This window comes from Bos mutus, chromosome 6, assembly GCF_027580195.1.
Source record: "Bos mutus isolate GX-2022 chromosome 6, NWIPB_WYAK_1.1, whole genome shotgun sequence".
In the NCBI taxonomy this organism is placed as follows: Eukaryota; Metazoa; Chordata; class Mammalia; order Artiodactyla; family Bovidae; genus Bos; species Bos mutus.
Genome location: NC_091622.1, coordinates 63,208,886 through 63,353,064, shown reverse-complemented (window position 1 = coordinate 63,353,064; position 144,179 = coordinate 63,208,886). Strand labels below are relative to the sequence as shown.

Here is a 144,179-nt window from a genome sequence, read left to right as displayed (position 1 = left end):
AGAATAAAATGAGTATTCTGGTAGTAGAAATGAGGCAGGATTAAAACTTAGATAGAAGGCAACAAAGAAGGCAAAAATGAAATGCAAAGAAATCAGGAAGATTTCTTTTTTTCTTTTGGCTGCACTGCATGGCTTCTTGGAGAAGGCAATGGCAATCCACTCCAGCACTCTTGCCTGGAAAATCCCATGGACGGGGGAGCCTGGTTGGCTGCAGTCCATGGGGTCGCTAAGAGTCGGACACGACTGAGCGACTTCACTTTCACTTTTCACTTTCATGCATTGGAGAAGGAAATGGCAACCCACTCCAGTGGAGAATCCCAGGGACGAGGGAGCCTGGTGGGCTGCCATCTCTGGGGTCGCACAGAGTCGGACACGACTGAAGCGACTTAGCAGCAGCAGCATGGCTTCTGGGATCTCGGCACTCTGATCAGGGATGGAACCTGTGCCCTTGGTACTGAAAGCACCAAGTCTGAACCACTGGACCTCCAGGGAACTCCAACATTCAAAGGAATTATATTAAGGAGGTAGAAGCTATAATACTCAGAGAACAGTTAAGTGCAGGAGCCTGAATCAGTTAGCTTTTGCTGCATAACTAACCACCCAAAATTTAGTGGCTTCAAATAACAAGACTTTATTTCAAGAGTAGGTTGATGGATTAGCGAGAACCAGGAAGGCTTGGAAGGACCTTGCTCATGTGCCTCAGCCAACTGGTGAATGAGTTGTAAGATAGCTCTACTAACATTGGCTGGATTCTCCCACATGTCTGGGGCTTCAGTCAGGATGAATCCACTGATTCCTGGTACAAGGTCTTCTGTCATCCAGCAGGCTAGCCCAGGTCTGTTCTCCTGGCGGCAGAACAGAGGTACAGGCAGGATATGTGAGGGCAACAGAAGTTTGCTGGGCTGCTTGATGCCTAGGCTTGGAAATAGCACATCATCTATGAATCAAAGTAGGTAACAAGGCATTTCTCCAAAGATTTTACAAGGCCTGCTCAGACTCAAGGAGAAGAGAAGTAGATCCCTCCCATTTACAGTCACACTGTAAATGGTGTTCAGACAGACAGTGTGGATAATTGTCGTATTTTTAAAAATTCAATGAATTGGAGAGAGGAAAAGAAAACATCAGTGATGACTCCCTGCTTTGCTGCCTAAGAAACAGAAGGAATGATGGTGCCATATACAGAAACGGGGCCAACAGGGCCCTTCAGTGGTGTTCCACAGAAAGTGAATAAAAGTTGTCATGAGTGTTTTTTTCAGTGGTGTGAACCAGAAATCTACACAAATAACACAGTAATAACAACTGAAAGAATGTGACAGAATACTCAGCTTAAGACTCAATGAAAATAAAAAGTTGTTACCAAAAACTATACATTCTATGATATGACAGTGGAATTGACTGAACTTATTTATAACAAACACTGACAGAACATGTGAAAAATAAGCCACGATTTCCTTTGAGGTCTAAAGACATGCAAAGTCCCACTCACACCTGCCAAATCAGTCGTATTGTGGGAATTCACCACAATGAAACCACTGTCAAGGATGTAACATAAGTAAGTTGTATAGTCACTTGAGCTCTGTGTTTAAACCAAGTTAAAGGCCCTTCTAGGAATAGGAAAAGTTCATGTGTGCTGTTACAGAAAAGAACACAGTGGGTTGCAAGAAAGAAAGTCTCTGGAGTCAGTGGCTATGACTGAGAGCTTTCTTTGTCACAAGCTAGGACACATTGTACTGCTCAACAGAAAGTCAAAGTAGTCGTCACGTCTCACCAATGTGCATTCTTTGCTTAACTCAAAGGAAACTATCAACAGGTTTCATAAATGAGGCTCACTTTTGTAACCCAACCTGCTGCTAATTCCTGACTACAATGTTTAGTGCAAGTTTCCCATGAACAAGTAAAATAAACTCAATTTCTTCACTCTGCTATTTAAGGCTTTCCTCCAGCCTTCCTCATTTCATGTCTTGACTCAAATTTCTCAATTTCTCATAAATTCAGCCAGTGCTACTCTCTTGGTGAATGTGCTATCTACAATCATACCCTGTCTTCCTTGGTTTCTTTGCCCTCACTCAGCTCTGTATTCTGCCTGTGCTGCTTCTTTATTATTTTTGTTATTGCTGCTCAGTGACTCAGTCATGTCTTTTTGTGACCTCATGGACTGTAGCACACCAGGCTTCCTTGAGTTTGCTCAAATTAATGTCCATTGAGTTAGTGATGCCATCCAATCATCTCATCCACTGTCACCCCCTTGTCCTCCTGCCCTCAATCTTTCCCAGCATCAGAGTCTTTTTCTTTGTATCAGGCTTGGAACATCAGCTTCAGCATCAGTCCTTCCAGTGAATATTCCTTTAGGATTGACTGGATTGATCTCCTTGCTGTCCAAGGGACTCTCAAGAGTCTTCAGCAAAAAAGTTTGAAGGCATCAACTCTTGGGCACTCAGCCTTCTTCACGGTCCAATTCTCACATCCATACATGACTACTGGAAAAATCATAGCTTTGACTATATGGACCTTTGTTGGTAAAGTGATGTATTTGTTTTTTCATAAGCTAAGTTTGTCATAGTTTTTCTCCCAAGGAACAAGCGTTCTTATTATCTTGGCTCTTCCAAAACCTTACTGGAACTTTAAGTCATGACCCCAGCACCACAGATTCCAGCAGCTTATTATGACTTTTCTATTTCCAGAACTTCCATTCCACATTGTACCTCATTCTTTGTCTACCCTGGACACTCTGTCTTCTACTAAAATTTTTGTTTGTTGCCAAGGACAGGGGTGAGGGGTGGGGGGAAATGTGAAAGTGGTCAAAGGGTATAAAATTCCAGTTGAATAAATCCTGTAATGTACAGCATGGGGACTATAGTTAACAATACTGTACTGTGTATTTGAAAATTACTGACAGTAGGTTTTAAAAGTTCTCACCACACACACAAATTTTAACTATGTGTGGTGATAGATGTGTTAACTAACCTTGTTGTGGCATCATTTTGCAATATATACATGTAGCTAATCATTACACTGTACGCCTTAAACTTATAAATGTTATATGTCAACTATATCTCAATAAAGCTGGGAAAAACATTTTTAATAAAAAATAAATACAAAATAAAAGTTTTTATTTGTTTCATCCTCAACTTCCTGGTACCTTCCCTGAAGACACATGAATTTACTCTTTTTAAAGATGGATTTGCTAAGAGTAGCAAGTGAGGAGTGAGGTTAGAGCTCTCTCTCTGCCAACAAAACAGTTTTCATCTGCTTCAAATAATGGTCTACAGATTTGTTATCTGAAGATATGTTATTTGAAGATAAAGTTCTGTAAATGTTTTAAATGTGTGAAAACTACTGTTTGCTCATTTTTGCATCTCTTGCTGTTTCAAATGCAGCCCCTTTTCCCCGGTGGTGGGTAGAAATCTGTTGCAAACTAAACTTAGTATAATGAGTAAAAAAAATCATTCTCTGCCTGCCAGAAGATAACAATAAAGAGATATTGAGTACTAGAAAGTTCATATCCAATCAATTGGCATATATTATTGAAAAGTGCAAAATCATTCACTAGAAAATAAAAGTGGCAAATCAGCAGGAAAATAAGTACTGTTAGAGAAGGTAATTTCCAGTGATGGGTTCAATTTGGAACAAAGCATGATCAGAACTTTCTAAAATGATCAAAACTTCTTAAAAGGCAAACTGAGATGTGAGCACATATAAAATATGTAGTGTGCATTCACTCCTTAACTCTTTATCTAAAGAAACAACCATAACTATGGTACTATCTTATACAATTTTCTCCAATTAATCCACTCCATGGACAGAGGAGCCTGGTGGACTACATTCCATGGGGTTGCAAAGAGTCAGACATGACTGAGCAACTTTTACTTTCACAGATGTCCATATCCTGATCCCCAGGACCTGTAAATATCTTACATTACGCGGCATGAGGGACTTACAGTTACAGATGGAATTAAGGTTGCTAATCAGCTGATGTTAGAGTAAGGAAATTATCCTGGATTATCCAGCTGGGCTCAATGTAATTAATCCTTATGGCTCCTTAAATGTGGGAGAGGGAAGCAGAACCATCAGAACAAGAGAGATGGCATATGGAGAAAGGCCTTGCTGGCTTTGCAGATTAAAGGGGCTGTGAGCCAAGGAATCCAGGAAACCTCTACAAGTTGGAAAGGCAAGAAAATGAACTCTCCTTCCTCCAGGAAGGAAGGCAGCTCTGCTGACACATTAATTTTAACCCAATGAAACACACTTCAGACTTCTGACTCCCACAACTGTAAGATAATAAATTTGTGCTCCTTTAATCTATCATTTGTAGTAACGTTTACAGCAATAGAAAATAAATACACCAACAAAAATTGTTCCAACTTTCCCCAGATGCCCAGAAACTGCTCTCTTTGTCAAATATCTTTCTTATTTCAATCACCTATCAGTACTCCCAAACTATTTTGATTTGTAAGATGATAATTTTAAATTGATGAGATAGTGATGCTTTCTATAAATTGCTTTGTCAAAATAATTACTAAGTAAGACATTACCAAAGACTTACTGAATATTAAACCATGACTCTACAGCTATTTTAATTAATGTCATTCAGACACTAATTTAGAGGCAAAATGTATTTTTAAATCCTCAAATAGCACATAATAATGAGCTATTTTATTTTTGAGAAGACAAATACTGTATTGTGAATTGATCTCTTCTTTAAAAACAAACAGCTTAACAAAACTAGGCATTGTTTGCTTGATCTACCAATACTATGTATATACATGAAGCACAAGAGAATGAGAAGAGTAAAGGTGATATCACACTTCTAGCACAATTTCATCAAAATGGTAAAAATGTGTTTAAATGCTTGCCAAGGTCCACAACAATTGGAATTGAAGAACTCACATATTGTTCGTGTGTACATGGATTTCTTCTGTTTCAAAACACTTTCATTTCAGTATCATTTAGAAAATGTGAGACTCATTTTTATCTAAACAACAAAAAAATCATTAGAAGCTAAGATCTAGCAATGCCATGAATCCCACTAAACCTCAGTTTTTTCTTTATGATTTTACCAGCCTCCTCAGCACTCTACGTTAGTTCTGAGGTTCAGCAAACTGTAACCTACCAAATTACTTTTTTCACCTACGTGTGCATGGAATGTGCTCAGTAGTGTCCTATTCTTTGAGAATGGAATGTAAGAGATGCAGGAGACACAGGTTCTGCAGCCCACCAGGCTCCTCTGTCTATGGAACTTTCTCCAGGCAAGAATACTGCAGTGAGGTGTCATTTCCTACTCCCAGGGATATTCCCAACCCAGGGATTGAACCTATGTCTCCTGCATTAGCAGGTAGATTCTTTACCATTGTACCACCTGGGAAACCCTTTATTCCCTTAGTTCCTCCTATAAGTCAAATGCCAAGGTAGGCAGAGAAACAAGAATTAGACAATAACTTCAACAATTAATGTAGAATGTAAGACAGAATGCTAAGAAGTTTCATGGCTAATACAAACTGGAATGAGGATGGCACAGTACCTCCATCCCTAGGGAATCAGAATGCCTACTGGGTGAAAACCACTAGACCATTCAGGTATGACCTAAATCAAATCCCTTATGATTATACAGTGGAAGTGAGAAATAGATTTAAGGGCCTAGATCTGATACATAGAGTGCCTGATGAACTATGGAATGAGGTTCGTGACATTGTACAGGAGACAGGGATCAAGACCATCCCCATGGAAAAGAAATGCAAAAAAGCAAAATGGTTGTCTGGGGAGGCCTTACAAATAGCTGTGAAAAGAAGAGAAGCGAAAAGCAAAGGAGAAAAGGAAAGATATAAGCATCTGAATGCAGAGTTCCAAAGAATAGCAAGAAGAGATAAGAAAGCGTTCCTCAGTGATCAATGCAAAGAAATAGAGGAAAACAACAGGATGGGAAAGACAAGAGATCTCTTCAAGAAAATTAGAGATACCAAGGGAACATTTCATGCAAAGATGGGCTCGATAAAGGACAGAAATGGTATGGACCTAACAGAAGCAGAAGATATTAAGAAGAGGTGACAAGAATACACAGAAGAACTGTACAAAAAAGATCTTCACAACCCAGATAATCATGATGGTGTGATCACTGACCTAGAGCCAGACATCCTGGAGTGTGAAGTCAAGTGGGCCTTAGAAAGCATCACTACGAACAAAGCTAGCAGAGGTGATGGAATTCCAGTTGAGCTATTTAAAATCCTGAAAGATGATGCTGTGAAAGTGCTGCACTCAATATGCCAGCAAATTTGGAAAACTCAGCAGTGGCCACAGGACTGGAAAAGGTCAGTTTTCATTCCAATCCCAAAGAAAGGCAATGCCAAAGAATGCTCAAACTACCACACAATTGCACTCATCTCACATGCTAGTAAAGTAATGCTCAAAATTCTCCAAGCCAGGCTTCATCAATACGTGAACTATGAACTTCCAGATGTTCAAGCTGGTTTTAGAAAAGGCAGAGGAACCAGAGATCAAATTGCCAACATCCACTGGATCATCGAAAAAGCAAGAGAGTTCCAGAAAAACATCTATTTCTGCTTTATTGACTATGCCAAAGCCTTTGACTGTGTGGATCACAATAAACTGTGGAAAATTCTGAAAGAGATGGGAATACCAGAGCACCAGACCTGCCTTTGAGAAATCTGTATGCTGGTCAGAAGCAACAGTTAGAACTGGACATGGAACAACAGACTGGTTCCAATTAGGAAAAGGAGTACGTCAAGGCTGTATATTGTCACCCTGCTTATTTAACTTCTATGTAGAGTACATCATGAGAAACGCTGGACTGGAAGAAACACAAGCTGGAATCAAGATTTCCGGGAGAAATATCAATAACCTCAGACATGCAGATGACACCACCCTTCTGGCAGAAAGTGAAGAGGAACTCAAAAGCCTCTTCATGAAAGTGAAAGTGGAGAGTGAAAAAGTTGGCTTAGAGCTCAACATTCAGAAAACGAAGATCATGGCATCTGGTCCCATCCCTTCATGGGAAATAGATGGGGAAACAGTGGATTTTGGGGGCTCCAAAATCACTGCAGATGGTGACTGTAGCCATGAAATTAAAAGACATTCCTTGGAAGGAAAGTTATGACCAACCTAGATAGCATATTGAAAAGCAAAGACATTACTTTGCCAACAAAGGTCCGGCTAGTCAAGGCTATGGTTTTTCCTGTGGTCATGTATGGATGTGAGAGTTGGACTGTGAAGAAGGCTGAGTGCCAAAGAATTGATGCTTTTGAACTGTGGTGTTGGAGAAGAGTCTTGAGAGTCCCTTGGACTGTAAGGAGATCCAACCAGTCCATTCTGAAGGATATCAGCCCTGGGATTTCTTTGGAAGGAATGATGCTAAAGCTGAAAGTCCAGTACTTTGGCCACCTCATGCAAAGAGTTGACTCATTGGACAAGACTCTGATGCTGGGAGGGATTGGGGGCAGGAGGAGAAGCAGACGACAGAGGATGAAAAGGCTGGATGGCATCACTGACTCGATGGATGTGAGTCTGAGTGAACTCTGGGAGTTGGTGATGGACGGGGAGGCCTGGCGTTCTGTGATTCATGGGGTTGCAAAGAGTCAGACAGGACTGAGTGACTGAACTGAACTGAACTGACTTCCTGGGTGCCAGGCACTATGCATGCTAAGTGTTTTATATAACCTTCACAATAATTCCACAAGGGAGTGCTATTGTTTTTCCCTTTTTACTGATAAGAAAGATAAAGCTTAGATTACCTTTTCCAAAGCCTGAGGAAAATAAGGGATAAAGCCAAAGCTCATTCACTGAACAAATAATTATTTGAGAACCTACTGTGTGTGAGGCATGTTTCAGATACTGAGACTACAGTAATGAAGATAAGAGATAAAAATATCTACCTTCAAAAAAATAAAATTCTAGAGAGAGCAACAGAAAATATACAAAATAAAAATTAAATGTATTTTACATATACACATACACACAGTTTGGTAGGTAGTGATAAATGAAATGTATAAGTGAAATAGGAGTGAAGACTGAAGTAAGATGTTCAAGGAGGCCCTCATGTTCAATGTAGTACATTTGACATGCTTGTTAGCCATCCAAGTGTATTTGTCAAGTAGGCAGAGAATACATGAGAGAAGGCAACGTTTGAGTCATTGCTTAGAGAAGGCAATGGCACCCCACTCCAGTACTCTTGCCTGGAAAATCCCATGGACGGAGGAGCCTGGTAGGCTGCAGTCCATGGGGTCGCTTAGAGTCGGACATGACTGAGCGACTTCACTTTCACTTTTCACTTTCATGCATTGGAGGAGGAAATGGCAACCCACTCCAGTATTCTTGCCTGGAGAATCCCAGGGATGGGGGAGCCTGGTGGGCTGCCGTCTATGGGGTCGCACAGAGTCGGACATGACTGAAGCGACTTAGCAGCAGCAGCAGCAGTGAGGGAGTTGGACAAGCAAATATCTAAGGGGAAGGCACTTAAAGGAGAATCAATGGCAAGTATAAAGGTCCTGAGATGGGAGCTGATGTGCCTGAAGTTGAGTGGAAAAGGGAAGAGCGACAGAAGATGAGATCTGGATACACTGTTAGAGGGGGCAGATAATACAGGACTTTGTAGTTCACAGTCAGGCCTTCGGCATTTGCTCCAGATAAGAATTTTGATCCTAGAAGGACATGTTTTTAACAGGATTCCTTCGGCTACTATACTGAGAACAATCTGAGAAAAGGAAGCAGGGAGACTGGTTAGAACATATCTTCATATGAGTGTGATAACAGTATAAAAGTGGTAAGTTGTCAGATTCTCAACATGTTTGAAAGCAAAGTCATCAGGATTGCAGATAGATTGAACAGGGTGTAAGACAAAGAGAGGAGTCAAAAATGAGAGAAAGATTTGAGGCTGGAGCAACCAGAAAGACAAATTGCCATTAATCTTTGGGAGGAAGCAGTGAATCCCACAGATGGAGGAGCCTGGTGGGCTACAGTCCATGGGGTCGCAAAGAGTCGGACACGACTGAGCGACTTCACTTCATTTCACCAGGAGCTTAGACTTGGATATCATATATTTGATATTCTTATCAGACATTAGAGTCAATTAGAAATTATTAAGTAGGAAGTTGAATTTATCAGACTAGAGTTTTGGGAAGACTCTGGGACTAGAGAAATAAATCTGGAAACCATTTAATTTAATATAAATTTACATATAAATTTAATTCCAGATCTGTTTAATTCTCAAACCTAGTTCCTATTTGTCCGGAGCAATTCTCCACTGCATTTCTACCTTGTTTCAGGTTATCTTTTCAAGTATGTTTATACAACAAACATCCCTGGAGGCTAGAGAGAGTGTCTCTCTCTAGGTTGAAGGATAGATTTGTTTCCTGATCAAGATACTTAAGGCAATGTCTCCCTTGGTAGTAAACAATAGTCAGATTGGCTTGCAGTTTGCAATTCTCTAATAAAAGCAGTTTCCTAAGCTCAGCTGTGACCTAAACCCATTATGTGTGCAACGTCCACCAGGATCCACTTCATATCACCCCCCTGAGCAGAGGGGAGAGCAAGGGGAAGCTCATGCTACCTGATGTCCCATGAGTAGTAAATTGTCTAGATCCATTCAAACTCATGATGTCTTTACCAACCACATTTATGGAAATGTGACAAACTGATCTAGCAGCTGAAATAGTAGCTGATGCTTAGAAACTGACCCCTGAACTAGTAGTTAAGAGGAACCACTGGACATTTTGTAACAAGGGAAGAGGTGTGATATGATCTCAAGTTTGAAATTAAAATCCTTCTGATATTTGAGGGAAAGCTAAACTGGAGAAAAACAAAGAATAGAAGAAGAGAAACCAGCCAGGCTGCTGTGGCAGCAATTCATGCAAGAAATGAAAAGACCCAACAGAGGTGTTAAACAAGGGGACTGAAAGATGGAGGAAGATTTAAAAGATGTTTAGGAGTTAAAATCAATTGGCCTTTAAGGTAGATCTTTATAACATTAAGTCAGAAAATTTCAACTGTAAGTAGGAGAGTAATTGGGGGTCACTTTCTTATATAAGAGGAACAAAGTTAGGCACAGTTGCCACATGCCTGTCAGAACTCTGTGTTGACTTCTCCATGTAGTATTTCTATTTTTCATGGCCTCAAGCTGCAGACTTGTGCATCAGATTCTCAAACAGCAATGCCTATAACAGGAAAGAAAGGGAGAAATCCATTGTACAGGCATTTCTTTGCTTTTTAATAAGAGAGGAAGATCTTTCCTTTGTTGTTGTTGTTCAGTCACCCACCAAGTCACGTCGGACTCTTCATGATCCCATAGACTGCAGTACGCCAGGCTTCCCTGCCTCTAATCATCTTCTGGAGTTTGCCGAGGTTTGGTCCATTGCATCAGTGACACCATCCAACCATCTCATTCTCTGTCACCCTTTTCTCCTTCTGCCTTCAATCTTTCCCAGCATCAGGGACTTTTCCAATGAGTCAGCTCTTCACAATAGGTGGCCGAAGTATTAGAGCTTCATCTTCAGCATCAGTCCTTCCAATGAGTTTTCAGGCTTGAGTTCCTTTAAGATTGACTGGTTTGATCTCCTTGCAATCCGAGGGACTCTCAAGAGTCTTCTCCAGCACCAGAGTTCAAAAGCATCAATTCTTCAGCACTCTGCCTTCTTTATAGTCCAGCTCTCACAATCATACGTGACTACTGGGAAGACTATAGCCTTGACTATACAGACCTTTGTCGGCAAACTGATGTCTTTGCTTTTTAACAAATAATCCCATTAATCATATAGGGAAAAATGCCCATGACTTGAGTGCAAGGAAAGCTGAGAGAAGAAAATCTGGCCCTTTCAGCCTCTATAGTGGGAGGTCGGTTATAATGATAGTGAAGAGAGGGTTGGAATTGGCTGCTGGACAGACAACCAATAGTATCTCTCAGAGTGTCTGATTAGATATGGAAGCAGAAAGAAAGAACACAAAATGACTGCTTAGACACCTGGCTTGGATCACGGCACAGATGGTATTGTCATTCATGGACAAAGCAGTGAAAGAAGAATAGGTTCAGGGTAGGGAATGATTAGATCTCTTTGAACACACTTGAATTTCTCATTGGAAAGCACAGAACTCAAGTTTGAGAGCTAAGCTAGAATTATATACTTTTGGGACAATATAACCGAAGTCATAGAGCAAAAGTGTCTAGATAGAGTGAGATTAGAGAAGAGGGCCAAAAAGGGAAGCTCTGAAAGAGAAGCCCATTTGACAGGCTGAAAAGGAAAGTTCATGAAAGTAATCAAGAAAACAGGAGACAGTAATATTTTAAGACAGAAGAGAAGCAAATGCCACTAAATGCTTCCCGGAGATCAAATAAGAAGCTGAGGAACGTCTATCAATTTCAGCCACAAATGTGGAACAGTGACCTCTGCCAAGGAAGATAAATATATAGGGAATTAGTTATAGACAAGTGATTCTGGGTCATTAAGTTATCTGTTAGACTCTTTATTTTTTAATTAGGGCATGCAAGCCCTCCTCTGTAAGACAGATGAATTATTATTGATAAAGTGAAGTCGCTCAGTTGTGTCCGACTCTTTGCAACCTCATGGACTGTAGCCTACCAGACTCCTCCATCCATGGGATTTTCCAGGCAAGAATACTGGAGTGGGTTGCCATTTCCTTCTCCAGAGGAACTTCCCGACCCAGGGATCGAACCCAGGTCTCCTGCATTGTAGGCAGACACTTTACCATCTGAGCCACAAGGGAAGCCCATATTATAGATAATGGCTACACAATTATAATATACAACTTTCAAGAAGTATCTACGCCTTGATCTTCATAGAACCAGCAAAGTCACCTATTAAGTCTAGGCTGGTCAATAAAACACCCTCCGTCTTTCCAACATATAAAATATTGGGGACTATTATTCAAATTCCACACCTTATTTGTCATTCAGTTCCATTCAGTTGCTCACTCATGTCCAACTCTTTGCAACCCCATGGACTGCAGCACACCAGGCTTCCCTGTCCAACACCAACTCCTGGATCTTACTCAAAGTCATGTACGTCAAGTCAGTGATGCCATCCAACCATCTCATCCTCTGTCAGCCCCTTCTCATCCCACCTTCAATCTTTCCCAGCAACAGGGTCTTTTCCAATGAGTCAGTCCTTCCCATCAGGTGGCCAAAGTATTGGAGTTTCAGCTTGAACATCAGTCCTTCCAATGAATATTCAGGACTGATATCCTTTAGGATGGACTGGTTGGATCTCCTGGCAGTCTAAGGGACTCTCAAGAGTCTTCTCCAACACCACAGTTCAAAAGTATCAATTCTTCAGAGCTCAGCTTTCTTTACAGTCCCAACTCTCACATCCATACATGACTACTGGAAACACCATAGCTTTGACTAGAAGGACAATTTGTTGGCAAGGTAATGTCTCTGCTTTTTAATATGCTATCTAGATTGGTCATTGCTTTTCTTTCAAGGAACAAGTGTCTTTTAATTTCATGGCTGCAGTCACCATCTGCAGTGATTTTGGAGCTCAAACAAAGTCTCTTACTGTTTCCATTGTTTTCCCATCTGTTTGCCATGAAGTGATGGGACCAGATGCCATGATCTCTTTTCTGAATGTTGAGCTTTAAGCCAACTTTTTCACTCTCCTCTTTCACTTTCTTCAAGAGGCTCTTTAGTTCTTGTTTGCTTTCTGCCATAAGGCTGGTGTCATCTGCATATCTGAAGTTATTGATATTTTTCCCTGCAATCTTGATTCCAGCTTGTGCTTCATTCTGGCATTTTGCATGATGCACCCTGCATATAAGTTAAAGAAGCAGAGTGACAATATGCAGCCTTGACGTACTCCTTTCCTGATTTGGAACCAGTTTGTTGTTCCATGTCCAGTTCTAACTGTTGCTTCTTGACCTGCATACAGATTTCTCAGGATGCAGGTCAGGTGGTCTGGTATTCCCAACTCTTTAAGAATTTTCCACAGTTTGTTGTGATCCACACAATCAAAGGCTTTAGCGTAATCAATAAAGCAGAAATAGATGTTTTTCTGGAACTCTCTTGCTTTTTGATGATCCAATGGATGTTGGCAATTTGATCTCTGGTTCCTCTGCCTTTTCTAAATCCATCTTGAACATCTGGAAGTTCATGGTTCATGTATTGCTGAAGACTGGCTTGGAGAATTTTGAGCATTACTTTGCCAGCGTGTGAGAGGAGTGCAACTGTGTGGTAGTTTGAGCATTCTTTGCATTGCCTTTCTTTGGGACTGGAATGAAAACTGACCCTTTCCAGTCCTGTGGCCACTGCTGAGTTTTCCAGATTTGCTGGCATATTGAGTGCAGCACTTTCACAGCATCATCTTTCAGGATTTGAAATAGCTCAACTGGAATTCCATCACTTCCACTAGCTTTGTTCGTAGTGATGCTTCCTAAGGCCCACTTGACTTCTCATTACAGGATGTCTGGCTCTAGGTGAGTGATCACACCATCGTGATTATCTGGGTCATAAGATCTTTTTTGTATAGTTCTTCTGTGTATTCTTTTCACCTCTTCTTAATATCTTCTGCTTCTGTTATGTCCATACCATTTATGCCCTTTATTGTGCCCATTTTTCATGAAACTTTCCCTTTTGTACATCTAATTTTGTTAAAGAGATCTCTAGTCTTTCCAATTCTATTGTTTTCCTCTATTTCTTTGCACTGATCACTGAAAAAGGCTTTCTTATCTCTCCTTGCTATTCTTTGGAACTCTGTATTCAAATAGGTATATCTTTCCTTTTCTCCTTTGCCTTTTGCTTCTCTTGTTTTCTCAGCTATTTGTAAGGCCTCCCCAGACAGCCATTTTGCCTTTTTGCCTTTCTTTTTCTTGGGGATAGTCTTGATCCCTGCCTCCTGTACAATGTCAAGAACCTCTGTCCATAGTTCTTCAGGCACTCTATCAGATCTAATCCCTTGAATCTATTTTTCACTTCCACTGTATAATCATAAGGGATTTGATTTAGGTCATACCTGAATTTTCTAATGGTTTTCCATACTTTCTTCAATTTAAGTCTGAATTTTGCAATAACTTTTTTGGCTGAAGAATACATTTTCTTTATCAAGGTTAATTTTCTTACACTAATCTGCTTCTGTTCACTACTTCCAAAAGTGTGCAAAAATGAAATGTAAGGAATATGCTATCCAAATAAAAGCCTGATTTCTATGGCAGTGATCTGAGACATAGGCCAAGTTTGTGAGGAAATGTTGCTGTATTTTAAAATTCCTAAAATTTTACATCATTCTATTTTGCTTTTTGCTTTTTCAGTTCTCCGGTATATCTCAAACATCATGAATGAAAGTGGCTATTAAGCTTTATATTGTAGTAAATTTAAATTTCAGTGAAGTTCAGCTTTTTAATAGTCCTTTCTCTATGTCGCTCATGCTCATACTTAGTCACTCAGTTGTGTTGGACTCTTTGCAACTCCACGGACTGCAGCCTGCCGGGCTTCTCTGTCCATGGGATTTTTCAGTCAAGAATTTTGGATCCAGTTGTCATTTCCTCCTCCTGGGTATCCCAGGGATTGAACCCACGTCTTCTGTGTCTCCTGCATTGCAGGTGGATTATTACCTGCTGAGCGATCATGAAAACTTGCTATGCTATTGAAGATCAGCCAGTGTGTGCGTGTGTGTGTGTGTGTGCGTTAGTCACTCAGTCATTTCTGATTCTTTGTGACCCCATGGATTGTAGCCCCACCTGGCTCCTCTCTCCACGAAATTCTCAGGTAAGAATACTGGAGTGGGTTGCCAATCCCTTCTCGAGAGTATCTTCTTGACCCAGGGATTGAACCCAGGTTTCCTGTATTGTAGGCAGATTCTTTACCATCTGAGCCACCATGAAAACCAGAGTGACCTGCTATGCCATGGAGAACAATTGGAAAAAAACAAAACCAATTCTCGAGAGTATCAGCACATCCTCTCCTATATCAGGTTCAATCATGCCCTCTTGTGTCTAAGCGAGGAATAGCAGCTCCAACTTTAAATCGAAATAAAAGGAACTCTATACACTTGCTATGTGCCAGGTGCCAGGCTGGGTGGGTCCTGAGTTCACGTGTGGACAAGACTTATAAGGTCCCTATCCTCACGAAGATTATTTAGAACTTTAATTATGATAAAATTTTACATTCCATTTGAAAATCTGTATGAAGATTAAGCATTTCATTACATAGTACATAGTTTTATCAGCTTAAAAAAAATATATTGCCACTAATTTCTTTAGTCTACAATCTTAAATCACTGATTCATCTTACACCTAAATTTTTCTCCTTAACTTCTAGTGGTAAAATTCATAATATACTGATTTAGTTATATAGCTATTATTTACAAAGATATAACCTTCAATACAATGACGCTGTGATGTTTAATTCTAAAGCTCTTATTTAATCTTGGTATTAGTTGTCATTGAGAAGCCTCCGAAGCTATAATTTCATAGTTCATGATCCCAGGACAATTTTCCCTATTAAATTATAGACAAGAGTGCTTTAGTCTATGTTATAAAATTGACATTCCCTAAATCTTATTATATATTCTTACATCTGCAATTTTATGATTCTTATCTAAAGAAATCTGAAAATCTCAGAACTTACATAAGTTTCTCAAATCATACAGTTTAGTTTTTGTGGTTTTCAAAACAAAAGTTGTTTTAATTTCAAGAAACAGCAACTTGACTGTGATTGCTGCAGACAGATGATAAATCTTATGGCGCAGAATGAAACCTTCTATAATAAAAGTAAATAAGATACTATATAAACCATAGTAGGCAGATGTTGGAGAATTTGATTTCAATGAAACATTTAAATCAATGATCACCCATACTAGCATTTTAATCTTTTACACAGAGACCACTGTTTCACCCTTAACCATTAAATCACCATATCTCTGTATCAGGAGGCTGTTTAAGTGTGATTACCATTGTGCATTTCTCATTCAACCAATTGCCCAAGCCCTTTAATTTTTATTCTAAGAGTATTCTCTTATTCTTGCTCAGTGTTTGGCAGCTGGGAACCTCCAATTAAAGTTAGTCTTATGCATGGTGACTTTAACCCCTCCTCCAAGTATATCAAATTCCAAGCAATCATAAACAAACCTAAAATTTGATTTAAAACAAAAAGCCTGCTATGCAAAGGTATCTTCAAGTTTCCTAGTCTTTCTTTAAGCCAAACGACTGACTGAAAACCTCACCTAAATTAAAAAGTTAAACCCCCCAATTATCTTCTCAGACTATATAAAAAAATGAAATTAGAATTCTCCCTAACATTATAAAAAATAAAAATGGATTAAACACCTAAACATAAGGCCAAAGAGCATAAAACTCATAGAGGAAAGCATAAAGCAGAACACTCTGACATAAATCACAGCAAGATCTTTTTTGATCCACCTCTTAGTGTAATGAGGATAAAAACAAAAATAAGCAAATGGGACCTAGCTAAACTTAAAAACTTGTGCACACCAAAGGACACCATAAATAAAATGAAAAGACCCATGCCCAACCCACAGAATTTGAGAAAATATTTGCAAATGAAGCAACCAACAAGGGATTGATCTCCAAAATATATAAACGGCTAATGCAAAGCTAGTAGAGGTGATGGAATTCCAGTTGAGCTATTTCAAATCCTAAAAGATGATGCTGTGAAAGTGCTGCACTCAATATGCCAGCAAATTTAGAAACCTCAGCAGTAGCCACAGGACTGGAAAAGGTCAGTTTTCATTCCAATCCCAAAGAAAGGCAATGCAAAGAATGCTCAAACTACTGTACAGTTGCACTCACTCACACGCTAGCAAAGTAATGCTCAAAATTCTCTAAGCAAGGCTTCAACAGTATGCGAACCATGAACTTTCAGATGTTTAAGCTGGACTTAGAAAAGGCAGAGGAACCAGAGATCAAATTGCCAACATCCGATGGATCATCGAAAAGCAAGAGCATTCCAGAAAAATATCTACTTCTGCTTTATTGACTATGCCAAAGCCTTTGACTTTGTGGATCACAACAAACTGTGGAAAATTCTTAAAGAGTTGGGAATACCAGACCACCTGACTTGCCTCCTGAGAAATCAGTATGAAGGTCAGGAAGCAACAGGTAGAACTTGACATGCAACAACAGACTGGTTCCAAATCAGGAAAGGAGTATGTCAAGGCTGCATATTGTCACCCTGCTTCTTTAACTTATATGTAGGGTGCATCATGTAAAATGTCAGAATGAAGCACAAGCTGGAATTAAGATTACAGGGAGAAATATCAGTAACTTCAGATATGCAGATGATGCCACCCTTATGGCAGAAAGTGAAGAAGAACTAAAGAGCCTCTTGATGAAAGTAAAAGAGGAGAGTGAAAAAGTTGGCTTAAAGCTCAACATTCAGAAAACTGAGATCATGGCATCTGGTCCCATCACTTTATGGCAAACAGATGGGAAAACAATGGAAACAGTAAGAGACTTTGTTTGAGCTCCAAAATCACTGCAGATGGTGACTGCAGCCATGAAATTAAAAGACACTTGTTCCTTGGAAGAAAAGCTATGACCAATCTAGATAGTATATTAAAAAGCAGAGACATTACCTTGTCAATAAATGTCCTTCTAGTCAAAGCTATGGTTTTTTCCAGTAGTCATGTATGGATATGAGAGTTGGACTATAAAGAAAGCTGAGTGCTGAAGAATTGATGCTTTTGAACTGTGGTGTTGTACAAGACTCTTGAGAGTCCCTTGGACTGAAAGGAGATCCAACCAGTCCATCCTAAAGGAAATCAGTCCTGAATATTCATTGGAAGGACTGATGCTGAAACTGAAACTCCAATACTTTGGCCACCTGATGCAAGAAACGGACTCATTGGAAAAGACCCTGATGCTGGGAAAGATTGAAGGCAAGAGGAGAAGCGGATGACAGAGGATGAGATGGTTGGATGGCATCACTGATTCTATGGACATGAGTTTGAGTAAGATCCAGGAGTTGGTGTTGGACAGGGAAGCCTGGTGTGCTGCAGTCCATGGGGTCACAAAGAGTTGGACATGACTGAGTGACTGTACTGAACTGAATGCAACTCAATATAAAAAATAAAAACATGTGCAGAAGATCTAAATAGATATTTCTCCAAAGAAGAATACAGATAGCCAAAAAACACATGAAAATATATTCAACATCACTAATTATAAGAGAAATGTAAATTAAAACCACAGTGAGGTATCACCTCACATGCATCAGAATTTCCATCATTAAAAAATCTACAAACAATGCTGGAGAGGGTATGGAGAAAAGGAAATTCTCCTACACTATTGGTGGGAAGGTGAAGTGGTGCAAGCATTACGGAGAACAGTATGGAGGTACCTTAAAAAAAACTAAATATAGAACTACTGTATGATCCAGCAATCCCACTCCTGGGCATGTATTTGAAGAAAATCCTATTTCAAAAAAATACATGCACTCCTTTGTTCACTGCAGCACTATTTACAATAGACAAGACATGGAAGAAACCTAAATGTCCATCAACAGGAACAGAGGAGTAGATAAAGAAAATGTGGTATATGTGTGTGTGTATATATATACACATGCATACATATATACACAAACATGGTGGAATATTACTTAGCCATAAATAGACTGAGATAATGCTATTTGCAGCAACATGGATGGATCTAGAGATTGTCTTATTGATTAAAGTAAGTCAGAGAAAGAAAGGCAAATATCATATGATATCACATATCTAGAATCTAAAAAATGGTACAAAATCAACTTATTTACAAAACAGAAATAAAGTCACAGATGCAGAAAACAAACTTAGGTTATCTAGGGGATCGGTGAGGGAGGGATAACTGTGAGGCTGGGACTGACATACACACACTACTATCCATAAAATAGACAATTAACAATAACTTGCCATAAACCTCAGGGAACTCTACTTATGCACTATAATGGCCCACATGGGAAAAGAATATTTTAAAAACCAGCAGTAAAGTCTCAGATGCAGAAAACAAATGTATGGTCACCAGGGGCTGGGGTGGGGTGGGACAAATTGGGAGACTGAGACTGACATATACACAATACTATATATAAAATAGATAACTACTAAACCTTTGAGGGCAGGAGGAGAAGCAGACAACAGAGGATGAGATGGCTGGATGGCATCACTGACTCAATGGACCTGAGTTTTAGCGAACTCCAGGGAAGCCTGGCATACTGCAATCTATGGGGTCACAAAGAGTTGGACATGATTTTGTCTAAATATCATGACTAAAAAACAAGAACCTATTGTATAGCACAGGAACTCTACTCAGTAATCTGTAATGACCTATATGGGGAAAAAATCTAAAAAAGGGTGGATATATGTATATGTGTAACAGATTCACTTTGCTATATACCTAAAAACAACACAAAATTGTAAATCTACTCCAATAAAAAATATTTTAAAAAGTTTATTAAAAGCAAGACCCAAGAGGGCATACTGTCTCTCAGTAGCTTAGCCATGTCTCAGAACAAAACCCAAATATTTTTAGAAAATAATAATATCCAGCACATGAAAAGGTAAAATACATGATGTGAAAATAAATTAAAAATTATCAGAAATGCAAATGAGCAGAAAAACATGAACCATAATAAGGAGAAAAATCAATCAATTGAAAGAGAACCAGAAATAACACAAATAAGAGACTTAGTGGACAAGAACATTAAAAAGTTATCTGTATTCTATATGTTCAAGATGTTAAAGGAAAGAATGAAGGTGTTAAGTAAAAACATAGAACCAAAAAACTCCAATCAAATTTTTGGAGGCGAAAACTATAGTGTTTGAGATGCAATATATCCTGTATTTTTATTAGGTCACAAAATATATTTTAACAAATTTAAGAACACTAAAATCATATCAAATATCATTTCTGACTGCATGGAATGAAACTAGAAGTTATAGCAGAAGGAAATTCACAAATACGTAAAAATTAAACAACACTCCTAGATCAAAATCAGGTCAAACAAGAAATAAAAAGGGAAATTATGAAATATATTGAAGCAAATGTGAATGAAAATACAACATAACAAAATTTAAAGGTTGAAAAAAAATCAGTTTTAAGAAGGAAGTTTATAATGATAAATGCTCTCATAAAAAGATAAGAGCTCAAATAAACAACCTAACTTTACATCTCAAAGAACTAGACAAAGAAGAATAAACCAAGCCCAAAGTCAGCAGAAGAAAGAAATAATAAATATTAGAGAGCAAATAAACATAAGAGAAAACAAAAAAGTCCAGGTCAATATTCCTGATGAACTACATACAAGAAAAACCTCAACAAAATACTAGTAAACTGAATTCAACAGCATATTAAAAAGAATGTCATGACCAAGTGGATTTATCCTTGGGATTCAAGGATGGTGCAGCATATACCAATTAATTAGCATAATACACTACAGTAACAGAATAAAGGACAATAATCATATGATTATCATCACAGATATAGAAAATACATTTAACAAAATTCAACACCTTTTCATGATAAAAAATTCTGAACGAAAAAGGTATAGAAAGAATTTACCTGCTGAGTCATCAAGAAAGCCAGAAATAATCTACCTCAATATAATAAAGACCATATATAACAAAACCCAAAGCTAATATCATATTAAATGGTGAAAAACTGACAGCTTCTTTTCTAAAATCATAAACAAAGCAAGGATGTCTACTCTCGCCACTTCTAAACATAATATTAGAAGTTCCAGTGAGAGTAATTAGGTAAGAAAAAGAAATAAAGATGCACTGAGAATATCAACAAAAAGTAAATTATCCCTATTTGCTGATGATAATCCTATATGCAGTCTAAAGACTCCACAAACTGTTGGAACTAATAAATGAATTAATTGCAGTTGCAAGATATAAAATCAACATACAAAAATCAGTTGCATTTCACTACACTAACAAAGACCTATCCTTATAGGGAAATTAAGAAAACAATCCCATTCACAAAAGTACAAAAAAGAATAAAATACTGAAGAATAAACTTAACCAAGCAGATGAAAGATATAAACATTGAAAACTACAAACACAGATGAAAGAAATTAAAGAACACACAAATAAATGGAAAGACACCCCATGTTAATGGATTGAAAACCTGTTAAAACATCTATACTGCCCAAAACAATCTACAGAGTTAATGCTATCCCCATCAAAATCTCAATGGTATTTTTAATAATATATAGAAAAAACAATCCTAAAGTTCATATTAAGCCAGAAAGACCCCAAATAGCAAAAGCAATCTGGAGGAAAAACAACAAAGCTTGAGGCATCATACTTCTCAATTTCAAAATATAATGTGAAAACATAATAATTAAAACAGTATGGAACTGGCAAAGACATACAGGCCAATGGAACAGAATAGACAGCCCAGAAATAAACCCAAGCACAAGTAGTCAACTGATCTTTGACAAGGGAGTCAAGAGTACACAATGGAGAAAGAACTGTCTTTTCAACAAGTGTTGCTAAGAAAGCCAATTTCCACATGTAAAATGATGAAATTTGACCCAAAAATCAATTCAAAATAGATGGAAGACTTGAACAAAGGACCTGAAACTGCAAAACTACTAGAAGAAACATATAGGAGAAGATTCTTGACATTGCTTTAGCCATGATTTCTTGAAGGTAACACCAAAGGCAAGCACAGGCAAAGGCAAAACAACAACAACAAAAAAAATAAAAATAAGCAATTTGACATTAAAAGCAAGCTACAGAATGGGGGAAAATATCTGCAGACCATATACCTGTTAAGGGACTGATATCCAAAATATATTAAGAATACCTACAACTCAATAGCAAAGTAACAAATAATGTAATTAAATAACTGGTAAAGGACTTGAATAGATATTTATCCAAAGAAGAAATAAAAATGACCAAAATGAAAAGGTGCTCATCATCACTAATCAAGCGTGCATGCTCAGTTGCTCAATTGTGTCAGACTCTTTGTGACTCCATCGACTCTAACTAGCCCACCAGGCTCCTCTGTCCGTGGAATTCTCCAGGCAAGAATACTGGAGTTGGTTGCCATTTCCTTCTCCACTAATCAAGAGGGAAATGCATACAAAACCACAATGGATATTTGGTTGCACCAGTTAGGATGGCTATTATCCCCTTCAATTCCCCAAAAAAGAGAACAAATATTGGTAAGAATGTGGAGAAACTGGAAACCTCGGACATTGCTGGTATGAATATAAAATGGTGTAACCACTATGTAAAACAGTATCAAAAGTCCTCAAAAAATTAAAATATAACTACTATATGATCCAGGAATCTCTCATCTGGGTATATATCCAAAAGAACTGAAAGGAGATGTCCAAGAGAAACCTGCACTCCCATGTTCAATGAACCACTATTCACAATATCCAACATATGGAAACAATCCAAATGTTTATCAACAGATGAATGGATTAAAAAAGCGTGCTATACACATACAGCAAAATAACACTGAACCTTAAAATAAAGGAAATGCTGCCATATGAAACAACATGGATGAACCAGGAGCACATTATGCTAACTTGGATTAAGTCAGTCATAGAAGGACAAATAATGCATGATTCTACATATACGACGCATCTAAAATTGCTGCTTAGTCGCTAAGTTTTGTCTAACTCTTTGTGACCCCCAAGGCTGTAGCCCACCAGGCTCCTCTGTCCATGAGATTTCCCAGGCAAGAATGCTGGAGTGGGTTGCCATTTCTTCTCCAGGAGATCTTCCCAACCCAGGGATTGAACCCACATCTCCTGCACTGGCAGGCAGATTCCCCTGAGCCACCACGGAAGCCCAACATATCTAAAATAGTCAAACTCATAGAAGCAGATAATAGACTGCTGGTTGCCAGAGGCAAGAGGCAGGGAAAAATGGGGATTTGCTATCAATGTATATGAAGTTAAGTTCCAGAGATTTTCTATGTAACATGGTGCCTATTACATTAACAATACTGTACTGTGCACTCAAAGTTTTTGTTAAGAGGATCGATCTCATGTTAACTAAAGGCAGGGATGGGGAACATATGGAAACTTTTGGAGGTGATAGGTATGTTTATTTCCGGGATTATGATGATGGTTTCATAGGTGTATGCATATGCCCTAATTCATCAACTTATACAACATTAAACATATGCAATTTTTGTATATCAATCATACCTCAATAAATCTGCTTTCAAAAAAAAAACAACTTTAAGCATAAAAAACATGAATAAACTAAGAGGAAAGTAATAGAAAATTATTCCATTTAAATGCAAATAAAAAATGTTCTAATGGTGATATCAATATCAAAGAAGACTGCAGAACAAAGAATATTACTAAGGATAAAGAAGATCCTTTCATAATGATAAAATAATTAATTCATCATGAGTAGGAAACAAACCTAAATGTTTATGTATCTAATAAGAGAGCACCAGAAGACATCAACCAAATATTGATAAAATGGCAACAAAAATACACAAAACCACAATAATTGTCTAATTTCAACACTATCTCATTAATTTATAAAATAATTAACATAAAATCAGTAAAGACATGAGACTTGAATACCATCAACTAACTTTATCAATTAGATAATCTAGGCCAAAATATTTTTTCAAGTGCACATAAATACATACCATATTTTGGGCCACAAACAAGTCTTAACATATTTAAAAAGAATCAAGTCATACAAGGGATGTTCTTTGATCAAAAAGGAAGCAAAATGGAAATAAAAAAACAGAAAGCTTCTGGAAAATATGCAAATAAGAATATACTTATAAATAACCTATAGGCCAAAAAGAAACCAAAAAAAATTAGAAAGAATTTTCTGCTGAATTAAAATGAAAAAAAAAAGATATAAAAAATTGTGGGATGACATTAAAGCAGTTTGAAGAAAGGAAATACATAGAACTACAAGTTTATATAAGAAAGTAACAAAGGTTGCAAAACAGTGATCTCAGCTTCCACTTAAAGAAACTAGGGGCAAAAAGCCGGGGGGGTGGGGTGGGGAGCAGATTCAATCCTGAGTGAGTAGACCTTGGGAAATAATAGAGATTAGATGGAAATAATAAAGATTAGAATAGAAATCAGTGATATAGAAACAAGAAGGAAATACAAAACCCAATTAACCCAAAATTTGGTTCTTTGAAAAGATCAATTAAACTAATAAACATCTAACCACAGTGATTAGAAAGGAAAAAAAAATGAAGGTATAATTTACCGTATCAGATATGAGGGAGTTGAAATCACTATGGAATGCAGAGGTAACAAGGTAATATTACAACCAATGCTATGCCAATAATTTTGGCAACATAAAATTTAAAATTCCTTGTAAGAGAAACTAACAGTGCTCACTCAAAAAGTAATCAACTGAGGATATCAGCAAAAATAGCAGGATAAATATAGCGAAAACTTTGCCCCTCCAAATAAGCAAAAAGAAAACTGACAAACCATCAAAACCAACTTTCTGAGAATTTGGAAACAGTGACAGACTTTCAGCAACATAGGGAGGGCTTTTTTATGAAAGGTAGCTGACCATCAGGGAGAACAGTCAGTTTTGTATGTTTTAATTTACCCTCATCCTATTCCCTGCTCTCAGATCAGTGACAGCCTTTGGAAAAACAAAAACAAAATCCTACATTCCCAGTACTATATGGAGCTAAAACTGGACTGAACCACTTTTATATCTCATTCCCAAGAAACAGCCATTATTAATCTATTTAAGGAAGGACTTCCCTGGTGGCTCAGAAGGTAAAGAATCTGCCTGCAATGCAGAAGACCTGAGTTTGATCCCTGAAAAAAGAAGACCCCCTGGAGATGGTCATGGCAACCCATTCCAGTATTCTTGCCTGGAGAATTCCATGGAAAGAGCAGACTGGAGGGCTACAGTCCATGGGATCCCAAAGAGTTGCACATGACTGAGCAACAAATGCTTTCACTTTTTGTTTAAGGTAGACGAACCTTGGAAGAAGCCTCTAAAAGGCTTCTTTCATTTTGTCCAACTCAGAGTTTTTACCTAGTGCTAAAGCCACCACAGGTCATGGTGGAGAGTTCGGACAAAATGTGGTCCACTGGAGAAGGGAATGGCAGACCACTTCAGTATTTTTGCCTTGAGAACCCCATGAACAGTATGAAAAGGCAAAAAGATAGGACACTGAAAGATGAACTCCCCAGGTCGGTAGGTGCCCAATATGCTACTGGAGATCAGTGGAGAAATAACTCCAGAAAGAATGAAGAGATGGAGTCAAAGCAACAACACCCAGTTGTAGATGTGACTGGTGATGGAAGTAAAGTCCAATGCTATAAAGAGCAATATTTCATAGGAACCTGGAATGTCAGGTCCATGAATCAAGGCAAATTGGAAGTGGTCAAACAGGAGATGGGAGACGTGAACACTGACATTTTAGAACTAAAATGGACTAGAATGGGTGAATTTAACTCACATGACCATTATATCTACTACTGTGGGCAGTAATCCCTTAGAAGAAATGGAGTCAACACAATGTAGCCATCACAGTCAACAAAAGAGTCTGAAATGCAGTACTTGGATGCAATCTCAAAAATGACGGAATGATCTCTGTTCGTTGAAGGCAAACCATTCAATATCACAGTAATCCAAGTCTATGCCCCAACCAGTAACGCTGAAGAAGCTGAAATTGAACAATTCGATGAAGACCTACAAGACCTCCTAGAACTAACACCCAAAAAAGATATCCTTTTCATTATACAGGACTGGAAGGCAACCTGGAGTAACAGGCAAATTTGGCCTTGGAGTACAGAATGAAGCAGGGGAAAGGCTAATAGAGTTTTGTTAAGAGAACGCACTGATCATAGCAAACACCCTCTTCCAACAACACAAGAGAAGACTCTACACATGAACATCACCAGATGGTCAATACCAAAATCAGATTGACTATATTCTTTGTAGCCAAAGATGGAGAAGCTCTAAACAGTCAGCAAAAACAAGACCGGGAGCTGACTGTGGCTCAGATCATAAAATCCTTATTGCCAAATTCAGACTTAAATTGAAGAAAGTAGGGAAAAAACTTCTAAGACATTCAGGTATGATCTAAATCAAATCCCTTACAATTATACAGTGGAAGTGACAAATAGTTTCAAGGGATTAGATCTGATAGAGTGCCTAAAGAACTATGGATGGAGGTTCCTGACATTGTACAGGAGGCAGGGATCAAGTCCATCCCCCTGAAAAACAAAGGCAAAAAGGCAATATTATTATCTTAGGAGGCCTTACAAATAGCTGTGAAAAGAAGAGAAGCAAAAGGCAAAGGAGAACAGGAAAGATATACCCATTTGTATGCAGAGTTCCAAAGAATAGCAAGGAGAGATAAGAAAGCCTTCCTCAGTGATCAATGCAAAGAAATAGAGGAAAACAATAGAATGGGAAAGACTGGCGATCTCTTCAAGAAAATTGAGATATCAAGGGAACATTTCATGCAAAGATGGGTTCGATAAAGGACAGAAATGGTACGGACCTAACAGAAGCAGAAGATATTAAGAAGAGGTGGCAAGAATACACAGAAGAACTATACAAAAAAGATCTTCATGACCCAGATAATCACAATGGTGTGATCACTCACCTAGAGCAAGACATCCTGGAATGCAAACTCAAGTGTGCCTTAGGAAGCATCACTACAAACAAAACTAGTGGAGGTGATGGAATTCCAGTTGAGCTATTTTAAATCCTAAAAGATGATGCTGTGAAAGTGCTGCACTCATTTGCCAGCAAATCTGGAAAACTCAGCAGTGGCCACAGGACTGCAAAAGGTCAGTTTTCATTCCAATCCCAAAGAAAGACCAAAGAATGCTCAAACTACTGCATAACTGCACTCATCTCACACGCTAGCATAGTAATGCTCAAAATTCTCCAAGCCAGGCTTCAACAGAACGTGAACCATGAACTTCCAGATGTTCAAGCTGAATTTAGAAAAGGCAGAGGAAGCAGAGATCAAATTGTTGACATCACTGGACCATTGAAAAAGCAAGAGAGTTTCACAGAAACATCTACTTCATCTTTATTGACTATGCCAAAGCCTTTGACTGCGTGGATCACAACAAACTGTGGAGAACTCTTAAAGAGATGGGAATACTAGACTACCTGACCTGCCTCTTGAGAAATCTGTATGCAGGTCAAGAAGCAACAGTTAGAACTGGACATGGAAAAACAGACTGGTTCCAAATCAGGAAAGGAGTATGTCAAGGCTGCATATTGTCATCCTGCTTCTTTAACTTATATGCAGAGTACATCATGCAAAATGCCAGGCTGGATGAAGCACAAGCTGAAATCAAGACTGCCGGGAGAAATATCAATAACCTCAGATATGCAGATGATACCACCCTTATCGCAGAAAGAGAAGAAGAACTAAAGAGCGTCTTGATGAAAGTGAAAGAAGAAATTGGAAAAGTTGGCTTAAAACTCAACGTTCAGAAAACTAAGATCGTGGTATCTGGGCCCATCACTTCATGGCAAATAGATGGGGAAACAATGGAAACAGTGAGAGACTTTATTTTTCTGGGCTCCAAAATCACGGCAGATGAGACTGCAGCCATGAAATTAAAAGATGCTTGCTCCTTGGAAGAAAAGTTATGACCAACCTAAACAGCATATTCAAAAGCAGAGACATTACTTTGCCAACAAAGGTCCGTCTAGTCAAAGCTATGGTTTTTCCAGTAGTCATGTATGGATATGAGAGTTGGACTATAAAGAAAGCTGAGCTCCGAAGAATTGATGCTTTTGAACTGTGGCGTTGGAGAAGACTCTTGAGAGTCCCTTGGACTGCAAGGAGTTCCAACTAGTCCATCCTAAAGGAAATCAGCCCTGAATATTCATTGTAAAGACTGATGCTGAAGCTGAAACTCCAATACTTTGGCCACCTGATAGGAAGAACTGATTCATTGGAAAAGACCCTGATGCTGAGAAAAATTGAAGGCAGGAGGAGAAGGGGATGACAGAAGATGAGATGGTTGGATGGCATCACCAACTCAATGGACATGAGTTTGAGTAAACCCTGGGAGTTGATGAGGCCTGGTGTGCTGTAGTCTATGGGGTCTCAAAGAGTCCGACACGACTGAGCAACTGACCTTTCGTAGGGAAAGAGGCATTTGTTAAAACAATCTTTACAGGTAAAAATTTAGTTGCTTCCATGACCATGACCAAGAAAAACCATCAAGTTTTTCTCAAGTTTATCTCAGCCTGGTCAAGTTTATCTCAGCAATGCATGGTATATTTAACATTAAAAAATCAATCACCATAATTCACTTACAGAGTAAAATAGTAAACCAACCTGTCATTTTAACAGATTCAGGTAGTGTTTGGCAAGTATTATATTCTTGATAAAATAGCAAAACAAACTAAAACTAAAAATTATCAGTCATTAGTGAAATGCCTAGTACCAGTGCTGGGGCAAAGAAAATACAAAATGAGCCTGGAGTCTTTTTTGTGTCTGGATTCTTATGACTAAAATAGAATCCCCACCCATTCTACTTCCTTCTTCCTAACACACAATATTCTAGTTTCCTGTTACATTTCATAAAGCTTAAGTTGTTCTCCACTGCTTACAATATGAAGTCCAATTTTCATGCATAGCCTACAAGGTACTTCATTTGTCCTCCATCTCTCTTTCCAGATTCATTTTTCTCTCATGTTTGAAATACATCCTACTCTCAGCTACACGGAAGTTATTCGGAATTCCATATGCAGCATGCCTTTTACTTTCCTGCCTGCAGACCTTCATACAAATTATTTTCTGACATTATAGGGTCCTTTTCTGTATGCTTCCTGGAAAAATCCAGATTTCCCTGATCTATTTCTGACCCAACTTCAATCTGTTCTTTACAGGCATACAGGGTGACTGTTGTTTTACATACAAATCCAATCAGGGTATACATTGCTAAAACATTCTTTAGAATACAAAAAATTTCATAGGCCATAAATTCCAATGTGCCATTTCTTATTTTTCTGTGATATATCTATATAATATACAGTTTCAATGTACTAAATAACTTTTACTTAAAACTTTCCCTTAGTCCCATTCTCATGAGACCAGGCTACTTAAAAGTTATTTTCAGGTCCATTTAACTGTTTTAGTGTTTCCTTGTTTAGTCATTTTAAGTGTAAATTCTGTCACTTTGGAACATCCATCTTCCCCACCTTTGACTCAGGATGACATCTAAGGTGGGGAGACTCCTGGTGTCTACGTCCATAGAGGCATCTGTTCTGGGGCTATTTTCTCTTCTCTGACACCAACCGCATGGATAGACACCTCTTCCTGTGTGTTTTTGTCTAAAGTATATATCCCAATTGGTGTCTGCCAAAACAGCTTTTGTCCATTGCCCTCCATTGGTACATGTGGAAACCCTATTCCAGGTCCGTGTCAGCTACTCCCGATCACGAGGTGACTGCTGTCTGATGCTTCCTTCTGTAACCCGGAGTAGACCAGGGCTGTCATCAGGCATCTTTCCTGTCACCCACATAGTCACCTTTATAGTCTGCCCCCATGCCACTGTTAAGTCTGTCACTTTTGCTGGGTGACAACCTGTGAGAACTTTCCTACCAAACTTTTCATCTGAAACCTTGGTTCAGGGTACCTTTCTATTAATCTTGTCATTGTTTGGGGCTTTATTTCGAGGACAAGACACAGGTCCTTTCTATGATCAAGTCATCCCCAACACAAAGGAACGTCTCCATTAAAGTCCCATGGCTACTCAGTACTCTCAGACTACTTTCCCTTATTAGGATTTGCTGTATCCCCACAAGACTCTTAGTTCACAAAAAGCAAGGACTGTATGTCTGTCCTTCTCATGCTGACGTCTGGCACAAAACCACATAATCAGTAAATATTTATTGAATGGAAAAATGTTCCTGTCTTTGTAAAAAACAATTTCTCTGTTTAGTTTTACATATTTTGCTTTTAATGGCAGTAACATTGTTTTAATCTTATACAATGAAATGGCATATGCCTTGCAAGAGGTGAGAAACACCTACTTGAAAAGGAAGATAGGACATGATATTGTGCAATCAAAGCAGAAGTAACCATTGCCAAACACTAACAGCAGAGACAGAACTTTTTTCTAGTGTTAGAAAAGCATGAAGAAGTAAAACCACTGAGAAAGAATACACTTCACAATTACCCGTTTATGCGCCAATAATATTTTCTGCAAGGCTCTTTTTATTATTTGCAGATTTTTTTTTTTTACTACAGTGGATACAAAATTGATTTTTGTTAGATGATAAATTATAATACTGAGGAGGGGTTAACAACAGCTTTTGTAAGCTAACTCAAGACTATAGTGCTATAAATCCTTGTCCCTTAGTATATGTTTGTGAGGAACTTTGCTATTTGAACTTATCTCTGAGAACAGAACAATCTACTCTTTGCCCTGGTGGCTCAGTAGGGAAAGAATCCACCTGCAATGGAGGAGACCCAGGTTCAATCCCTGAGAGAAGATCCCCTGAAGCAGAAAATGGCAACCCGCTCCAGCATTCTTGCCTGGAAAAATTCCTTGGACAGAGGAGCCTGGCAGGCAACAGTCCATGGAATCACAGAGAGCTGAACAGGACTTAGACACTAAACCACCACCACCACTCTTGCCTTAAAAATGTGAGCCAGGGGGATTCATTTGAGCCAGGGGGATTCATTTGACCCAGAGGTGCAGGCTGGATTCACAGCTCAGGTGCAGAAGTTCAGATAAGGAATCTGGGAACATTTGTCTTAACTTTGCAGCGTCCAAGGAGACTTGAGTCTGCCTATCATCCCATGCTGATAATGGTAATCAGATTTTAGTTCCTAACATAACTCTAAGCACTATTTCTAATGGGTCCTAGTGAAGCCACAAGACCTTTCTTTCGAGTGTTGATTGCTTTCTTAACAATAACTTCCCCAGCCCCGCTTCCTTCCATTCCCCTCATGAACAAAGATCTATGATACTGAGCTCAAATCAGATTCTGCTTCCTCTACCCCTTTACTAGAAACTTAGCACAAGTTTGTACTTCATCAGTCTCCTTTTGAAGTTTAGGCATACTGAGCCGCTCCAAGGCTTGCCTTTCTGCAGCATACCCAATTTAACTTTGATGAGCTTATTGATAAGAAGCGGTTAGATGTCACTGTGCTTGCAAAGTACACACTCAATAGCCTGGGGTAAGAGAGACATGAATTCATACTGCTATTTATTATAAATGCTTATGCATGAGCACTGCAGTCCTATGTGCTAAATCTCATAAACCCAAAAAACCTACTGCCATTCAACCCTTGAGAGATGAAAAAAAACGAGCACCGTCTAAGCGATGCCGCAGGAACTCGAGACTCACGTAAGCTAAGGCTTCCTGTTTGGCGCAACTCACAAGGACCTCTGTTCGGCTCATCCCTAGCAAGCCTGAGGCGCGCGCATGCGCAGGATTCGCTGGACGCGCCGCGGTCTCTTGTGCGCCGGGGTTTACATCCGGGTCCTGAGGCTCCGCGCTACACGCGCTGGCTGAGGTCGCTCCGGGTTGCTGGGTGTTGGTTGTTTTAGCTGTTCCAGCGTCGGAAGAGCCAGTGGGTCAACAGGTGAGCCACGGGAAAGGACCATGAAGGGGAGTCGGGCGGGGACCTGCCTGGTCGTTGCCTCCCCCGGTGGGCTGTATGCGGAGACTGGGACGCCGGGCGGATGGGGTTCCCAGGAGCCTCGAGGCCAGGGCCGTAGAGTTCCCAAGCCTTTTCCCCCTCTAACTTATCAGGTTTTCCTCTTCGGAACTGAGTCTCCGGGAGGGTGCCTCCCTGGGGGCCTTCAGACACTTGTTAGAATTGCGCTATAGTCATCCTCATTTGCATTCATTATGGTTTGCGGAGGGATGGGCCCAGCAGCCAGGCAGGTGAGGTTGAGTTTGCAGCCTTCGCCTTCCGGGGCGGGGACCACAGCCTTAGCTGCTTTTTCTTGCCCCTCTTCGGGACCAAACCCCCCACTTCCCAGAGGGCCTCCTTCCAGGCCGGGCTTCAGATGTTCTTTGAAGTCAGGTATAGTGTGTTGTAGGGGAAAAACGCATAGCAGGGTTTCTGGAAGCTTAGATTCTAGATTCTAGTATAGATTCTAATAAAACAGCTGTGTAACCCAAGTTGTCCAGGAGTTCCCACCCAGCATTAAAGTTCTGAGGTTTGTGTTTGTCAGCTCTTTGTCGAAGGGATGCACACCCAAAGTGAATCAGCACCTGAGAAAGATGAGACAGAGGTGGTGCTGTGTCATTTTTTGAGTGCTGTAGAGTCAAGATGCTAGAGAATGGTCGAGGACCGCATCCGTTTGGATCTCTGAGGATTGGCGAAAACTGGGAAATGACACATTTAAAAATCTGAACACATGTGGCAAAAACATTCAACTTTTCTCAGGTGAATCATTTGGAAATTTTGGAAGTGAACTCTGGGCACACGCAAGAGTTTAAGAAAACAATGTGCTTGGTCTGAAGGGCTTACTTGAACCTCTGTACAATGAAGTCATTGTGTATGATGTTCTTTTCCAAATTTATCCTGATTGTGAGAATCACCTGTGATGTTTGTGTAAGTGCAGATTCCCTGGTTCCCGTTCCAGATCTTTTGCAACATTATGTCCAGGGAAAGGTCCTGGGAATCTTTCTAACAGGGATCCTAAGTGATTCTTCCTTATAAGACACTTTTGCAGAGCATGTGTTTTTCAGTCAGATAGACCCTCCACCACTTAATAGCTTTATAACTTCAGTAATAAACTTCTGAGTTGCAGTTTTCTATATCTGAAGAATGAAGATGATAAGTTCTTTTAATACACCAGAGACTATTAAGTGAGTCTAAGCCCTTTGATAGTAGGATCTTTATCTTAGTCATTTATGTGTCTACAGAGCTTAGTGCTTAGTATTTAATAGGCCCTCCCTCACAAGGGAGAAAGAACTGAGAAAAGAAATAGCATGCCCCCAAAACTCTCATGACATTTCCTCCTCCTCACAGGTTTTTTTTTTTTTTTTTCCTCTTATTATCAGTAGTCATTTTGCTGAATATTTTTATTAGAAATAATTATGTTTCTTGATGGTGAAAACAGCTTGGAAATGTTTCTGATCCCTTGATGTAACTTTGAAGTAGTTTCTAACACTAGATTATTAATGAGTTTTAATAGAGGCCAAGTCCATTTCCTGGACTAAATTAATTAAGTCCATTTGTTGGACTTACTGTGTGAACTATTGTTTGTAAATGTTGTTTATCTCTTGTTACTGTGTCAGAATTCTAGATCATGGTGATTGTAAGTTTTTGTTATGCCAGACTTCTAAATCATACGTTCCTAAGGACATATTTAGATTCAGTGTATTCATTATTATAAGACCTCCTATTCCCACCAATGTAAAGAATTTGATTTACTACTGTATTTACGTAAGTTTGAATTCAGAATTCAGGACTGCTGAAGCCGTTTGTGAAAGAATTGGTGTAACATCCATTTAAATACAAAACTAAGAATTAAAATCTGGAAATTATGGTTGTAAAGCACAGTGTAAATGTTATAAATCTAGACAATATAAAAATAACACATCTTACAGAAATCAGAGGGTGGGCGGAAGTAGAAGAAAGCAATTTTCACGTATTTCATGGTAGTAGGTCAAGCCATGTTGTCCAAAATGGAATCATACAGTTTTAAAGTGACTCCTCTCTCTTAATATTTGTATAATATTTTTTCTTAACTTTATAATATTCTTTTAGGAACTGAAATTGCTTTTTGTGAAGAATTATTTTGCCTAGAGATCTGCAGTTTTTTTAGTTCACTTTATTTTCTTTTGCTTCTGTTGAAGGCAGAAAAATTAAGTGTCTATATGATACCATGGTTAGAAATTATTTATATACATCCCATTTGTATATGTGCATTATATAGATGTATGGAATGATGTATACCTAATAGTAATGAACTTTATTTCGAGGTGGCAGGATTTGGGTCTTTTTTTTTTTTTTAATTCTTTGTACCTTTCTGTATTGATTGAAATTTTTTAAAGTGCAGGTGTTACTTTTATAAAAACATTATTTACCAGAAGAGAGGTTTGGTTATTACATCATTCGTAGGGAGAGTTCTGGATTTTAGTAAGTAACCCATAAGGTGCTGAGTAATAACTACTGTCATTAACTTGCAATCAATAAATGAGTGCTGCTTTGTTTGCCTTTAGATTTGTTTTATGTTGCTTTATATAGTATCCCTGTGGAGACAATGCAGTGTGATGTCTTTATAGTAAATTTGCCTTGATAAAAATTTTGACTTTGTCACTTAACAACTATGTGAACTCAAATTGTGTTCTGAAACTGGACATTGTGTTTACCTTAGAAGCTTGTCATAAGGATTCATATTTGTACTTAATTGACCTAGCCCACTGCCCAGCACCTGAAGTCTGTTCAGTAGAGAGCAGCTATTACTGCTGTTTTAAAAGTACACATTGTATTTGTATACATGCATGTCTTTCTTAAGTAATATCCTTTTTAAAGTCATCACTGTATTATGCTTCTGTTTGACTATCTGCTAGTTACTTAAAGTACTCATACAATGAAATTTTCTCAGGTTTGAACTTCTTGTCCTGGAAGCTGTGCGTCACCATAATGAGGCTTGTAATTCTTGATAACTATGACTTGGCTAGTGAATGGGCAGCCAAATACATCTGTAATCGCATCATTCAATTCAGACCTGGACAAGACAGATATTTTACACTGGGTTTGCCAACAGGTAATATACCATTTTTTTCCATGTTAGGTACTCAAGGTTCTGAGATTGAAGGATTTTCCTTGATAGAATGTTTCCTTTTTATTTCTTGTCATATCACTGATTTAATATATTAGCATATAAAGTCAAATATATAGATATAAATTCTCCATATCTAGTATCTAAATTCCATTACTATTTTCTTTGTTAAAATTCTGTCTCACCTACCACTCCAGAATGCAAAAGGAAATACAGAAATATAGCTCAAGTAAGGGTCATGATATTTTTTTGTCCCTTTTTCCTAGTAGTTTTTTGTTTGTATTTAGAGGTGTTGCTTTCACTATTCAAGAAATATCTTAGGAGATTAGCTTTCTCATTGATTATTAAGAGGTACCTAAAGTATGTACTATTGCCTCTTAATTTTACCTCATGTCATTTTGTGTGTGTGTGTGTGTTTGTGTGTGTGTGTGTGTTAGTTGCTTAGTCATGTCTGTTGCAACCCCATAGACTGTAGCCCACCAGGCCTCTCTTCATGGGATTCTCCAGGCAGGGACACTGGAGTGGGTTGCCATTTCCTTCTCCAAAAGGGAACTATAGAAGAAAGAAAGTGAAGTCCCTCAGTTGTGTCCGACTCTTTGCGACCCCATGGACTGTAGCCTACCAGGCTCCCCCATCCATGGAATTTTCCAGGCAGGAGTACTGGAGTGGGTTGCCATTTCCTTCTCCATATCGTCTTATTAGCTCTTTGCTATTTCTGTGATTATTTTCTTTCTATTTTAGAAATATAACTGAAAAATTGAAGACTGATGTGTCTGTCTTCATGACAGAAGGAACATAAGCATTAATTATATATTTTGCTGGATTTAGTTCTCTGTTAAGGTTTTTTCTTTAAAAATAACCAAGTAGTGTCATTGATACCATGGCACTTTTATTTGATGTTTTGACTTCCACAGAAAAGAGTATTGGTTCTGGGATGAGAGCTGTTATTGTTTTGATGACTGCAGGGCATTTATTATACACCCTAATTTTTGTTTTCCTTACCTAATGAAAGTAAGGAAATTAATAGCTAACAGTGTTGTTTTGCAGCTCAAATAAGAGAAAGTCCTTTATATATTGTAAACACTATATAACTTTAAGATGCTCATAAATGTGTTTTATTTAAACAGCATTTTCTCCTTTTTTGCCTTCCCCGATACATGTCAACTCATAAAAGCTACAATCATAATTTTTTTCACTTGCATAATTTCCATGAAGGGTACTCTGACTCACCAAGTTGTTATTTTTGTTTGTTGTTTTGTTTTTTGGTCCATGACAGTAGTTCTTGGTGAGAATGGCAAAGAGTAATTTTTTTTTAATTGTGTACACTGGAAGTGGGCCCTTTGGCACCCACAGTTTTGATATGTGAGCTGCAGTGTTTGAATAAGACCTCTGTATCCGTTTGCCTTGTATGAACCTAGGCCATGCTCAGACTAGCAGCCTTAATTAACACTCTGTGTTAATTGTGAAGCAATAAACAGTAATTTGAGTGTGGGGACAGAAACACTTCAGAGTCATAAACACCAGCAATGGTAAACATTTTTTGTGTGTATTTAAATATACAACCCTTTTGCATTATTTTGGATAGTATAACTACTTAGTAATACACCTGCCAAAGGTTGATCTCTGAAAAACTTCTATTGACATTTATCTCTTTTCTCCTTCATTGACCAGTGACGGTGTTAATCATGCCCCATCCTCACCCCTGTGCTTTTGAAATGTGAACATACATTTCTGTAATTGTAAATAGCATGCTGTATTATAATTATGCTGCACCAAGCACAATTCTGGGGCTTCCCAGGTGGCACAGTGGTAAAGAATCTCTGTCTGCCAATGCAGGAGACACAGAAGATTCGGATTTGATTCCTTTTGGAGAAGATCCCCTGGAGTAGGAAATGGCAGCCCACTCCAGTATTCTTGCCTGGAAAAGGCCATGGACAGAGCAGCCTGGCAGGCTACAACCCATGGGGTCACAGAGTCGGACACAACTGTGCATGCACGCCCATACAAGTACAGTCAAGCACAGTTCTGGGGAATATCTCTTCAGTATGTATTTATTGAAGTGATGTTGACAAGCATGACATTTAAGGGCCTGCATGCTGTGGGCCTGAGCTGCCTCCCAGATTTAACTCCCACCATTCCCCTACACTGAATCATGGTAGGCGAGTTAGACTGCTTGTAGTTGAAAGAACAGGCCTGAACTTGCTGGCTTTCCTTTCACTAGTGTTGCTAATGTGCTGTATCATAAAAACTTTGTGAGCTCCAGAACCAGGCAGAATCTCTTAAATCTCTGACTTCACTGCCATGTGTGTGATATTTCACACATTCCTTAATTTTTTTGACCCAGTTTTTTTCACCTTCAAAATGGGAAACATGATGCCGGTTTCCCAGACTTGTGAGACTTACATTAGCTAACAGATGAAACACCAGTGTAGCATCTAGCACATGGTAGGCATACAAATGTCATCTCTGAACCTCCCCCATCTTTTTTATATTTTCAGTCAAGACTTACCCCATTCTTTGATTGTGGGAATTTCACCTCTTCTTCAAAGACTCCATTGAAATGCTATTTTTGATCCTCCTTTCAACAACCAAGACTGTAGTCTTTCCTTTGATTCATTATGCTTCTCCAGATCTCTCATAGTTTATTTTATAATATTTTTCCTTGCGTTATGGTTATTTAGTACTTGTCTATCCATGTCTTGTGAGTTCTTCCATGGTAGAAAGAGTCCTAATCTTTGTTTGATCTGAAACATGGTAAACACTTACTGAATTAATTATGTTCAGTTCAGTTCAGTTCAGTCGCTCAGTCGTGTCTGACTCTTTGCGACCCCATGAATCGCAAATGAGTATTGCAAAGCAAATATATTAAAATGAAGTTTCTTTTACCAGTTCACCCTGTATCATATCTTTCTTTTTTTTTTTCTATTGTTTTTTTTTTTCTATTCAGCCATTTTGATTAAAACGTAGAAAATGAATGTATTTTTGTCATCACTATTGTAAAAACTTTTTAAATTTTTCTTCATATGCTCTTAAATTATGGAGGGAATCCTGTAACTCTTCTCTTGACATCAAAAGATAGACATAGAAAATTTGTTATGTTCCTAGAAAGGAATAAAGAAAAGTATACTTGTCCATCTTTTATCCTGGTCTCATGTTAGTGGGCTGTAGTTCTTTGATAAGGAATTAGAAAGTTTGACAACATAAATTTTAAATTATTTATGACAATTTAAAACAATTTGTGCTTTTAACTTTAAGAAAACCTATTAATCTTCTGTTCTCTGAACCTGTCTGCGTCATATTTAGCTACTTCTATTATCCTATCATCTTAAATGAGAGGCAGTTTTTTTTTACTACTCCAGATTTCTTCTGTATTTGATGTTGTTGTTGTTTTTGGTTGTTTGTTTTGTTTTGCCAGATGCTGTTCAGTTCTGCCATACTTCTCCCTGCTTCTTGAATAGAAACTTTAATGTGTCTGTTTTTTATTTTGCTTTGTGATGGTAGGTGGGTTAAAAATCCAATACTGTGACCAGGATTGTGTGGGCCAGGTTGTTTGTTATAAGAATGCAGTCAGTTTAGTCTTTGAATTTGTAGTTTAAAAAAATGAAGCAATTTTGAAAACATCTGCAAGGTGCTGAATTCACTTATCTTTATTGTGTCATTTCATGGAGCTCTTGTCAATCAGATCTTAATTTTATAAAACATATGAAAGAATCACATTTATAAAACAATAATATTAAGAGCTCAGATGAAGTATCCAAAGCCAAGATCCCATTTCCTAGAAACCATTTTACTTTATACATTTTAGCTGATATATGTTGACAGTAACACAAAATGAGAAGCAGGAATTCCAGTTAAAAAAGGATAAGGTTCCTCACTCAGTCCTTGCCACTTTCTATTTTGAAAGTAGAGGCAATATTTAAACTCAGCTCTGGTTTCCCCTTTGATTTCATTAAATGGTCAACACTTGACCTATTTACATATCGTTTGTGCTACAAATCCCTCCCTAGATAAAGATTTTTTCTCTATCAGTGGGATGTTTATTTTTCTTTTAATTCAAATGTGTGCTCTCTAGAAATTTCTAGTCTTGGAATATACACCATTAATTCCAGATATCCAACAATATAAGAATTTTCCAAGCTGTAATTTAAGCTGACAGATTCTCAGCTTTATTCAGCAAATTCTGATTTCCTAAAATTTTAGGGTATCTTATAAAGAGACTAGTTCAACATATATTCATTAATTGAATATGTATTTAAATTAATAATCATTTGCCTAATATGTATAAAATACCATTAAGTAAGATGAGAATAAAGTTAATATACACTCTTAAAAATTAGACTGTTAGAAAATGGAATCTTTATCTGTTTTAGGGAGTACACCTTTAGGATGTTATAAAAAACTTATAGAATATCACAAGAATGGAGACCTTTCTTTTAAATATGTGAAGACCTTTAACATGGATGAATATGTAGGTAAGCTATATTGTTTGAATATATTATTTGGACATGTTATATTTTAAATTGAGTATGTTTTGAGAATATTAACATTATTTAAATTTGTTTTGAATGACTATATTTCTAGAGTATAACGTACCACCTTGTAGTGGGGTTGGAAGGTTATGTAAAAATGTCTATATTTATGTAATGACAGCATGACACAGTGGAAGGACCATGGGACTGGAAATTAGAAGATCTGCACTAATCTTCAGCTGTGCTACTTACCAGTCCTGGCTCCATCAACTTTGAGCCAATTCATTGACGTTTCTCATTCTTTTTTTTTCTTTTTTCCTCAAAACAAAGTTAAAACCAGTGTGGGGATAAAGTAATTAATATGTATGTAAAGTAATTAGTAAAATTTTTTCAAATATAAGGCTATTTATATTTGTAGCGTTGAAGCTTTTATAATTTATTCATTGTTAACTTGCTTGTGCTTCCTTGATGGCTCGGCGGGTAAAGAATCTACCTACAGTGCAAGAGACGTTGGTTCGATCCCTGGGTTGGGAAGATCCCCTAGAGAAGGAAATAGCAACCCACTCTAGTATTCTTGGCTGAAGAATCCCATAGAGAAGGAGCTGGCAGGCTATAGTTCCTGGGGTCACAAAAAGTCGGACACGACTGAGCAACTAAGCACAACTTGCTGAACTGGAAACATATGAACTCTGTGTTAACATTTACATTTTATTTGTGTATATTTTTAATGGTAGCACGACTGCCAAAGAACCGTCGTAGTTAAGTATACCTTGCATGCAAATAGAAATAACAGAAGAGGAAAATGGACAAAGATTTCGGTTGTGTAGCCACTTAATTTGGAGAAGGAAATGGCAAGTCACTCCAGTATCTTGCCTGGAGGCTCCTGTGGACAGAGGAGCCTGGTGGGCTGCTGTCCATAGTGTCACATAGAGTCGGACACGACTGAAGTGGCTTAGCGTGCATGTATGCATTGGAGAAGGAAATGGCAACCCACTCCAGCATTCTTGCCTGGAGAATCCAGGGACGGAGGAGCCTGCTGGGCTGCTGTCTATGGGATCACACAGAGTCGGACACGACCGCAGCGACTTAGCAGCAGCAGCCACTTAATTTATATTGAATTTAAGACATAAATCAATCTTACTGGTTAAATTTTATATTTGAGAAGTGGAATATAGTGATTAAATGCACATGAATTAGATTTCTATGTTCCAGCACCTCCATGAGCTTCCTGACCCTAGGAAAGTGACTTAGCTTTTCAGTGTTTCTGTTCATCTATAAAGTGAGATTCATACTAGTATTTCTACAGATGTTGTACACATTGAGTTAATACATACATTTACCGTGGTTAAAATAATGTCTGACATAATAAGCATTTATTCCATATAAAAATGCTTTTAAATTGAATATGGCATAGAAAGATTATATAAATAGCATTTGTGGCTTAATCAGAAGAGTCAACTTTAGATTTATTTCTGAAAATAGTTATATTTTTATTCATTAACTTTGTGTTTAGGACTTCCCAGAAATCATCCTGAAAGCTACCATTCTTATATGTGGAATAACTTTTTTAAGCATATTGATATAGATCCTAATAATGCTCATATCCTTGATGGGAATGCTACAGATTTGCAAGCAGAATGTGATGCATTTGAAAAGAAAATAAAAGAAGCTGGAGGAATTGATCTTTTTGTTGGAGGTATGTAAAACATTTTGTCATTAGTCATTTGTTGGAACTTGGATTAGGTGCTTTAAATTTAAAAAAAAACTTACCTTTGTGTAATGTGAAGAACATCTGTGACTGCCCGTAATACCCATTTATTTAGCTATTGATTTCCGTTTTACTTTATATTCATCAAAAAATAATTTTAATGTTGCAGGGGGAATTGTTTAGATTGTGGCTTGAGAAATAGCTCCTAATCCCTGTTGAAGTCTTATAATTACCTCTTTAGAACTGACACTTTACCACATCTTAGAAAAGGAATGATGTGTTTCTTTTCCTAAATGATACTCTTATTCTTTTACTGTTTCTTTAAAATTACAACCCAGGTTTCTTATCAAATTACAGCATTAAATCTCTAAAAGTTTGCATATGGTACAGGTGGATTTTAACATTTTTCTACTGACCATTAAATGGCTTCATTTCACCAAGAAACGTGTCAAGAATGTCAGATTTTGTTTATCATCAGCCTTTAGCTAGTATGAATTGAGCTTTATAATTGTCTTAATAAGATCTAAATAAATGTATAATTAAAGTTCCACTTAAAATGTCTATGTACACGTGTGCGCACACACCCACGTATACATATGTGTGTGTGTATTGTGTCTTCCTGATCTACCATTGAAGAGAGGTGAAAGAGTCTGTACCTTTGTAATGACAGTATGATTTTCTGTCATCACAGTGCAGCATCTGAATAGTACAACATCATGTAAACAAACCAAAAATTTTTTTTGCCAGATTCTTTAGTATTCACCTAGACATACTAAAAGCTCTAAATTAACACTGGATATCTAGAGGTAGACATATCTGTTAGATCTAGATATGTCTTATGATTTATTAGAAGATGCTCAAAATTTTATGAATTAGACCTGGTTAACTTATGGTTGAGGTAGGTGGTCAAGTATTTTTGGGGTGTTTGGTTGCCTTTGAGGAAAATTGGATTTTATAGTTAGACAAAAACTAGCATCCAGTTTTGGCCACCTACTTATCTGTAAGATCTTGGGAAATTTATTGACTTCAGTAAATTAGTTCAGTATACTAATTAAGTATAATTCATCCTTTGTAAAATAGGATTAATATTAACCATTTCAAAATTGATAAGAATTAACCATCTTATACTGTGTAAAATGCCTAGTGAAGTACTTGGTATATAGTTGGCATTCCATTAAGTGTTACTCTACTCTTTGTCTCTGAGGTATAGTTTGTAAAGTAATTTTTTCTTAACATATTGAATGTCCTGCTGTTTTACTGATTTACCTCTAAGGATATCTGGCAAGAATGAAGTTTTTCTCATTGAGGAAATTGTTATCTACCAAGCAGAACTAATATCAATTACTGCCTTAAATATAGGGGATGGTTTTTATTTGAGCAAGAATTCAAGTTAGACTCTTGCTTTTCAAAGTAGAAAATATCTATGTTTTAAATAAAACTTACTAATATTACTTCAGTATTCCTGGAAAATATTTGCATTCTAGTTTTGTCCATATGGCTCAATTCTAGGATAATTATCATTTGAACCTACCAATACCAAGGCAAGGCAGTACATTTGAAATGTTTGTGTGCACTACTGATGTATTCTTTAGATTTTATAAACTCTATACCAAAATAAGGTAAAATAATATACCTAACTTGTTCATCTTAGTTATGTCAAGAAGCATTTTCACTCATTTACCATTATACGAGAAGAGAACAGCTACTCACGCCAGTATTCTTGGAAAAGGCAATGGCACCCCACTCCAGTACTGTTGCCTGGAAAATCCCAGGGACGGAGGAGCCTGGTAGGCTGCAGTCTATGGGATCACTAAGAGTCCGACAGGACTGATCGACTTCACTTTCACTTTTCACTTTCATGCATTGGAGATGGAAATGGCAACCCACTCCAGTGCTCTTGCCTGGAGAATCCCAGGGACAGGGGAGCCTGGTGGGCTGCCGTCTATGTGGTCACACAGAGTTGGACACGACTGAAGTGACTTAGCAGCAGCCAGTATTCTGGCCTGGAGAATTCCATGGACTGTATAGTCCATGGGGTCACAAAGAGTCAGACATGACTGAGTGACTTTTCACTCATACCATTATACAAAATGATACAGCAGTTATTAAAACTTCAGTATTAAAAAATGACTACATGGATAACATAAATAGTATTTTTTTTACTTTAATGGAGGGCTTATTTTTTCCTGTTAATTCATTGATCTTACAAAAGGCTTCTTGTGACAAATCCTTTGGCATCCTAATGCCAGGAAATAGAATTTACTGGGGGGAAAAAACTTGATAAGAACTCTTTAAGTCCATTTTTTCCCTTTGCCTACTTTCCAGAAAATATTTTAGCTTAATGTAATGTTTAATGTTTAGTTTTGCTTTTCAGATACTTCTAGTAGAACTTTCTTTTTTCCTCATAGCTTTAAGTCACTTCTTGTTTCTTTTTAGCTAAATTTTTTGGTGCATTTCCTCAAATAACCCACCTTAGTTCTCCCTTTGAAACTAATAGCACATAATCATAATTGTTTATTAATGACTCTTATTACTAAAAATGACTTAATATTGTTTTTTAACCAATTTTTGTCTTAAACTTCCTCTAGTTCTCCCCTTGCAAAAAAAACAAAACCAAATCTAAGATTTCCTTTCCTCTTCCATTAACACCTTCACTGTAGTCATGGGCCAATCCAGGGTCTGACAGTTTGTGTTTATCACCCAAGGGACATATAATAGTATGTAGAGAATGAAGGGTTGGCTTATTACATGTTCTTTGGACTTTTCCCTGTTTGGAATACCCTATTACTGGATGTGTCTCATGAAAGAATCTCATTTGATTCTTTGCCTTTGTTGATCTAGGTTGTTATCATTGGATTTTCAAGATGAGGCTTGGTATCTGGGTCTTACCACTTACCCTTCTTTTGTTCCAGGGTTTGGTTAATAAAAACACTAAGAACTGAGCCAAATGGGATCAAAATATCAGCCTTATTGAAGGTAAAGTTGAATTAGAGATGGCAGGTTGGGCTTGAGGCTAGAATGGGGTTGCCTACTTCTCCCCTCTGAATTGGAAATAATAAGACCAGAGAAGAGCTGCAGAGTAACCACCATAGCTCACTCCTAGGAAATGGAGCAAGAGTTCCTGTCCCTCTACAGATAGGAGAAAGGAGGAAATACACTCCCAGAAATTCCTCTGATGAGAGAGTGTTGGGAGAAAGAATAAGGTGTATCATGCAATTTCTGATCCAACAATAAAATACACAAACATGGAAATCTATAAATAGATTCTAAATGCATTATTAACTTTAAAATGATCTTAAGATAATTTGTGCTTAAAAGGTAAAATTAAAAGATGATGGGAAGATTTTAACCCTCTACTTTGGTTACATGATTAGATTCTTTGATTTGCAAGTAACTATAATCTGCTAATGGGACCAAAAGTGAGTTTATTGGGATGATTATGGAGTAATTCACAGAATTGATACTAGAGTTGAAAAAATACGTATTTAGAAGAACAAGAACCATAAGCCTCAGATCACTGAAGCAGGGACTCACCTGAGCCTCTCCTGCAGTGCTATCATCAAATTTTGATGCCTCAGCTCTAGATGACTTCTTTCTTTTTGCATCCCTTGGTCAAATTTCAGATTTCTAGAGAGAAATTCTGATTGTTTCAGCTTAGCACAAGTACTTATCTCTAGACCACTACAGTTCTGCCTAAAAGAGATGAGATATAGGGTGTTATAATTGATCTAGGCCCTGTTGTAAGGGGATCAGAGAAGGGAAGGAGGAGGAAAAAACTATACTGAACATACCAAAGAATACCAGCCTCCTTTCATTTATTCATCTGTTACTTATGGAGGGCCTTCTATGTGTCATGTGTTCTAAATATCAGGATATAGTAGTGGAAAAAAAAGTCTTTACTTTCATGAAGTTTACCTTCTAGCCCACAGAACTATAGACACAAGGAAGACACACAACTCGGATGCAGAGGTTTTAGGGATGTTTCATAAGGGTGTTGATACCTTAGTATAGACTCAAAGACTGAATAAGAATTAAGCATGGTTTTTAGAGTTGATGATTATTTTAAAGAAAATTTGATAAAGCTTTATAAAAAATTCTGAACATTTAAAAAATACAGTTTTATATCCAGAAGTTCAATTTCTGGTAATTACTCATGGTCATTAAGGGGCTGTATTGACTCCTCTCCATCATGAGCCTTTGTGGTTAACTTCAGCTTTGCTGTACACTTCTGTAGGACTCAAATCACCAGTGAGACCACTAGAATTGATCTTGGAGGACTTCCTATTTTTTCTGGAACTCTTTGTTTTCCTATTTCTATCCTTTCCTCTATAGAAAAAAATAAATAAAAGTATCTGGGCAGATTTATACTGAAGAGGAAAGGCAGAACAGTTTTACAAATCTAGAGAGAGAGATATCTATGGTTTAAAATTCCCAAGCACATACATACTTAATAGTGGAAACAAAGCATGCATATTAACCACATATAGGTCTGGGCTTTATGTACTAGATTAAAAGTTAATCCTGTATTACTAAAGATTTCCTTAGATTAACGGCTTCACAGCTGGTGCTAGTGGTAAAGCACCTTCCTGCCAATGCAGGAGACATAAGAGACCCAGGTTTGATCCCTGGGTCGGAAAGATCCCCTGCAGGAGGAAATGGCAAACCACTCCAGTATTCTTGCCTGGAGAATCCCATGGACAGAGAAGCCTGGCAGGCTATAGTCTGTGGGTTTGCAAACAGTTGGATACGACTGAAGCAACTTAGTATGCATTGTGCTTTGGTAGTTCGTATCTTGGGCTTCCCTGGTAGTTCAGTAGTAAAAAACCTGCCTTCCAATGCAGGAGATGTGGGTTCCATCCCTGGATTGGGAAGATCCCCTGGGGAAGGAATTGGCAACCATCTCCAATATTCTTGCCTGGGAAATCCCACAGAGAGAAGATCCTGGCTTGTTGCAGTCCATGGGGTTGCAAAGAGTTGGACATGACTTAGCGACTAAATAAGTTGATACCTGCTTCCTAAGGTTTTCATTTCTTTCTTCCTTCAAAACCAGGTTACTCTTTGTCATATTTTACCTTGTTGTGGCCTGGGGAAAAGTTTTTAGAATTATGTATTAAGAATCAATAAGATATACCTGCTGCTGCTGCTGCTAAGTCACTTCAGTCATGTCCGACTCTGTGCGACCCCATAGACAGCAGCTCACCAGGCTCTGCTGTCCTTGGGATTCTCCAGGCAAGAACACTGGAGTGGGTTGTGTGTCATTAAATATGCAGAATATAAATATGACAGATATTTTGACCCAGAGAACTTGTGGGTTTATTTTTTGATTGAAGTTGCCAGAAATCTGACTAGCAAGTAGGGTCCATGTATGTAAAACTTGATTTAGTAATAACTACACAGAAAGATTCTTAATTTTATAAAAAGATTTACCTCCAATTTCCTTCAAATAAGAAATGTCATATTCTTACCTATATTTTAGAGACAGTCTTGAGTATTAGAGCTGGTAGTAGATCTCCTCAAAGTAGTGTTTTCAAATTGTGGTTGTCACAGATTATTAGCTTATGAAATCAGTATGGTCAGTCACATTCAGCATTTCCCTTTTGTAAATGGAATGGATTCAAAAGTAGCTTGAATGACTCCTAGTAAGAGTAAGTATTATTTCATGCAGTTCTTATTTTAATTGTATTTATATGTGTACTAGATTGCAATGTCAAATGTATTTCTTGCTATAGGTTACAGTCAAAAAAAGTTTGAAGAAAACTATTGCCTTAGATAATAACTTGTCCAATGTAGACATTTTATAAACTGTACTATAGAGAGGTCCTGTAGTTAATTGCCCTATCTAGACTAAAAAGCAAGCAAGTTAAAGTGTGACTATAAAGACTACTAGGTTAGGAATCAGAAGATTTAGACTGAGTTTAGTCTTAGTTATTTACTAAATTATTACCTTGAACAAGTCATATATTATCCTTGAGCATCAGAGTTTCCTTTGAGTTTAAAAAATAGGTGGGGGAGATGAGGTAAATAGATATGCCTAATCTGACTGTATTACAAGATTGTTAAATATGTCTGATGTTGAGATGATGCATGTGAAAATGCTTTACACACTATAAAGTATTATTCTAATATAAAGTGATACTTAATTTTGCTATTAGAATCATGCTAGCTCAATGCTAAGCATATGGAAAACATTGAAATACTTGTTGAATCAAATATAGGAACAAATATCTTACTGCAGCATTAGAAATTCAGCTGTCAGATAAAACAAGGTAAGTGTGTTTATGACTATTTCTTTGGTCTTAAAATCACGTTTAACTTTGAGAAAACTTATTTATGTGAGAAACCTTATTTACTTATGTGTATATGTGTGTATGTATGTATTTCTTTTGAAAGGAATTGGTCCAGATGGTCATATTGCTTTCAATGAGCCAGGATCCAGTTTAGTATCAAGGACAAGATTAAAGACTCTAGCAATGGACACCATTTTGGCAAATGCTAAATATTTTGACGGAGATTTATCAAAAGTGCCAACTATGGCTCTAACAGTTGGTGTGGGGACAGTGATGGATGCTAGAGAAGTAAGAATTAAATGTTCTTTGATATTTTTCTTTTGATGTTTGTAGATTTTGGAGAAATTATGTTGTCAAATAAGTGATGTTTTGATTTAATCATATTTGCAATATAAATTGTTGTTTAGCTTTCAGTAATTGCTGTCAGGCTCATTGCCATGTTTAGAATTCAAGTAAATTAAGTCTTTGGAGCTGGAAATTAAAAATTAGGCACCACCTCTTTTGAGGTACTGCTTCACTTGCCTCTTCCTGTTTCACAATTTGATGTCCTAACATCACACTTTATATAAAAGGACTTGTTACAGGAAAGATGCAGTTCTAATTAACATTAAACTGCTTTTGGAGCCTGAAAGTAATTTAGTGTCATGTGCTTCTTGACTGTAGAAGCATAGCTTAGTTGGTTTCCAGTGGATAAAGAACCCCTCTAAGACGTGATCTGTTCTAAATTTGGTATGTTTAAGAAGGTAAGAGTTCTGAACAGTAGACTCTTATATTTTTTAGTTTTTAATCTTTTATTTCCTGCCCTGAGAATAACAGACCAAATTATAGTCAGCTCATGATTATAAGTAGTTAAATTATATGGAAACCCCGAAACTCCATCCCTTTCTGGCAGCAGGATTGGATAGGTTCAAGGGAAAGAGTATAGACAACGTATGGTGAATAAGTAACTGATCTTGATATAAATATATCTAGGCTTGAATACGTAAACAGAACTGTCATTCAGAATGCAGGAGTTTTTCATGTGAAAATAATAATTGGTTTATGAAAAAGACCTTTTTCCTAGTAAATAAATTGAAAATAATTCAGAGCAATCTTAGTTCTAAAATATAAAACTCAAAGTTACAGGAAAAGATTCTTACATTTAGCAAGATTTAAGTTATAATGCAATTCTTACACTAATTCTTAGAAGAGAGTTATTTCAGACATTTGATTTTTTCTTTTGTTCAGGTTTTCCAACAAAATTACATGATGCCATTCACTTCATAGTATTTATTCCCAGCATGATTATAGAGAAAATTGTGACAAAACTAGGGCTTCATCATTTTCCTAAGGGCTTTAATGCTTTATCCTATATCATTCTTTTTTTTTTCAATTGAAGTATAGTTGACCTACAATATTGTACTAGTTTCCAGTGTATAGCAAAGTGATTCAGTTCGGATATATATATATTTTTTCAGATCATTTCTACATAGAGTAAGTCCTTGTTACATAGTTTGTGTCTTTTAATTTCATATTTCTAATTTATCCCCCTTTCCCTTTGGTAGCCATAAATTTGTTTTCTGTGTCTGTGAATCTGTTTCTGTTTTATATAGATTCACTTGTATTATTTTTTAGGTGCCACATATGAGTGCTATATTTGTCTTTCTCTGTATGACTTACTTCACTTAGTACGATATTCTCTAGGTTCATCCATGTTACTGCAAATGGCACCATTTCATTTTTTTTTAATAGCTGAGTAATATTTGTGTGTGTGTGTGTATACACTCAAGCCACATCTTCTTACACCGACCCTCTGCTGATGCACACTTGGGTTGTTCTTGTTGTCTTGGCTATTGTAAATAATGCCGCTGGATTTTTCATAACATTCTTTTGAAAGAAGTATCACACGATTATACTTAATGATTTGCTTATCTTCAATTTTAATGGGCTTAATGTGTATAGATTTTCATCTGCTTGTAGTTTTAACTCTGATGTCAATTATTCTTCAATGATGTTTCCAATAACTGCAAGTACGTGTAAAATTTGGATCCATGTGTGGGGCATGCCTCTGTTGAGTGGAAAGTAGGTTTGACTGGGAGATTAAGTCTTCAGTGCATCAATGAGTATCTTCACATTTGGGCAGCTCAGATAATGAGGACCTTCCGTGCACATGTTGGAAGTGACACCTGTAAGTTATTACAGATTTCTTAAGACTTAGGAATTATCTACTAGATCGTGAACCACAGAGGTCACTGCCCTCAATTTTCACTCCTTTCTTGCCTTGAGGCCTTACACTGATGTTAATTGTGAAATGTTATACTTTATCTAGTCCTTGCTTAGCTAAAATAGCACCACTTTTCAGCTTTCAGAGCTCCCTCTTCTGACCATAATCCTCATAATCAAAATTACTTTTACTCTGTTTTACTGTACTGTTCTCTTTATAACACTTTTTGCAGTTTATAATTGTTTTTTGTGTTTAGTTGTTTAATATCTTTTCCTCACTAATTTATAATCTCCAAGCGTTATTGGGTTATGTATGTCTAACATAGTACATTGCCTGTCACATATATTATTCAGTTACTGTTAGAAACAGTTTAAATGAGTTATTTTTGCCCATAATTCATTTTAGACAGGTTGGTTCTATCCACAGCTTGGCTATCTCCCTATCAGATCTGATTTTTACTAACTTTTGGCTGTTTGACGAAAGCCAAATTTACCCTCAAAGTATTAAAATTGATTTTTACTGAGATTTAAGATAATGCTTATATTTTTAAGGTAATTTCAAAAAGTTCAGTTCAGTTGCTCAGTCGTGTCCGACTCTTTGTGACCCCATGAATCACAGCATGCCAGGCCTCCCTGTCCATCACCAACTCCCGGAGTTCACCCAGACTCACGTCCATCGAGTCAGTGATGCCATCCAGCCATCTCATCCTCTGTCATCCCCTTCTCCTCCTGCCCCAATCCCTCCCAGCATCAGAGTCTTTTCCAATGAGTCAACTCTTCGCATGAGGTGGCCAACATACTGGAGTTTCAGCTTTAGCATCATTCCTTCCAAAGAAATCCCAGGGCTGATCTCCTTCAGAATGGACTGGTTGGATCTCCTTGCAGTCCAAGGGATTCTCAAGAGTCTTCTCCAACACCACAGTTCAAAAGCATCAATTCTTCGGCACTCAGCCTTCTTCACAGTCCAACTCTCACATCCATACATGACCACTGGAAAAACCATAGCCTTGACTAGACGGACCTTTGTTGGCAAAGTAATGTCTCTGCTTTTGAATATGCTATCTAGGTTGGTCATAACTTTCCTTCCAAGGAGTAAGCGTCTTTTAATTTCATGGCTGTAATCACCATCTGCAGTGATTTTGGAGCCCCAAAAAATAAAGTCTGACACTGTTTCCCCGTCTATTTCCCATGAAGTGATGGGACCAAATGCCATGATCTTCATTTTCTGAATGTTGAGCTTTAAGCCAACTTTATCACTCTCCTCTTTCACTTTCATCAAGAGGCTTTTGAGTTCCTCTTCACTTTCTGCCATGAAGGTGGTGTCATCTGCATATCTGAGGTTATTGATACTTCTCCCGGAAATCTTGATTCCAGCTTTTGCTTCTTCCAGCCCAGCGTTTCTCCTGATGTACTCTGCATATAAGTTAAATAAGCAGGGTGACAATATACAGCCTTGATGTTTCAAAAGAAAAGGCACAAAATTGTTTTTAACTGTTGTAGCATCTTTAAAATTGTTATATATAATAATTTGAATATTTATTTTTGTGATGACCATTAAAACTTAAAAATCCACTTTTGATTTTGTTGATTACTGAATATGAGACATCACCAATGATTTCTTAACTGTTAAAACCATCATCCTTTTACAAGTCTTATCCTACTGGGCCTCTTTTTCATCATCTATTCCTATTTCTTCTGTCATAAAACTACTATTCTTCTTCCTTTCTGACCCATTGTTTCCCAGTCAGTCCTCCATCTGCCTTGGGTTCTCATCCTAGCACTGTATATTCATTATGCATACTTTGGGGCAGTCTTCTCAGTGACCTCTTTGTGTGCATGTTTTTGTTTGTTTGTTTAATTAACACATCAGTAGCAGTCTCACTTTGTAATACTCTTCTCAGAAGGTTTAGTACTATTCCAGAAAGATCAACTGTGCTCAATACAGTGATAACTACCAATCTTTAGCCAGTTCTTTTTCTGAAGCTGCAGAATTCATATTTTCAAGTGACTCCTTTAATTGTTCAAAATTCATCTTTCTACCAAAATTGTCTTTGCCTCCCTTGGTGAATAGAAACACTCTCCATGAAAATTATCTGAGCTTGAAACTTTTGTCATTTAGGCTTCTTCACATCTTATCAGTCACTACATTCCACCATTTAACTTAGAGATAAATTAAGGGACCAGCTCTCATCAGAACTGCCTTATTTCTGGTCTATATCAGTTTTTATTTTTGAGGATTATTGCAAACCCATTCTAAACTTCATGCCTATCTCCTTTACCTATCCCATTCTCTATATTACAGCCCAATTTTTTTTTAAAAAAAACATAATTTAGTTATTACTTGTGTATGTAATGAGTCTCTGATTCCCTGCTGCTTCATCACAAGATGATATCCAGCCCCTTTGTTGGGCATGAAAAGACTCATATTCAAATTTCAGTTTTTAGCCACTTCCATTCATTACCCTATGGTTCAGCCTTACCAAATTTCTAGCTTTTTATTGACCACCCATAATTGTCTGAAATGCCCCCTTTTCTGCTTATCCTTAAAGGCTTGGTTTCAGACAGGAGCTACTCTTAAATCTTGTTCACATTTATTCCTTAAATCTTGTTCTCTTATTCCTTGAAAATAGTGGAACAGGTAGAGTAGAAATGATCACATTAGTAACATCAGATCACATTATGAGAACAATGTTTTTCAATTCCTGATTCTCCAGATATGTCTTCATAATTCTCAATTAAAGGTTATATATGTCTTATTGTAGTTGTTAAGGATGTGGTTGCTGGAATCAGACCTCTTGTTTATATAGTAGCCTTACCAAGACCTTCAGCAAGGTACTGAATATCTGTGCCTCAGTTTATCTATAAAATAGGAAAATAAGAATAGTATTTATTCTTATGCTGCTGTTTTGAGGAGTTAAATGAGATGATTCATAGAAAGTGCTATGTTCAGTGTTTAACTTTGAAACCACCAAATCGTCTTAAAACTCCTGAAATGAAATAATGTCCATTTCAATAAATATCTATCATGCAATTATCACTACATATTCCCATTTAATGGTGTTAAAGTTGCTTTAAACAGACTTTTCAAATGCTAGTATAAGGATTTATGCCAGATTGCATAATAATCACTTAAGGGACCCTGATTCTTGGGTTCTAATTCCAAAGATTCTGAATAGAAGACAGGGCAAAGAACTTGAATATTTTGTTGTTGTTGTTTTAACTCCTGTGTCTTTAATTTCCAATAAGGAAAACTAATTAATAAAGCCACTAATCAGTGTTGTGCTTACATTATATCAAGCATTTTTAATGTTTAAAAGAATGCTTTTAATCATAGGTGCTTTTAATTATAGGTGGTTTTAATTTAAAAATGCCTTTAATTATAGGCATACTAATTCTTCACTGAACTGAGATTTCTACACTTAAGAAGTATCAATAAAGTAGATATTTGTAATCTTTTACCACTTTGGGGTTGCTTTTTTTCCCAGAATTCATCAGAACTTTGAATTTTTTTTTTTTTTTTAATGGGCTGTTTTTAATGCAGGGGCTTTTCTTCCCTCGAAACCCAATTCTCAGCAAAAAAAGAAAAAAAACACAAAAAACTAAAAAACCCCTACAAAAACTTAAAAAAAAAAAAAAAGGCAGCAAAGGGTAGTTTTCATCCAGTGTCTTTTATTTAAGTTTTTTAAGTTAAGAAAAAGCTGGTGACATATTTATACGTTTTTGTGCAAAAATAAATGAATGGCAATAGATTTTAAAAAAATCTTTATTATGTACTTCTGTGTGAAAAAGTCTGTATAATATTTCCCTTAAATATGCATTATTTTACTTGTGAGTTTTTTACTGAATTAATCTGAAATGTACAAGCCCTGGATTTGCTACAGAGTGAGAACTTACTTTATTTTATTTTTTTATTTTTAATTTTGGAAATTCTGCAGAAATCAGAACTCTTACCTTGGTTTGAACTAAAGAGGGGACATGGGGAGGGGAGAGGGTGGGTTTGTCCAGCATGCTTGTATGTATATTTCAGAACCTTTTTTAAATGTAAAGGCTGTACATTTCTGGGAAGTTCTGAATTTCTTTTGTTTCCTTTTTCCTTCAAGCATTTTGCAGTGAGCTTCTTTTATATATAGCAAACAATTTGAAAGAATACAAAAATATGTGAAGTTCATTTAAAAAAACTACAGTATAGCGCTGGTACAGTACACTAAAAGACTTTGATAAAAGAAACAATACTAAAAAGCCTCCATTTTAAATGTCATTCATATATACCTTGTGAATGAGAGCTATATACTTTTACACACTTTTTTAGAGGAATAAATTATTGAATTACTGAAAAAAAAAAACAGTAGAAATTCATATGCATTTTAAATGCATTTTTGCGCTTTGATATTTTTCAAGATATAGCTCCAAAATGAAAAGTAGTGAATCTTGATAAAAGAAATACAATAATATCTGGTTTATTAATCTTTAATTTCCTCCATGTTTTAGAAGTTCTGGCAATAAAATATGAAATATAGAATTTTTACGTTGTTATAGATATTTTAGAATTATAACCACCTTAACATTCATTTTTTAGTTAACAATTGTAAAGAGAAAAAATGTTTAAAGGTTTATTTCATAAACTTTTAACTTGTAAAATAGGATTGAGTTACTGCTAAAAATGTTAAATGATTCTTTCAGACATCTGTACACTTAATCACTTTTGCACATGTTCTTTGAACTATCTCATAGGCTATTAGGGATTTGGGACCAAGAGCTTGGGTTTTCTGTACCTAAGGATGGGTCTCAATTATGTAACACATATGAGTCTTAAGAGAAAAAAAGGATAGTTCCTATATTTAAGTAGATTCTGAATCCTTCTTTAAATCTAGTTTTGTTCCAAAATAGCTTTATATAGAACCTATTCAGTGAACAGTCTTCAGACTCTAGATTACTTTTAAAATATCTATTGTTTTAGAGTCCTTTGCTTTTCCAAAGTAATATCTATTACTTATCTGGACTAGAGCAATTTGGTAAATCGTTCCTGGTTATGTAATTTATGTAACTCTGCTTTTACAAAACAGCCTGTTTCTTTTTCTTTATTCTCCCAGGTTTCTTCTGCACATCATTATTATATGTGTTAAATATCATAGGCATTATGGTATATTTAGTAATACTCCATTACAAGATACCATTTTACTTTGTTTACTTTGTGCTTGCCTATTACCTTAAAGAGTAGAAATAATCTTGGACTATGAAGAAATACGGAGCTATTTATTTTTATTTCAATCCTCAGAAAAATATTGGTGCTAAATTCTCTGTTTTAAAAAATAGAGCTTCTTAGTCATTTGAACGTGTTTTAAGAATTGTTCATGGTTTTTCAGGTAATGATCCTCATTACAGGCGCACACAAGGCATTTGCTCTCTACAAAGCAATAGAAGAAGGAGTCAATCACATGTGGACTGTTTCAGCTTTCCAGCAGCATCCCCGAACTATTTTTGTATGTGATGAAGATGCTACTTTAGAATTAAGAGTTAAAACTGTGAAATACTTTAAAGGTGAGCATTGAAGTTTCAAAAGTAGATTGGGCGAATGTTCCATTGTAGATAACAATTAAAACTTAATGTGACTGAATATGATGTAATTAGTCATATATAGGTCAATAATTCACAAAGTATGTAGTAAGTATACTGGTGATATTATATGAATGAAAATATATTTTTAATCTTTTTACTCTAATAACTAGGTGTTTAATATATATTAGAAAAAATATATACTGAACCAACCAAACTTGTATTTCATGGATATCATTGCTTTGACAAGGTTAAAGAGGTTACTGTATTTTATTAGCTTTAAGATACTGCTTTTTTCACATTTATCTAATTTGAAATTGGGATGTTTAAAGTTGACTTCATATAGTTTATCTGGGAGCAAGTTTTCCTTAGTTGTACATAAAATAATAGCATGTCTTATACTTTTTCAGCATCTCATATTCATGAAATATAGTAATAACTTGAAAATTCAATTTAAAGGAAATCAGTAACTCATGGTTCATGCGAGTGTGTGAATGTCAAAAAATCTTGACTGTAATACAAATGAAGTTTGGCAAACAGGGAAAATAGTCTCATTTCTAACATGGAATTTTGATCATAGATATAGAGCTTTGTATTTGCACTTAACCTGTTGTGAGAATTTTCTTGTTTTACTAAATGTTCTTCAGAAGTATTTTTAATGGCTATATAGTAGTTTACTTAAATGTTTCCCTTACTGTTAAACCTTAGATTACTTTTAGTCATTTATATTTTTATCAGTTAAATTACCAGCTTTTTACCAAGTCACAAATATACCAAACTAAACTGAAAATTGTAATTAGTAATTTGACAGATAAAAACAGAGAATAGCTCAGTTATGGGTTATGAATAAGATAGAGCTCTTGATGGCATTTTACCCATGTATTTCCATGTAGTCCAGGTTTCATCACAATTATTAGATTCCTTGACAAAGTTAACAGAAGCAGTCTTCAATATCCACCTACTTTAATGCCAGTTTAGAGGAGATTCATTTAACATTGCCATTTTCTAGCACGAGTAATTCCCAGATAAACCCCCCTTGTCTGATCGGTCTGGTTTTTATCAGAAAATAACAACAGCCAATACTTATATTACCAGGTGCTATTTTAAACATAATATACTTACTGATTTACTTAATTCTCAAAATTCTATGACATGGCTACTCTTATAATCCCACTTATAGGTGAATTAACAGGCTTAGTAGGGATGTTAAGTCACTTACTAATTATGAAGCTGAACATATTTCTGAAGAGATTCAGGACATCAGCCTCTGTCAGGATACTTCCTTCAATATGGAGAAAAATAGATTTGAGATCTTGTTCTGGGCTATATATAGACCTCATTTTACAGTAAGGAATTTTGATACAAGGTAGAATGGTTGACTTCATAAATTTATACGTTATAAATGTAATTTTATATATTTGTCATGTCCTCATTATTAGATTATTGCTAGATATACTGGAGGAAATGAATCGCATAGTTATCTTTAATTCTTCAAATACCATTCATACCACTGTTCTTTCTTCTACCATCCCTTTAAAAGTATCAATAGGAATCTTAAAGGGTTCTAATTATTAGCTCCTAAAGAAATCTTAACTACATCTAAAACAATAAAATTCATTAGCAAATGGAAGTTTATTTCAGTATATCTTTTGAAAGATATAAATAGATCACAGGAAAGCATTTTAATAATTTGTTTTATTCCAGTTTTTTTTTTTTTTTAATAAAACCTATGTGTTATGTCCTTGAAGTAATGTATTTTCAAGACACTATCATCATGGTGAACATTTTGTTTTGTTTTATCCTTTTTAAGCCCTACTCCAATAGCTTGATAGACCTTGAATGAGTTCAGATTGAACCAAACCATAAAATCTATATTTAGCTTTTCTTCTTCAGGCAACATGTCAGAAGTCTATACATTTTCATCATTCTCTCATTAGAATTTACCTATTTCTATTTATGATTTAAGTGGCAATTATTTTTTATCACATTCTTGTATAGGAAGTTGCTTTATCTAATGTACAAGTCATCTTATGTACAAGTTGCTTTATCTTAGTGTTTAGTTTAAAAAAAAAAAACTATGAATGACTTGGCTTTGTAATGTTTATCCTGATGTTTTAAATTGTGCGTTTTTAAGCTCTGATGTATTCTTACCATGGTCAAAGCTTTAAGCAGATGGTAGGTGAATTATATCAAGTAGGACGATCCTCTTAGAGCTGATACTCTAGAAGACATGTATCTTCTAAACTACATGGTTGAGATTACCATTGTCTCTGTTGTCTCCTCTCAGGTCTCTCTAGTCTCCACTTTGCTGCTTTTTACATACTGTTTGTAAACTTTTCAGTTAAATCTTGTTTTAAATAAGATTGGTTCTATTTAGTCATAATTACCTGGTAAATTTTTTTCATGAGCAGATAACTTTTGCAGTATAAAAAATTACCCTTTAATGTTCATTTTTAGGAAATGTAAATTTTATTTTCCAGTTAATGTCATCAGCCAGGAAACATGAGTTACAGTGCCTTCAAATATATTGTCTCCTGTGGTATTACTCAAAAGAAGTATAAGTTTCCCTGCCTGAAGGTAGTTGGCATTCTTCATAAAAACTGGCTCATTAAGTGATTTGAGAAAATATCTATAAAATGTAGCTCCATAAAGGTAGGGACTTTAGTTTTGGTTCACTGCATTAGTTCAGCATCTCAAAGGATACCTAGTACATTGGAGACACTTGGTAAATTCTAGGAAGTTGGGCAGGTAGATGGATAAACATGTGACACTGATACCACTTGAGTTTAAGACCTAAATTATGTAAATCACTGTGAAATCCAAGGTACATTAAGGAGGAGATTTTTATATTTATATAGTACTTGAAGAAAACTTTAATTGAGCTGATGGGACTGAGAGCTGTTGAAGATGCCTAGCATTTAGTTTTCAAGAAAATGGCATAATCAACAGCACAGGTGCAAGGATGAACTAACACAGTAGCAGAGAAAGTTCCTCTTAATAGAATAGAAAACAAAGTATATTGTTTTGAAAGTACAAGCTAAAATGGGGCTCACTTAAACTTTAAAAATTTAGTGAAAAGGCAAATGAGGGCTCACATGTCAGTGGCCTTTTAAAAGAATATTGGAGGAGAGGAGTTACTAGCCCTGAGAAAAATATTCTTATGTATTAACATTTTTTGAGCAAATAACACATGCCAATAAATAAGTAATTTAAAATCTAGCTTCAGAGATAGTTTGCATGAAACAGTTGAATGAATGAAGTATTTGTTGGTTTGTCCACATTCTCATGGATTTTATTATAGGCTTTTTTATCTTCAAAGCACTGGTAAGCGTGGAAGGGAAGGCTAAATAACTTATGGAACTGTCACTATAGAAACTATATTCAAGTATTTAGAGATTACATTATCTAAGACATAGAAACCAAACATCATTATAAGCCTTTTATGCGCTATGCTAAGTACCTTGCTTTCTATTTTGAACTTTTGAGCAGAGGTTACTTCATTTTATATATAAGGCCAGATAGCTAAATAGCTGTCATATTCCTGAGGTGGAGGCAGAACCTATCAAGTGCCTTTATGCTTAGTTTAGTTCTTTTTATACATAATTCTTTCATTTCTTGGGTTAATTGTGCTCCTTGCTTTGCTGTCTTCCAGCTGTTCCCATTACTCACTTTAACCTTCTGACCCTTCTCTCTCTCCAGCTGCGTGGAACACTTTAACTTCAGTCCCTCCAGTCTCACCTCCAAGATTCTAAATTTATCGTTAATGATTAAGCATCCTTCAATGTCTAGCCATTCTGCCACTGCTCTTGATTCTTTTCAGTCTTAAGGACCTTGAGTTATAGAATCTTGGTCTCCACTCTCTCCCTTTCTCCTTTTTAACAATATATATTCTAAATTCATTTTGTTTATATAAAAAAAAAAGCTTCCCAGAAGCCATCTCACTGAACCTTCACAGATTTTTTAAAGTAAATGTTTACTGAGCTTCCATTGTGTATCATGATCTTTATAGACCCAGAATTTAGAGTAGTAAATTTAAGGTCCTGAACCTGTTTATTTTCTGAGAGTGCATATTGTTCTAAAGAAAGTGAAATAGTAGTTCATTATAAGGTGACATTTAGGCTGAAACCCAGTAAGTCTACAGGAGAAAAATCATGCTTTGCTCAGGGAGAAGAGCATTCCCAGTTAAATGAGACAGCAAACATAAAGACCAGGCACTGTGACCAAGCTTAGCCTTTCTGAGGTAATAGCAACAAAGCCAGGGTTGAGAGTGACATAAAAGGGGGAAAGTGGAAGGAAATGAGATCAGAAGGATAAACAAATAGATTAAAATCTAAATTATTTTCTAAGTGACCATAGCAATAAGAGAATTTTAAGTAGGGGAATGGTATAATCTAGTTTTTTTTTTTCCTTTAATTAGACAAGGGAAAATTATGCAAATAGGTGTTGAGCTGGTAGTAAGATTAGAGAGGAAAGTGGCTTCAACCAGCTATGGAGATGAAGAAATATAGCTACTTTGCAATGTATTTTGAAAGGAATGTCAACCAGTCTTGCTCCTGAGTTTAAAAGAAAAAACATCACCAGTGAATTTCAGTTGTCTGGTGTTAGCAGCTCAGCAAAGGATAGATGATACCATATACTAATATTTTTAAAGAAATGGTATAGAAGGGGAAAATGGATCTGGACTTTGTCAACAAGTTTGAGGTGCTCATGAGACACTGAAGTAAGCTGTTGAGTAATTAACATTCTTTCAACTGCACTAGTGAATATTTCTCTCAGGACTGTTCCACTCCTGGTTTTTCTCCTACTACATGTAGTAGGACTTTAGTGTTCTTTACATGTCCCTTTACTTAGCTCTTAAAAATGGGTCTTCACAGTTTGAATTTTAGAGTGATTCTGCAGTCTTTTGATAATGAATACTTCCTTACTAGCAAGTACCCTGTGTCCTCAATCTAGTAATTCCATTTCTTAAGAAAACCACATTAGTCCCTTTTCCCAGTCTCCGTGTTCTTAACAGCGTGGTAAATTTAACTGATTTCTCTGACCTCCAAATAAAATCTTTAGTTGATTAATTGGGACCATTTATTTCCCCAAAGACATGAGTAACTGGAAGATTTCCCCAAGAAGCTTTAATAATTAAGGAGAGTTTACAAGCATGCCAATTATAAGATGAAATTTAAATTTACTTGGAAATTAATATTTAATGTAGGTTATTGTTTTAGTAAATTTGTCTGAGTGACTTGTCATCAACCCCTATTGTAAACACCCATGTAAAAAAGTGAAAAATAATTTGCCAGATGAGTGAATAGGGTAATACATTGGAGAACTAAAGTAACAACAGTTCTGAGCTCCTCAGTAGAGTGTGACTAGGGTTTGACTCTAAGCTTCTCAGAGAGTCAAACTCAATAGACTTTAGATGTAATTAGTATTCAAATCTTTTATTTTGTCGTACTGAAATTCTAAAGCCAAAACTGCTCTTATTTTTGGTTACTTACAAAGAACCTATACCCCATTCTAGATCTACGACTTCATAACCATAAATTGATACTTGCTAGGTAGTTTAAACATTCCAAAACATTTCTATTTGCATCTTTCCAATAAATACAACCATTTTGTACTGGGGGCTTCCCTGATGTCTCAGACGGTAAAGAATCTGCCTACAATATGGGAGACCCAGGTTTGATGCCTGGTCAAGAAGATCCTCTGGAGAAGGGAAAACTAAACAGTCTGAAACATTTTTGTTTGCATATTTCCAATACAACTATTTTGTATTAGGTGGTAGCTAATATACATTGTATTTTATTAAATCTTTCTTTTTCTAAAGTAAATGAGATACAGTTCAAATTAGAAATAAAGCTAGAAATGTGCTTTTTTTCTTTAAGGTTTAATGCATGTGCACAATAAACTTGTGGATCCACTCTACAGTATGAAAGAAGGAAATTGAAGGAGATTGGATCAAAATTCTGCTTGAATGAACAGAACACTTTTATACATATATGAATTTTCAGCTATGCAATATGATTAAAACTTGGGGGATTTTTGAATATTGTCATTTTTGAAGTCTAATATCTATGTTAAACATTCCATATTTACAATGTGTCCATTTTATACTAGGGTTTAGGAGAAATAATTGGCTCTCACGGTTAATCAGCTACTTGTTACAGAAGCCACACTGTCAATGTAACACCACAAAAATGTCTGCCTATTTACAAATTGTAAATCATTTTAAAGGTGACTTCTGTACATCAAGTATCATTCATATGACTCCAGTGGCATTATTAGACTTTAACTTTTTAATAACAGGACACTCCAAGCCTTTCAGGTATCATACAACTATCATTGCAAGCCTTTACTTCCAAATGCTATCTTTATTTTCTCTGCATTACACACAAGCTTTCTGCACGTGATTGCCTTGGTCATCTTTCTACAGTAGCATCTGGACATCAAAAGTCCTGTTAGATATTGTTGGTACAAAAAATTTGAAGAGATGGCAGTGCCTAAAACTACAGTTTATGTCCTTTTGGAACGTATGTATTAAGTGCATGTTTTTTGTGCACCGTCTTCTTTAGCACTTTTTTTTCTCTTTTTATAAATGTGACCTTAGTTTTATTTAATGACTTGGGTTCGTGCACTTAATATACGTATTTTGGCAATTATGAGCTTTATACCTAGAAACACACTGAAGGAAATTTTTTTTAAGAAAAATTATTAAACCTCTTAAACGATTAGCTTTATTCCTTACATATATATACTGTATAAAAGGATATGAAATATAAAAGGAATTACTGTAAACTATTTGATTGCATAACAATTTGCATCATTAAATTACAAATAAAAGTATATTGTTTTCTATAACTCAAATAAAGCTTGTAATAAACAAATATTAAGTTATCTAAATTTTATTTCCAGAAGTAAAATTGAACACATGCATCTGAAATATTCTAACAATTAATAGTAGCTGTGAGATTGCATTTATTAATACTTTTTATTTGTTGTCATAATTCAATTAGATTTAAGAGACAATGCCTCTGCCTATACAGCTTCTTAATTCTGCTTCTTAGACAGTAAAAAATACTTCCTTTTCACTCTTCATATTTTGCTTTTTATATGCCCACCTAGTAGAAGCATCACTTATATATACCTGCTTAATCGCCAATGTGACTGAAATATAGTCTTAAAAATATTTAAATAGAAAATTAAAAAATAAAAATAAATAGGACTGTTAGGATAAAATATGCTGCTTTAATTCTAGATAATGAAGTTTTAATAGACTTGAGTATTATAAATGGTTTTGAATAATTGGTGAAATCAGTAGTATCTCCCAGTCCCATACCTGGTAATTAAGTCTACTGAAGATATTTCCACAAGAGGCAATAAAGCATGGTAGCTAAGCATTGTGGTCTGAAGAAAGAAACCACTGTTTTGATGTTGTTGGGGAATACATAAGTCTGAGCTTCTTCCCCTATGAAACAGGGTAATATTGCCTGTACCTCCATTGTTGTGTAGATTGAATGAGGGAAAGTCTATAGAGCTCAGCACAGTGGCTGTCAACATACTAAACTCAATAAATGGTGTCTATTATAATACTAACAGTTTATGATATTTTGATGTACAGAAAAATCTTAGTAATTAAGGTCTTCTGGGGCAGTGTCCCCAACTTCTGAGATCTAATGCCTGATGATCTGAGGTAGAGCTGATGTAATAATAGAGAGTGCACAATAAATGAGGGCTTCCCTGGTGGCTCAGTGGTAGAGTCTGCCTGCCAGTGCAAAAGAGACAGATACAGTCCCTGATCTAGGAAGATCAACATGCTGCAGAGCCCAGGTGCCACAACTATTGAGCCTACAATCTAGAGCCCAGGAGCTACAACTACTGAACCCCTGGAGCCTGCATGCTAGAACAAGAGAAACCACTGAAATGAGAGGCCTGCACACTGCAACTAGAGAAAAGCCCATGCAGCAACAAAGACCCAACACAGCCAAAAAAATAATAATAAATAAAAATAAAACTTTATTAAAAATGTAATGCACTTCAATCATCCATAAGTCACCCCCCAGCAGTGGAAAAATCTTCCAGGAAACCTGTCACTGGTGCCGAAAAGGTTGGGGACTGCTACTCTGGGGGAATACACAACTCTAAATCATGTTTTATCAAAGTGGCTGGGGAGAGAAGAGTATGCTAAAAAAAAATCTGAAAAATACTTTTTGTACTACTACTAAAACTGTTTCCTAAAAAGTCAGAGGTTAAAGGGAAAAGAAAAAGTATCAAGCTGTACAAATACTTTTGTTGTTCAGTTGCTCAGTTGTGTCCGACTCTGCGACACCATGGACTGCAGCATGCCAGGCTTCCCTGTCCTTTATTATCTCCCAGAGTTTGCTCAAACTCATGTCCATTGAGTTGATGATGCCATGAAGCCATGTCATCCTGTCCTTCCCAGCATCAAGGTCTTTTACAGTAAGCATACAAGTTAAATAGCAGACACACAGTACATATTATGTGCCAGGTACCAACTTCTAACTTTCCCCTGGCCATAATGGTATGACAGAACATCTAAGAAATTATATTAAAATAATACTCTCATGAGATCTCATAATCCATCTGATCTACCAGAGCTAGAAGAAGATGGTTGACTATGTAACTAGGACTAAGCCACATGTTACTTAACCTCTATTCACAATTTTAAGTAAGTTGCCACTATCTGAATTTATAATTATCTCATAACAACCTTGTATAAAATTTATCACTGACAGTCTTATCCTCATTCAATTCATTCAAAGTAAAGGATAAAAATTAATGGCTAAATTATCTTACTATAATACAATATGCCCTCTTGTTTATTTACTAAGAAGATATGCTTTGAAGTAAGACAGCCATTTACTGACTATGTGACCTTAACTAAGTTATTTAAAGCTTCAGTCAGTCTCAATTAGTTTCAATTATGAAATCTAGACAATAATTATTAGACTGTCATTAATGACAGTTGCTATTAATATGCTATTAATATCAAACATCTATCCCTTTACATAAATGCATTTTAATTCTCAGAATAAGGCAGCTCATATCCTTATTTTTATATATATGTAAACTATCTGGTTTCCAAATAACATTTGTAAAAATTTTATGAAAAACTAGATCACAGGTCTAAATACTATGTTATTTGACTTTAATAACAGATTCATATATATCATCTAAATATATCCATCTAACAAGCTTATTGTGGGATTGGAACGAGATCAAATCTTTAAATATGAGCCCTTTTAGTGTAAAGAATATGCTTGAAAACTAGTAAGAATCACTTAACATTGACTATGTGTCACATAGTCTTCTGAACATTTTAAACATATTATTTAATACTCACAGCCTATGAAGTAATAGTATAATTCTGATTTTACTAAAGAGTAAATGAAGAAAGGGTAAGTTGGTCAAGGTCACCTTGCCTAGTGAGTGGTAGAACAGAAATGTGAAACCATGCAATATGGTTTCAGAATCTAAGTTCTTATCTACCCATTACTGTCTTTCAAAGAAAAGCCAAGAGGTTATTTAAAATTGAAAACCTTGAAGGTAACAAGCAAATTTTATAATTTTCCTTCTGTTGTGTTCAACATGTTATAATTACTAAGGAAAATTAAAAGATACACAATTTTTAATTTATGAAAATTCCTTATATTTTCCCACCAATTATTTATCAGATTGTGTTTTCAGAACTTTTATAAAAGCATCTTTTGGAACTTCAACATTGCCAACTTTCCTGAGTTTTTTCTTTCCTTCTGCTTGTCTCTTCAAAAGCTTCATTTTTCGGGTAATATCACCACCATACTGAAAAACATTTTAAGAAACTGAAGTCCAAATCACTCCATAGAAAAATAATCCTATAATTAATTAGAGATATCAATACAATTACAACTTTATAGTTATTATTCATGAAGTAGACACTTGGAAAGTTACCTCTAAGACCCTTCCTAGCAGATCCTAAATTTACTATTAGTATCTTCTCAAAGAATGATAAGTGCTTTATTTGTTTTTGAAGGAGATGATTCTCAAGGAACCCCAGTACTATATTATGCAAGTCAAGAAAAGCTATCAATCTCCTTACTGATTCAAGGCCTTGAAATTTTGGATTATATAGCTGTAGTCTAATACAGAAACTTGCATAGGCTTAAATGTGTCAGTCCAATGTTAAAGATTTAGAAAAAGCATTTATCATTTAATTCTCATTATAACTGAGTTAAGAATCTTTTTTAACAGAAGAAACAGCAAACTTCGCAAATTAATGTAGGAGAGGTGGATTTCAATTTTAGCTCCCATTATAAGACAGTAATTGTCTTCAGATTCTTCCTTAAAAATCAAAACATCCTGATCATAACTGTTATGAAAACATTCTTAGGTAGTTGCACATAAGGAAATTTTTAAAAATAAGATAGGAAAATACTTAAGAAATGTGAGCAAAATGAATATGCAATCATTAAAGTCAAGCTGACATTTACCTATTTAAAAAGAAAACATAGATGGGATACAAAGTACTATAAAAACCAACAGTGGAAACCCAAGGTATTTATACCCTCTCTGATTTTAAACTTACAAAATAGATAAAGAACACACGTAGATACATACACATTTTGCCAAAACATTTTTCCTATAGGCTTTCACACTGTAAAAGAGAAAATTTTCCTTAAGTACACAATTATACTATTTAAAAGTACTTATTTTCAAAAACAATCCCCCCTTTACTAAAGATAGTAAGATCAGGTTATACTTACGTAAAATTGCCAAAAGACAAATCATTAGATAGCTTACATGCTCTTGTATTTCATGTATTTGGAATAAAATAGACAATTCAAAATGAAAACACAGATTTTACTAAGAATTTAAAAAAAGGTTTGTGGATAGTCTCAAAGAGGCCAAAATAAAAACTGGTGTGACCTTGATGGTGAAAATTTATATAAGGGCATTTCTAGTTCAATTTAAAAATACTACTACTTTCAAAAATACTAAAATGGTTATTATCTCACTGCTGCTGCTGCTGCTGCAAAGTCGCTTCAGTCCTGTCTGACTCTGTGCAACCCCATAGACGGCGGCCCACCAGGCTCCCCAGTCCTTGGGATTCTCCAGGCAAGAACACTGGAGTGGGTTGCCATTTCATTTTCCAATGCATGAAAGTGAAAGTGAAGTCACTCAGTCATGTCCGACTCCTAGCGACCCCATGGACTGCAGCCTACCAGGCTCCTCCATCCATGGGATTTTCCAGGCAAGAGTACTGGAGTGGGGTGCTATTGCCTTCTCAATTATCTCACCACTGACTATCAAATGTGCGTCAAGAGTGACTAGGAATATGAAGAACAATATATTCTATAAAACCCATTTCAGGGGGAATGAAATAATTTTAATATAGCCATTCAAGCAGCTATAAACTAATCTATGTCCATAATGTATGTATCTGAGAAATATGGAGGATCAAAACTTTGAAAATAACTCCACTTTTTTTGTATTCCAAATGAAGATATAAAAGTCTTTTTCTTTAAGGTTTTTTCTACCTCAGCACACATATGTTTGAATGATTATTTGCTATTTTAAATGGCATTTTCCTGGAAGTTCCCTGATTATAAACTCCACTCTGCCTAATCTGAGTACTTAGGAAACACAAAATAACTAACACAAAATAGTATTAGGAAATGAAATTCATTGCAAATACCTGCACACAACTCATCCAAAGACTGCTGCAAACCCCTGAAGCCTAACATGGTATCAGCTTTCCTCCCTTCCCTCTATGCACTGACTAGCTCTAAGGAAGTGATATTAAATGCTTCAAGTAAAAATCAATTCAGTTTTCTCTTTTGGAAGAATATCTCTAAAACCTAATTTTTAATTCCAGTTCCTATTGGTTTATAATCTACTTGAAGAGATAAACCATAAAACTTTACAGAAATTCCTTCACCAGAAAATTGAGTGGGGTCACTGAATGAGTGGAAATAAAATTCCTTAAACCATATACATTAGAGTAATAACTGTAAATAATTATCACCCAAAAGTGTCATATAAGTAATTCAAAGTAACAGTCATCACTTAAATTAGTGGAATTAAGAGATTAACATTTCTATAAGTAGGAATAAAGTTTAGAGCAATGTTAAATTTTTTAATATTCTTTCATTTTTTATGTATATCATTGCTAAAACCAACCAAGGAACAAAAATGAATTTCAACTCACGTTTCTCTTGCAATGATTTTACTTCCAAGGGCAGCTTGAATTGCTATCTCAAACAGCTGCCTAGGAAGAGAATCCTTGAGACGTTCACATATGGCTTTGCCAACAGAGTATGCTTTGTCTCTGAGACAGAAAAAAATGCACCTATTCATATATTCTAAATAAAAGTAGTTTTCTAGTTAATATGCATAATCAATGTAAAGGTTACTAAGGAGGTACAAGTAGAACTTGTTTATCATGTTGTTGTTTTTTAATAGCTAAATTGTGTCCAACTCTGCGATCCCATGAACTGTAGCCCACCAGGCTCCTCTGTCCATGGAACTTCCCAGGCAAGAATACTGGAGTGGGTTCCCATTTCCTTCTCCAGGGGATCTTCCCAACCCAGGGATTGAACCTACATCTCCTGCATTGGCAGGTGGATTCTTTAATAAACACCACTTAATCTCTGAATCATATGTGACCTCTGACAGCAAAAATAACATGATCTCTTACAGAAAATCTAGAAAAACACAGAGAATAAAAACCATTCTTAATGCCCTTCCCTCACCCACAGAATACCACTGTTAAACATTCTAGAATATTTTTAAACATATATCCATACTTAGTTATTTTTCTGAATACATATTTATGTTTTTTACAGTTTGGATCACAGTGTGATATATTCTACCTTTTTACTTAATTGACATTTTTACATCACTAAATATTGCTCTACAATTATACTTTTAATGGCTTAAAATAATATTATATGGGTGTTCCATAATTTATTTTACCCAACCACTATTTCTTGAAATGGAAATTTAAAAAAATAACTTTTATTTCTCAATTTAAGTCTACCATAGTTTAGAAAACATTTACTTTGTTTTATATGGTAAAGAAAACATTTCCTTCCATGACACTATCCTTTTTGGCTATTTTAATTCTATTCTCTTGTCAACAGTTTGGTAAGAGAAGCATGGAAAAAGAAGGAAAAACTAGTACATGGAAATTAATTACACCTTTTAATTTTCAAAATGTAGCTGTCAAATAAAAATGAGCAATAATAAATGAAAAAGTAAAAAGAATAGCAACTTTCACATTCTGTAATTAGTTACTATTCAACTTACTTGTGTACAACAGTTACTAGCTCTTCTACAATACTTCCATTCAGTAGAATATCCATTTTTACAAGTTCTGCAGTCTGGTAGCCTGCATCTTCATAATCAAAACTAACAAAGAAAAATATCCAAGTTACAGATAAGCACTATATTTCCCAAGAGATTACATTTTTTTTCCTTTTCAAAATATGTTTTTTCTACCTCCTCTGGTATCACTCCCAAAAAATTTAACTTTCAAACAAATTACATATAAATTTCAGATAAATGGGCCGACCTGATCACAGTAAAGAACAAGCTTCCTTATCTTTTTACATTTATGAAATCAGGTACAAAAATCAACATGCTCCACTGAGGGAAGGGGAAAAAAAACTGCTAAACCAGGCTAGGAAAGTACATCATTGAAAGAAATGTCACCTTCCCAATGTTCCTTCCTAGAAGCTGGCTGGCTGTAGACAATGTATATACTAGTGAATGTATATACAGTCTCAGACTCATGAGTTGGGTTTCTGTTAAGTTTTCTATTACAAGTTAAATAAATGCTAGGGCAGTGCTAAGTAGCCATTAATAAATGAGACTTCTGAATTTCATATATGGCTCTTTAGTATAAACCTTCACAGAGCATTTTTGATGATGAGTTAATACATGTACCTAGAACATAAAAAGTGTTAAGAACAGAGCCTACCTAAGCACAATTAACATTTATTAAGTGTCAACTATTTCTAACAATATGGTCAAAGCTTACAGTAATAATCAAAACAGGTTTTACAAAACTAATGTCTGATGAGAAAGAAAATTTCAATTATGCTCTCGTGTCTTTGCAGTTATGTATGAGAAGATGTGTATTCCTACTGCCGTAATTCTAAAACAAACAATGCAAATGTTTAGCTTCGAAAGGTTTTCAACAGGAAGGTCGCAAGGTGACACTAATAGTCTCTAAAACCTGACTACTGCCTAAAGTGTTCCCCAGATCCTTTCTTTTTTCAATAAACATTAATCATATACTACATAAAGGTACCATGTTAAGTACTATGCAAAATTAATCCTGAGATTTTCACTGTGTTTACAGCTTTAAAATTTTCTGTGCTCCCAAATTTTATAATTTCAATTTTTTTAGAATATGAAAAAATATCATGTATTCCTGAACATAAGGACAACTTAATTTTGGAAGTTGGAATTATTTTTAAATAGTTCAAAATAAGCCATGTTCTCTCAATGTGAAAGTTGTTTCCCAGCTAAAAGATTTTAAGACCACTTAACTCAGAAAGTGGTACCCAAATGCAAGCTAGAATTCAAAGACTGTTGTTAACTGTTATAAACACTTAGTAATTATCCTTTTAATTATAGTAACTTTAACAATATGCTGCCTAGATTCATTTTAAATTACATCGCTACTTATTCACTCAAGGTCTTGTCTGAAAGAAGACATAAAAAAAAAATTGGGTGACCAATTAGAAAAAATAACTTTGTATCATGAGTTATGCTGACTCGCTTCATTGAAAAGCTCATTTCACAAAGTAAACGTCCAGGTCACTGCAGCATATTCTTCAAAATGCTGGGATTTTTCTTTGAATTATAATTTTAAGTATGCATGCACATTCATGTATGCATGTGTTTTACCAGATGTGAACATTCACTTTTCTGTCAACTTCCCCATTATATATTTCCTTTATATCCTAGTATATGCTATCCAGTAATGTAAGATTGAAAAGCAGAGACATTACTTTGCCAACAAAGGTCCGTCTAGTCAGGGCTACAGTTTTTCCAGTGGTCATGTATAGATGTGAGAGTTGGACTGAAGAAAGTCCAAAGAGTTGGACTGAAGAAAGCTGAGCGCCAAAGAATTGATGCTTTTGAACTGTGGTGTTAGAGAAGACTCTTGAGAGTCCCTTGGACTGCAAGGAGATCCAGCCAGTCCATTCTGAAGGAGATCAGCCCTGGGATTTCTTTGGAAGGAATGATGCTAAAGCTGAAACTCCAGTACTTTGACCATCTCATGCGAAGAGTTGACTCATTGGAAAAGACTCTGATGCTGGGAGGGATTGGGGGCAGGAGGAGAAGGGGACGACAGAGGATGAGATGGCTGGATGGCATCACTGACTCGATGGACGTGAGTCTGGGTGAACTCTGGGAGTTGGTGATGGACAGGGAGGCCTGGTGTGCTGTGATTCATGGGGTCACAAAGAGTTGGACACGACTGAGTGACTGAACTGAACAGAATGTAAGATTTTAGGACAGTAAGGGCATCTAGTTATTTGCCCTAACAAAAAACACCCCCACAATGCTACACTCTTCCTTTAACAGGCTATGCCTCCATGTGCTTTTATGGGATAAGATAATGGGTTTCATGATGCAGACTACTTAGTCCTAGGAAGACCAAGTTATTGAAGTGTTCACAAATATAGGGACACACCTAGCATTTCTCTAAACAAGTACTTCTATTTTCCAAATGTACACAGATACTCCTAGGATTACTTAACATTCAAATACATTTTAAAAGTGCCACTTAGGTCACAGTAGCTTTTTCAAATAACATGCAATTTTTAATCAACTTACAAGAGAGTACATCTCTTCTTATGAAGAGGGCACTAAAATTTCTGTCACTAGATCACCAAGATTAAGTAAGTGGAATATCAGTAAACACCTGCTGGTCAATACTTAAAAAAAAAACTGTCCAGATATTTGAGTTTCCCATTAAATTTTTACCTAGCATATCCTGAAGACAGAGATTTCAAAGAATCATAAAAATCCACCACAATTTCATTCAAAGGGAAGAGATATTTAAGCATTACTCTATTTTGATCAATATACATCATATTCTTCTGAACTGCTCTTCGAGCCTGAAAAGGGAAGGAAAAAATGGCTTGAATAATTCACATAATGATTTATTTAATAAATATAGACAGATGTCAATTATCAACTTTTAAGAGTGGGCAAAATGAAGGAATCTTTCTTTAATGGTCCAGTAAAAACAGCTGACAAATATTTATAATACAGGGAGAATCATTTTGTATTTCAATTATAATATACTTCCTATCAAAACTTTAATCTTTTGTTTTTAATCAAATAAGTCTCTTTTTTAATTATACAATATTTCACTTAAGAATAAATCAAATTAGCTACAGGTGGAGTCAAGTTCTGATTTTTTATTTTACAAATAAAAGAAATTTAGATCCAGAGAAATTAAGCAACTAAAGTTACATATTTTTTGGTACAAGACAATAAAAATTCAAGTTCACTAGTCATCACTTGAGAGTTCTTTCCAATACGTGTCAGAATATTTTAAATACGTACTTTCTGATGACTATGATTATATCAAATTTGTGGATTAAATTGTTTATTACAATGTGTCAAGAACTAAAGCAAAATGAGGAATACCTTTCAATCAAAGGTCTCTAAAGTATTGTAATTATCTTTCAAATAATACCCAATTTCAAATAGTCAAAAACGGTGAAAGGAAACTATATTTTTAGCTACTCAAGATGAAAAAAAGCATCAAATTTCTTTGCTTTAAGCTAAAATATAAATTCAAGATGATCAAAAATTCTGGCTCTGTTTTCTTATTTAAAAGTCAAAATACAGTAATTATATGTATGTATATCTAAACAGATAAATATATAAAGATCTTTATGAAAATTTCTTTTGTTCGACAGGCTCCATAGAGACAGAAACCATTCAAAACCTAAGCTGGGTACCACTGTTTGAGAGGACTAAAATGTACTTTTATATCAAACTGTATTACATTTATACCTGGCAAAGCATCATTATTTTCCCAGTATATTCATCTGGTGTGATAATGGTGCCCAAAACAACTGGCTCCAAATATTCTGTTACTTTTGACTTATCAGGGAACTGTGCAGGATTGATGATTGTAATCTCCTTTTCTCTGTATTCCTAAAAAATAAGAAAAGTCATCAATAGTTAAAAAGAAATCTTAGTAGTTACCATGTTTTTAAATTTTCTACCAACATAGGTTAGAATTTTTGTTATTGAATGTGTTGGAATTAATAAAAAACAAAAGAATTCCTAAAGGTTAGAATATTATTTTAACACACTTTAGATTAAAAAGAGAAAAACTCTCTAAAATAATATTTAATAACAATTATTAATATATTCTGATTATTGATATTTACTAAAATCATTTTATACACCACTTAGAATATGATATAAGAATACATTTCAATCTGTCCCATGTATGTCACTGTAATTAGTTTCCTAACTTAATTTTGTTGGAAAATATTTACAGATGCCAAAGTTAATATTTGTTTAAAACAAATATATTGTAACTTAGATTGAATACAATATTGTTTCTACTGTTAACCTGAAATCTAAAATTTCCCGCAACCATATAGGAAAGAATGCTTTACTAATCATAAGATGAATTACTTATGCCCAAAATCACACTCTTATTTTTTGTGCTGAATTTAGAACAGTATTTTCAGAACTAATTCTACTTTTTACTCTTAGTAACAGACTAGTATTGATAATGTGGAGATTTCATCAGGTTAAGAAAAATATGCATCATTAGTTCTGAAGAAACTTGTCCATCATAAGATAATTCAACTTTTATTACTACTAATCAAGAAATATTTAGTTTTAATAGCTAGTCAGCTACTGGTATACTAAAATGTTTCTCATATTCTACATATACATACACACACATACATTTATTTAGTTTTCTTATGTATGCTAGCTCACAACAGTACCTTTATCAATTTTGCTGATGAAAGAACAGCCTTATATGGAACAGTAGGGGTTGTCAAAATAACAGAAGCATTATATTCTTGTTCTAGTCGCTGGTTGAAAACTTCCATGTGCAAAAGTCCAAGAAATCCTAACCTGAGGGAGAAAAAGCCAGACTCCAAAATGTTTATGTCCCATGGGCTCTATTTTCTTTGATTTGATATTACTATTTTGTGGGGGAGGGGTGGAATCAAAAGTCATTCAATCAATTCACATCATAATTAAAACCTAGCATAAATTCATTAAATAAAATAAAATCTTCCATTGGGATTCTATTTAAAGTAGCTATAAAACTGATCCATACAATAAGCATCCACAGTGAGAAACAGACATGTTTTAGTTCATTTTACACTAATATGAACTGATCTTCAGAAATGGTCAAGACCAGTAAGCCATTTAAACTTTATTTTTCAATAAAAATGGAATCCTACAACATAATTGAATCTCACCTCCAGCCAGCACCTAGAGCAAGGCTACTATCCCGATGAACCACCACACTGGAATCATTTAGTGTCAGTTTTTCTATAGCACTCTTCAGGTTATTATATTCAGATTGGTCTACAGGGTACATTCCTGGGGACACAATGATTTCTAATTATTACATGTGACACTCTGCCCAGAAAACCTAATATGCATTGCTGCAAAGTTCAAAATTAATCAGTTAGCTTTTAAATTACTTTCTGTATTTGACTGACCAAAATATTGGTTTGCTAAGAAAACTATGACCATTAAATTAAATTGGCTTCAAAGTATTTTGCAAGTTTCATAAGCTTTGAATTTACCACTAGATTCATATTCAAAGTGATGTTTTTGCTTTTGCAAATAGTATAGGGAAAACAAAAAAGAACAATGGGAATTACACCTATCAAGAAAATACATCATCTTTATTTTAAGAAACAAAAGTGCAAGATATCCCACAACCACAAAGAAAAATCCCATTAGCAGATAAATAACAGGAAGAAATAAAAACAAAAACTGATTCATCCGTTTCTCTTTCACATCAAACCCAAGTCCTCACCACTTAAGTCCTTCAAACTCTAAATGACTGACTGACTTTGTCTTAATAGGGGCATTAATATTAATTACAAATTAATATTTGTAATTCCCAATGAGATACAAAAGGGAGAAAACAATGACTGGATACCCAGCACAGAGTAATCTGATAACCTTCAACCAGGTCTTCCTTTTTCAAATGTCTGTAATATCACACAGAAGTAACAGGTTCTGGAGTTATATATACATGAGGTGACACTCTTCTCTGCTATGTCGACACTAGTACAATAGTACAGTATTAAAGAAAGGCCAGCTAAAGGGAAGGCATTCAGTAAATGTCCACTGATAATTAGTAATGAAAACACCCTATGTAGAAAGAGTATTTCAAATATAATGACCTACTCCCTAGTGAAACAAGAAGGAAATGCATATTACTGTGCTCCTCTAATTTATCAGAGGGCTTGTTTCAAGAGGCTATTTTTTTAAGAAGTCCTTAAATTTAGGAGGAAATGATCTCCCATATAAAGTTGTATCATCCATATATAATTAACTGGTATATAAATATCATACAAAAATTTTTTTTAAACAGTAGCTGTTATTTAAACAGGAATTGATTATTTAAAGTGAGTATTCCTAATAATTATTATTTCAGCTTAGAATAAATTGGCCCTTATCCTTTGAATATGTGAGCTCCTCACCTGCAAATACCATTGGCTTCGCTGATTTAAACCCAGGCAAGGGTTCCACTGGCTGTTTATGTAAATATAATGTATCTCCTATTTGTGCTTCAGTGACATCTTTCATCCCAGCAATCAGATAGCCCACCTGTCCTGCATATCTAAATAAAATTATTACATGGAAATATTTACTATTTTAATGTTTCATGTGCATACTCACAATTAGCTCTACTTCTCCAAGAAATGATTGTACTTTCCAAACAAAACCTCACCAAGCTGAAACTAGATGCTGCATTCTAGTTAATTCTCTAATTCTCAGCTCTAAGAACTGTCAGCAAAAGAACATTCCAAGTCTTACAATCCATGACCGAGGACCTCTGCAACACAAGCCTAGGGACCTTCTTCATGACTGCCCATCTCTGCATATAAAACAATAGTGAAACTGATAGACACAGAAACATAAAACACTCCTTGTGATATTTAGTAGTGAATTATATTACAAATGTCCTTTAAAAAAGGAAGAAAAAGCAAAAACAATGTTTTTAACCTAGCAAATAAAAATGTGAACTCTCTACAAATCTGATACCTATTTGATGTGCCTCTTGCAGGAAAACAGCAAATCCAAAGATTTCAGAGTTTTAGCTTTATTTTTTTTTTAAAGCAAATTTCCTATATGATAATTTCCATTTAGGATGAAATACAAAAATAGTACTGAAGATGCAATAATGATGAATATATATGACAGAATATAGACAGACTTTGTATAGCACAGGGAATTATAGCTATTATCTGTAATAACTTTTGATGATGTATAATCTATAAAAATACTGAATCACAATGCTGTATACCTGAAATTAATGTGATACTGTAATGATTGACTATACTTAAGTAAATAAGAATACAAACTTTAGAAATAGTTGAGTAAAATTACAATAAACCTTATGACTTTCAATTACATAAAAAATGACAAAATAGTGGTAGTTTTAGACATACAGCATTAAGCTATAAAGTGAGACCTGCTTCAATCTTAAATTTGACAAATGAGGAAATAAAGACCTTAGAAAACTATGTGCCCAAGGTAATCAATGTTATTAGTATCTAGAGTACTGATGGAATAGGCACTCAATAAATACTTTATAAGTGAACTCAGAACTCAGTTTTATAATAATGTACACTACTATGCTAATCTCATGTCATAATTCTAATCAAAGTTTTACCATGAATTCCGCACTAAACAAAATAATTACTGAATTTTCTTCACTATTCTATGCTGAAAATCTAACTACAAAAAATTTAAATATCAAAGATTGATACCAAGTATGAATATGCATGAGAGAACTCTCTCTTTCACTGTCAAATCAAATACATCAATGTTGGACCCAGTCACAACTAGAAAATAAAATCAGTTATGGCCAAAAAGAATTAAAAACACATCAAATTCCTACTGTCCCTCACCCATGAGATTCTGAAAGAGCATTCACTACATAGTTGCATTAAACAATCAAGTTTTGTTTTTTGTTTTTTTCCTAAGTTACCAAATTAGGAACATCCTGAGCACACCAAATTAAGAAAATCAGCAACAGAAACACATACCAAGTGTCTTTTAATTACTAATGCAGATTACTTACAGTTTATGAGTTGGCTGCTCATTAGGATTCAGAACTCCTACTTCATTAACTTCATATGTCTTTTGAGTGTGTGCAGATACAATTTTATCTCCTTTCGAAACCACTCCATCAAATAATGCTACATTGGCAATCACACCCCTATACTGGTCAAAGGTGGAGTCAAATACCAAAGCTCTCAGGGGATTTCTGCAATGGGCTTTAGGACTATTAAAAATAAGTAAAGAACAAATACTAATAATTCAAAATTAAATAATAAAATCTTAACAAAATGCCTAATTCAAATATTACGCTTAATTTACTCTAATACTTGAGAAAGATTAACTGACAGCAAAAATAAAAGGACCTTTCTGTAAGGTATAATGCCTATATTTATATTCATTTTAATTCACCCTTGAGTTTTAAATACATTTTGTTAGTGTTAGTTGCTCATTTATGTCCAACTCTGCAACCCCATGGACTATAGCTCATCAGGCTCCTCTGTCCATTGAATTCTCCAGGCAAGAATGCTGGAGTGGGTAGCCATTTCCTTCTCCTGGGGATCTTCCTGACCCAGGGATGGAAGCTAGGTCTCCTGCACTGCAGCAGATTCTTTACCATCTGAGCCACCAGGAAAACCCTAAATACATTTTAAGTAACCATTTTTAAACTATTTATGAAATGGATGAAATATATTTGTTCAGGATTAAAACAAAAACAATAATTACCAATGTATTCAAGTCTGTTACAATAATTAAGAGATCCTTATTATCTTTTTTTTTCTATCTGTATTTGCCTTCTATGTGTTACTAGATATAAATTAAAAATGTATTCTCACTGACCACGAAGAGTATATTTGTCATAACAAGTAAATTAAAATAACAGATCAAACTGATGGACTTTTACTATTAAAGATAAACAAATAGTATACAAAGAGCAGCAGAATACTTACAAGGGTATCCTTTTGATGACTGCATCAAGAACACTTTCCACATTCGTTCCAAGTTTAGCAGAAATCTGAAAATACGTATATGAAACAAACACTTAGGACTTTACTTTTCTATCCTGTGACTGAGCATATGATTAGAAAAAAGAAACAACTCGAAAAGTCATCAATTTGCTTGAAAAGCTTGGTAAAAGGAAGCACACACCATATTATCTATTGACAACTGCCCTTCCATTACAGTTAGGTGATTCTCTAGATTATGGTTAGATGATTCTCTGATTTCTCTACAAAAGCATTCTGATTGTGGTACTGAAAGAGCACTGGACTAAGAGTTCAAAATATCTGGGTTATAATTATGACTCTACGAGTAATACATGACTTTAGCCAATACATGTTTTCTTCAAGCTTCAAGTTCTTCATCGACAAATAAAGTGATTATTCATATTTTACATAAACCTCAAGGCTGCTGTGTGAATAAACAATATATGTGGATGGCATACAGCTAAGGCTAACTGTAAGGTATAGTACCACTACTGTTCTTACACTGAAAAGGCAGCCAAAACACTCAAAACATGCTCATCTGACTCACCTTTGCCATTACCAATAATTGAACTATCTTTGAAATCTTTATTCAAACTCAGTTCCCTGAATTCTTCCTCTTGCCCTTCAAAGTCCCTCTAGATCAGAGTTTCTCAACACAGCACTAAGGACACTCTGACCTGGATAACTCTGTTTGGAGGGGCTGTTCTATGTGCTCACTGCAAGATGCATAACAGTATCCATGGATTCTCATCTGCTCACAAGATGCCAGTAGCACCTATTCCCCAGTGTGACAACAAAAAAGGTCTTCAGACATTGCCAAATGTTTCCTGAGAGGCAAAAAACTACTTCCTAATAAGAATGATGCTTTAGACTCTGCTGCTACTGCTAAGTCACTTCAGTCGTGTCCAACTCTGTGTGACCTCACAGACGGCAGCCCACCAGGCTCCCTCATCCCTGGGATTTTCCAGGCAAGAACACTGGAGTGGGTTGCCATTTCCTTCTCCAGTGTATGAAAGTGAAAAGTGAAAGTGAAGTCGCTCAGTCATGTCCGACTCTTAGCAACCCCATGGACTGCAGTCTACCAGGCTCCTCCGTCCATGGGATTTTCCAGGCAAGAGTACTGGAGTGGTACAACAATCCTTTAAGATCACATTTTCTAATTTATTGAATGGACTTTTTTTTCATTATCTATTTAGCCCCCTGCCTCTTTTCCCAGCTGAGACCCCAAGAGCCCACTATTTGTACTCATTCCATTCAACTACTTTCTATTCTCTATCATAAGCCCTTGGTATTAATAAAACCTTAACTGCAACTACATCCGACTATTTGCCTTTTCTATGCTTATAATCAGAGCAGCTCAACATTACTAGAGAACAGTCAAGTAACTGGTTTGGTTGGTTTCTGTAAGTTCATGACACCGATCTCAATATGCAGTTAAGACTTGCTGGCTGTCCAAGGACACATCCTTTACTAAATTCACATTAACACTAACTAAGATAATTCACACCACCTTCCTTTTCAATCTACACACTTTCCCTGTGGCCAATTCACTCTCATTTGATAACGTTGCCTCTTACTTCATTCAAGGAAATAGAAGACATCAAAAACTCCTTTATTCAAATATACAAATCCATCTGCACTATATCCACAACCTCTTTGCCTTCTCTCCTGCTACAATTTGTTTTCCCACCTCTCTGAAAACTCAATCCTCACACCCTCATCTTCTGAATCCTCTCTAATTCTTATTCATAACACTCTACAAATTGAGAATAATGTAGAATGGTTTCTAGGATCTCTTTTCTACTTACAGTTTCTCCCTAGGAAATGGCATCCATTCCCATGGCATCAACGCCACATACACGCTATGACTTAAACATCCCTGACTCAGCCCTCTCCACAAATGCCAGAATTGTGTAGATGTATGTAATATCCTACTTGGATGTCTATTAGACATTTCAAACACACTATGTGCAAAACAGAGCTTTTAATTTTCCCACTATCTGTTCCTCCCCAAGTCCTCTCTGCATTAACAGATTACCAGTATTCAACCAGTTGCTCAAACCCAAACTCATCATGATTCTTTATTTCACATCCTTACACATATAAGAATGCCTTCCTCAATGATCAGTGCAAGAAAATAGAGGAAAACAATAGAATGGGAAAGACTGGAGATCTCTTTAAGAAAACAAGAGATATCAAGGGAACGTTTCATACAAAGATGGGCTCAATAAAGGACAGAATGGTATGGATCTAACAGAAGCAGAAGATTAAAAAGAGGTGGCAAGAACACACAGAATTGTACAAAAAAGATCTTCACGACCCAGATAATCATGATGGTGCGATCACTCACCTAGAGCCAGACATCCTGGAATGTGAAGTCAAGTGGGCCTGAGGAAGCATCACTACAAACAAAGCTAGTGGAGGTGATGGAATTCCAGTTGAGCCATTTCAAATCCTGAAAGATGATGCTTGAAAGTGCTGCACTCAATATGCCAGCAAATTTGGAAAACTCAGCAGTGGCCACAGGACTGGAAAAGGTCAGTTTTCATTCCAATCCCAAAGAAAGGCAACGCCAAAGGATGTTCATACTACCACACAATTGCACTCATCTCACACGCTAATAAAGTAACGCTCAAAATTTTCCAAGCCAGGCTTCAACAGTACGTGAATCATGAAGCTAGATTTAGAAAAGGTAGAGGAACCAGAAATCAAACTGTCAACATCCGCTGGATCATCAAAAAAGCAAGAGAGTTCCAGAAAAATATCTGCTTTTGCTTTATTGACTATGCCAAAGCCTTTGACTGTGTGGATCGCAATAAAAAGTGGGAAATTCTGAAAGAGATGGGAATACCAGACCACCTGGCCTGCCTCTTGAGAAGTCTGTATGCAGGTCAGGAAGCAATAGTTAGAACTGGACATGGAACAACAGACTGGTTCTAAATAGGAAAAGGAGTATGTCAAGGCTATATATTGTCACCCTGCTTACTTATATGCAGAGTACATCATGAGAAACTCTGGGCTGGAGGAAGCACAAGCTGGAATCAAGATTGCCAGGAGAAGTATCAATAACCTCAGTTATGCAAATGACACCACCCTTATGGCAGAAAGTGAAGAAGAACTAAAGAGCCTCTTGATGAAAGTGAGAGAGGAGAGTGAAAAAGTTGGCTTAAAGCTCAACATTCAGAAAACTAAGATTATGGTATATGGTCCCATCACTTAATGGTAAATAGATGGGGAAACACTGGAAACAGTGGCAGACTTTATTTTGGGGGCTCCAAAATCACTGCAGATGGTGACTGCAGCCATGAAATTAAAAGACACATGCTCCTTGGAAGGAAAGTTATGACCAACCTAGACAGCATATTAAAAAGCAGACATTAATTACTTTGCCAACAAAGGTCTGTCTAGTCAAGGCTATGGTTTTTCCAGTGGTCATGTATGGGTGTGAGAGTTGAACTATAAAGAAAGCTGAGCCCCAAAGAATCGATGCTTTTGAACTGTGGTGTTGGAGAAAACTCTTGAGAGTCCCTTGGACTGCAAGGAGATCCAACCAGTCCATCCTAAAGGAGATCAGTCCTGACTGTTCATTGGAAGGACTGATGTTGAAGCTGAAACTCTAATACTGTGGCCTCCTGATGCAAAGAATTGACTCACTGGGAAAAGACCCTGATGCTGGGAAGGATTGAAGGCAGGAGGAGAAGGGGACGACAGACGATGAGATGGTTGGATGGCATCACCAACTCAATGAACATGAGTTTGGGTAAACTCCGGGAGTTGGTGAAGAACGTGGAGGCCTGGTGTGCTGCAGTCCATGGGGTCCCATAGAGTCAGACAGAAGTGAATGACTGACCTGAACACATAACACACCAGCAAAATCTACCATGTCCACAAAACACACATCAAATTTGGCCACTTATTAAAATATCTGCATCACATACTTAGCAACCACCATTTTGCCCCTGGACTACTACTGCAAACTGGTTTCCCTGTATCTTTTCTTACCCTTTTCTAATCCATTCTCTGAATGATCAGTTTTCCTCTCTTGCTTTATAATCCTTTCATTATCTTAAAGTTTTCAAACTCTTTAGCACAGCAAGAATCCCAGAATAACTTGACCCCTGCCTTTCCCTACAAAGCCATCTCATCTAACTTGCCTTCTTTCTGTTCCTTAAACATGTCAAACCTTCCCAAACATTTCAAGCCTTTACACTTGCTCTTTGCTCTTTCGGAAATTATTTCTCCCCATTCTTTTTTTCTTCAAGTCTCAGTTCATCAGAGAAAAATTCCCTAAGTTACTCTGCATCATAGCTCTTCTCTAAGAAAAAGACTTTTTTTCATTGTTAGGTATGGTAATTCTACCTGGAACAATACACTCTGCTGAATGTTCCTTGAAAACATTAGTCTCACTCACTAATTATTATACTTCCTTCTTTTTTTATTTAATGAGTGCCTCCCCAAGTAGAATATAAAAACAACGAGACAGATGTCTTGCCTGTACTGTTCACTGCTGCATCCCTAGCTGGCACACCAAATTAAGTGTATGAATGAATTTTCAGCTAAATATACTTTAACATAATTCCAGTCATGATACCATAATTTCAGGACTGCCTTACAATGAGGTCCCTCTTCATAGTAAAAAACATTAAATTCTATGTATGTATCCAAGGGAAAAAAACTATTGCTTTTTCCAAGTTGTATATAATCAACCAATGTGTTAAAGTTTAAAAAATAAGCAAAAAATCCACTTCATCAGCTGAAACTTGCTTTTTTAAAAATTAAACAAGCTTGAAAATAAAAGCTAAACATTATTACTCTGATATACTTACTACACAAGCATGTAGAATAGCACAGTTTAGCTAGGGCTATTTAACAATCACTGCAGATGGTGACTGCAGCCATGAAATTAAAAGATGCTTGCTCCTTGGAAGAAAAGCTATGACCAACCTAGACAGCATATTAAAAAGCAGAGACGTTACTTTGCCAACAAAGGTCCGTCTAGTCAAAGCTATGGCTTTTCCAGTAGTCAAGTATGTATGTGAGAGTTGAACTATAAAGAAAGCTGAGCGCCAAAGAATTGATATTTTGAACTGTAGTGTTAGAGAAGACTCTTGGGAGTCCCTTGAACTGCAAGGAAATCATACCAGTCAATCTTAAAGGAAAGCAGTACTGAATATTCATTGGAAGGACTGATGCTGAAGCTGAAACTCCAATACTTAGGCCACATGATACGAAGAACTGACTCATTGGAAAAGACCCTTATGCTGGGAAAGATTGAAGGCAGGAGGACAAGGGGACGAGAGAGGATAAGATGGCTGGATGGCATCACTGACTCAATGGATGTGAGTTGGAGCAAGCTCTGGGAGTTGGTGATGGACAGGGAAGGCTGGTGTGCTGCAGTCCGTGGGGTTGCAGAGTTGGACATGACTGAGTGTCTGAGCTGAACTGATTTAACACTCAACTATCATTTAAAAGGTAAATTTAAAAATCTTAGTTTAAAATATTATCAACTTTGATTTACATTAAATATAGTTCTAAGAATGATATCTACAATGCCTTGAAATTAGTCTGACCCTACTCTTCAAGGAGAACATTTACATAGAGGCAAAATGGCATATAAGAAATAATATAACAAAGAGTTACAAAAGACCTACATTTTAGTCCTGGCACATTAGCTAACTAGATTTATAATCGTAAAGTGATAAAATCTTTCAGTTTTCGTCCTTTCAACTGTATCATGAGAAATTTCTATCTGTCCTAACCATGTGGTAAGGATTTTTGGTAAAGATCAAATGAAATATCAGTAAAAAGAACTTTGTAAAACTGTAATATTATAATTACACAATATAATAATGATGTGCTATCAAATACTATGAAATTTTACTTAAGCCAATTACCTGAGATTTTGGAAAGTAAAATCAAGTCTTCTAAAAAAAAAATTTACCTTAATACATTCGTCACCTGGAATATCAAACACCTTTTCAATTTGTTTTTCAACCCTTTCAGGATCAGCATTCTTCAGATCTATCTTAAAAGAAAAAAATCACCATGTCTTAATATAATGAAATTAAAATGTATTACATATTAATATTTGGAGATAGATGCATACTTGCTTTTGAACTAACTGACCCCTTAACAATTTTATTTTCAAAAGTATTAAGAGAAAAATAATGACAAAAAAGTAATAAAATTTTAATGCTCATGACCACTGAAATTAGAAGGCAGACAGCAAAGCAAGTAAGAAATTGAGGTCATTAGCTACTCAGAGCCAAAGAGATCAATAACAACATCATGTACACTGATTTTATGTGTTATATATAATTTATAACAACAAACTGTCTTTCTTTGCTTCCTTTAAACCTATCTTCAATATCAAAAAATAAAACTGAATGCAATGCAAATTTTTAATTAAGATTCTTGATTTATTAATTTTAAAATATAAAAGTTAAGCTTTATCAACACTGTTCTCAGTTTAGCACTTAACTGTTAAGCATCCTGTGTTACACTGTTTCATCCTACTTCATAATGTCCTTTTCTTTTCCTCTACAGTTTAGTTTAACAGACTATTTGGCCTGTCCTGCCCTTCCCTACAGAAACAGCCCCCCATCGCTCCATGTAATTCAGGGAGACTATCTTCTCAATTACATGCCAGGGTAGAGGAGTTTGAGTTGAACTTTTATCGTATGCAATTCAAAGAAATCCCAGTATACAACTGACCTGGAATAACAAGGAGTTTCAACTGCATGGGTCCACTTACATGCAGATTTTTTTCAATAAATACGTAAAACTACACTTGTAGAATACCAGGTGCAAGACTTGTATTGAGGTGGATAGCTTATCCCTAACAAAGGCATAAGTGATATTTAACATAAAATTAATAATGTATTGGCTTTCTGTTTTATAACTTTGCTTTCAAAGAATTACATTACCATACAGTATGACTCTCATAATTAGAGAAACTGCATATCAGCTTATAATTACAAATAAACATTTTTTACTGTAACAATGTTTCCAATACTGTTATGAATATGACTATAATATTGTACGCTATAAAAACTTTAATGAATCTTTCCTTAGTGTATACACTAGGTTACCATGAAGCAATCACATAATGTCATAGCATAAAGCAATATTTCTGCTTCATTGTTATCAATGCATCAATCATTTACCTGTAAATAAATATGAAGTTCCTTTTCACGTTATCTTTTAATTGTTGACGTTTAGTGTCAGTAATACATATAACATCTATGGTGTTTTGTCATCACATAAGACAATACTGATGTAAGTACCGAGAGATGATTCACCTTATAAAAGATGATGTAAACTCAGGGTATTGATAAACAGAGTACTGTAAATGTATTTTCTCCTCTTTATGATTTGATTAGCATTTTCTCTGTCTTATTGTAAGAACACTATATACAATACATATAATATACAAAGTATGTGTTAACAGACTGTTTAAGTTATTGGTAAGATTGTAGTCAATAAGAGGATATTAGTAGTTAACTGTGTGAAATCAAAAGTTACATGCAGATTTTTGACTGCACAGGGGTTTTGCATCCTTAACCTCCATGATGTTCAATAGTCAATTCCATTTAATAAATACCTGAAGATTCTCATATAAAAAGTAGTACAAGTGATACTCATACAGTAAATTTACCCTTAGAAAGTAAAATAATAGCACTGTTGCGCTAACAAATTACCTTGTTTATAACTGGAATTATTGATAGCTGTGCTTCAAAGGCAAGAAAGAAGTTCGCTACCGTTTGGGCTTGAATACCCTATAAAGAAAAGCAGACAAGAAGAAGACACAAGACACTAAGATAATCATTCTATTATCCATCACAAAAGCTGAAATTCAAGACCATTCCACACAGCTTCATCAAAAGCAAAGGTACAAGGCAAACTATGGTATCTATACTTCATGCATCTGGATCATTCCCTGTGAAAATTCCTTTCAGTTCTAGAAACATTTTTTAGAGGGTACTGTGTTAAGCTTTGGGAACAAAGCAGTAATACATGGATCCTTAAGGACCTTGAAGCCTCCTAAAGAACTATGAGACATATTTTATAAAGCCAAGTATATGGATGTTAAGGTAGAGATTGACTGTCCTTGACAGGATTAGGGAGGATTTAACACAACAAAAAAATCTTTGGGTTTGAATGAAAAGTCCATGAAAATTGAAGTATGTCAAAAGCTTACTATAAATAGTATATCATGGCTCTTACACTTTCATCTCAGTATGTTTTCATGATTATGTTCACAACAGAGAACTTGGTAATATTATTGACATGTTTCTTTAAATGTAGCACTTCTCAAATTATTACCTTAAAAACACCCAAAATGACATCAAAGATAGATTTTCTAGTTCTGCTAAAAACTGACATCACAGATTAAGAAGTGCTTAAAACTGGGGGGGGCGGGGGGCGGGGGGTTGGTAAGATGTATATATGACATACTTCAAAAATCTTTTGAACGATTCCTCTGATCAGCTTAAAAATTTTAAAGGATGAATTAGTCAATTTCACAGGCCATTTTAGTGTAGTAAAACTTAAAATTAACAGGACCAAAACATAATTTTGGTTAAATAATAAAATAATTCTTACTTTCTTCAAACACAAAAATTCTATTTCCAAACATCTTAAGAAAAATCTTGGAACAACGAAATAGCATATCATATCATATAAAATTAAATGTACCTACCTCATTTGCATCAACCACAAGTAAAACACCTTGGCAAGCAGAGAGTGACCTGGATACTTCATAACTAAAATCAACATGACCCTGAGAAACAAAAAATATTAAAACCTCTAAATGTTAAGAGTTTAAATGTTTCTTACAGAGAGGCATTTTGGCAAATCTACTGACTCCACTGAATAAAAAGTAATTAAGCTTCTTTTTAGCCTATTTTTGTGAAGTAATTTCACTAATCTAAGAACACAGAGGGGGAAAAAAAAGCAAAGTGAAGTGTTTAATGTTCAATTTAAAAACTGAAAAAAAGGATTTGTTTGCACTATTAATACAAAGCTGACTTTAACAACAGAGACAAAATTGATATTAAAACTTACCGGTGTATCGATAAGATTTAAAAGGTACTGCTTTCCTTCATAGTTATAGAAGAGAGATGCTGTCTGTGCTTTAACAGTGATTCCTCTTTCTCGTTCCACTTGCAATTTATCAAGAACTTGTTTATTATTTTTTGTTTTATCAATTGCCCCTAAAAATAGAAATGTGTATTGATATTTCTACAAGCTTTTAAAAACAGACAATACTGCATATAAACTTACCACAATTAAAAAAAAAAAAACTTAGTCAAAGTATGCTAGTAAAAGTAACTATCAACCACTCATTGCCATTAATTAGGTGCAGACTATAAAATGAAAATACCTGTTAGTTCCAGGAGCCTGTCTGCTAAAGTACTTTTGCCATGATCCACATGTGCAATGATACTGAAATTTCTAGTGTTTTCAACAGGAAAACAAGACATATCAATTTTTTCCTAGAAAAGAGGAGGGAAATATTACATTTATGAGTATAAATTGTCTACAATATAAAACAAGTACACTAAATAATACTTTTAGTCTTCCTAAAACAACTTTATTTAAAGCATTCATACTGTTTGTATTATTTCTCTGACAGTAAAGAGATGTATGGTTAAAGTCATATTACAAGCAATGGATAACAACTGCTGCTGCTGCTAAGTCGCTTCAGTCGTGTCCAACTCTGTGAGACCCCACAGACGGCAGCTCACCAGGCTCCCCCGTCCCTGGGATTCTCCAGGCAAGAACACTGGAGTGGGTTGCCATTTCCTTCTCCAATGCATGAAAGTGAAAAGTGAAAGTGAAGTCGCTCAGTCCTGTCTGACTTTCTCGGCCCCATGGACTGCAGCCTACCAGGCTCCTCCCTCCATGGGATTTTCCAGGCAAGAGTACTGGAGTGGGGTGCCATCGCCTTCTCCATGGATAACAACAGGGCCCATCAAATAAATTAGTTTCACTGACAAAGGCTATATGACCATACACAGACCATATGGCTAAATAAAAGTCCCTTATAATATTTTCACCATTTCAAAGGCCGATGAGGAGCTGAATGTATTTTCACAAATGGAGAACACAAGATACCTGGAACTCCTCTACAGCCTTAGAGCACCTGGTCTAACAAAATTTCTTGAAATAAACAAAGCTACAGAGAAGCTGAAAGAAAAAAAATATTTTTTTTGCCCCCATCACATATTTAATCAACACAGTCAGGTCTACTTAAAAATTTGTGCTAATAGAGCCTTCAAAAGTTTAATTTAGATGACTTTATTACCTAACAACTTCTCTGGAGAGAGAAGGGGAAAAAATTACATTATCAGGAAAAAAAGGCTCACTTTTCACTTAAATCTTTAAAATACTTTAAAATTTTAATTTGTGATTTTCAGTTGCACATAGAATATGTCATTTTTTTGGACCCAGAACGTTTCATTTTTCCAATCAAATTTATATCTCATAATGAGCAAAAAAAAAAAAAAAGTGAAACTACGAAATACAAAATTTTCATGAAGTTGTTTCCTTTTTTTTTCCCCCAGTAAGCGCTTCAATACAAGTGCAACTATACCTGAAAGATATTCTGCAAAAATCTAAACCTGAATTGTCTGCCCTGTGATTTTTCCATCCACTGCACCGTTTTTAGTCTTACAATTGCAACATAAATCCATTCTACAGGCATTTTAGAAAAGAGTAAAACTGAATAATTACAGTGTTTTTCTTTCTCCAGTTACTCATAACTTTCATTCAAGTACTTTATTTTACTGCCTAAACTGTTTCTCTTCACAGTTATAACGAAGTATAGTTTTAGGGTCGCTGAAGCTTCCCAGGTGGCGCCAGTGGTAAAGAATCCTGCCAGTGTAAGAGACACAAGAAACGCGGTTTCCATGCCTTGTTCAGCAAGATCCCGTGGAGTAGGAAATGGCAACCTACTCCAGGATTCTTGCCAGGAAAATTCCGTGGACAGAAAAGCTGGCGGGCTACAGTCCGTGGGACCGCAGAGTCCGTCGTGACTGAGGAGCAAAAAGCCCCACCTCCTCCAACCACAGGGACAGAATGAGCACGCGTCTGCTCTAGCTGAGTTAAGACGAAATAATAAAGAGAAGTTAAGGCATACCCAGCACTTCTTAGATTCTCGGTATTGAACTAAAAGTTCTATGCCTCACTTCGCGCAAGTCTGACAGCCACTCAACGTTTTTTTTTTTTATAAGCATCTCATTCAACAAATGAAGAAAGAGAGAAAGGTCAGGTAACTTGCCTAGGTCACGTGGCTAAAAAGTCGCAAGAAAATGGAACTAGTAGCTTCCTCGATACGCTTTTAAAACTAAATACATACTGAGAACAATCCCTCGCATAAACAAAGATCCTGATATTACCAATGAGGAAAGGGAGGACACGACTTGTCCAAGGTCACACTGCTGAGCACTGGAGTCCGAAACCGAAGCGCACCCCCGCACTCCGAGCCCTGTCTCCCTCACAACAGTGCAACCTGCATTCACTAGTCAGTACTAAGAAGCCCTCACAAATTCACCAGGAACACCCTCCCTAGGCTTAAAACGTGAATGACAAGAGACTCAAGGCGGTCACCTTGCGGTCTGCAGATCTGTAGCACCGGTCCGGAGCCCTGGACTCGGCTGCAGTCCCCCGGGCCGGCGCGAGGTGAGGCCAGAGTAGCCCCTTACGCGCCGCCTCGGTGACCCAGGCCGCGAGCGCGCGTCCGCGCCACCAACCCTGACCTGCAAGCGTCCACATTCCCCTGCGCAACCGAGGCGTCAGGAGAAGGTCCCGGGACGCAATGGCGCCATCACCCCAGGCTCCGTTTTCTTCAAAACTGCCCCTCGCTAAGAGCTGGCGAACGAGATTCAAACACACTTCGGCCACCCGCGGAAAACACGTGAGGAGGCAACACTCCACATCTAGCTGCTGGAACCAGACAACCGAGAACAGCGCCGCTCGCCGACGTTTGCACGACGCATTACGTCGTGACGTCTGCATACGTCAGCGCGAAGCTGAAAGGAAGGCGCGTGAGCGAAGGTTTAGCGCAGTGCTAGTTGTTCTCTTACCAGAATGTTGCTTTTTAACCAACTGCCAGATGGCAAAATACTAGAGTGATTTTTTAAATTACTGCTGTGTTCTCCATGTTGCCTGCAACATCGCTAATGTTGAAGTTCATCTGAATGGAAACGGGCAGTAAAATTGATAGCAATAAGAATAATATCCTAGGGCTTCCCTGGTGGTTCATTGGAGAAGAATCTGCCTGCTAATGCATGGGAGGCGTGTTCCATCCCTGTGTTGGGAAGCTTCCCCAGAGAAGGAAATGGTAACCCACTCCATTATTCTTGCCTGGGAAATCCGTTGGGACAGAGGAGCCTGGTGGGCTACAGTCCATGGGTTCACAAAAGAGTCAGACATGACTTAGCAACTATCCTAGGAAAATTTGGGCCGGAAGTGAAAGTGGGAAAAAGTTGCATCCTGAAAGTCCTGGAGTTTTCGTCATCTTTGGGTTACCAATTAAACAATGTTTACCTTGCAGGGGAGAGAGTTCTGGCTAAGGATAAAGATAAGAGATAAGACAATATCTAGTGTTGCCCCCCACCCCCATCCCATGTTCTTTTTTGCAATATTCAGGAGAAAAAGCGGCAACTGTTGAGTTCACCATTGTATTGTTTCTAGTTCATTTAGGGGACTACTGTATATTAAAACAGTAACTGTACATCACAATTTGCTACTCTCTTCTTTGTTAGTGAACTTAAGAACCACCTGGAAATGTATTAAGCACAATCATTCCTAATATAGTTCGTGTAAGTTGGTTGCCCGAAACTTCAATAAGTTGCTTATTCTCCTTAGTGATTTTCACCATGTCCTCACACCTCTATTATATCCATAACATTTTTCTTTAAATCAATTTACCTCTTACACTTGAATGGGTTTCTTTTAAAAGAAGAAAAAAAATGTATTATTTTCTGTAAGTGGAAAAAGAGCTGTTACCTGTCACAAATTTAAAAGTAAAAATAAGTATAATTAATTAAAAATGTGATTCAATTTCAATAGATGTTACCTGACAAAGGCTCAGAATCTTTCTTGATTAAAACTGGAAATTAACAAACATTAAAGAATTTTAAGACAGCACCAAAGTGAGAGTTTAATTCTTGACATAATCAGAAGTATTGAAATAAAATTGAGAGGAGAAAATTTTCTCTGTATGGTTCAGTGTCCTTACTGTCATGTCTGTGTCTCACCTAAAATTATCTTGGTACCTTCACTAGTCCCACATTTTGGGAATACTGCAGTATGTTAGGTAGTTGACATTATACTCTTAGATCCACAGATGAAATACATATTTACTAGAAAAATACTGAACATCACTGTGTCATGTAATGTGCTGGATGTGGAAACTCAGACAAATTAGACAAATTGTCTGAAATTGTATAATAGGTAAATGGAAAAAAATTTATGTTTGAATCCAGATTATTAAAAACCAAAGCTCAAATCTCTATAATACCTTTGATAACACAAGATGATTTAGCATTCAACCTGGGGATAAAGAGGAAGTGGAATCACTGAAGTTTCAGAGTTGAGGTTTCTTTTTTTTTTTTTTCCCTGGGCCTTGAAGGTTATAAAGTTTTTCTGAAAGAGATAACTGGAGCCTAATCAAGCAGAGTGATCATTTCCAGCATAATTGCACATACTAAATATATACTTTGTATATATCAACTCATTTAATCCTTACAGAGAACGCTAATGCAGGTACTCTTATAATTCTTTCTGTAGTGCACATATCTGAGAAAAAAATATGGTGCTAGCTTTTTAAGTAACTGCCTAAATCATACATTTAATTACTGGCCTCAGCATCTACACCCTTAACCATGCCAAAAAAGCTCTGCTGAGTGAGGATAAATGAGTAAAAAGGTATGACATATTGAGTTAATACTGAGAAAAGAAACACGGCCAGAATTTGGAACAGTGGCATTTTATTTGAGGCAAGGATTTCTGAAGAGCACACATAATTAAAAACTCACATAAGCCAAGGCTTATTTCCCCATAGAACGAATCTTTAATGGAGAAGCTACAGTCTTGCATAGTACACTAAACCAAAGCTGTTTTGCTTATGCTTTTAAAGGCATTTAAAGGGTCTATTTGTTTGCTAAGGCTGTAATAACAAAGCACTGTAGACCGGGTGGCATAAACAAAGACATTTATTTCCTTACAATTCTGGAGGCTACAAGTTCAAGATCAACATGTCAGCAGTGTTAGTTTCTTCTGAGGCCTCCCTCTTTTGCTTATGAATGACCATCCTCTCCCTGTGTCTTCACGTGGTCTTTTCTCAATACCTGTCCATTCTTTATCTCTTCTGATAGGGATATCAGTTGTACTAGATTTGGGCCCACTTTCGGAGAAGGCAATGGCACCCCACTCCAGTACTTTTGCCTAGAAAATCCCATGGACGGAGGAGCCTGGTAGGCTGCAGTCCATGGGGTCGCTAGAGTCTGACTGAGCGGCTTCACTTTCACTTTTCACTTTCATGCATTGGAGAAGGAAATGGCAACCCACTCCAGTGTTCTTGCCTGGAGAATCCCAGGGACAGGGAAGCCTGGTGGGCTGCAGTCTGTGGGGTTGCACAGAGTCAGACACGACTGAAGCGACTTAGCAGCAGCAGCAGCAGCAGCAAAGTTATTGAAATCATACAAAATCTGTTCTCATATCACTTGGAATTATTTTACAGCTCAATATCAAAAGACATTTTAAAATAACCCACATATTTTCAAGTGCAGTATGACTTTTACCAAGAGAAATCTTTAAGCCATTGAAATCTCAATAAAGTTAGAAGACTGAAAAAATAGAGTGTACTTGCAGAGAAGAAACCATTTAAATGAGAAATTAATATCAAAATGAGAAATTACTATCAAAAATACTTTAAAAATCCCATGTATTTGGAAATTATGTCCACTTTTAAATGATAGCTGTGTCTAAGATGCCACAAGGAAATAGAAAATATTTGTAATAGAATGAAAATGTAGAGAGTTTACCAAAATTTGTTGCATACAGCTGAAGCTGCTCAAAGCAATTAAATGCATTGTGGAGTCTTGAATAAGGTATGAAAACAAATAATGGACACTAGCATAAAATTTTTTGAAATTTGAACAAAATTTGTACTTTAGTTAATAATACTCTATCACATTAATTTTTAGCTTTTTTTTTTTTTTTTTGCAACATGGTATTTCTTTATATTCTCAGAATTGAATTGGAAATTTTAAGCCTTATTCAAAAATTTTTAAAAATCACTTAAGATAAACTTTCTAGACATCTAGCGGTAATACTAGATGCCAAAATACACGGAACTATAACAAAGTTTTGAGTGAATGTAAATTAGATATCTAGCATTCTATCCAAACTAAATCAAACAAGTAGAATCAAAATGTCATAAGTGTTTTAGCTAGGCAAAAATTCATAAGTTTTCTAAAATATATATATTATACATACTATTTATATACATGTGTATGTATACAAAAGCTTTTCTACTACTCTTGATAAAGACTTGAGAAACATAAAAAAGAGAGATGGAAAACACAAACTAAATGTAATAGAAGCACTGAATATGAAATAGAAAAAATCAAAATAAGTAAAAGTAAAAGATCATCATATAGTCTAGTTGTTTTTAAACATGTCTGCTCATTAGAAACATGTGGATAGAGAACTGACTTATGGACATGGGGAGAGGGGAGGAGAGCGTGAGATGTATGGAGAGAGTAACATGGAAATTTACATTATATGTAAAAGAGATAGCCAATGGGAATTTGCTGTATGTCTCAGGGAACTCAAACACAGTCTCTGTATCAACCTAGAGGGGTGGGACAGGGAGGGAGACGGGAGGGAGGTTCAAGAGGGAGGGGACATATGTATACCTATGGCTGATACATGTTGATGTTTGACAGAAAATAACAAAATTCTGTAAAACAATTACCCTTCAACCAAAAAATAAATAATTTAAAAAAAGAAACATGTGGAGCTTTGGAGGAAAAAAAGCAATACCTGGGCATTTGTATTCTTCAGAAAATTCCAAGATAATGCTGATATTCCTCTGAATTTTAAAATGTAAAGACAGATTTTTTCCACTAAATGGTAGTTTTGGTGAAATAGAATTCTATTATTTTCTGTCAACCAACCATGACACAATGGTATTAAGTGAATAATAGTTAAATAATCACAATAGTAAAAGATGTTTATTAGTTTTCATAATTAATAGTCAGACAAAATGTAAAAGATAATTATAATTGCAAGCCATAATGGAAACATGCCTAAACTAACAATATAAAATAATTACATACAATTTGGGATAGTAAGTAGGATGATGTGGTAAGTGGAAGTGCACACATGCATGTGTTTTTATCTGCCCAACCAGTCTATGTCTTTTGATTGGTGCATTTAATCCATTTACATTTAAGGTAATTATTGATATATATAATCCTATTACCATTTTCTTAATTGTTTTTGGTTCATTTTGTTTAGGTCTTTTCCTTCTCTTGTGTTTCCTGCCTGAATAAAAACCCTTTAGCATTTGTGGTAAAGCTGGTTTGCTGCTGGTGCTGAATTCTCTTAACTTTTGCTTGTCTGGAAAGCTTATAATTTCTCCATCAAATCTGAATAAGAGTCTTCCTAGACAGAGTATTCTTCCTAGATAGGTTGTAGGTTCTTGTCTTTGATCACTTTAAATATCTCATGCCATTCCATTCTGGCTTGTACTGTTTCTGTTCACAAATCAGCTGATAACCTAATGGGAGTTCCCTTGTATGTTGGCATTTTTCCCTTGTTGATTTTAATGTTTTATCTTTGTCTTTAACTTTTGTCAGTTTGATTACTATCTGTTTTGGTGTATTCCTCCTTGTGTTTATCCTGCCTGGGACTCACTGTGCTTCCTGGATTAGATTGACTATTTCCTTCTCCATATTAGGGAAGTTTTCAGCTATTATCTCTTCAAATATTTTCTCAGATCCTTTATCTCTTCTCTTTCTGGGACCCCCTATAATGCAAATGTTAATGCATTTAATATTGTCCCAGAGGTCTTTTAGACTGTCTTCATCCCCCCCCCACTTCCCTGCTTTTTTTTTTTTTTTTATATTCTGTTCTGTGGCAGGCAGTGATTTCCACCATTCTGTCCTCCAGGTCACTTATCCACCCTTCTGCCTCAGTTATTCTGCTATTGATTCCTTCTAGTGTATTGTTCATCTCTGTCTATTCTTTACTTCTTCTAGGTCTTCGTTAAACATTTTTTACATCTTCTCCATTCTGTCTCCAAGATCTTAGATCATCTTCACTATCATTGCTCTGAATTTTTTTTCTGGAAGGTTGCCTAGCTCCACTTCATTTAGTTGTATTTCTGAGATTTTATCTTTCTGAAATTTTATGTCCCTTCATCTAAGATTTATCTCTCATTTGTCATCCTGATTAACTCTCTATAATGTGTTTTTTGTTCTAGCCACTGTGGGATTGTGGTTCTTCTTGCTTCTTCTGTCTGCCCTCTGGTAGATAAAGTTAAGAGGGTGGTATAAGCTTCATGATGGGAAGTACTGCTGGTAGGAAAAACTAGGTCTTGTTCTGGTGGACAGGGCCTTGCTCGGTAAAACTTTAATCCAGTTATCTGCTGATGTGTGGGTGCTCCCTCCTTTTTAGTCGTTTGGCCTGAGGCAATAAAGCCCTAGGGTCTACAGGCTCTATGGTAGGGTTAATGGTGACATCCAAGAAGCTAGAGGACTTATACCAAGGTGTATCTTCCAGGGGCTGCTGCCAGTGCCCCCATCCCTGTGGTGAGCCCCTGCTGACCCACACCTCCGCAGGAGACCCTCTAACACTAGCAGGTAGGTCTGGTTCAGTTTCCTATGGGGTCACTGCTCCTTTCCCCTGGGTCTTGGTACACACTAGATTTTGTTTATGCCCTCTAAGAGTGGCATAAACTCTGATTCCCCCAGGCTTGTGAAAGTCCTATAATGAAATCCCACTGGCCTTCAAGATCATATTCCCTGAGGATTTCTAGTCCCTTTGCCAGATCCCCATGCTGGGAAGCCTGACATGGGGGCTAGAACCTACACAACAGTGGGAGAACTTCTTTGGTCTTACTGTTTTCCAGTTTGTAAGTTGCCCATATGGCAGGTATGAGATTTGATTTTATCATCCTTGTGCCCCTCCTACCATCTCTTTGTGGCTTTTCTTTGTTTTTGGATGTGGGGTATCTTTTTCTGCTGGGTTCCAGCATCCTCCTGCAGATGGTTGTTCAACAGCTAGTTGCGATTTTGGTGCTCTGGCAGGAGGAGATGAGCTCATGTCCTTCTACCCCACCACTGTAAACTGGAAGCCCCAAGAATTTGTCTTTAAATGTGGTCAAATTCTTAGGTGTACTAAGGGTTAGACTTCAACATATGGACCTTAACACTCACTTCAGCCCATAAGAAAAGAAATAATAAAAAATAACATGTAAACAATTTTATCATCAGTAAATTTTGTTTAAAAGTTATTGATATTATGGAGCATTTTAACATTCAGTTCAGTTCAATTCAGTTCAGTTGCTCAGTCATGTCTGACTCTTTGCGACCCCATGAATCACAGCATGCCAGGCCTCCCTGTCCATCACCAACTCCTGGAGTTTACCCAAACTCATGTCCATTGAGTCAGTGATGCCATCCAGCCATGTCATCCTCTGTCGTCCCCTTCTCCTCTTGGCCCCAATCCCTCCCAGCATCAGAGTCTTTTCCAATGAGTCAACTCTTCGCGTGAGGTGGCCAAAGTATTGGAGTTTCAGCTTTAGCATCAGTCCTTCCAATGAACACCCGTGACTGATCTCCTTTAGAATGGACTGGGTGAATCTTTTTGCAGTCCAAGGGACTCTCAAGAGTCTTCTCCAACACCACAGTTCAAAAGCATCAATTCTTTGGTGCTCAGCTTTCTTCACAGTCCAACTCTCACATCCGTATATGACCACTGGAAAAACCATAGCCTTGACTTGACAGACCTTTGTTGGCAAAGTAATGTCTCTGCTTTTTAATATGCTATCTAGGTTGGTCATAACTTTCCTTCCAAGGAGTAAGTGTCTTTTAATTTCATGGCTGCAGTCACCATCTGCAGTGATTTTGGAGCCCAGAAAAATAAAGTCTGATACTGTTTCCACTGTTTCCCCATCTATTTCCCATGAAGTGATGGGACCAGATGCCATGATCTTGGTTTTCTGAATGTTGAGCTTTAAACCAACTTTCTCACTCTCCTCTTTCACTTTCATCAAGAGGCTTTTGAGCTCCTCTTCACTTTCTGCCATAAGGGTGGTGTCATCTGCATATCTGAGGTTATTGATATTTCTCCCAGCAATCTTGATTCCAGCTTGTTCTTCTTCCAACCCTGCGTTTCTCATGATACACTCTGCATATAAGTTAAATAAGCAGAGTAACAATATACAGCCTTGAGGTACTCCTTTTCCTGTCTGGAACCAGTCTGTTGTTCCATGTCGGGTTCTAACTGTTGCTTCCTGACCTGCATATAGGTTTCTCAAGAGGCAGGTCAGGTGGTCTGGTATTCCCATCTGTATCAGAATTTTCCACAGTTTATTGTGATCCACACAGTCAAAGGCTTTGGCATAGCCAATAAAGCAGAAATAGATGTTTTTCTGGAACTCTCTTGCTTTTTCAATGATCCAGCGGATGTTGGCAATTTGATCTCTGGTTCCTCTGCCTTTTCTAATACCAACTTGAACATCTGGAATTTCATGGTTTACGTATTGCTGAAGCCTGGCTTTTGAGCATTATTTACTAGCATGTGAGATGAGTGCAACTGTGTGGTAGTTTGAGCATTCTTTGGCACTATCTTTCTTTGGGATTGGAATGAAAACTGCCCTTTTCCAGTCCTGTGGCCACTGCTGAGTTTTCCAAATTTGCTGGCATATTGAGTGCAGCACTTTCACAGCATCATCTTTCAGGATTTGAAATAGCTCAACTGGAATTCCATCACCTCCACTAGCTTGTTCATAGTGATGCTTTCTAAGGCCCACTTGACTTCACATTCCAGGATGTCTGGCTCTAGGTGAGTGATCACACCATCGTGATTATCTGGGTCATGAAGATCTTTTTTGTACACTTCTTCTGTGTATTCTTGCCACCTCTTCTGAATATCTTCTGCTTCTGTTAGGTCCATACCATTTCTGTACTTTATCAAGCCCATCTTTGCATGAAATATTCCCTTGGTATCTCTAATTTTCTTGAAGAGATCTCTAGTCTTTCCCATTATGTTGTTTTCCTCTATTTCTTTGCACTGATCGCTGAGGAAGGCTTTCTTTGGAACTCTGCATTCAGATGCTTGTATCTTTCCTTTTCTCCTTTGCTTTTCGCTTCTCTTCTTTTCACAGCTATTTGTAAGGCCTCCTCAGACAGCCATTTTGCTTTTTTGCATTTCTTTTCCATGGGGATGGTCTTGATCCCTGTCTCTTATACAATGTCACAAACCTCCATCCATAGTTCATCAGGCACTCTGTCTATCAGATCTAGTCCCTAAAAAATATTTCTCACTTCCACTGTATAATCATAAGGGGTTTGATTTAGGTCATATCTGAATGGTCTAGTGGTTTTCCCTACTTTCTTCAATTTAAGTCTGAATTTGGCAATAAGGAGTTCATGATCTGAACCACAGTCAGCTCCTAATCTTGTTTTTGCTGACTGTATAGAGCTTCTCCATCTTTGGCTGCAAAGAATATATCAATCTGATTTTGGTGTTGACCATCTGGTGATATCCATGTATAGAGTTTTCTCTTGTGTTATTGGAAGAGAGTGTTTGCTATGACCAGTGCATTTTCTTGGCAAAACTCTATTAGCCTTTGCCCTGCTTCATTCTGTATTCCTAGGCCAAATTTGCCTGTTACTCCAGATGTTTCTTGACTTCCTCCTTTAGCATTCCAATCCCCTATAATGAAAAGGACATCTTTTTGGGGTGTTAGTTCTAAAAGGTCTTTTAGGTCTTCATAGAACCATTCAGCTTCTTCAGCATTACTGGTTGGGGCATAGACTTGGATTAGTGTGATATTGAATGGTTTGCCTTGGAAACGAACAGAGATCATTCTGTCGTTTTTGAGATTGCATCCAAGTACTGCATTTTGGACTCTTTTGTTGACCTTATGGCTACTCCCTTTCTTTTAAGGGATTCCTGCCCATAGTAGTAGATATAATGGTCATCTGAGTTAAATTCACCCATCCAGTCCATTTTAGTTTGCTGATTCCTAGAATGTTGACATTCACTCTTGCCATCTCCTGTTTGACCACTTTCAGTTTGCCTTGATTCATGGACCTAACATTCCAGGTTCCTATGCAATATTGCTCTTTACAGCATCGGACCTTGCTTCTATCACCAGTCACATCCACAACTGGGTGCTGTTTTTGCTTTGGCTCCATCCCTTCATTCTTTCTGGAGTTAACAGTAGGTATTACAATGTTTCTACCAAGTGTGCTGTCATTCTAGTCAGAATCACATAACTCACAAAGTCAGCAGGGTGTTCTCCAAAGGAAAAACTAGGTTCTGACAGGAAAGAAAAATGAACCTGGATACTGGGGAGCAATAAATGCCCATTACAAGAATTAGGAATAAAGGATAAAGCCCAAGAAAGTGCATTCCTAAGTGCACAAATGCCAAGAAAAATAGATCTTTATTCCTGAAGGGAATTAACCTTTCTGTGACTACATTTGTCTTAGAAAATCACATTAGCATCTAGCTATCATCTGCTTAATTTTCTGCTTCTCTGACATCTCTTATTCTTTCTTTGTGAATCATTACTTGCTTATTAATTTTCCCATTCTAATTGTTTTGATTCTTAATATTAGTTTTAGATTTATTAAATGCTTAAAATAAATATTCATTTATTTGAAAGGGAGTTAGTTATGTTTGGAACAGTATCTTTTGCAAAATTTTGTGATTATTTCTCTTTGGCAGTTGTGGAACATTTTCTTTCTTGCTCCCAAGGAAAAAAGTTATCGCATTAAAGAGAATAAGAAGAATAAACTCTTTTAAAGTTATACTAGGAAGATGAAAAAATATACAACTGTTCAAAAAAAAGTTTAAGACTCTACTGAAAAGAATCTCTGTAGATTGCAGTAGATTTAAACTTACAATCAAATGTGTGAGCAGAAATTATTGTTGTTGCTGACAAGTGTAATCATAATAATCATAACTAATAATATTTATTGAGTGTTTGCAACTTGCCCCTGCCTGTGTTAACTGTTCCTATTCAAAATTCTGTTTAATCCTCACATTTTATACACATTTATATATACATGTACATATATGTTATATTTACCTTGATTTAGGTATATTATGAAGTTTAAGTATATTATGGAACACAGAGAAAAATAAAATTAAGTTGATGAGATCAAGATAAACTACATACTACCTAAGAGGTAGGTAAAAATTTTATTTTTGTTTTATGCATGAGGGAGCTGAGGATCCTTGCAGTTAGATAACTTGTGGCAGAATATATGTAATTCCTAGGAAATTTTTCTATAAAAATTAATTATATCAGTAGGGTAAATTTATATTGTATAAAAATTTATTACATTTTGAAATTATTATTATAATAATGTACTAATTAACTACCACTCATATTAATTTTCACAATTTCAGGTGTATATTATGTTTTTGCTAACATTTACTTGCTATCAAACTGAAAACTTGTAAGTGTTCAGTAATAATTCTGCTAGATTCCGATTTTTCTTCTAAAACAAAAGTGGAAGCTAATAAGAAATAGCCAGATTAAAAGTCAAGGATAATTATGTTCATATTAATGAAGGAAAATGCTGTAATTTTCTTTTCATGTCATGGGACATGTTGAACTCCTTAAAACTCATTCAGTGAAGCAGAATTTTATGCCCACTTTCATGTGACTGTGGCTCATAAAATAGAAGCAGCCTGGTCTTTAAAGGGCAGATGATCTTGAACAAATCTTATATGGTATTAGCAAAAGGTGCATGTACAGAACACTGAGCAAAATGTATTTTAAAAAATTAATGGAACACAACATGTATTTTTTCTGCCTTAATAAGAGTAGTAATTTATAGTATAAATACATTAAACTGAAATATAGACTGCCAAAATAATTACCTGATAAACACTGATAAAAAAACAACCCATTTCTCTGTCAGCAGAGGTAGAAAATTATGACATATCTCTTGGCTCATTAGAAGCTCTGTTTAGCTGAAAAATATTTGCTGGAGGTTGTAAATAAATATTGTTTAATATTTCCAAACAGATACACCCTAATATCGGCACTTTAGATAATCATAAGTAGTCTTTTAAGAGATGAAAAGTAATGAAAGGAAATGGGGTTGAGACAATTGATTTTCCACATTTGATCTGTTACATATTAAATGTGTGACTGTGCAGAAGTCACTTAACCTCTTGGAGCCTCTATTTTTATATTGAAAAATTGCAGTAATGAATGACATAATCATATGTTATGCTTAGATTTACACAATTGAAACACTGGTTTCTGAGTAAGCTAAATTAATAGTAGTGATCATTCATCCATCTATGTAAACTTTCATCCTTTAACATAAATATGTATGCATAATTGTCAGATAGAGGGCAACTTGTTTCAGATATAGCTGTTGACCAACTCACAGTCTTTTGACGTTTGACAGATCACCAGAGAGATTAAGAAATTACAGATGGAAATTCTTCTCCTTATTCCCACTGCGAGTTGCAGTCAGCAACCACAGAAGAAACTTTGTCCCTATTTGGCAAGTTACTGTGCCATTAATGGTATGACTTTTACAGTCTTGATTATGTAAACTTGTATGACCACCTACTGGATCTGCTACTTTAAAAGGAGTATTTCACTTTATTGAATAGAAGTCTAAGTGGGAGAACAGAGGAGTATACATCACGGTGATGACAGTTGAGATGGAGAGAATTAGTTAGTTGGAGATATGTTTTAGAGATAGAATCTATACAATTCACCAAAGGATTAGATAATTTCTGATTTGAATGAGTGGCTTGTGATACCATCTCCCGAAATGGAGAAAACAGTGTTGGGTTGGAGAAGGTAGAAGGTAAAAGAAAAGTTTGGATTATGTTAAATTTTGAATTGTCTATATGATATGAAATAGTTTGAAGCTGAGAAGATAGGCAAGGGCTGCATATGTGACATGAGGAACTCTCTCTATACAGATGGCTTATCAAGCCAGGGGAGTGGATGAGATCACCTTAGAAGAAAGTTTAGAGAGAGGACAGAGAAAAGGGAGGAAAGATAAAGGGAAGGAGAAGGGGAAAGGAACAGAAACTGGCTGTGAATAGAATGTGGTGCTCTTTACATCAGGTGAGAATCCTTATTCATATTATCCAGCTTTTTTGATCATTCAGAACCCAGAAATAAGTATATGAACTAATTATAATATCAATTTCAACTCTGTCCTTCAACATAAGTAAGTAAGTGTTAGTTGCTCAGTCGTGCCCGACTCTTTGCAACCCCATGGACTGCAGCCCACCAGGCTCCTCTGTCCATGAGATTTTCCAGGCAAGGATACTGGAGTGGGTTGCCATTTCCTTCTCCAAGGGATCTTCCCAACCCAGGGATTGAACCCGGGTCTCCTGTGCTGCAGGCAGATTCTTTACCGACTGAGCTACAAGGGAACATTATAACAATTGGATGATTCATTAATGGAAAAAGATTTAAATGCATGTTTTATATACATATGGTGTTACATGTATAAGAGTAGTTTCAAAGTATTTTGATATGTGTATTAAAGGGGGTGACAGAGGATGAGTTGGCTGGATGGCATCACCAACTCAATGAGCATCAGTCTGAGCAAACTCCAGGAGACAGTGAAGGACAGGAAGCCTGGTGTGCTCCTGTCCATGGGGTCACAGAGTCAAAAGTGACTGAGCAACTGAACGACAGCAAAAGTCACTTGTCAGGAGTGTGAAGTCATTTGGTCTTCAATGTTTCATACCTTATAGCTCTCTTGCGGTTTAGATTAATTTCATTTTTATATGCCATTTCAGTTCACATTTTTTCTGCAATTCGTCTAATCAAGCTGGTTTCCATAAATTAAAAAAACTAAGTTGAAAAATACAAAACCACGAAGTAAGTTTAAAATCCAACTAAGTGAACTAAGATTGAAAATATTATTATCTTTGGCAAACAATTCAGTGACTTTATATGTCAAAAGAAAGAGTGTACTCTGAGTCCTTGCTGTTATAGGAAGGGATCTAGCTTCTCACATAAAAGCCTTTGAAAGAAGAAATAGAAAGTATGATAATCTAAATTTGGCTACCATATAACGATCTGGCCTTTTTCCATAAACTTGATCCTTAGAACTAGGAAGTCATTAGGATTCTATAAATTATCTTCAATAATTATCCCTCTCTTCTCCCTCTTGAAAGTAAAAGTTAAAGTCATTTAGTCATGTCAGACTCTTTGCAACCCCATGGACTATACAGTCCATGGATTCTCCAGGCCAGAATACTTGAGTGGATAGCCTTTCCCATCTCCAGGGGATTTTCCAAACCCAGGGATTGAACCCAGGTCTCCCGTATTGCAGGTGGATTCTTTACCAGCTGAGCCACAAGGGAAGCCCAAGAATACTGGAGTGGGTAGCCTATCCCTTCTCTAGTGGATCTTCCTGACCCAGGAATTGAACTGGGGTCTCCTGCATTGCAGGCAGATTCTTTACCAACTGAACTATCAGGGAAGCCCAAGATGGAAAGGGGCAGTTTGTCTTATTTTTTTAAAGGTCCATCTAGTCAAAGCTATGGTTTTTCCAGTAGTCATGTATGCATGTGAGAGTTGGACTATAAAGAAAGCTGAGTGCCAAAGAATTGATGCTGTTGAACTGTGGTGTTAGATAAGACTCTTGAGAGTTCCTTGGACTGCAAGGAGATACCAGTCCATCCTAAAGGAAATCAGTCCTGAATATTCATTGGAAGGACTGATGCTGAAGCTGAAACTCCAATACTTTGGCCCCCTGATGTGAAGAATGGACTCATTGGAAAAGACCCTGATGCCAGGAAAGATTGAAGGTGGGATGAGAAGGGGACAGAGAATGAGATGGTTGGATGGCATCACTGACTCAGCGGACATAAGTTTGAGTAAGCTCCAGGAGTTGGTGATAGACAGGGAAGCCTGGCGTGCTGCAGTCCACGGGGTCACAAAGAGTCGGACGTGACTGAGTGACTGAACTGAACTGAACTGAGTCACTCGGTCATGCCTGACTCTGTGACCTCATGGACTGTAGCACACTAGGCTCCTCCCTCTATGGATTTCCCAGGCAAGAATACTAGAGTGGTTTGCCATTCCCTTCTCCAGGGGATCTTCCCCACCCAGGAATCAAACCCAAGTCTCCTGAATTTTAGGCAGATTCTTTACCAGCTGAGCCACCAGGGAAGCCTCTTAGCCAACAGAAACTAAACCCTATAAAAATCTTCTTCCCATATATCTTTTGTACCTGGTTGGTCCTCCTCACCTGCATTGGACCTTTCCCAGTTCAGACAGCCTCACATCATTTCACTGGAATGAACTGTCTTCTTACTTCAGCACTGGTCTGGTCCTGATCCCTTCAATTCATTCTTCCCTCAGCTGCCGAGACTTTTCTACCAGTTGTCCCACTTCCACTGCTACCCTAGTCCAAGCTACCTTTATATCATGCATTTGTTACTGGCACAACATCCTCCTAATGAGTTTCCCTTTTCAATTTCTGCATAAGATTGATCATACCCCATGCTTAAAACCCTGCAGTGGCATCTTATTTCAATTATTATAAAATCTACACTCCTTGCCAAGGCTTTTATGATCTGGCCTCTACCTCTACCTTTAAACTCATCATCTTATGATTCAAAACCATAACCACATGGCTTTTTTTTCCTAAGCTATAAACTGCCAATTCCTTGCCACCACAGAGTGTTTGCTTTATACCCTCTTCACATAGTCTTTCAAATGGCTTCTTTTCATCAACCAGGTCTCAATTCAAATGACTTTCTTAAGAGGACTTCACTGAATACCCTAATTTTCTCCCCTTTGAGTTCTCCATCTTAAGAGTTTATGCTCACTTCTTGATAGATTTTGGCTAATTCCTGACCTTGTTTTGGATAAATTGTGAGTTCTGGAGTTAGTCTACCAGGTTGCGAATAGTGGCTTTTTGCTACCTACTAGCTTCCATCTGGGCAAGTTATTTAATCTGTATTTATTTTTCTGTAAAATGGAAGAATAATATTTTATAAGGTTGATGCAAAAGTTCAATGACTTAAACCTTAAATTCATAGAACTGTACCAGGCTAGTCATTGTTTTCTGTTGTAGATACAGTAGGATTGATATTAAAATATGTCTCTTGAAGTACAAGTCTACTTCTTGAAGTACAAGTCTATTTCTACTTCTTAATTTGTCTACTTCTATAACTTCAAATCTAGAACACAGTCTGGTATTCAATAGATCCTCAAAACAAACAAACAAAAAAAGCATGATTTATTGTTACCTGACTAGTGACCTGGCAAAAGACAGCTCTGATTAAAGATTTTCAAAATCCAAATATTTTTAAACAGTGTGGAGAAATTTACTTTACTATCTGCCATTAGTTTCATGCTAAAGCTGAAACTCCAGTACTTTGGCCACTTCATGTGAAGAGTTGACTCATTGGAAAAGACTCTGATGCTGGGAGGGATTGGGGGCAGGAGGAGAAGGGGACGACAGAGGATGAGATGGCTGGATGGCATCACTGACTCGATGGACGTGAGTCTGAGTGAACTCTGGGAGTTGGTGATGGACAGGGAGGCCTGGCGTGCTGCGATTCATGGGGCCGCAAAGAGTTGGACATGACTGAGTGACTGATCTGATCTGATCTGATCTGCCATTGGCTCTAGCAGAAATTTCCAAAGTGCAATGTAACCTTGAACAGCAGATTTCAGTTACTGAGAGCTAGATACTTGAGAAATCTCAAGTACTATAACGGAGAATCAGTAAGAAGCAGATCACAGGGGAACTTGACCTCCAGCCTTGATGCTGATATTAGTGATGAAACCACCAGATCCAGATAGAAATTGCCTCCTTGAAGTAATCCTTGAATGTAAAGGGAACCAACTCAGGCAGTTTCCTGGAAGAAATGGATCTGGTGGTAAATTATTTGGCCCCAATTCCAACAAGTTATAGAGGATAAGTTTCTACACAGCACCATATAATTCTTGGAACATCATCTGGGTGTCCTACAATTCAACTCAATTCTTAAGAATCCTAATAGACTATTGGCTTCCTTCTCTCCTCCCATCAGATACCAGTATCAAGTCCAGGTTGTTACCTGTACTTCTGACCTATAAATTGGTACTTCTGACCTATAAATTGGCTATAAATTGGTGGTTCCCAGGATTGCCTCCTTCAGTTCAGTTCAGTTCAGTCGCTCAGTCATGTCCAACTCTTTGCGACCCCATGAATTGCAGCATGCCAGGCTTCCCTGTCCATCATCAACTCCCGGAGTTCACTCAGACTCACGTCCATCGAGTTGGTGATGCCATCCAGCCATCTCATCCTCTGTCGTCCCCCTCTCCTCCTGCCCCCAATCTCTCCCAGCATCAGAGTCTTCCAATGAGTCAACTCTTCGCATGAGGTGGCCAAAGTAGTGGAGTTTCAGCTTCAGCATCAGTCCTTCCAATGAACACCCAGGACTGATCTCCTTTAGAATTGGTTTATTTGCTAGAGAGGTTCGCAGAGAAACAATATACTTACTGGATCACTGGTTTATTACAGAAGGATATAACTCAGAAAGAGCCAGATGGAAGAAATGCATAGGGCAAGAGAGTGGGGAAGGGAGAGAAGCTTCTATGCCCTGTCTATGAGGGTGCCATTCTCCCAGCACATCCACCTTCTGGGTTTGCCAATCCAGAAGCTCTCCAAACCCTATCCTTTTGAGGCTTTATAAAGGTTTCAGTAATCAGCATAATTGATTGTCATTGACCTGCTGCTGCTGCTGCTAAGTCGCTTCAGTTGTGTCCGACTCTGTGCGACCCCACAGACGGCAGCCCACCAGGTTCCTCTGTCCCTGGAATTCTCCAGGCAAGAATACTGGAGTGGGTTGCCACTGCCTTCTCCTGTCATTGACCACAGGCAATTAATTCAACATCCCAGCCCTCTTCCCTCCTCAGAGATTGAGAATGGGGTTGAATGTTCCAACCCTCTATTCACGTTATTGGCTCCATTGTCAACCAGCCCCCATCATTAGATGAGGTCCCCAAATCACCTGATTAACATACCAAGAGACACCTTTGTCACTCTCAACACTTAGGAAATTCCAACGGTTTTAGGAGCCATGAGTCAGGAACCATGGACAAAGACCAAATATAATGAGAAACATGTTTTGGTCAACTAAATTACCAGATATATATTTTCCTTATAAAACACAATATCATAGATGTCTTTCAGTGATCAAGATTGGCTTAAAAATGGGGCAGAATATGCCCTATGAATGAGGAGTGCTCTAGATCATATTAGTATATCCATCTTGGGCTGTGATGGAGAAGTAAGAAGCAGGGTAAAAATCAGACATAGACCATGGGGAGTCTTTCTCAGTGTTGTTGGTTGAATGGTTCAGTGTTGGTTAAATTGAATGGTTCAGATTTGGATAAAATTGATCACACATTTTCAGATTTTTGCTAAGATTGTTATGTTAAGTTCATGTACCATATGTTGATTTTTACCACTTTATTAGAAAATCTTGTGAAGGCTGAATATATTCTTCTAGGCTAAGAAGCAGAGGAAGTGTTAGGCCTCTTTATTGTTAGCCTCAAATAAATGGTTTTAAATTAGAGTTCAATGGTACATTAGTCACACAAGGAAGCTGAATCTACCATTTACTTTATCAAATTGTCTCTACACCATTCACTGTGTTTGTACACTGTAACAAGTGTTATAAAATACTGTGTTTGGCTTTTGGCAGGTTTTTTTTTTTTTTTTTTTTTTTTTGGCTGTAGCATCTGTTCAGAGTGTCAGAGTACAAATTTAGAAGCTTATATATAGACTCAGCAGGTCATCTTTTCATGAGCTGATTTGTTAAAAATTTCTCAAGTAAAGCTACTATTTGTTGGAGGATCTTTCAACATAAAATAATATAAAGGTATGTGTCTGATCCTTCTAAAGAATTGGCACTTAAACAAAATACAAATCTAGGTTATATGAGGACTGCAAAACCAATAATCATATTAACATAAAGCTTTGCATGTTCTGAAAACATAGTGTGCTTTCAGTAAAATTATTGCCTATGCTTTATAATAACATATTTTCATTGACTGAAAAAGTTATGCTCTTAAATTCTAAATTTTTTAAATTGCAAGTTATTAAAAGATTTTACATTCTCCTAGTCCTGATTTTAGTTTACATAATTTATAGCTACTTTTATACATATTACTAATGAAAAATCTTGATTTATTATATCAAATGTATGAGTCTAATTTTAGAGTAGCTTTTTGCATTTTTACTGAGCTGAAAAGTGATATATTTGACAATTGTTACTTGAATATTTCTGATTAATGAGGCCCTTAGAGCTCAAGCTGTTTATGCAATTTCATTTGAAATGTATTATAAGTAGTATACCATAGATTATTATACGAACTACTCCTAGTGATTTTCAAGTTCTTCTTTTGAAATAGAAAGCTTTTCAAAGGAAAATAAGGGTTAAAATGTTGAGTTGAAAAGATTTTTTACTCCATTTCTCTAATTTTCATACAAAGAGACACTATTACCCACTTTGCTATTACTTTCTTCCCCAACTTTTTCTCCTGTCAAGTCTTTGTTTTTCCCTCTGGTATTCTAGCCCTTAGGTCTCAATCAAGACTATATGCACTGCTCTTCATTCCCAGTAGTGAGTAGAAACTATGCAGAGAGTGTATGGAAACAGGCTCTTTTCCTATAGCCAAATCAAGCCTTTCTTCCTCTGACTCAGCAGAAGCCCTGGTGCAGCAGACAGGGCAAGAGAAAAGGAAAATGTTCCAAACACCATTTAAGAATTAGAAAGTAGAACTGGAAAATTAGTTTTGAGGGTTTTATCTTTGTTTTGGGGAGTAGAGAGGCTATTAGCACACTTTAAAGCTCTATGAATAAATCAAGCCTATATATTATTATCAGCCATTTACTTCCTGGCTTTGCAAAGAGTACAGATAGATGATGCACATACATACACACACACACACACACACACACACGCTATTCAGTTCAGTTCAGTTCAGTTCAGTTGCTCAGTTGTGTCTGACTCTTTGCGACCCCATGAATCACAGCACGCCAGGCCTCCCTGTCTATTACCAACTCCCGGAGTTCACTCAGACTCACGTCCATCGAGTCAGCAATTCCATCCAGCCATCTCATCCTCTGTTGTCCCCTTCTCCTCTTGCCCCCAGTCCCTCCCAGCATCAGAGTCATTTCCAATGAGTCAACTCTTTGCATGAGGTGGCCAAAGTATTGGAGTTTCAGCTTCAGCATCAGCCCTTCCAATGAACACCCAGGACTGATCTCCTTTAGGATGGACTGGTTGGATGTCCTTGCAGTCCAAGGGACTCTCAAGAGTCTTCTCCAACACCACAGTTCAAAAGCATCAATTCTTTGGTGCTCAGCTTTCTTCACAGTCCAACTCTCAGTGCAAAAGTAATTGCAGTTTTGCACTGTTGAACTTTGCTGTTTGATATTGGAATACATTCTTAAGTGTGATTATGTTATACATTACTTTAACGTGCATTTATTGCTTTATGTTTTTTTGCTAATGACATTACTTTCTGTGTATTTTATATATATACAAATTGGGCTACAAAGTTTTGCCTCATCCTCTATATTCACTTGATCTCTTGCCAACCGACTACCACTTCTTCAAGTATTTCAGCAACTTTGCATGGAAAACTGGACAAGGAAATGGCAACCCACTCCAGTATTCTTGCCTGGAGAATCCCAGGGACAGAGGAGCCTGGTGGGCCGATGTCTATGGGGTTGCACAGAGTCGGACATGACTGAAGAGGCTTAACAGCAGCAGAAGCAGCGTGGAAAATACTTCCACAACTAACAAGGGGCAGAAAATGCTTTCCAAGAGTTCATTGAAACCAGAAGCACAGATTTTTACACTACAAGAATAAACCAACTTATTTCTTATTGCAAAAATGTGTTGATTATAATGGTTCCTATTTTAATTAATAAAGATATGTTTGAGCCTAGTTATAATGATTTCAAATTCAAAGTCTGAAACTGCAATTACATTTCTCCCAACCTGAAGTGAAGTATAAGTAGCTCAGTTGTGTCGCACTCTGCTACCCCATGGATAGTCCATGGAATTCTCTAGGCCAGAATACTGGAGTGGATAGCCATTCCCTTCTCCAGGGGATCTTCCCAACCAGGGATTGAACTGAGGTCTCCCACATTGCAGGCAAATTCTTGACCAGCTTAGCCACCAGGGAAGCCCTTGCCCCAACCTAAGTATGTATAATGTGTGTATATATATATATATATGTATGTGTATATATCTATGTGTATATATACATATATACACACATACATATATATATGATACATATTTTCTTGTGCTCAAAAATCACTGCAGATAGTGACTGCTGCCATGAAATTAAAAGGTGCTTGCTACTTAGAAAGAAAGTTATGACAAGCCTAGACAGCATATGAAAAAGCAGAGACATTACTTTGCCGATAAAGGTCTGTATAGTCAAAGCTATGGCTTGTCCCATAGTCATGTATGGATGTGAGAGTTGGACTATAAAGAAGGCTCAGTGCCCAAGAACTGATGCCTGTTGGAGGAGACTCTTGAGAGTCCCTTGGACTGCAAGAGAATCAAACCAGTCAATCCTAAAGTAAATCAGTCCTGAATATTCATTGAAAGAGCTGATGCTGAAGCTCCAATACTCTGGCCACCTGATGTGAAGAGCCTATTCATTAGAAAAGACCCTAATTCTGGGAAATATTGAAGGCAGGAGAAGGAGATGACAGAGTACAATATAGTTTGATGGCATCACCAACTCAGTGGACATGAGTTTGAGCAAGCTCTGGGAGATGATGAAGGACAGGGAGGCCTGGAGTGCTGCAGTCCATGAGGTCACAAAGAGTCGGACATGGCTGAGGGACTGAAAAACAACAAATATATATATGTGTGTGTGTGTATATATATATATATATATGGATATGTATGTGTATAGCTATCTATATATGTGTTTTTAAAGTGAGGAAATAACATTATTTAAGGGAAAATCTTCAAGATATATACCAACTTTTAAACTTTTTCTCTTAAACTGCTGAGAACAAGGTATTAGGTGAAGATTTTTTTTTTTCTCAGATAATTAAAATCAATTTTGGAGAAGGAAATGGCAACCCTCTCCAGTACTCTTGCCTGCAGAATCCCATGGACAGAGATGACTGGTGGGCTATGGTCCATAGGTTCACAAAGAGTCAAAAACAACTGAAGTGACTTTGCACACACACAGGCAAAGTCAATTTAGTTACAGTCCTGCTTAGTGAAAACTTCAGAAAAGTTAATTGAAGGTATACAGGTTTTGTAAATGGCTTTCTAACATACATTTCCATACCCTTCCCCCATTCAGAGAATATCTTGTTTTCTAATAGGAATCCAGCCATAATCATATTGTCTATTAATCCTGTAAATACCTCAAAAGAAAATTTATTGATTCCTAATCTCCATTTTTCACTCATATTTTTCAGGATGTCAAACTTGGGACAATTTGACTCTGACTTTTACCAATCTAATTACACCATTGATAATCAGGAGCAGACTTGTAATGATTCTAATGCCTGTGGAAATCTTTATGGATCTAGAAAGTAAGTACTTGACATGGAGAAAATATGTTCTCATTTTTAAAAGTCATAATATTTTGACATGGGGTTTCAGGTAGGGTGGTTTCCTTGGGGGAAGATAAACCTCTCCCCATTATTTCTCAGTAAAATGTCCAAGAAGAAATGTCAGGAAAGGGCAGGGAAATGCATTCAGTTCTCCATGAATGCCTTTATTGCTGCAGGCCCATTTATAGGTGAAGGGCTTGTCTCCTCTTTTCAAAATATCACTTAACAGGGAGTGTGAATACAGGCCCTGGGCAAACAAAACATTTTCTTTTTACCTGATATTTTCCAGGACACCCTTCAAGAAACAGCTTTTATTCAATTTAATAAGTATTTATTTAGTGCCTGCTTGTGTGTCAGGAATTAAGGAAGGTGCTACAAACCCAAAGATAAAGAAAAAATCCATAATCTTTTCCCTCACAATATTTAAAAATTTATGTTGAAGGGTACAATTAAATATGCTATTATAATGCAATGTGGCAATTCCTAAATGAAATCTAGATATACGTAATTCAGGATGTGTTAGCTATTTAAGTTGATAGTTCAATGTGAGTTGAAAATTAAAGATGATTAAGAATTTAGTATTTATCCTTTACTAATGCCCCAAATAAGGCAGGTAGGATTAGAAGAATTTGGTTTAAGTTCTGTCTCTAGCATTCATTTTTTGTTGCATTAAGAAAGACAACTTCCCTGACTGTCTTAAACTGAGAAATAAGGATATTAATAATGAGTTAATAATAAGTTAATTCTCTACCTCATGAGAATTATCTGAAAAGCAATTTTGATAATGTGTAGGAAAGTGTTGCTGCTAAGTCGCTTCAGTCGTGTCCGACTCTGTGCGACCCCATAGACGGCAGCCCACCAAGCGCCCCTGTCCCTGGGATTCTCCAGGCAAGAACACTGGAGTGGGTTGCCATTTCCTTCTCCAATGCATGAAAGTGAAAAGTGGAAGTGAAGTCGCTCAGTCATGCTCGAGTCTTAGTGACTGCATGCACTGGAAAGTGTATGTGAAGGTAAAACCATTATAGAAATGTTATTTTTTCATATAACTATAGTTTGTAGAGGCAATGGACACTTTGTTGCCAAGTCACTTAGACATTGTATTTGGTTATACAGTTGCTTCTTTAAATATTCTTCTTTAAATAAACTTCTAACCCATAGTTATATGGGTCTAGATTAGTGAAAGGTAAGAAGGAATACAGAGAAATTAGAGAACTTTTCCAAGGTCATATAGCCAGTAAAAAATGAGGTTAGCCTACTAGCCCTAGGGTACAGGATTAGACCCAGAACTAAGGTAGTCATATAATTTATTGTAAAATCAAGACATTTTGAAAGTAAAATCTGTGTTATTGGTAACAATGTTGATACAATAAGAATAAACTGGATCATCTTAGGAAAACCGGGATGTGTGTTTTTTATGCCATTCCAACAAGTTTAGGGCAAAAAACTTCATAGCAAACATTTCAAATGTATTAATTCTTGAAGTGTATTTTTCACACACAGATAAGTACCTTGAAAACTTAAGAATAAAGAGAAAAAATAAAACAATAAATATAACTGGCAGTGGTGACTCTTCTGTTCCAACTACACCCTGGACAATCTTGACATTGTTTTCATGGGCTGATGACTCCTACAGACACAGGCAGATACGTGCTGTTTTCACAAGCTGTGTCCTAAGGGCTGATGCTGAACTGCTGCTGTAAAGCGATAGGGAAAACCATTGGTCCATAAGGTTTTTTTAAAATGGTTATTAAAGTTAAATATTTGGAATTTTAACTCTTTTATGCCCCTAGTCTGTGTTGTCTAGCGTTAGTCAAGCTGCCATAAGAATTTCTTAGAATGAAAAAAATCCATATATCTATCTATGAAAGTGAAAGTGTTAGTCGCTCTGTCACGTCCCACTCTTTGCGACGCTATGGATGTTAGCCCGCCAGGCTCCTCTGTCCATGGGATTTTTCAGGCAAGAATACTGGAGTGGGTTGCCATGTCCTCCTCCAGGGGATCTTCCTGACCTAGGGATCAAACCCAGGTCTCCTGCATTGAGGCAGATCCTTTACAGTTCGAGCCATCATATCTGAATATTACCAGGCAAATTAAATATATTTAAAATATTTATAAGAAAAATAAGGGAGAAGGAATAGGCTGTCTAGAATTGGCTCATTGCAGAATTCAACAACAGGAAAAGAACTTTATTTCTTTTATGATTTACAATTTGCAATCAGGAAAAAACAGAAAAGTATGTGATGGCATGCGAAGTAGTTTGAGCATGAAGGTATTACAAGAGGGTAGCTCAAAATATATAATCCACACGAGAGCTATCTAACAGAATTTTTCAGCTCTGTGCTCCTGTTTTATTGAAAGAATCCAGTCACCTGCTGTTTCTTTTCTCTTGTCTCCAGATGGAATAAGCACCTGGGTAGGGTCTGCAATCTACGTTTTCAGACTAAACAAAGCTAAAATGTCTGATAAAATAGAGACAAAGCTCTCTCCTTAACCAGGGACTCAAACTAGAGCCTTCTCTTCTACTCTACCCCACCCTGTTTTTTTTTTCCATTTGATTGCCCATATCAACAGAAGTTGAGGTAACAAGAAGATGAAAATTAATATAACCAAGTGAGGACAAGTTATGATTACATTATCAAGTTGATGCCTGCTTATGCTTATGCCTACTTATGCTTTAAATGCTTAGCCTACTTCAGTTGCTTAGCATTTAAATCCAAGTTCTGATTTGAATTGTGGCAACCCTAAATTCCAACCCATGCTTCAAGTCTCAGGAATTAGAAAAGGGTGTATTAACTGTGGTACTTTTATGAGGTACATAAAACATGGAGTCAGGTCAGTGACTTACTGGTTTGCATCAAATGACTTGATATTTGATCTTTTATTCATACAGTGAATAGTTCAATTAAAATATATCCCAAATCAGAACAAGATGCTGACCATACTGGCTAAAGACATAGGAATCCAGTAGCAGGTTATAATCAATATGTCTATTTTTCTCATTCTGCCCCCTGCCCCATCCTCTCCTCCCCAATATGAAATTACATCCAAAAAACAACTTATTCTGCTCAATAAATGGCATTGTGATCTGAAGCTGGTTGAATGTGTTTATTATGAATAAATATATTTGTATAAAGTTTTCTTAGTTTAATGTGGAGGTTTCTCATTAAAGAGCTTAACTGTCCAGTCATTCAGATAGGCATTATTTTCAATGCTTGTAGCCAATTATCTAGGCTGTATTTTCTCACTGTAGTTTTCCAGTTTTTGAAATGAGAAATATCTTCCAATTATTTAGAGTAATAAACTGTGGTTTCTGCAGAAAGGTGACACCTGGAAAACTCCCTTTAAAAGTTTCAGGAGGCCTTCAGCAAATACATACTGAATCAGCTTTTCTGAATCCCTAGAGATCTCTGTCAATGCCACATAGCTATGTGTACCTGCTGACTGAGCCAGAATCTGGGCATGTTAAACAAGCCAAACCCCCTGGCTACCATATCCTAAAACACACTGCCATCAAACTCACCCTGTATAATCAAGGATACTTAGAATGTCTGTTTACTGGCTTACCTGGAGACTTATATAGATAAAATGGGACACTGGGAGTCAGTGCACCACCCCCATTCCCCTGGGATCAGACTGACAAAGAAAAGTAGCATCAATCGACCATCATGATAGAAGTCCATATAGTTTTGGACTTCCATCTAATAAAATATGTAGCTAGTGATCATCTGATGGGACACAGAAGCCTGACTGCAAGAAACATAATTCTGCAACCACAGAAATTATAATTGAGTCACCTAACAGTGATCTTCTATCTTCCATGTTTACACTGGGAGGTGAATGTTAAGTCCTATTGCTACAGAAACAGGTAAAAACATTTTCCCCATGGAGGCCATGCCATATCTCAACACAATATCATCTAAGTAAAGACAAGTCTCTTCAGGCTGGTTGGAATTGTATAACCCCAGCTATAGGTGGTGAAAAGGGGAATACTGAAGAATTCGTGAGTACTCAGAGAGTTTGTATATGGACCAGGTATGGCCATTGCTTCATGGGTTGTGGATAGAAATCCTGGCATGTGTATAGTGGAGATTTCTCCTGGTAGGAAAACACAGGTTGGGTGGTATATTGTGAAAGTCAGTGTGGGTGTTCCAGGGGAACCGAAGTGGGAAAAAGCTAGAGATGATCAGCACAGAAGGAATACAAGCTCTTGGACTCTGATTAATGTTGTTTTCTATGAGGAAGTGGCAGACTGGAAAACAACTACTTAAAAATACAGAAGATGCTGTTCCAGGGAGTGAGGAAGGTGTCTAGAATGCTTCAGAGTCAGTCTCAGGAAGAGGACATACGGACACTTAGCTAATGTTTATTGATTGCTTCTTATGTGCCCAGCACTAATCTAAGTGCTTTGTTTATTTCAGATAATTTAATTCATAATAACCTTATTAGTTTGGAGAAGGAAATGGCAACCTACTCCAGTGCTGTTGCCTGGAGAATCCCAAGGACAGGGGATCCTTGTGGGCTGCCGTCTATGGGGTCACAAAGAGTCGGACACGACTGAAGCGACTTAGCAGCAGCAGCAGCAGCAACCTTATTAGTTCTATTATTGTCCTCATGTTACAGATGAATAAACAGAGGCATAGGAAGTGAAACTGTTTGCCTAAGAGTATAAAATTGGGATTTGAATGCAGACATTTGGACTCTAGAAGTCCTGTTTGCTAACCACTCTACTTGGTTCAGAGTACATCCCACTATGGGAATATCATTCAGATCAGATCAGATCAGATCAGTCGCTCAGTCTTGTCCGACTCTTTGCGACCCCATGAATCACAGGACGCCAGGCCTCCCTGTCCATCACCAACTCCCGGAGTTCACCCAGACTCACGTCCATTGTGTCAGTGATGCCATCCAGCCATCTCATCCTCTGTCGTCCCCTTCTCCTCTTGCCCCCCAATCCCTCCCAGCATCAGAGTCTTTTCCAATGAGTCAACTCTTCGCATGAGGTGGCCAAAGTACTGGAGTTTCAGCTTTAGCATCATTCCTTCCAAAGAAATCCTAGGGCTGATCTCCTTCAGAATGGACTGGTTGGATCGATCTCCTTGCAGTCCAAGGGATTCTCAAGAGTCTTCTCCAACACCACAGTTCAAAAATATCAATTCTTCAGCACTCAGCTTTCTTCACAGTCCAACTCTCACATCCATACATGACCACAGGAAAAACCATAGCCTTGACTAGACAGACCTTTGTTGGCAAAGTAATGTCTCTGCTTTTGAATATGCTATCTAAGTAGGTCATAACTTTCCTTCCAAGGAGTAAGTGTCTTTTAATTTCATGGCTGCAGTCACCATCTGCAGTGATTTTGGAGCCCAGAAAAATAAAGTCTGACACTGTTTCCACTGTTTCCCCATCTATTTCCCATGAAGTGACGGGACCAGATGCCATGATCTTCATTTTCTGAATGTTGAGCTTTAAGCCAACTTTTTCACTCTCCACTTTCACTTTCATCAAGAGGCTTTTGAGTGCCTCTTCACTATCTGCCAGAAGGGTGGTGTCATCTGCATATCTGAGGTTATTGATATTTCTCCTGGCAATCTTGATTCCAGCTTGTGTTTCTTCCAGTCCAGTGTTTCTCATGATGTACTCTGCATATAAGTTAAATAAACAAGGTGACAATATACAGCCTTGACATACTCCTTTTCCTATTTGGAACCAGTCTGTTGTTCCATGTCGGGTTCTAATTGTTGCTTCCTGACCTGCATACAAATTTCTCAAGAGACAGATCAGGTGGTCTGGTATTCCTATCTTTCAGAATTTTCCACAATTTATTGTGATCCACACAGTCAAAGGCTTTGGCATAGTCAATAAGGCAGAAATAGATGTTTTTCTGGAACTCTCTTGCTTTTTCCATGATCCAGCAGATGTTGGCAATTTGATCTCTGGTTCCTCTGCCTTTTCTAAAACCAGCTTGAACATCAGGAAGTTCACGGTTCACATATTGCTGAAAGCCTGGCTTGGAGAATTTTGAGCATTATTTTGCTAGCGTGTGAGATGAATATCATTACAGGCAGAAATATAATACATAGAGTCAGAAAGTAAAAGAAGGGAAATGTGATCAAAATTTTGCCAGTTGTTCTAAGGGAACTTTTTGCAGTCACTTCACAGTTGTTCGAAATAATTTTTAGAAGAGATGCCTGCTAACAAAGCTAATGTTTAAATCCCACTTGCCAGAGTCCAGTGTTTATTTTGGTCTAATTCAGTAATTTGGAATAATGTGTTGGGTTTTAAATCATTAAAATTTTAGTATTTACCTTCCCAAAGGGCTAACTAAGATGCTCTGTAATCAAGGACCATTCTTTATGTTTCTTTCCTTTCCTTTAGTTAAAAACTGTTTGAAATGACCAGATAACATTGTAGACTAGCCCCCATATCTTCCTCCCATTCTCTAACTTTAAGAATTTATTTACTAAGATTGTTTTTCTCGCATAAATGGTAAAAATTTTTTAAAAAAAGCACAATCAAGTAAATGTTGAAACATTATGTTTTGACAAAACTAAATCACATATTTCAAAAGAGGAACAGTGAAGCCAGCTATGAAAGACTTTTAGTCAGGGACTCAAAGATAATTTGATTGGAAATAACTGTCTGGGAAGGGCCAGAGCTTTTCTATGTCTGGGGGTCTATTTCTGTTTTGTAAATAAGTTCATTTGTTAGATTCCACATATAAGCAATATTATGTGATATTTGTCTTTGTCTGGTTTGCTTCACTTAGTATGACTGTGATTTTTTAATTGCTCTTTGCCCAGATTTATAGGGAATGTCCTATTTGGTGATATCCCTGAAAATCAGTGGAAAAGCAGCATCATGTAGGGAGAAGGGCACTGCTCGGACAGACAGCTTCAGTTCACTGTCCAGCACTTGAATGTTATTGTGTGTTGCCAGACAAGTCATTCAGTCTCCATGAATCTGTATTTCTTTTTCTGTAAGATGAGATTAAAACTACAGTTTTTACTTTGCAGAGTATTAATTAGGTGAGAAAATGTGAAGTGTCCAACACATTGCAAATAATCAGTGCATGTTAGTCAGTATGGATTGTTTTTCTAGAGAGTTTTCTCACAACTAGTTACTTTTCATTTTTTGGTTTGTTTGTTTAGGTTAAACTTCAAGCAAGTTAATTTTTTCATGGATGAATAGTCATAAAAACCAGGAGAAATTATAAAAGGAAAATTATAGTTTCCTTCCCCGCTTTATCATGATATCCCTTTCTTAGATGTATCAGTATCAATATTTTCCTTTTTCTAGACAACAAGCCAGTGAACAGCCTCAGCCTGCCTTTGTCCCAGCAGAGATGCTCGCATCATCAGGTTACTCAGGACAGTTTTTTCAGCCAGCATCCAACCAGGATTATTATTCACCATCTTCTTACATTGACAGCTTTGAAGAAGAGCCTCCTTTACTAGAAGATAAGTTAAGGAAGTGCTATTAATGTGTGTACAGCTTGAATAGTAATAGCAATCATCAGCACTTAATGCATACTATCAGCATGCTGCATATAGCGTTTTATATGATTGTTCCACATATAAACGAGAGTCTGCCAGACAGATACATTTAAACCAATGGGAGTTCGTCTCCTGTTTGTGTGGGGAAAATCTGAAGTAGATAGGTGCTAACACTATGTTGGTCTTGCAGTTTTTAAATGTTTCTTCACTGTTTCTTACATGTGGACTCCCTGGCCATCTCTAGACAACAGTGAGCATCTTCAGGCAAAGTAATTATATCAAAGTAACCACTCTTCCCACCTAGTTAATGAAGCTACTTTATAGCAGCATGTTTTACTATTTTCTGCTATGCTTGCCTGGGGGCAACAGGGGTAGTTTCTCAATATACTTTTTTTTGTTATCATGGAGAAGCGAGTTTTTTTTTGTTTTTTCCTCCTTCCTGGCTCATGTGAGCCCCCTCATCTCATCTAGGTATGACTAAGTAAGGAGGAATATGACTCCAGTAAGTAGCACTGCTGGTGGCAAGGAAACCTGGGGACCCTTGCAGATGGACGTTTCCTCCAAAGATTTCAGGGATCTCCCATCCATTGGTTCTTTTTTTTTATTTAAAAAATTTTTGAGATTCAGCCAATTTATGTCTGCTACTTTTGTTCCTATGGCATGTCAACATGATGCTGCTGCTGCTACTGCTGCTAAGTCACTTCAGTCGTGTCCAACTCTCTGCGACCCCATAGACAGCAGCCCACTAGGCTCCTCTGTCCCTGGGATTCTCCAGGCAAGAATACTGGAGTGGGTTGCCATTTCCTTCTCCACAGTATGATGCTACAAAACTAAAATTCAAGGAGGTTTTAAATTTGGGAGCCAAGGAGAAATATTCACAGGCTAACTGCTCTCTTTTCTATGTTGTCCAATGAAAACAGATAGGTTAACGTTCCCAGTATTTTACATTAAAAGATCATTGTTTGGACACAGCCAGCTACCTGATATTAAAACATTCTTCTCTGTTTGCCTTCAAAATTAAGAAGAGGATAAAGATGTAAACTATTCAGAAAAGTACATATAGAATTATATAATCAATTTGTTGGAACTTCAGAGGCCAGTTAAATTTTTGCATCTTTTATGCTTAACCATGCATTCTAAGTTGCCTCTACCTCTGATACCTAACCCCTGAAAGTTATAAGCTATTTTCATTAGGCATTTGCCATGACCCTGCCAACATCTCTACTTAAAAATAAAAAAAAAAACTTATCAATTGTCTAATTATAAAAGTAATCTATATTCAAAAATAGAAATTTGGAAAATATAGAAACATATGAATAAAAATATAAAGTCCTGAAAATTTTGTTTCTGAGACATGACTATCATTAATGATTTGATAATATTTATTCCAGCCTTTATTCTATTTTCTATGAATATATATATATATACATACACACTTAAAAATGAAATACTGCCTCTCTTTGAATATATATATTTGTAAATACTTAAAAATTGGATCATACTATGGATATGAAGTTTTGGGTTTTTTTAAAGTTACCTTATATCATAAGCATTTTTATTTTTGCATTCTTTAAAGTCATTAAATATTGTTTGAAAACATGATCTATTATATACAAGTGTATGCATGGTCAGTCACTAAGTCATGTCCAACTCATTGTGACCCCATAGACTATAGCCTGCCACACTCCTATGTCCATGGGATTATCCAGGCAAGAATAGTAGAATGGGTTGTCATTTCCTTCTCCAGGGGATCTTCCTGACTGAGGAATCAAACCCATATCTCCTGCACTGGCAGGCAGATTCCTTACCACTGAGCCACCTGGGAAGCCCATTATATACAAATATCATAATTTAAATCTAGCTCAGCAGTAAAAAAATCCATCTGCAATGCAGGAGACATAGGTACGATCCCTGAGTCAGGAAGATTCCCTGGAGAAGGAAATGGTAGCCTGCTCCAGTTTTCTTGCCTGGAAAATCCCATGGACAGAGGAGACTAGTCTGTGGGGTCGCAAGAGTTGTACACAGTTTAGTGACTAAACCACCATCATAATTTAAATCTTAAACGTTATTCCTTTATAATAGATAATGCTTTGGTGAACATCACATTAGATAACTTTGACCTGTACAGAATCTGTCCTCAGGATCGATCTATAACGTTGGGATTGCTGGTTAAAGGCATTTACACTGTCAGACTCATCTGGAAAAATGATAAGCCAATATACCTACACAGTAGACTAGTAAATGTCTTTGTTAATTTGATAGGCAAAAAAGGCAAAAAAATAATACTTTTTATTTCTTGGTTACTAGAGAAGTTAGACTTTATTTTCATGTTGTTGACTTTTACGTCTTTCTGCTTTTAAAATCTTAAGACTTTTCCTTTCTTTTTTTATTTCTAGACATATTAAACAGTAAAGATATTTATTATTGTCTGGAATATATATTTCATGCTTTTTTCATAGATTGTGTTTGCCATCTAATTTATTTATGGGATATTAGAGCATATAGACATTTTAATATTTATGTTTTCAACCCCACAATATTTTTCTTGATAACTTTTTTCCAATTGTTCTTTGTTTAGACTATATTTCTCCAGCTCTAACTAAAGCCAGAAAGATATATATCTTATAGATTCTTATAGATTCTCAAATTTTTAAATTATCTTTTTGTTCTGGACTTAAATTTTTGATTCATTCAAAATTGTTTTAAGTTAGTATATGAAGTAGAATTTAACTTTTTATGGTTAATCAATTTTTCTTATAATATTTATTGAATATAATATTTTCTACTTGTCTCAAATACTTCCATTCTGATATTCTAAACTATAACACATTCTTCTGTGATGTCTTCTCAAATTTCAAATAGGAAATATATTAGATTTTCCCTCCTCCTTATTCCAGCTCAGAGAAATTCCTATAATTTTTTTTTCTTCTTTGTGATTATACTTACTAAATATATATATTAGAAATAACAGTACCTAATATAATTTTGCATTTTGAGTCTATGAAATTTCTGGACTCTGATCCAATACGCTCTTCAGCCATGGTGACTTTGTGAAGCCTCAAGCCTTATCTGTCTAAAAGGTATAAAAAGACCATATGCAGGATTTCTAGTATAAGATGATAAATGACATTTGCTAGTTTTTATTGAGTGTACACCAAAACAACCTATAAAATTATTAAGCTATAATAATTACCCCTTGCACAAAAACATGCTATTTGAAAATATGTTTGTTTATTCCTCAGTTTGCTCGCTAAAAAGCTCGCTTTCGCTTGGTTTTCTGTAAGAATGATAACTTGTGCTATGTGATAATGTGCAATCAATGTGTTAACAAATGCATCTTGATAAATAATAGTCAATTAAAATCTGTCAGACTAAAAAAATTACTGTGACATTTGGTATTTTTATTTGTAGCATAGCCTGATGTTCATATTTGAAAGGCCAATGCCATAATTTGCATAGAAAACAAAGGTATTAATTCATTTTTACAGCATATATATTGTATACTTTACTACCACTAGATGACAGCAAAACAATAAATTCTGCATTCAAATTTCATAACAGTTTCATCTTTTTTATCTTGTAAAATAAGGTGTTATATTAGAGTATTACAATTGATAAATACATATAGTCTCATTTGCATACCATGTAATAAATTTTAAAACAAAATATTATGGAAATGTATTTTGGTTAAAAATACATAAGATATTTTTTCTTATGAAAAAATTTATTAGATCTTATGTTCATTTACTGTTTCATGACTCAATGTTGAAACATGCAAAAGTTAATTATGCCATTAAATAAGTGCCTGAAATCAGTAACAATGTCTTGTAAAACATTTTCATCTGGGTTTCTTCAAGCATAATAATTACACTTTTTGAGGAAAAAGTTATTTTGAATTAAAAGTCACTTTATTGTAGTAAAAACTGAAAGCACATTGTTAATGTAAATGTCTAAATTGAAAATAAAATTTGAAAACAACATAAGTCTCAGGTGACATCAACTTCAACTTAAGCATTTATCAATTTTTTAAATCTTCTGCTATTTTAAATATCACATTAGACAGCCTAAGCTATTTTAAATTGATGAACTGCTCATATTTTCCAAAGTATATGTTCACTAAGAAATATACAAATACACTGTAAAAGTAAAAAGGAAAGTTGAACTGTAAAATTGTTTGCTCACTATTAAATTAATTCAAATTAAATTCGTATTCTTTCTTTTCAAGTTTGGGTGGCTAGCAGTTGTCACCCTGGATGTGGAAAGAGTGAAAGATACACCTTCTATCCTAATTCAGGCCATGTCTGGCTGATATTCTGAAATTGACTAGATCCCTATTGGAGCAAGACCCCTCTATGTCATGGCAATCATTGAAATTTCGTCTGATACCCTGTGTGTAGAATGTTAGCTCTGCAAGGTGTTTAGGTGGTACATGCCACTATAGAAGAAACTGAACTATACCCTCTCTTTGACCAAAGAGGGTTACTAAATCCTGTGAAGGGAAGTTAAGTGCCAGGTACCAATGATTTGGGAATACAATCCTTCACATGGGAGAACTGAACACACTTAAAAAAAAATACAAACATTATAAGATTAGATGCACATTGACTCAATCAAAGCTATGGTTAAAAGGGTGGGTTCTTTTTCTGCTTTTCTAACCTTTTTCCGATCTCTTCCTGCTTCCCCTACCCCATGGCAACCACTTTTCTACTCTGACTCTGTAAGTTTGACTTAAAAAAAAATTTTTTTTAGACTCCACATTCAAGTGATACCATGCAGTATTTGGCTTTTTATTTCTGGCTTATTTCACTTAGAAAAAATGCCCCCAGGGTCCATTCATGTTGTCACAAATAATAGAATTTCTTTATTTTTTATGACTGAACAGTATTCCTGTGTGTGTGTGTGCACACACATGTGCACGCTTGGTTGCTCAGTTGTGTCCAACCTTTTGTGACCCAATGGACTGTAGCCCACCAGGAAGCTCTGTCCATAGGGATTCTCCAGGCTGGAATACTGGAGTGGGTTGCCATGACCTCCTCCAGGGGATCTTCCCAACCCAGGGATTGAACCCAAGTCTTACACATTGAAAGTAGATGACACCAGAGAAGCCCATGAATACTGGAGTGGGTAGCCTATCTCTTCTCCAGGGGATCTTCCCAACCCAGGAATTGAACTGGGGTCTCCTGCATTGCAGGCAGATTCTTTAACAGCTGAGCTACCAGGGAAGCCCTCCATGGTGTGTGTGTGTGTATATATATATATATACACCATAACTTTTAAATCTATTCATCCATCAATGAACACTTAGGTGGTTTTGACTGTTGTACCCAATGCTGCTATCTTCCCAGGTGGCACTAATAGTAAATAACCCATCCTTGTCTGAAGAATCTCATGGACAGAGGAGCCTGGCAGGCTATGGTACATAGGGTCATAAAGAGTTGGATACGAGTGAAGTGACTTGGCATGGACATACACAGTGCTGCTATCAAAGTGGAGGTGCAGGTATCTCTCTGATATCCTGGTTTTGTTTCCTTCATATATATTCCCAGCAATGACATAGCTGGATCATATGGTAGTTCTATTTTTTTATAATATTTGAGGAACCCCCATAGCGCTTTCCATAGTGGCTATACCAATTAACAGTCCCACCAACAGTATTGAAGGGTTGCCTTTTCTCCATATCCTCACCAATACTTACTTCTTTTTGATGTTAGCCATTCTAACAGGTGTTAAATGATTTTGTGATTTTGATTTGCTTTTTCTTGATGATTAATGGTGCTAAGCACATTTTCATGTACCTCTTGGCCATTTGGATGTCTTCTTTGGAAAAATGTCTATTCAATTCCTCTATCTATCCTTTAAATTGAACTGTTATCTATTTATTTATTTGAAAAGTATGAGTTCTTGTGTCAGATTCTCCAGCGCTGGAACCTAAATTTTCTATTACTGGCTTTGTGACTTTGGAAAACTTACTTCATCTCCCCAAACTTCAACCATCTAACACACAAAGTAGAAATAAACTAACAGTGCTTGCCTCCATGCGTGTCAGAAAGACCAACACATGTAAATCTTCCAGGGCTTACAGCAAAATTCAGTAAAAACATTCAGCTAAAAGATTTCCACTCTTTCCAACTGAAACGTATGTACTTTATAGTAGTTTAGCTTCAGTTTTTCCTAACCCCCACCTCACTCTTATTCAAATTTAAGATGATAGCAGGAGGGAAATCAGCTTAATTACTGGTTCCTAACTAGTGAAATTACATTCTTCTTCCTTATAAATGTTTTTTTTTTTTTTCTACATCTTAAAGTTTATCGGAGTGGTAAGAAAAGTAACTGATGTAATCCTGGAATTTATTTCTTTATTCACTGTATGTCAAGTGTCTGGGTGTTTTTCTTTTCTTTTTAATGAAAAATATATAAGAGGAACAGAATCTAGCAGAGGAGTATGTAATATGTAATGTGGCAGTCACAATTCTTTGAAAAATAAGGCACTGGAAAAAAATTACAAACGTATAAATGAATTTAGACTCACAGACACGGCCTCAGTGATTTTGGTTATTTTATTTTACCATCACTACTCAAAAAAGAGAAAGGTTAATTGTCTCAAGAATTCAGTCTCTGAATACACACACTCAACAACACAGAGCTTTGGCCTGATTGAAATATGTGTGCACCCATGATTGCTGTTACTTGCTGAAAGAACCTTTTCTCTTCCGTGGAGTTTTACATAGTTAGCATAGCATAGCTCATTAGGAGGAGCGGAAGTAAAATACCAGACCCTGGCTAAGTGTCTTCAGATTAAATAACACTGCTAATTGAAAATTAGATGTCCTTTTCATCATACGGGACTAGAATGCAAAAGTAGGAAGTCAAGAGATACCTGGAGTAACAAGCAAATTTGGCCTTGGAGTAAAAAATGAAGCAGGGCAAAGGCTAACAGAGTTTGCCCAGAGAACACACTGGCCATAGCAAATACCTTCTTCCAACAACACAAAAGACGGCTCTACACGTGGACATCACCAGATAGTCAATACCGAGATCAGATTGACTATATACTATGCAGCCGAAGATGGAGAAGCTCTATACAGTCAGCAAAAACAAGACCAGGAGCTGACTGTGGCTCAGATCATGAATTCCTTATTGCCAAATTCAGATGTAAATTGAAGAAAGTAGGGAAAACCACTAGACCATTCAGGTGACCTAAATCAAATCCCTTATGATTATACAGTGGAAGTGACAACTATTTTCAAGGGATTAGATCTGATAGATAAAGCACCTGAAGAGCTATGGATGGAGGAGGCAGTGATCAAAACCATCCCCAAGAAGAAAAATGCAAAAAGGTAAAATGGTTGTCTGAGGAGACCTTACAGTTAGCTGAGAAAAGAGAAGCAAAAGGCAAAGGAGAAAAGGAAAGATATATCCATATGAATGCAGAGTTCCAAAGAATAGCAAGAAGAGATAAGAAAGCCTTCTCAGTGATCAATGCAAAGAAATAGAGGAAAATAATACAATGGGAAAGACTAGAGACTCTTGAAGAAAATTAGACATACCAAGGGAACATTTCATGCAAAGGTGGGCACAATAAAGAACAGAAACAGTATGGACCTAAGAGAAGCAGAAGATATTAAAAAGAGGTGCAAGAATACACAGAAGAACTATGCAAAAAAGATGTTAAAGACCCAGATAACCACAATGGTGTGATCAGTCACCTAGAGCCAGACATCCTGGAATGTGAAGTTAAGTGGGCCTTAGAAAGCATCACTACGAACAAAGCTAGTGGGACTGATGGAATTCCAGTTGAGCTGCTACAAATCCTAAAAGATGATGCTTTGAAAGTGCTGCACTCAATATGCCAGCAAATTTGGAAAACTCAGCAGTGGCCACAGGACTGGAAAAGGTCAGTTTTCATTCCAATCCCAAAGAAGGGCTATGCCAAAGAATGTTCATACTACCACACAATTGCACTCATCTCACACTCTAGCAAAGAAATGCTCAAAATTCTCCAACCCAGGCTTCAACAGTACATAGGCCGAGAACTTCCAGATGTTCAAGCTGGATTTAGAAAAGGCAAAGGAACCAGAGATCAAATTTCCAATATCCAGTGGATCATGGAAATAGCAAGAGAATTTTGGAAAAATATCTACTTTTGCTTCATTGACTATGCTAAAGCCTTTGACTGTGGGAAATCCAGCAAACTGTGGAAATTTCTTCAAGAGATGGGAGTACCAGGCTACCTGACCTGCTTCTTGAGAAATCTGCATGCAGGTCAAGAAGCAACAGTTTGAACCAGACATGGAAAAATGGACTGGAGTATACCTCAAGGCTGTATATTGTCACCCTGCTTATTTAACTTAATGCAGAGTACATCATGCTAAATGCTTGACTGAGTGAAGCACAAGCTGGAATTAAGATTGCCAGAAGAAATAACAATAACCTCAGATATGCAGATGACACCAGCCTTAGGGCAGAAAGCAAAGAGGATCTAAAGAGCCTCTTGATATAAGTAAAGGAGGAGAGTGAAAAAGCTGGCTTAAAACTCAACATTCAATAAACAAAGATTATGGCAATCACTTCATGGCAAATAGATGGGGAAACAATGGAAACACTGACAGACTATTTTCTTCTGCTCCAAAATCACTGCAGATGGTGACTGCAGCCATGAAATTAAAAGACTCTTGCTCCTTGGAAAAAAAGCTATGATCAACGTAGATAACATATTAAAAAGCAGAGATATTACTATGCTGACAAAGATCCATCTAGTCAAAGTATGGTTTTTCCAAAAGTCATATGTGGATGTGAGAGTTGGACTATAAAGAACGCTAAGCACTCAAGAGTTGATAATTTTGAATTGTGGTGTTGAAGAAGACTCTTGAGAGACCCTTGGACTGCAAGGAGATCCAATCAGTCCATCCTAAAGGAAATCAGTCCTGAATATTCATTGGAAAGACTGATGCTGAAGCTCCAATACTTTGGCCACCTGATACGAAGAACTGACTCATTTGAAAAGTCCCTGATGCTGGGAATGATTGCGGGCGGGAAGAGAAGGGGATGATAGAAGATGAGATGGTTGGATGGCATCACAGAGTCGATGGACATGAGTTTGAGCAAGCTCTGGAAGTTGGTGTTGGACAGGGAAGCCTGGCATGCTGTAGTCCATGGGTGGCAAATAGTTGGACACTACTGAGCAACTGAACTGAACTGATTTGAAAATGATGCATGTTTCATAGAACAAGTTTCAAAAGTGTTAGCAGTTGAAAACGCAGGAAAAAGAAATAACTGTGCAATAGGATGGGACTTTTAGTTTGTTGCTGCTGCTGCTAAGTCACTTTAGTCGTGTCCGACTCTGTGCGATCCCAGAGACAGCAGCCCACCAGGCTCCCCCGTCCCTGGGATTCTGCAGGCAAGAACACTGGAGTGGGTTGTTAGCTACCATTATATTTTATATCTTTACTGAAAATGTCCATTTCTTTCTTCACTTTTGGCTAGATTTTAACCATATATTTGCTGCAGAGCAGGAATTTTTTCCTTGACTATATCTCTAAAATATATCCTCTAGGACACTGTGTGGGAATATACATTCTTTTTGTTTAAGGTTGCTCTGTATCATACGTATTACATAGAACTTTAGACTATGATGGTATAACAAACAGATTAAAGTGCTTTGTAAATTAATAAGTTAACTTTAATTAAAGAATATTACTCATGCTTATTTTTCTATATTTATGTTATCTCTTTTTCTTTTTTTTTTTTTGCAGAACTTGGAATTAATTTTGATCACATATGGCAAAAAACCTTGACAGTGTTAAACCCAATGAAGCCAGCAGATGGCAGCATTATGAATGAAACAGATCTCACTGGGCCCATCCTGTTCTGCATGGCTCTAGGAGCCACCCTACTTTTGGTAATGAACAGCAGCCAGTTCTAGACTTTTTTTCTTTTTTAATTGAGGTAACGTTGGTTTACACCATAATCTGAGTTTCATGTTTACAATATCATATTTCTACTTCTGTATACATGACAGCCAAGTATCAGATTTTAACGTATGCCCTTCCAAATGTCATTTTTTGAAGTTGTCTTTGTAAACACAGAAAGTAGTATATCACTTTATAAACTGAAACTTGTTTAATTCATGACTACATTTTTTTTAGTAAGAGAGACATATCTACTCGAACCATAATGGCAAAAAGAAACTGTCATCACTTCTTATGACAAATTTTAAAAAATGTAAATTTAAATAGAATTTTGAAAATCAAATCACCAAGTCAGATTTTCAACAAAGCAGGAAATCATATAAATGATTTTCTTATTGTTAAGCCTTTTTCTGTTGTTTAAAAAAGACTATCAATCTGAAAAAGTTGAAGGAACATGTGAAATTTGAAAATAATAGGGCCAAAATTTTATTTCTTGCTTTCTGTGTGATTTCTGTTGTAACATTAGACAAACATCCCCTATTTACTCAATATTTTCTTTTCTGGGTTGTGTCTCCAGACTATTGCAGATATCCTGTGAGGTCTGAGATGAGTCTCCTTGTTCCTGGTTAGGCTACTATGAATAAACAGACTTGCAATGATAAGCAGTGATTTGTTTTTTCGACCTGTATATTTCCCCTGTCATTTTAGTTTTCTATTTTTTATGAAGACATTTACCCCCCTGGCGTCACCAGTTGTCTTGTGTTGGGTCTCTTTCATTCTTTAAATTTGGGAGCAATGATATTCAGTTCAGTTCAGTTCAGTCGCTCAGTCGTGTCCGACTCTTTGCGACCCCATGAATCGCAGCAAGCCAGGCCTCCCTGTCCATCACCAACTCCCAGAGTTCACCCAGACTCACGTCCATCGAGTCAGTGATACCATCCAGCCATCTCATCCTCTGTCGTCCCCTTCTCCTCCTGCCCACAATCCCTCCCAGCATCAGGGTCTTTTCCAATGAGTCAACTCTTCGCATGAGGTGGCCAACATACTGGAGTTTCAGCTTTAGCATCATTCCTTCCAAAGAAATCCCAGGGCTGATCTCCTTCAGAATGGACTGGTTGGATCTCCTTGCAGTCCAAGGGACTCTCAAGAGTCTTCTCCAACACCACAGTTCAAAAGCATCAATTCTTCAGCACTCAGCTTTCTTCACAGTCCACTCTCACATCCATACATGACCACTGGAAAAACCATAGCCTTGACTAGATGGACCTTGTTGGCAAAGTAATGTCTCTGCTTTTTAATATGCTATCTAGGTTGGTCATAACTTTCCTTCCAAGGAGTGAGCGTCTTTTAATTTCATGGCTGCAGTCACCATCTGCAGTGATTTTGGAGCCCAAAAAAATAGTCTGACATTGTTTCCACTGTTTCCCCATCTATTTGTCATGAAGTGATGGAACCAGATGCCATGATCTTAGTTTTCTGAATATTGAGCTTTAAGCCAACTTTTCACTCTCCTCTTTCACTTTCATCAAGAGACTTTTTAGTTCCTCTTCACTTTCTGCCATAAGGGTGGTGTCATCTGCATATCTGAGGTTATTGTTATTTCTCCCGGCAATCTTGATTGCAGCATGTTCTTCTTCCAGCCCAGCGTTTCTCATGGTGTACTCTGCATATAAGTTATATAAGCAGGGTGACAATATACAGCCTTGACGAACTCCTTTTCCTATTTGGAACCAGTCTGTTGTTCCATGTCCAGTTCTAACTGATGCTTCCTGACCTGCATATTGGTTTCTCAAGAGGCAGGTCAGGTGGTCTGGTATTCCCATCTCTTTCAGAATATTCCACAGTGTATTGTGATCCAAGTAGTCAAAGGCTTTGGCATAGTCAATAAAGCAGAAATAGATGTTTTTCTGGAACTCTCTTGTTTTTCATACATCCAGTGGATGTTGGCAATTTGATCTCTGGTTCCTCTGCCTTTTCTAAAACCAGCTTGAACATCTGGAAGTTCACGGTTCACGTATTGCTGAAGCCTAGCTTGGAGAATTTTGAGCATTACTTTACTAGCGTGTGAGATGAGAGCAATTGTGTGGTAGTTTGAGCATTCTTTGGCATTGCCTTTCTTTGGGATTGGAATGAAAACTGACCTTTTCCAGTCCTGTGGCCACTGCTGAATTTGCCAAATTTGCTGGCATATTGAGTGCAGCACTTTCACGGCATCATCTTTTAGGATTTGAAATAGCTCAACTGGAATTCCATCACCTCCACAAGCTTTGTTCGTAGTAATGCTTTCTAAGGCCCCCTTGATTTCACATTCCAGGATGTCTGGCTCTAGGTGAGTGATCACACCATCGTGATTATCTTGGTTGTGAAGATCTTTTTGTATAGTTCTTCTGTGTATTCTTGCCACCTTTTCCTAATATCTTCTGCTTCTGTTAGATCCATACCATTTCTCTCCTTTCTCAAGCTCACCTTTGCATGAAATGTTCCCTTGGTATCTCTAATTTTCTTGAAGAGATCTCTAGTCTTTTCCATTCTGTTGTTTTCCTCTATTTCTTTGCATTGATCACTGAGGAAGGCTTTCTTATCTCTTCTTGCTATTCTTTGGAACTCTGCATTCAGATGCTTCTATCTTTCCTTTCCTCCTTTGCTTTTTGCTTCTCTTCTTTTCACAGCTATTTGTAAGGCCTCCTCAGACAGCCATTTTGCTTTTTTGCATTTCTTTTCCATGGGGCATTAGGAGTCACCAAAAAAGAATATTTTTCCTCCTAAGTTTAGAAGATATTCTATTTCATACTTTAGAAAAATGTTTTCTCCCCCTCAAAAAAGGAGAGAAAAATAAGAAATAGGAAAGGCTTATGGTTTTACATTAAGGAGGTAATGACAGCACATTAAAAGCAGAGGATGAAAAAGATGGTCAAGCCAGTCTGACAAGTACAGTTTCATTAAGGCACAAAATGGTAAACTTGGCAAGAGAGATGATACAGAAAATTTAAGATGCTAGGAAAAGTCCTTAAATTAATTATTCAGTTCACTTCTGTTTCTTACAGCTATCCACTCCCCTAATGCAGCTATACTTCTCAAAAGTAGCTATGAAATGTATTTGCAACTAAATTAATTTTCACTTTGCATTACTAAGTACATAATACTAATCAAAATTCTGATAGAAATCTAGTTTGTGCATTGTAACTTGGTCGATAAGTACGTCATGTTTATCCAATACAATAGTATTTAGTTATGGCATCTTATTTCTTCCTTTGAACTACAGCAAATGCAAATACTCTGCAAGTATAACACTATATCAACTAGAGTTTTAATTCAGTTTCAAACATTCCTTCTGCCTTTGCCACAGTAATTTGATAATATTAGATTAAGTTAGATTAATATTAGATTAAGTTGCAAGTAAGACCATGTCAATTAATCAAATAGTCAGAAACAATTAATTTAACATATTAACTCTTGTTTCTTTTTCAGGTAATTTGTAATATAACAGCTGTTTGTTTTTTCGTAGAAAATATTACTATTACCATCTCCTAAAGGAAAAAATTAATCCCATTAAGATCTTTTTTGGGTACATTATGTTAGTTGGAATTATTTAAATAGCCTCAATTTTAAGTGTAAAACAATACAAACAAAGAACTCAACTGAGAGTGAAAAATTTGGATCTGCCCCTAACTTTGCCTCCAGATAAGATCCTGAACCTTTTATTTCTTATTTCTAGGCCTCCATTTTTTTTCACTTTGAAGACAAAAAAAAAAGGCTTATACAAGTGATTCTTAAGGTTCATTTCAAATCTGAAATTTTAGGAAATGTGTAAAAATTCATATTTTCTCAAAGATTTTAAGCAGCTATTCTCACTTCAACTTTACTATCACATGCAGTTACTCCGGAATTGATTCTGATACTTGTAGAACAATAAGGACTGAAAAACTCAGCTGGATATTAATAAAGCCATATTTTAACTCAGAGTCCATTTGAGGCTTTAACCCTGTCCTGGATATCTGAAATTAAAATGTAAAAGATGATTTTATGAGCTGGTAGTGCACTATAATAAAGAAAGCAAGACTCAATCCAGAAACAATATTCAAATCTGCTCATTATCTCCAGAGGTGTAATATTCATAGTCACATACTCATCATTTTTATGATTTATGTTGATACAAAGCACAATATCTTTTAGGGGACTTTCTTCATGTTGCAGGAAGCAAACCAGAAAGAACAGCTTCAAACACTCAACACAGATTTAATTTTACTTATTTTTCCTCTTAAAATTATTTTCAGCCCCCAAACCATAAACACAAATGTTTTAAAACTATGGCTCCATTTAATTTTTCTAGTAGAGCTGTAAGTGTGATCTGGAAAAGGGATATGCATGGCCAATATAAAAGCATAATCAAGAATAAGAAGTATTTCAAATAAGATGTAGTAATGGTACAAGGATGATCTCAAACATTTGAAATGTAAAAAGAAATTGAACATTTATTTTCCAGTTCAATTACAAGCCCTTATTAGAATGTGAAACAAATTAAAAAATGCGAAAGGCCCCTGCCAAATGGAATTAAGCCTCACACTGGATAATCTAACAAGAGAAAGAGATAAAGAGAGAAGTCAGTAACTGATATGAAAAAGGACAATTTTACTACCAAATTAATTTAATCCACCCTCTGTTTACCCCATTCACAAAACTGGTTAGAGTCATGGGCCAGCTACGTGTCCTTTGAGTGTAGGGAAGTTGTGTGTCACCATTACAACTATTTGTACCTCTGAATTATCCCATCCAATTAAATGTCAAGTAAAATGTTTCTCTAATACATGAAAGTTATTTGAAATTGTCACGATTTTCCAAGTGGAACAAACTCCCCAATAGTGCAGTTCATAACTGATGTGGTTCTTTTAGCATACCCATTAGCATTATCAGCATTACTTCACAAAATAGCCAGAAGGACTTATTATGGCTAATGCAGGAGAGAATTCTGCAGCATAGCCCAGGGACATTTTGTGAAAGAACTTAGTAGTGATCAACTTCCCCAACTGCAGAGGAAGAAAAATTCAAAATAGCTTGACAGTTTTGAACAATAAAATGGTCATGATATTCTCCGTTAATTGACTACAAAATAAATATCTCTTTATTCTGTAAGATATAAGGACTTCATGAATAACAGCTATGGAAAAGAAAAAATGACAGCTAAAAAGCTCTCTCTCTGAGAATCAGTTTTGTTGGTTTTGTATAATTTCCATGAAAATCAGAGTCAGCCTCTTCAATCTTTATCTAGAATTTCTAACCAGCTTAATGTATATATAAAAATGACATGCATTTTTTACTGGAGATTTGGCATCCTCGGATAGCAAACATTAAAATATCTTCTATTGAATCAACAATAGTTTGTGACTTTCCCTGGATGAGTTTAATGGAGCTGCTTCAGCAACAAGTCTCCAGTATTGTGCGGGTGACGGCTATCTGATGAATCCTCAGATCAGCAGTCTATCCTGAATACTTTAGTCTGACTTCCTTTAACAATACCTTTATGATTCACTATTGCTTGCTTTATGTAAATCAGTTTTTCATAAAGTCTGTTTAGTTAAGCTGGTAGTAGGCATTATGAAAACAGGATTCTCCAGTCACATAAGTTTGGGATATGCTAGTTTGCATGTGTGTGCATTCTCAGTTGTGTCCACCTCTTTGGGACGCCATGGACTGTAGCAGCCAGGCTTCTCTGTTCATGGGGTTTTTCCCAGCAAGAATACTGGAGTGGGTTGCCATTTCCTCTTTCAGGGAATCTCTGACCCAGAGATCGAACTCATGTGTCCTACATCTCCTGTGTTGGAAGATGGATTTGTGGCTCGTCTGATAAAGAATCCGCCTACAATGCAGGAGACCTGGGTTCTATTCTTGGGTTGGGAAGATCCCCTGGAGAAAGGAATGGCTACCCACTCCAGTATTCTGGCCTGGAGAATTCCATGGACAGTATATCCATGGGGTCACAAAAAGTCAGAGACGACTGAACGACTTTCACTTTCATTTTCTTTGCTACTGCGCCACCTGGGTCCCCTTGTTCTGTCACTTATTGGAGCTTCTGCAGGTATTAAGGGCCTAAATTGTAGAGCCAGACTGCCTGGGTTCAAGCTAAGCCTCAGTGCTTAGCATTATTTTACTTTAGGCAAGTCCCATAATCTCTCTGCACCTCAGTTTCTTCCTGTGTATAATGGGTACAACAATGATACCTACTCATTATATAGTGTGGATTAAATAAATTAATTTATGTAGAATCTCTAGAACAGGACCTAAGATAGTAAATGTAACAGATGTTTGATAATATTACTATTATGTCTTATAAATCTCCAAGACTAAATCAGAATTTTTTATTCATTTATTCATTCATTTAATTGTGCAACAAATAAGGAAAGAAAATATATCCTCACCTATGCCTAGTACCCCAACAGGCAATCTATAATAAAAATATCAGTCTGGGGATATAAGCATGCTTGTGCCATCCCATGTATAGAGGGGATTTTTTTCATGACCTGAATCTATATTACAATCAGTTTTTCTTTAGAGCTCCCAATCTCCTGATGCTTATACTCCAAAGACATGAATAACATTGAGCTGAATGATTCGAAAGTATTCTCTGCTTTGTTGACAATCTGGTTTCTTCTTGATGTTCATTGTGTATCCAAACTGTTTTCTTCCCATTGTTTCAGGCAGGAAAAGTCCAATTTGGTTATGTGTATGGCATGAGTGCCATTGGCTGCCTAGGTATTCATGCCTTACTGAACTTGATGAGCTCTTCAGGAGTGTCCTATGGCTGCGTGGCGAGTGTGCTGGGATACTGCCTGCTCCCCATGGTCATCCTCTCCAGCTGCGCCATCTTCTTCTCACTGCAGTAAGTGTCTGTGTTAGTAATTGACCCCACATGTACAAACATCGCTGAAGCTTGCCGCATCAGTGCAACAGTTAACCTCTTTCTGATCATTTTAGTAGGAAGATTGGGGAAACTGGCTATTAAAAGCTACATACAGTTTCAGGAAAGTAGGTCGGTTTTGGCTCAGGTGCTATTCCTATTTCAATGATTTAAAAAATAAATTAAACCAAGTTATCTTTAAAATTGGTGCTTCATTCGTAGTCACATTCTTCAATATGAACTATTGCCATGGGTAATATAACCAACTACAGAAAATTCACTTGTTTGAATTAGGAAGAGTAAGTGCCTGGTGAATCCTGACAAATTGCTTCAGCTCCCAGGCACTCTGCCTTCTAGGAGGGAAGCAACTGTTCTTTCTCAGCTGGGCTCCTTGTAGTGCAGAACTCCCAGGAACCCTGGTGAGAATATTGATGCTAGAAAACTTCATAGCATATACACTCAGTCAATATTTTTTTTCTTTTTTACTTCCTGGGCAGTTAGTATTTGTAATTCAAAAATATACATAAGGATTCAGTGAATACACTTCTGTTGGGCACTTTCCTAGGGCATATACAGAGCACTACCACTTTGGGCTGGGGAGAGCAAGTAATTCCATAGTTCTTTATCACCTCCCAAGCTCCAAACCCAATTAGAAACATATCATTTGCTACCAGTGCTCATTTTTCCATATAGACACAATTCACATTTTTTTCTCGGATGATCCAAGTTTTAGGTTATTAACACTATATTGGATAGGTTATTATACAGACTTTGTCAATGCCAGATAAACATTTTAGAAAGACTAATATTTTTGTTTAGATATAATCTCAAATATTTTCTTCATAACATTATTGAGAAATGCATAGATAGAAGTGCTTTTCTGTTTTAATACGGTTTCATTTTGAAAATAACACTTTTTAAAAAAAAATTATTCTAGGATAGTTGACTTACAATGTTGTGTTAGTTTCAGTTGTACAGCAAAGTGAATCTGTTGCATATATATCCACTATTTTTTGCATTCTTTTCCCATATGGGGTAGTACAGGGTATTAAATATATTTCAATAAATATACCTCTAGCTCATATTGTTGGCTTCCCTTCCCAGGGAAGGGGGAAAGATTTCCCTCTACAGAGCAGAGTTCCCTGTGCTGTACAGTAGGTTCTTATTAGTTATCTACTTTACATGTAATAGAGTGTATATGTCATTCACAAACTTCCAATTTATCCCTCCCACTCTTTACCTCCTGGTAACCTTAAGTTTGTTGGAAGTAATGGTCTTCAGAATAACATAGAGCAAACCCTTACTTTACCAGTGAGTACTCAACACTTAAAAAAGAGAAATACAATGGCAAATGGAAACCTTGAATGTGTAAGTACAATGTGAAAAGTGAATGAATGTCACTCAATAGTGTCCAACTCTTTGTGATCCCATGGACTGTAGCCTGCCAGGCTCCTCTGTCCATGGAATTCTCCAGACCAGAATACTGGAATGGTTAACCATTCCCTTCTCCAGGGTATCTACCCAACCCAGGGACAGAACCCAGGTCTCCCGCATTGCGGGCAGATTCTTTACCGTCTGAGCCACCAGTGAAGCCCACAATGTGAGTTAGGTGTATATTTCCTGAGTCTTGTCCCTGACTTTTGTATATCATGTTCTTTAACTAGCTCTTCTGTTTACTATGTTGTTTGATACGGATGTTTGACATGTTACTAGAGAGTTCAGTTTTACAATTTCTATTTTGTCAGATGCTTTTGCCAAAGAATACTATAATGATCCGCCATTTAAAAATTTTTATGTTTTAGACATTATTTCTCACAAAGTTGAGCTTTGGGGCATCTTAAATCACTCTGGATTATTAAAAGAACAAAATTAAAACTACAACTCAAATTTTGAGAATCATCAGTAGTCTGATATTTTTCATTAGACTTTCATTCTGAAATGTAAAGGATGATTTAAGAATCCATTAAGTTATATTAATAAGGAACAACTAACTGATCCCTAAAGACCATGAAACTGAGATTACCTTTTTGGGCATATCACTATAACATTCAAATGAATCATATATAGTCTCACATTTTTGTTCACAAAAAACTGGTAAATTGAATCCTCTAAATTTTATTTCTAATAGCATTAATTAAGCCAACAGACATAATATTTATTAGAGTGCTTTAAAATGTGTTTGGTTTATTTACAATCCTAAGCCACTGCAAACTACACAGTGTACCTTTCCACTTGTTTTGCTTTGGTTCCACTGTTAAGAGTGGGTATTTCTGTCATTGTCACAAATAATAAGCACAATCCTCAATTTCAGATTGAACCAGATCAAGTGAGGCAGTGTAGTTTGATGGCAAACATAACAATATGCTGCTGGGAGTTAGCAGCTCTTGACTTAATGTCCATCTTACTTGCAATTTTTGTCAAGTCACTTCATTCTCCTTTCTTCCTAAAGAACCAATTGCCTCCATAGTTACTTTTTGAAGATATGAATTTGAACAAATCCATTTCAATATTATAAAAATCTACACCCACACCAACCAAAGGGATCTTCAGCAATGAGTTGGGAGGCCACACACATCTGTGCCTTCCTGCTCCATCTGTTCCCTCCCTGAGCTGTGTCAGGCTTTGCTGTCTCAGACAAAAACCCAGGACATGGCCCTGGAGCACTGGGGGGTGGGAACCCCACTGGAATTCAAGTCCAGTCATTTTTATGCTCATACAGTGGGCAAATTTAGGAAGAAAGCAGGGAATAGAAATTTGTAGTTATAAAAGAAGTCTCTAAACATAGTTCATATAAAAGAATTTTAGTAATTGTGATTTTGACTTATGAAAGTGACTGTGCTGCTGCTGCTAAGTCGCTTCAGTCGTGTCCGACTCTGTGCGACCCCATAGATGGCAGCTCATCAGGCTCCGCCGTCCCTGGGATTCTCCAGGCAAGAACACTGGAGTGGGTTGCCCTTTCCTTCTCCAATGCATGAAAGTGAAAAGTGAAAGTGAAGTCGCTCAGTCATGTCCGACTCTTAGCGACCTCATGGACTGCAGCCTACCAGGCTCCTCCGTCCATGGGATTTTCCAGGCAAGAGTACTGGAGTGGGGTGCCATTGCCTTCTCCGGAAAGTGACTGTAGGTCAATCCTATTTCCAGTAATCTGAGCTTTTACCTACCTATGAAATATTTAGCTTCTAATGGTGAACTTGACTCAAAATTCTAACTGGCCGAGGCCTTTAGTTCCTATTACCCTTCACCCTCATTTTACAAATGGAGGAAATATACCAAGGACATTTTAGAGGCAGCTGTGTGATTCAATAACTTCTTTCTCTCCTGGTATAAGATAACCGTCTCTTTGGTCTCTGCTGTAGGGGCACCTTTGGAACTGTGTCGGCACTGGTCATCATTGGCTGGTGTAGTCTCTCAGCCTCCAAAATCTTCACGTCAGCTTTGGCCATGGAAGGACAGCAACTTCTCATTGCCTATCCTTGCGCCTTACTTTATGGACTCTTTGCCCTCGTAACAGTTTTCTGAAGAACGCTCAAGATGGCATTACAGGATTCTATTTGTTTGCTGTTCAGGTTATCTTGGAAATGGTTTAGCGTTCACATTTGGTCATATGATTTCTGTTTTTATCGCTAAGAGAATAATAAGCAGAGAGACAAAACAGCACTTAAGGATGGGACTCTAATAGGCTGTTTGGTTTGAATGATGATTTGCTTTTTGGTTGGTGCATTAAAACAATTTAAAATACTTTAAGATAAAAGGATATATAGTTGTTGTACTGATAGACTCTATTTTTCTTAATGGATGCATTTCTGAGAAATTGTAAGGAAGTAAAATCATACTTGACTGGGTAGAGGAAATCCACACTGAGCCTTCTGAGAAAACGTCATGACATTTCAAGCTGTGTACAAGTGGTTAAAGTCACACTGTGCAGGACCTTTGGAGAATTGCAGGGGAGGATTATTTACAGTTTTATTCACCTGAGAACTGAATCTCCTATTCTTCTGTTCATTTACTTCCCCAACTGTTGTTTGGTTCCATTTGAACAATGCATTCATTCACCAGTTTGAAGCCCTCATTTCCTTCTTACTTAGTTTAGACACCATGGTTCATTGCTATAATTTCTCCCTTGAACATGTATGTCCTCAGTAAGCTTGCCATTTGCTCCCTGAATAGATGAATGTGAATGGAGGAAATGCTACTTGTTTCTCCTTTATTATAGTACTACATCTTAAACGGCTGCTCTGTACTACCTTTCAAATCCTACTGTATTACCCTACCAAATTCACTTTTTCACTTTCTGAGATAATTGTTTCAAACAATTTCTTCACTAGGGCTTTCCTGCTGCCTCAGTGGTAAAGAATCTGCCTGCAATGCAGGAGATGCAGGTTCGATCCTTGGGTTGGGAAGATCCCCTGGAGAAGCAAGATCCCCTGAAGTAGCAACCCACTTCAATAGTCTTGCTTTGGAAATCCCATGAGAGGAGCCTGTCAGGCTATAGCCCATGGGATTGAAGGAGTCAGACACAACTTAGCGACTAAACAATAACTACAACAATTTTTTCACTACTCAGATCTCTAATACTCTTTTCTGTTAGTTGATGACTTTTCTTATTTTATTGGAAAAAAGAAACATCTAGAAGAAAATTACATCTTCCCATCATATATCTATCAACCTACATGCATCTTTATAGATATATATATATATATATATACATTTGTGTGTATACATATGTGTATATTTACATAAGCACAACATTCCCCCTTTAAAAGCCAGAGAACTGGGCCATCATTGGAGAGTGATGTTGAATTAAAGAATTTTTATTTTAAGATGAGAGACATTGAAAGACGGTTTTGTGCTAATACAAATGATAGGTAAAGAGGAAAACATTGATTGTGCAGGTGGAGGGGCTGGGTGTGGAGGGGAAAGGAGACAATGACAAGGGGGAACATGTGATGTGTGAATGTGTGAAAGACCTGTGCATATGGCAGGGCACATACATAATTACCAAACATCTGCTCCTGTGATTGTCCTGTGAATTACCCCTCTCCCCTTTGAAGCTCCAGACCCCTATCCCATTCCTTAGCTCAGGATGGCATATAAGCCTCAGTTGCTCAACTTGCTTTTGAGTCTTGTATCCTTGGGGCTTCTATATGAATGAAATTAAATTTGTTTTCTCCTGTTAATCTATCTTATGTTAACTTAATTATTTGGCCAGCCAAAGAACATAGAAGAGAAGAAAGAAAAAAATTTTCCTCCTCTACAGTGGGTGTTGATTATTGTAGTAAAGGAGACAAAAATGGCTGCAGCCTGAATAGAAATTGCATTGGGAGTGGGGAAAAAATAGACAATAAAACAGTAAGCAATGAATAAACAAGATAATTACAGAATTACGAGAAGGATACTAAGGAGGAACATGTAGAGGAGAAGGCAGTGCTGTGGTGTTAAACTTCTGTACTTTATAATTAATAAATGAACCTGTTAACGAATCATAGTGTTTCCTTAAGTTCTTGCTTTTTCTACTTGGACTAAATTGGTCTTACTGTTTGTTTAAGGGAGATGAAGCAAAAATGCTGTTTATGATAATAATTTTTCTGTGGTATTATCCTAACAATTTCTTAGAGCTATATTTATATTACAGATTTTAATTTTTTACCTTTTAGAAAGTATTTTAATTTTTAAAATATTATAGGTAAAAGTTGCTCTAAATTTAGGATTTAGGTTCACATTGTTTTTCTGTGTATAAAAACAGTTATACCCAAAAAGTTTTGATTCTTTTACTATGAAAAATGATAACATCTTATATAAAACACCATAAACAAAATACTAAATATTTTGTAACAGCAAGGAATAAGAATAAATTCATTTAATAGTTCCTAACAGCAGAATTTTAAAATACCTAAGAATTAATGTAAAAATAAATATAAATGGTGTCTATGAAAATAATTATAAAATATTAGAGGCACTTTTTAAAAAGATCAGATATGTTGACAGACATCCTATATCCCAGGATAAGAAAATTGGACTATGTAAAATAATGTTCTCCAAATAAATGTATAGGCTTAATATAATTCCAATTAAAAAAAATCAAGGAATATTTTTCTTGGAAACTAGCAATGACTTTAATGTTAATCTGAAAAACAAATGTGTAACTGTGAAAAATTGAAACAATCAAAAAATATGTTACAATAGGCAATAAGTTAAATCAGGTTTTGTTCATCTCGATGGTTGAATGCTAGGCAACTCCATGAAAATATTTTGGAAAATGATACATGAGAAAATGCATGTGCAAAATTTTCATAATTTTGTTATTTACTGAAGACTTACTATGCGTTGACCTAGAAGCTTTACATTATTAACTCCCTTAATGCTGACCATAACTCCATGAAGTTTTCTTATCACCTCTGTTTTACAGATGAGGCTACTAGTTACAGATTGGCCAAATAACTTGCCCAAGATTACTCAGTCGATAACCAGGATTTGAATCAGAACTGAATTCCAGTGTCCATAACCACAACTTAACCCTCCTGTTACTGAGCAAAAACTGCTTTGCATTTTCCCATGAGCGTCAATATGTCTACCACTTCTACTCAGATCATCCTTTTCCCTTGACCTTAGCCACTACTAGAAAGAGCCAGAGACCTTACCTGCTGGGGAATAATAATAAAATGATAAGATAGAAGAAGAATCCAGAGTGTCTAACAGGAATAAAGCGACACCTTCATGATTCTTGGGTTCATTTCTGAACTCTAGTTGAAATAAGCTATGCAGAGTCAGACCTAGTTGGCATTTGAATAAAAAAATCTCATGAAGTATAGGGCTTTCCTCTCATTCCAAGTAGGGTTTGCATTATACGGATTTGTATGGATTGGAGATATTTTCCTTTGTTAATAGTGCTGTTTATGGTCAGTAGGATGTGTTACAGAACAAATGATAAAGTGAAAGGCACTTAGGGTACACAACTAGAGATACATCTTTTTGGTTGAATAAGTAAGTCATGTCCAACTCTGTGATCCCAAGGACTGTAGCCCCTCCACGCTCCTCTGTTTATGGAATTCTCCAGGTAAAAATACTGGAGTGGGTTGCCATTCCCTTCTCCAGGGGATCTTCCCCACCCAGAGATCAAACCTGGGTCTCCTACATTGCAGGCAGATTCTCCCCCATCTGAGCTACAGGGCGGAACCCACTTTATTTTGGTGGAATAAGCCCGAAAACTTTTTCCCTTTTGCTCAAATGCTTTCAATTTATTTTATCTGAGAATGTAACATTTTCCACTTTTCTGTTTTCACTCTTGAATGAAAGTTACAGGTTATGTGTAAAAGTTAAATGGCACATTTGGAGTCAAGAGATGGCCTTCATTTCTACAGGAATGAATGGGGACATGTGCTGAAAATAAAAGTCCTGAATTACTGAGACTCAAGTGCCCCAGTTCACAGTGGTTTAACTAGGGCAGTGGCCTTTGCAACATTTGATGACAGATGACTTTCTACTTTGCTCTGGTTCCCAGTGAAGAATGTTAAATGTAAAATCACATTGACAATCTCCTGCTCCGCTTTTTCTTAGAGCACCGTAGGTTCTGTTCTATTTTTCAGTGACACAATGAAGGATCTATTTTTTCAAGTCAATTTTCACTTATGAGTGTAAGTCTGGGGCAATTTTAAATGAGTGTTCTGGCAAGGAGAACAAGCAATTCTTGGACAATGGCAGGAAGTACAAGAGTTCAACTCTGACACCATATACCCAGTGGCAGCATCAGATGCCACAGGTCTTAGCCTAACCCTTCTCCTACTTCAACCCCAAGCCCGTATTTTTGGGCTGTACTTCTGACCAACTGGCTATGAAGCAGGGGTTCCTCCTCTTAGGGTTAATTTACTAAAGCATTTCACAGAACTCACTTACTAGATTACTGGTTTATTATGAAAGGATATAATATAGGATACAGATAAAAATCCACATGAATGAGATGTGTAGAGCAATGCATGGTGAAGGGAGCCTCCATACTCTCTCAAAGGATGCCACTCTCTCCAAATCTCCATGTGTTTACCAAACCAGAAACTCTCTAAACGCAATCCTTTTGAGTATTTTGCTGTTGTAGTTGTTCAGTCACTCAGTCACGTCTGGCTCTTTGCAACCCATGTACTCTGGCCCTCCAGGCTCCTCTGTCCATGAGATTTCCCATTCAAGAATACTAGAATACTAGAGTGGGTTGCCATTTCCTTCTCCAGAAGATCTTCCTGACTCAGGGATTGAACCCACACCTGCATTAGCAGGCAGATTCTTTACCACTGAGTCACTAGGGAAGTCCCATTTTGGGTGTTTATAAAGGCTTTATTTATATGCAAAGAAATAGAGGAAAACAATAGATGGGAAAGACTGGAAATTTTCTTCAAGAAAATTAGAGATACATTTCATGCTAAGATGGGCTTGATAAAGGATAGAAATGGTATGGACCTAACAAAAGATACTAAGAAGAGGTGGCAAGAATATGCAGAAGGACTATACAAAAAAGATCTTCATGACCCAGATAATCACAATGGTATGATCACTAACCTAGAACCAGACATCCTGGAATTCAAACTCAAGTGGGTCTTAGGAAGCATCACTACGAACAAAGCTAGTGGAAGTGGTGGAATTCCAGTTGAGCTACTACAAATCCTAAAAGATGATGCTATGAAAGTGCTGCACTCAATATGCCAGCAATTTTGGAAAACTCAACAGTGGCCAGAGGACCAGAAAAGGTCAATTTTCATTCCAATTCCAAAGAAAGGCAATGCCAAAGAAAGCTCAAACTACCACACAATTGCACTCATCTCACATGCTAGCAAAGTAATGCTTAAAATTCTCCAAGCCAGGCTTCAACAGTAAGT

General features: G+C 36.7%; 3 protein-coding genes across 8 annotated transcripts; 2 read left to right on the top strand and 1 right to left on the bottom strand.

The window, feature by feature from the left end:
- The first annotated feature begins 31,345 nt into the window (after positions 1-31,345).
- Positions 31,346-61,764, top strand: GNPDA2 (glucosamine-6-phosphate deaminase 2). Of its 2 annotated transcripts, XM_005892925.3 has the most exons (7): positions 31,347-31,500; positions 34,484-34,645; positions 39,031-39,132; positions 40,643-40,825; positions 47,228-47,412; positions 54,690-54,864; positions 60,759-61,764. In XM_005892925.3, the coding sequence occupies exons 2-7, from the start codon at positions 34,522-34,524 to the stop codon at positions 60,818-60,820; spliced, it is 831 nt and encodes a 276-aa protein (XP_005892987.1). In that variant the 5' UTR covers positions 31,347-31,500; positions 34,484-34,521; the 3' UTR covers positions 60,821-61,764. The 2 variants fall into 2 exon arrangements, with proteins under 2 accessions (XP_070228448.1, XP_005892987.1); XM_070372347.1 differs by lacking the exon at positions 39,031-39,132 and having other exon boundaries at positions 31,346-31,500.
- A 1,098-nt stretch (positions 61,765-62,862) lies between these two features.
- GUF1 (GTP binding elongation factor GUF1) lies at positions 62,863-89,207 on the bottom strand. 5 transcript variants are annotated; one of them, XM_070372345.1, is made up of 17 exons: positions 88,785-89,207; positions 86,557-86,668; positions 86,238-86,386; positions 85,873-85,953; positions 84,872-84,949; positions 83,113-83,196; positions 77,136-77,200; positions 76,208-76,411; positions 74,601-74,740; positions 73,359-73,482; positions 72,873-73,005; positions 71,917-72,060; positions 70,873-71,006; positions 68,179-68,280; positions 67,079-67,219; positions 65,488-65,524; positions 62,863-64,692 (listed from the first exon to the last, which is right to left on the bottom strand). In XM_070372345.1, exons 1-17 carry the CDS (start codon positions 89,190-89,192, stop codon positions 64,555-64,557), a joined length of 2,274 nt encoding a protein of 757 aa, XP_070228446.1. In that variant the 5' UTR covers positions 89,193-89,207; the 3' UTR covers positions 62,863-64,554. The 5 variants fall into 5 exon arrangements, with proteins under 5 accessions (XP_070228446.1, XP_005892989.2, XP_070228444.1 ...); XM_005892927.3 differs by having other exon boundaries at positions 67,079-67,198; XM_070372343.1 differs by having other exon boundaries at positions 76,208-76,438; positions 88,785-89,171.
- A 17,977-nt stretch (positions 89,208-107,184) lies between these two features.
- Positions 107,185-140,800, top strand: YIPF7 (Yip1 domain family member 7). The gene is made up of 6 exons (XM_070372342.1): positions 107,185-107,306; positions 110,891-111,007; positions 118,325-118,486; positions 128,275-128,419; positions 135,122-135,303; positions 138,678-140,800. The coding sequence occupies exons 2-6, from the start codon at positions 110,892-110,894 to the stop codon at positions 138,838-138,840; spliced, it is 768 nt and encodes a 255-aa protein (XP_070228443.1). The 5' UTR covers positions 107,185-107,306; position 110,891; the 3' UTR covers positions 138,841-140,800.
- The last annotated feature ends 3,379 nt before the right edge of the window (positions 140,801-144,179 follow it).

Excerpts from the sequence above, each read along its gene's own strand:
- GNPDA2 (XM_005892925.3), top strand. The coding sequence starts at position 34,522 with ATGAGGCTTGTAATTCTTGATAACTATGACTTGGCTAGTGAATGGGCA. Across the intron at positions 39,133-40,642 it reads TAACATGGATGAATATGTAG|GACTTCCCAGAAATCATCCT; the intron begins GTAAGCTATATT and ends CTTTGTGTTTAG. Across the intron at positions 54,865-60,758 it reads AACTGTGAAATACTTTAAAG|GTTTAATGCATGTGCACAAT; the intron begins GTGAGCATTGAA and ends TTTTTCTTTAAG.
- GUF1 (XM_070372345.1), bottom strand. The coding sequence starts at position 89,192 with ATGCAGACGTCACGACGTAATGCGTCGTGCAAACGTCGGCGAGCGGCG. Across the intron at positions 77,201-83,112 it reads CAGGTGACGAATGTATTAAG|ATTTCTGCTAAACTTGGAAC; the intron begins GTAAATTTTTTT and ends ACGTATTTTCAG. Across the intron at positions 68,281-70,872 it reads CTGTCTTCAGGATATGCTAG|TTTTGATTATGAAGATGCAG; the intron begins GTAAAAATTTAA and ends TTTCTTTGTTAG.
- YIPF7 (XM_070372342.1), top strand. The coding sequence starts at position 110,892 with ATGTCAAACTTGGGACAATTTGACTCTGACTTTTACCAATCTAATTAC. Across the intron at positions 111,008-118,324 it reads AATCTTTATGGATCTAGAAA|ACAACAAGCCAGTGAACAGC; the intron begins GTAAGTACTTGA and ends TCCTTTTTCTAG. Across the intron at positions 118,487-128,274 it reads GAGCCTCCTTTACTAGAAGA|ACTTGGAATTAATTTTGATC; the intron begins TAAGTTAAGGAA and ends TTTTTTTGCAGA.